This window comes from Perognathus longimembris, chromosome 5 (assembly GCF_023159225.1).
Source record: "Perognathus longimembris pacificus isolate PPM17 chromosome 5, ASM2315922v1, whole genome shotgun sequence".
Lineage (NCBI taxonomy): Eukaryota > Metazoa > Chordata > Mammalia > Rodentia > Heteromyidae > Perognathus > Perognathus longimembris.
The window spans coordinates 50,117,867-50,253,900 of NC_063165.1; the positions used below are offsets into that span (position 1 = coordinate 50,117,867).

Below are 136,034 nucleotides of genomic sequence, written 5' to 3' on the forward strand. Positions count from 1 at the left end.
TTATGTAACTGTACCCCCTCTGTACATCACTTTGTCAATAAAATTTAATTAAAAAATTAAAAAAAAATCTGAAGCAGACTTTCAAAAAAAAACTTGTAAATTTCCTTTTTTTATTTTTTGACAGGGTCTCACTAGGTCATCTGGGCTGGTTTCAAACTCATAATCTTCCTAACTCAGCCAACACAGTACTGGGACCAAAATTTTTTCTAGTATATTTCCCTATTAATAATTCTAAACACAAGGGCCATTTATTTATTTATTTATTTATTTATTTATTTATTTATTTATTTGGCCAGTCCTGGGCCTTGGACTCAGGGCCTGAGCACTGTCCCTGGCTTCTTTTTGCTCAAGGCTAGCACTCTGCCACTTGAGCCACAGCGCCACTTCTGGCCGTTTCATTTATTTATTTAGTTGAGGGGCTTGAACTCAGGGTCTGGGCATTGTCCCTGAACTCTTTTTGCTCAAGGCTAGGGCTACTAACACCTTAAGCCACAGCGCCATTTCTGGTTTTCTGCTGGTTAATTGGAAATAAGAGTCTCATGGAGACTTTTCTGCTCTGGCTGGCTTAGAACTGTGATCCTTAGATCTCGGCCTCCTGAGTAGCTAGGATTACAGGTGTGGGCCCCCAGCACCCAGCCACAAGGACCTTCTAAAGGATAAGATAAATAAATGATATTTTCCCAAAGGGCTATGGTGGTCATCAAAGTTGTAGTTTCAAGCCAGACACAGGTAGCTCACGCCTGTAATCCTAGCTGCTCAGGAGGCTGAGGATTGCAGTTCAAAGCTATCCTGGGCAGGAAAGTCGGCGAGATTCTTATCTCCAATAAACTACTAAGAAAAAGCTGGAAGCAGTGCTGTGGCTCAAATGGTAGAGCGCTAGCTTTGAGCAAAAGAAGCTCCAGAACAGAGTGTAAGCCCTGAGTTCAAGCCCCAGGACTGGAAAACACAACAACAAAAACATAGCTGACTCCTGTGACTCCTCTGTGGGTCTGTGAACAACTCTAGCACAGACTCTTGCACCTTGGCCAGGGCTTGGTGAACAGTTATTCAGAAGGGTTAAATACAGGAGATGTGTAACTTTTCCAGGGGCAAGAAGACAGTTGACTGCTGGTAGTGTGACTGCTACCGCTCCTCTGTGACTTCCCAGTGCTGACCCTGTGTCCAATGCTCCGTAAAGACTGGTGCTCTGCTGATGCCAAATGTCCTACACGCTTGTGGGGAGACATGGCACTGAATGGCACGCCCAGAGAGGTTTTCTGCAGTGGTTTGTTAACTAGGGAGATGGCATTCAGGAATGCTCAGTGTTAATAAAGTAGCCATCTTCCAAGCTGACAGCACTTCATTGCTGGGACTAGCTACCATGTTGAATTGATTACTATTATTTTTTGCAACTCTGAGGATCCAGGACTTCCCTGGTCTCATGCATGCTATGGATGCGCTTTAGCCCTAAACTACAGTACCTAGCCCTAGTGTGATTATTTTGGTTGTTTTTCAAACTAAAATACAGATCTACATGTATGTAGCGTTGTATAGATCTAGAGGAAGATAGTTGAGAGCTGAAATACTTAGCTCACATTATCTAGTAAAAATACTCAAGAGGAATTAGAAAATAATTTCTTTGGTTCAGACTATATTTAATAGAAATACGGGAAAGCATAAGCATAGTAAAAATAGCTTTCATCATTTTATTCCCTCAGATCCTAGAACTTCTAATCAACACAGTGGTAGCACCATGTCCAGAAGGGTACACACAATCTATTTAAATAAGAAACAAACCAGCCAAATGCTGGAAGCGGCACCATGGTTCAAATGGTAGAGAGCTAGCCTTGAGCAGAAGTCCTCAGGGACAGTGCCCAGGCCTTGAGTTCAAACCCTGTGAATGCTAACTGGGACAAGCCATCCCAGCAACAACTACCTAGACTCCTGGGACTCAGCCAGTTCAGGGAACAAGGATCATGGAGAAGAGTAAGAGGAGATGAAGTCTCATCTTAAATGGAGTCAATTTAAACTTGCCCTTTCAAAATTAGAGCCAGGAGATCAAGAGGAATAGTTGTTTACCCACCTAATGTCAATACCTGTCAATTTTCCATCTGGACAGAAACTTGCATTCTTGCCTTTGTTACTTGCTATTTATGTATGTGTATATATGTATATGTATACATATATATACACACATATATACACATAGCCTCTGACTGCTTACTCCCAACCAGTCCACTATCCCTAGATACTTCCTTCCTGCCCCCAGTTTAGTTATTCCTCCTTCTCCGTACTGGCCACAATTGGGTTTATGTTCCAAATGGAACTTTTCTGGCTTGTGCCCAGGGTGTGTTCTCCCATGTCGTTCATGTTAACTGGTCCTGTGAACTTGTCAGCCTTTCACCTGACCTTTTCAAAAGTCTCTTTTAACAGGATGACATCCCTCACCCAGGACGCCACCTGGGAACTTGCAGTTCAAGGCCATCCTCTTGCTACACTGCTCTGCCCAGTGCAGATCTGGACCCTGAAGCCCCCAGCCCCAGTGACTCCTTGATGTGCCCAAGCTGCAGGAGGTAGCCAGAGGAGACCATAACATCCATTGGCTCTGATAAACATTCTCATGGAAATGATGAGGACCTTTACCAACCAAACTGTCACTTCTTGTATGGTACTGGGCCAAACGACGAATCAGGGACCCCTGACTACTTCGCCCCTTTACAGCAGGAAGTAGCTCCAGAAGAAACAACTTTTCTGCCCATACTCCTGGCCTGTTACCCCTCCCCAGCTATTAATAAACCAACAAATGGGGGAATGTTAGCATTTCCCTAGCCTCAGGTCCTCAGCTCCTCCCATTAGCCCCCAGATCGACCCATACCTGATGAGCCACTCCTACTCACTATTAAGACCTAACTATTTCCCCTTTACCCCCAGAGAGAGAAGCTGCCACCTGGATAAGGTGCAGATGCCATGTAGCTCCCTCTCCTGTGGGAGCTATGGCCCCACTAATAAACCTCCTTATGAACCTTCAAAAAAAAAAAAAAGAAACAAATATGCACCTCGTAGATGGTCTCCCTGGCCACTTTTTTTTTCCTGTCTGCCTTTACATCCAATTTATGTAAATTGTTGTTTTTGCTCTTCTTTGGTTAAAAATAGTTATACAACTGATGCAGACTCATTGTAACCAAGGTGGACGATAAAGAGGTATTGGCTTCCAGATTGAAATCCTACCCTACTAAGAGCCATGCTTCCAGGCCCTGCTTCACTCTAGTTATTTTTGGGGTGGGGTCTACTTCCTGCCCAGGCCAGCCTGGTCCTTGTCCTCCTACTTCTGCTTCCCTGTGTCACTGGGGGTGACAGGCGTGCACCACCACACCCAGCGACTGAGTGAGATGGAACATAATGAACTTTTATTGTTGGGCTGGCCCAGAATCATAATCCCCTAATCGCTGCCTTCCAAGTGCTCAGAATTACAGCTTTCAGCCACTACACTCAGCTGATGTTCACTTTTTATTTCACACATATCATCCCTCAGACACCCAGCTGAGCATCTCACCCAATGGCCCATCCCAGCTCAGAACAGGAGTACTTACCCGGCAGAAGGCTTGTCAACATGGGATCCCTTCTCAAAGTCAAGTATATTGATAAAAAGAAGGGTGGGGTTGGGGAAGTGCTGGCTGGTATTAGAACTTGATTTTAGGGCTTGGGAGCTGTCCCTTAGATTCTTTTTTTTTTTCTTCCAGGCTGGAGCTCTACCAATAAGTCACAGCTCCACTTCCAGATTTGGTGGTTAGTTGGAGAGAAGAGTCTCCTGGACTTTGCTGCTTGGTCTGGTTTTGAACCCAGATCCTCAGATCTCAGCCTCCTGAGTAACTAGGATTGCAGGCATGAGCCTGGCTGGCCTTTTGTTGTTGTTGTTGTTGTTTTTGCCAGTTCTGGGCCTTGAACTCAGGGCCTGAGCACTGTCCCTGGCTTCTTTTTGCTCAAGGCTAGCACTCTGCCACTTGAGCCACAGCGCCACCTCTGGCCATTTTCTATATATGTGGTGCTGAACAATCGAACCCAGGGCTTCATGTATACAAGGCTAGCACTCTTGCCACTAGACTATATTCCCAGCCCCTGGCCTTTTTTTTTTTTTTAAACAAACAAACAAAAAAAACCGACAAAACTCTGTGATGACTATGAGGATAGATGAAAATTTTTACTACAGGAGTAAGCACTGAATTTACCAGAGCCATCTTTCCAATCTGGAGCATTTTGCTAGTTAATTGGAGTTAAAAATCTCCAGGACTTTTCTACCCAGGCTCACTTCAAACTGTAATCCTTCAGCCTCGGGAAATAGCTAGGATTACAGGTGTGAGCCACTGTTGCCTGGCTCTAATTTGTTCCTATCTGGCCTCAGACAAACCCCTGTTTGCTGAACCCCAAAGTCTGAGCCCACAGACCTCCGTTAGTACTGCTCTGTCTATCCGCATCACAGATGAAACAGCCTGTGGGTTGTTTTTTCTTTTTTTAGCTTAGTGAGAATGAAAATCTCATCTGCAAAATGGTCCCCACATAGGAGCCACTGGGTAGCTGCCAGCCAGCTGATTCTGCTTCATAGAAACAACATAATTAGAAGAATTAAAATTCAAATGTCTCTTACCTAAAGTCACCAGGAAGAGAAGAGGGAGAGGCCCGGAGACTTTCATGTTAGCTGCTCTTGCTTGGTAATCCAAGGAGGAAATGGTTTCCCTTGCTGGTGGCCTTGAGTTTTAACTCTCCTTCAGGTCCAAAGTCCAGTCATGAACTGACGTCAAAGCAGCCAAAGGCTGTTAGTTGTCAGGACTTGACCATCTATGACAGCACTCTTCCCAGCTTTGAGATCTAAGCCATGAAACAAAGTCCAGAATAAAGTCTACTATATTCTAAAATTGATTTCAAAGTTCTTTTTTTTTTTTTTTTTGGCCTTGGACTCAGGGCCTGAGCAATGTCCCTGGCTTCTTCCCGCTCAAGGCTAGCACTCTGCCACTTGAGCCACAGCGCCGCTTCTGGCCGTTTTCTGTATATGTGGTGCTGGGGAATCGAACCCAGGGCCTCGTGTATCCGAGGCAGGCACTCTTGCCACTAGGCCAAATCCCCAGCCCGATTTCAAAGTTCTTACAAGAAGGTTTAGGTGGGTGGATTTGATGAGTCTCTTATATCCTACGTGTCATGAAATGACCACCTTTTCAGAGGGCATTGTCCCTTGAAACACTTAGGAATATGTGGTCTGGGGTCTTCCCAAAGCCATTTCCCGAAGTCCGGTTTCCTCCAGCTGTCGTTCTGACAGTCAGCCCCTGGGTTGTATTTCCATGTTTCCTTAGAGTCTTTGTTGCCTGGCTTTTGTTACCTTTTGCTATAGACCACCACACTGGGCCTCTGATGGTCACTTCTAGAAACTTTTGTGTGTGTGTGTGTGTACACTAGGGATTGAACTCAGACTTGGGTGCTGTTCCTTAGCTTTTTCACTCTAGGCGCCTGTTCTACCACTTGAACCACAGCTCCATTTCTGACTTTTTGCTAATTAATTTGAGATAAGAGTCTTGCCAACTTTGCTGCCTGAGCTGGCTTTGAACTGTGATCCTTGGATCTTAGCCTCCTGAGGAGCTAGGATTATAGGTGTGGACCAGCAGTTTCTGGCTCACTTCTAGAAACTTTGTCATCACCCCTTTGGGCTTCCATGGCTCCACATTTCATTCTACCTAGACATAGACCCCAGTCATATGCAGCTTCCAGACACTGAACATCAAATCACAGCCTTTACTGCAATGTTGTCCATGTCTCGGGGGTGATGGTGTTGGGGAGGAGGAAATGCAGTAGAAATGAGGAAGAGACCTGAGCTGGATTACTCCATTCGGGGAGTTGGCTGTGCACAGCCCCGCCCGGTTCCCTTACCCCACCCTTCTCTTGCTGTTACAGAAACCAGCTGTTTACTTGAACTAGGATCATCTTAATCCAGTCCTTACTTATGGCCCAAAGATCCCAACACTGGCTTTAACCCCAGTTAGAGGAATAAAAACAGTAACACTGTTTGAACTCTGCTCTTATTGTACTTATTTGCACTTACCCTACAAAAGTCTCCATTCAAGAATGGAATTAGGGGGGCTGGGAATATGGCCTGGTGGCAAGAGTGCTTGCCTCGTAAACATGAAGCCCTGGGTTCGATTCCTCAGCACCACATATACGGAAAATGGCCAGAAGTGGCGCTGTGGCTCAAGTGGCAGAGTGCTAGCCTTGAGCAAAAAAGAAGCCAGAGACAGTGCTCGGGCCCTGAGTCCAAGGCCCAGGACTGGCCCAAAAAAAAAAGAATGGAATTAGGGGCTCCCTTGTTTATTGTGAATGATTTGAATATTTTTACACTTCTGTGTGTGTTGGTAATAGGGCTTGAGTGCTGTCCTTCAGCTTTTCACTAAAGGCTGCCATTCTATCACATGAACCACAATTCCACTTCCAGCTTTTTGGTCCTTCACCAATATTCCTGTCCAGGCTTCCAATTATGATCCTCAGATCTCAGTCTCCTGAGTAGCAAGGATTACAAGTGTGAGCCATTCACGCCTGGCTTTACTTTGTGTGTCCCGGTGAAAAAGGATTTTGAACACCTGTTCAGTGTTTATTAGACACTCATTTCTCTTATTTTGTGAAGTATTTGCCTATTTTTAAGTTGGCTTGATTTTCTTGCCTTTTTGAGTTATGAATTATTGAGTTATGAATATATGTATTATTAATATGCTCTCCTTTCTGCGTGTGTGTGTGTGTGTGTGTGTGTGTGTGTGTGTGTGCCGGTACTGGGGCTTGAACTCAGGGCTGCACACACTCCTTCTTGGCTTTCTCACTCAAGGAGCTCTTTTTTTTTTTTTTTGGTCAGGTGTGGGGCTTGAACTCAGGGTTTGGGTGCTGTTCCTGAGCTTTTTTGCTCAAGGCTAGTGCTCTACCACTTTGAGCCACAGCTCTACTTCTGGTTTTCTGGTGGGTCCATTGGTGAGAAGAGTCTGATGGACTTTCCTGCCTGGACTAGTTTTGAACTATGATCCTCAGATCTCATTCTCCTGAGTAGCTAGGATTATAGGCATGAGCCACTGACGCCTGGAGTGTTCATGTCTATTGTACAAAGAAAGTACTAGGAAGCTGTAAGCCATATTCTAAAAGGAGAGAGGGAAGGAGAAAGAGAAAGAAAGAATGAGAATAAGGAAAGAAGGAAAAGAGGGAGAGAAGGAGGGAAGGAAGGAGGGAGGAAGAAACGGAGGGAGGGAGGTAGGGAAAGAGGGAAGGCTCATGCTTGTGATCAGAGCTACATGGGAGGCTGATATTGGGAGGATTACAGTTTAAGGCCAGCCCAGGCAGAAGTTTGTAAGATCCTCTTCTCAACAACTAGCTGGACAAGGTAACACATGCCCAGGATGGCAACTCCTCTTCATCTCCTCACCTAAAGAGGCTGCTCTGTTCACCTGGCTCTATTTGATCTAGGCCAGGCTCCTCTCTAGGTTTCCTAGGAAGAAATGGAGTCTTTTTGTTTATTTGCTCATCTGCGGTCTCTGCATTAGCCCCTCCCATGTCTCCGGTGCCCAGAACAGCTGGCATATAGCAGGTGCTCCCCAAATATTGATGAAGCAAAGGAGTAAGGACAAACACCACCCGTATTCTAGTGCAAGATGCAGGGAATGCAGAACGAACAGGACGTGGTTCCAGGTCTGCACATTTGGTACTCTGAGTATTTCCCCAAAGCTTCTTGTCCTGATCAAACAATTCCCAAACCAGAAGAGTACAACGAGTAAGATATAGGTGGGGAAAACATTCAACATTCCACTCATTTCAAGGGCACAGTATTATTAAAACAAGAAGGAGATATTATTTTACATCTAACACATCTTTATTTATTTGTTTCGAGCCAGCACTAGGGCTTGAACTTAGGGCCAGGGCATTCTCCCTTAGCTTTTTTGCTCAAGGCTCTTTCTCTACCATTTGAGTCACAGCTTCACTTCAGCTTTTTGCTGCTGAATTAGAGATAGGCATTCCATAGACTTTCCTACCCAAGTTGTCTTCAAACCCTGATCCTTAGATCTCAGCCTTGTGAGTAGCTAGGATTACAGGTGTGAGCCAGTACTCTATTTTACAGCTTTAAAAATGTGTACATTGGTAATATCCAGCTCTGGGGACGGTACAAATGAAATGTTACACAGACTCAAATCTATTTGGCAGTAGATCTTGAGATCTGTGAAACAATATCCTTGCCCCTTGGCTGAGAAGTTCACTTCCGAGACTTTATCCTAAGGAAATAAGTGCAAATGAAGAGAAAATGATGTGTTCAGACATGTCTGCTGCTGTACTGTGTATAATAAAACACCATTCTAACCAACTTTAGCCAACTGCAGAGGATTCCATTGGTCTTTGCTGGCAGGAGCAGGGCTGGATTAGGAGCATGAAGCTAAAGATTGGTTAAAGAACGAGGACTGTGGTTCAAAGCCAGCCCATGCAGGAAAGTTCCAGGAAATGGTGTGAACTCTCCTAGTGCAGTATGCTTCATCTCCAATCATATTCTTTTTTTTTTTTTTTTTGGCCAGTCCTGGGCCTTGGACTCAGGGCCTGAGCACTGTCCCTGGCTTCTTCCCGTTCAAGGCTAGCACTCTGCCACTTGAGCCACAGCGCCGCTTCTGGCCGTTTTCTGTATATGTGGTGCTGGGGAATCGAACCTAGGGCCTCGTGTATCCGAGGCAGGCACTCTTGCCACTAGGCTATATCCCCAGCCCTCCAATCATATTCTTAAAAGAGCCTCTATAAAGGAAAATTCTAGAAGGCAACACAGGCAAATGTGATTTGACTCACGGGATGGAAGGGTGAGTGGAGGTTTCCATAGCAACTTCTTCTCACACTAAAGTAAGGAAAGGATTGAAGAGGTTCAAATACCAGTGGATGAAAAGTTTAATCACTGGAGTTGTGTTCCAAAACTCCTTGGCCTAAAATAGAGTAGGGACTAGCTTTTTGAGTTTGAGTTTACAAAAATTCACAATTATTTATCTAATTTTCTGTCTTTGAAAGACAAATCTTCAGAGCTCGGAGTTGGTGTCTCATTCCTACAATCCTAGCTACTCAAGAGGCTGAGATCTGGGGCTGGGAATATGGCCTAGTAGTAAGAGTGCCTCATATACATGAAGCCTGGATTCAATTCCCCAGCACCACATATATAAAAAAACTGCCAGAAGTGGCACTATGGCTCAAGTGGCAGAGTGCTAACCTTGAGCAAAAAGAAGCCATGGACAGTGCTCAGGCCCTGAGTCCAAGGCCCAGGACTGGCAAAATAAATAAACAATTTTTTTTAAAAAGAGGCTGATATCTGAGGATCTTGGCTTAAAGCTAGCTCTGGGCAGGAAAGTCCATGAGACATTTATCTCTGATTAACCACCAAAAAGCAAAATATGGAGCTGTAGCTAAAGTGGTAGAACACCAGCCTTGGGTGAAAAAGCTAAGAGATGGCCCTCAGGCCCCGAGTTCAAGCCCCAGGACTGGAGCATGCATGTATGTGCACGCATGTACATACACACGTACACACACACACACACACACACACGAATGCTCCACAAACAACCCCCCTCAAGCCATATAGTGTATCTTCCCTAGCAAGTGCACAACTCTGAATTTGAACCCTTGTACCACAAAAGGAAGAGCTATTTTTGAAAGTCATATCATGAGGTATCTTACGTACTTCCTAGTTGCATTTTATCACCTTCTCTTGGAAGTTCTCCGGGAAGTCCATAAAGGGGTTTTCCCGGGGCCTGAGCTGAACTTCTCTAGACTTCCTTCTCTGCCAGCCAGCTGAAATCATGGAAGTTGGGCCAAGGTCAGGCAGCTTGGAGTAGAGTTCACAGATGTAACACAGGTCTTCTCTGTAGGAAACCAGTGCTTCTACAGATTTCTACAGGGACCTCAAGGCTGTAAGTGCCCGGCCCGGCCTGGGCTATTGCTCTTGGGAAGGGCAATTAGAAAGCATGGTTGTGAACTGGTGTGACCTGTCTCTTGTCTAGGAGTTATTCTGCTTTGCACCTGTCTTCCTTCCCCAGTCTGGTTACCTCAGATCTAGGGAAGGGATCAGCCTGTGTGCTTTTACCAGCCTCCTGTGCCTCTGTCCATGTGGATCTGGGGCTACCTGCCCTCAGGGCCCAGAAAACCATTTTAAGTGTCCCATTGACTCTAAGATCAGAAAAGCTATGCCTGCCCCCTCATGTTTATTGTAGCTGCTCTGATACATCAGAAGACCATCTGAGGGGTCACTAGGAGATCTTCCACTGTTTTCTAGCAATGGTGGATGGACTTTCTGCACCAAGAAAAGATGCTCAGGCCTCAGGCACAGAGTCCTTGGCAGTCAGGGATACTCACCTAGAATCAACTTTATTTTATTTTATTTATTTAATGAGTACTTTCTGTTTATGGTCATAGAAACTTCTTTTCTATTTGCAGTGGTGACGTAAAGGTAAATTCATTTTGACCTTACATAATAAGCTAATTTGGGGGGGGAGGTGGGTCCTAGGACTTGAACTCAGGGCCTGGGCACTGTCCCAGAGTTTTGTACTCAAGGCTATCGCTCTACCACTTGAGCCACAGTGCCACCTTCTCTTTCTGTGGTCCATTGGAGATAGTCTCATGGACTTGCTGCTGGGCCAAGATCCTCAGAACTCTCAGCCTCCTGAGTAGCTAGAATTACAGGCATGAGCCACTGGTGCCTAGAAACTTAAATATTTTGTAAGAAAGAATAGAGTGGAGGAGGGTGTGTGAAGAATCTCAAGGATGGTAGAGAGAGGCCTGGAGGTTAGGAAGCATAGGGCTGGGACCATGTGTAGAGGGAATGGTGAAAAGGGGGCTCTGAGGGTGGGGGGCAGGGAAACAAACAGTAACTCATTAACCAGAGAGAACTATGAATCCCCAACCCCAAGATAAATGTCCTATCACCAAGTAAAAGATAACATTATACAAGAACTACAATTGAACTTTGAACTCATTTCTGTTCAATTCTAGTGTAGGAAGACCCTAGTCCAAGAAAGACCCTCCCTCCCTCTTTCTAGCCTACAGTTTTAGGAAAACAAAATGACATGTAAATTGATATTCAAAAATTAAAATGAACCAGCAACTATCTTGATAATTGTTAACTACTCTTTTTTTTCTTTTTTGCCAGTTCTGGGGCTTGGACTCGGGGCCTGAGCACTGTCCCTGGCTTCTTTTTGCTCAAGGCTAGCACTCTACCACTTGAGCCACAGCACCACTTTTGGCTTTTTCTGTTTATGTGGTAGTGAGGAGTCGAATCCAGGGCTTCATGCATGCTAGGCAAGCACTCTACCACTAAGCCACATTCCCAGTACTAGTCCTTTTTTAAATTGTTGGTAATACTGAGTCACCCATGAAAGTTCTTTTCCAAGAGGAAATCTTTGATTTTCTCAGGAAAATCCCCCACCCCTCTAACCAAGAATCTTTCTCTTTGGGTCCAATTTGGCAACAACAACAAAAACTTGGACAAACAAAACAGAAGCCACTTCCAGGTGCTTTGACACCTGGAATCAATTCAATCCCCCAGTGTTAAGACCTTTCAACTGGCAAGGATGAAGCAGTCCTCCATGCTTGCTGTGGGCAGGGCTATGTGGGTGACAGGCATTCTAGGGCAGGGTGGGCAGGGCATTTGCATCATCTTTGCAGACAAGCTGTCCATTCCTTGAAATATGAACAGGTCCCTTGTCCTACCAATACCATTGTAGGAATTCATCCTGAAGAAATAGCCAACCAGGTGTTCAAACATTTGTGCAAATATATTATTATTTTCAAATGACTAAATGTTGGACCTTGTTAAGGCAAATTTGGCGAAATTATGAGAAGAATAATAGAGAGCCATCAAAACACAGCTTAGAGTTGAAAAGAGAGGAAAATCAAAAGTATTATATTTTATTAAGTGTAAGTAAACTACAAAACTTTCCATAGTGAGATATGATACTTGGATCCTCCTACCAACTAATGTGGGGTTTAGCCAGTCTGCCTTCTCCTTCTCCTCCACCCCCATTTCCTCCTTCTCTTTCTTTCTTCCCTCCCTCCCACCCTCCCTCCCTCTTTTCCTTCCTTTTTTCCTCCCTCTCTCCTTCCTTCCTTCTTTCCTTCCTTCTTTCCTGTCTTCCTTCCTCTCCTTCCTTCCTTCTTTTCTACAAATAATTTTACACATCTAATACACTCTAAGGTTATAGCAATGATCTGCAGACAGCATTCCTATGCCATTATCATTAACTCTGTCCAAAGTGCTTATATGAAAGAATGAGGGACACAGTCAGGGTTTGCTGACAGCAAACACAGCAGGAAAGCCTCACCTGGAATCATACAATATCCATTAAGCACAAGATCCAGCAGAAGTAGGCACACAGTAGGCACTCAATAGTAGCCCTCAACTGAGTATCTTTCTTTAGGGGCAAACAATTTAATCTTAACACCATCCTCAGTGGTCATTCTGTAGTCCAGGCCCAGAAGCCATCCCACAACAACCCCCTTCCCATGGGCCTCCTGCCCCATGCTGGGCCTGACACCTAAGCACCTGCCTCCTTCCTTTACAGTGACCCCTCTCCCGGGGCCCTGGGCCCTCCATTGTGACTCAGCCTCACTCAAGCAATGTCTGCATTTGCCTTAATGCCATTTGTAAGATCCCAGTCACGTTGTTTCTTCCCCAGAAAGCTCCTGCAGTGTGGAGGTGGGAGGGGGCCCGCACCATGCTGTCTACAGACCTGGTTTCTGGAAGAGACCATGGCCCACTTCCTGCTAAGTCATGGAGCCTTGTAATAATCTTCTGTGTAAATAGTTGCAATTCTTTAAAAACCAAATCTCCAATACTCCCCATCTCCCAAGAATAGCTTGAGTTTGTGAATTACAAAACTATCAAGGAGATCCTTTTTCCTCCAGAGTTTAAATAATATTTTCAGTGAAAATACCCTGATGGTTTTGCTGGGCTAGTATTCCCGCTGGAGCCAAGTGTAGAGAGGAAGAGGGGGTAGTTTCCCTATCACTCCGTCTCAGAGGATTAAAAGTGAGCTGACCAACACGTCACAGCCATTAGAATAGCTATTCACCAAAAGATCAATTGCAGTCTGTGAGTGAGTATGTGGAGAAATTAGAAGTGTCACACACTGGTGGTGTTAACATAAAATGGTTCAGCTACTCTGGAAAACAATATGATAGTTCCTTAGAAAGTTAGTCACCAAGTTCTTCTTTGACCCAGCAGTTCCTCTATATCTAAGTATAAGATCCTCAAGAGACACAAAAATATGTCCATACAGAAATCATACACAAATGCTCATAGAAGGATTATTCACAACAGGAAAAGGCAGAACAACCCAGTGTCACCGAATGAATAAACAAATGTATCAAGACAATGGAATATTATTTAACCATTAAAAGGAATAGAGAACTGGGAGGATGGCTCAAGGGGTAAAGGACTTTCTCAACAAGTGCAAGGCCTTAAGTTCAAACTCCAATGCCACACAAAAAAGATGCTCTCCAAAGAGAAATAGAGTATTGATACATGGATGGGCCTCAAAAATATTAACAAATGAAAGAAGTCAGATGTAGAACATTACATATTATATACGTCTATTATATAATTCTATGTCTATTAAGCAGAATACTAAATTTATCTAAAATAGGCAAACCTAGAGAGAGAAAAAAAGGGTTAGTAGTTGCCTAGGGCTAAGAAGGACAGGTTTCTTGTTAGGATGATGGCAATAGTCTACAAGGGCTGGAAATGTGGCTCAGCAGTAGAGTGCTTGCCTAGCATGCATGAAGCCCTGGGTTCGATTCCTCAGTATCACATAAACAGAAAAAGCCAGAAGTGGCGCTGTGGCTCAAGAGGTAGAGTGGTAGCCTTGAGCAAAAGAAGCCAGGGACAGTACCCAGGACTGGAGTCTCAAGCCCCAGTATTGGCAAAAAAAAAAAAAAAGAAAGAAAGAAAATAGTCTACAATTGGTGATGGTAATGATAGTGCTCATGTATTACACCTGAGTGATTGAATTATATAATTTTTGAATTGTAGCTCAATAAAGCTAAAGAAGAAATGGCAGGAGGAAGAAAGAAGAAAACAAAGAATTTAAAAAGTGGCTGGGATTAGGAAGGTAGAATCCCTTTCAGGGCAACTTTAGAGATGGTTGTCTTAATGGAAATTCCTACTCAGAGGCAGCCTCCCTCTGCAATCCATAATCCTTTGATAATCATAGAATGGATTTTAAAATATAGAGGTATCAAAATATTTGTACTGCATTAAGGTCCAAGCAGCAGCTGTTGGAACTCTGTTTAAATTGATTAAAATATATCTGATGCAAATTTGTGAGAAGGAAGAACTTGTTTCTCATGTTAGTTTATTACCACAGGAATATACTGCCACTTGACATTAGTAATGAGTCACACAACATTTGTTGTTCAAATGCCTTTACCCAAGTACAAAACTTGCCTATAAGTGCTGTTTCATATTGTCATTATGAGTTGAATTTGTTACTTTCAGTAAAGACAATTTCAGGCTCTCAATCTTAGCTACTCAAGAGGATTGTGCTTCTGGGCCACCCAGGACAGAAAAGTCCAAGACACTCTTATCTCTAATTCACCAGCAAAAAGCTGGAAGTGGAGGTGTGGCTCAAGTGGTAGAGCACCAATCTTGAGCAGAAAATGCCAAGAAAGAGGGACTTTGAGTTCAAGTCCCAGTACCCAGAGTGACACACACACACACACACACACACACACACACACACACACACACACACACACATTTTTTAAAACCATCCAGGGGTGGGAATATGGCCTAGTGGTAAGAGTGCCTGCCTCACATACATGAAGCCCTGGGTTCGATTCCTCAGCACCACATATACAGAAAACAGCCAGAGATGGTGCTGTGGCTCAAGTGGCAGAGTGCTAGCCTTGAGCAAAAAGAAGCCAGGGACAGTGCCCAGGCCCTGAGTTTAAGGCCCAAGACTGGCAAAAAAAAATAAAAAACAACAACAACAAAAAGGCCAGCCAGGCTCATGTCTGCAATCCTAGCTACTCAGGAGGCTGAGATCTGTTACTTCAGATAATCCTCAGAGAACTTAGAGATGATGATGATACCTGAAAAGTGACTGTGAGGGAAAAGATTTTTAAAAAGAAATCCTCCTGTGTTCATAGATCTACAAATACTGGAGTGGGTTTCCTGGTTGGTTTTTGTTGTTGTTGTTGTTGTTGTTTTGGGGGGACCAGTCTTGGGGCTTGAACTGGGCACTATCCTTGACCTTCTTTTTTTTTTTTTCTTTTTTTTTTTTTTTTGGCCAGTCCTGGGCCTTGGACTCAGGGCCTGAGCACTGTCCCTGGCTTCTTCCCGCTCAAGGCTAGCACTCTGCCACTTGAGCCACAGCGCCGCTTCTGGCCGTTTTCTGCATATGTGGTGCTGGGGAATCGAACCTAGGGCCTCGTGTATCCGAGGCAGGCACTCTTGCCACTAGGCTATATCCCCAGCCCCCCTTGACCTTCTTTTGCTCCCAGCTAGCACTCTACCACAGCGCTACTTCCAGCTTTTTCTGTTTATGTGGTACTGAGGAATCAAACCCAGGGTGTCATGCATGCTAGGCAAGCATTCTACTGTTAAGCCACATTCCAAACCCTGGTTGGCTTTTGACAAAATACATCACTTACTTTTTCTTATATTAAGGGACTTATTTACTGTTCTGAATATGAGAAACCTCTTCCTTGGTACTTAGCTCCAGCTCATAGGCTAATTCTTTAGTTACTCAGCCTCCTTGAAGAAACAACTGGGTAGTTGGGTAACAACTGTCTGCTCAGTGAAAAACAAAGAAAACCACTCAAAATCAGGGCCTGGGCATCATCCTGAAGCTTTTTGGGTTAACACTACCACTTGAGCTGAGATAAGAATCTCATGGACTTCCTTGCCCAGGCTGGCTTTGAACCACGATCCTTAATGCTCAGCCTCCTGAGAAGTTAGCATTACAAGTGAGAGGCCCTAGAACCCAGATGTCTTGTTTTTAAATGGACTATTGGTAGAGCTCAAAATGTTCTCAACTCTCAACAGCTATTCTTGCCCAAATAGTCATAAGCTTTGAGTCCTTTCGAATCAATTTCTTTCATCTGGACACATATTTTGTTTGGGGCTGTTGCAATGAAATAATTTATCATCTCACCCCTAAATGGCTTGTCTGTGCTTTTGAACGTTGAGTTATAGCCACCTCCCTGTGATGAGCAATGAACAGGCCATGGATCAGCATGCAGATACCAGACCATCACACAGAATCTTTTTGTGCCAGTCCTGGGACTTGAACTCAGGGCCTGGGTGCTGTCCTTTAGCTTTTTCCTTAATGGCTGGTGTTCTAACACTTGAGCCATAACTCTACTTTCAGTTTTACTGGTTCATTGGAGATAGGAGTTTCATGGACTTTCCTGTTCAGGCTTACTTCAAGCCACAATCCTTAGATCTCAGCCTCTTGAGTAGCTAGGATTACATTGAAAGTCACTGGTGCCTGCCACCACACAGAATCTTTGTCACACTAGTCAACTGGACTACTATGGCACAAGAACCTATTGTAGACAGCATGCAAACAAATGAGGCTGTGTTTCTATACCATTTCATTTCTGTACTCTAACACTTGGATTCTATATATAATTTTTGCATTTTGTAAAATGATCACTTCCCCTCCTCCTGCCCAGCTATTTAAAATAATTACTTGTAGTTTGTGGGTCTTCTAGAAGCAGGCCATTGCTGAATAGAAACCTATGGAATGTAGCTGTCAACTCTCTCCAGAGCTTGCTGGCTGTCTAGACTTGGGCCAGTGGCTTCATAAGGCCTGGCCCTCCCTCACCAGAGTAGGAGCTCAGCTCTGCCCCCAAATATCTGGAATAGGCACTGAAGAGTGATGCCTTAGATTCCCTAAGCCTCGACCTTCAAATCATGTCACAAACCACCATCATCCAGAGCTCTTTCCTGGCACAGGGGTAAACAATCCCCAGCACCGCTTTCCTCCTTTAACTCAAGTCTGAGAAGTCAATAGAATAGGCAGGTTCTTATGCACAAAATCACTGGGTCGGGGGGAAGTAAGTTAACAGGGCAGACATATGGGAGACTTAAGGGCTGATTCCAGGTTTCAATGGCCATGAGGTTCTGTTTGTTATGCTGGGTCATTTCTATTTCACGCACATATGATCTGTGCCTGCCACACACTCTTCCCTGTCTTCCAACCAGGTCTCCTCATAGAATGTTCTGCTCGCTGGGCTTGCTGACATGCCCTCTCCCCTATACCTAAAGCCCACGTGCTTTTATGACACATACTTTCGATGACAACACATGCCTTGGTTAAGTGCAATAAACTCACTGTTTAGACCCTGGACCCTTATTATAGTTCTTCCGTGAGCCATTTATATAATCTTGAGAAAAATCCTCCCCCCATCTCCAGGTTCTGTATCTGTAAATTGCAAGTGGGAGCTGACTGACACCATCATTTCCGGAACTGCTTTCCAGATTTAGCCTCCCGATTAGGTGTTATTACCCATGTACTGCCACATTCCTGTATTAGTAAGAGCAATGCGAAGTTCTTATTTCTAATGAAAAGGATCCAGAAAGGAATGGACCCTCCACCTTAAGGTACATGACACAATACACTATTAATAGACACAACACCCCTACCATGACAATTGCTGGCATACTGACAAGGATATTTTAGAATAAGTTACCCAAAGAGGCCATCTTGGTTTTCAGCCAAAGGCACCAAGAAGGTAGAAAAGAGGTATTATGGAATGGGGAGGGGCTGAAAAGAAAGCTCCTCTCAAATACTTGTTAAGTATGTACTATGTGCTCACATAAGGGACTTTAGGAGTTGATAACAAAACAAACAGACTAATGACTAACATAGAAAATTATGTGGTTTTGTGTTTTTCTTTTGCTTCTCTTTGGTCCTGGAGATTGAATTCAGGGCCTCATGCTTGCTAGGCCGGTGCGCTATCACTTGAGCCCCAGAAATTAGTTAGGGCTCTAGGGTAGGGGGAACTGAGCTGAAAACAGGCAGATGATTCTTCCAGTTCCTCATTGGAAATGCAGAGCAAATGAGCTTCCTGGTCCTCAGAGGAGAGGAAATGTGAGCACACACTGATACTGGAGTTTGAACTCAGAGCCCAGGCACTGTCCCTTAGTTTTTTTTCCCCCTCGCTCAAGACTGGCCCTCTCTCACTTGAGCCACACCCGCACTTCTGGCTTTTTTTTTTTTTTTTTCTTTTGGCCAGTCCTGGGCCTTGGACTCAGGGCCTGAGCACTGTCCCTGGCTTCTTCCCGCTCAAGGCTAGCACTCTGCCACTTGAGCCACAGCGCCGCTTCTGGCCATTTTCTGTATATGTGGTGCTGGGGAATCGAACCTAGGGCCTCGTGTATCCAAGGCAGGCACTCTTGCCACTAGGCTATATCCCCAGCCCCACTTCTGGCTTTTTGATGGTTAATTGGAGATAAGAGTCTTATAGGCTTTTCTGGCGGAGCTGGTTTTGAATAGTGATCCTCAGATCTCATCCTTCTGAGTCGCTGGGGTTAGGTGTGAGCTACTGGCACCTGACCTCAAAAACTTTTTATTATTGAGGGGGAAAAGTGACCTCAGGGCTGCCGACGAGGAATGGATATTAAAACAAAAAACCTATCACCTTCTATCGCCTTTATAAAAAATAAGAATTTTAAAAATTACAACCAAAAAAGCAGAAAGGATATAATAATGAGGTACCATTTAAGTTGAGGACATTTTTATTTTTGAATGTTTCCTTCACTACTCCATGTATTTGTCCTCAATCCTGTGGTCACATCTTCCTGCCCCAGCACTCAGCACAGACAGGATTGATAAGCATTGGCCTTTAGAAGCACTGACAGGACTTTTTTTTTTCTTTTTGCCAGTCCTGGGGTTTGAACTCTGGGCCTGGGTACTGTTTCTGAGCTCCTTTTGCTGAAACTAGTGCTTTACCACTTGAACCACAGCACTATTTCCAGCTTTTTCTGTGATTAATTGGACTCTCATAGACTTTCTTGCTCAGGCTTGCTTCGAACTTTGATCCTTAGATCTCAGCCTCCTGAGTAACTAGGATTACAGCACCTGGCTAGGATTTATGAGCACTGTGTTACTATAGCTACAAATAAAACCTGCTTTAATTCTCAGGTTAAAATGACCACAACCAGATAGATCCCCTGGTCTCTAGGAAGGAGCAGGTGAGTTAACCCACCAGAAAGGAACAAGATACTCCAGGTTGTGAGCGAAGGGAGTAGAGAAACAAGGAAGATGGACTTTATCCCTAACTTATTCTAGTTATCAGGCTAAATATAGATTGAGTTCTATGTGGATTATGAAATTATGGTGTAAGGTCCAATACAATTCTTGCTCTGCTGATAATATCACAATGATAATGCCTTACAGTGGGATTTCCCCAATATGAACTAAATAGGAGAGAAGGGCAGGAGGAGATCAATATTCTAGTTTTTTTCTTTTTATTCCAAGACAGCCACTTCAAGCATACCTACCATGGAGACTACACATTTTTTGTTTTTGTTTTTGCCAGTCCTGGGGCTTAAAGTCAGGGCCTGAGCACTGTCCCTGGCTTCTTTTTGCTCAAGGCTAGCACTCTACCACTTGAACCATAGCACCACTTCTGGCTTTTTCTGTTTATGTGGTGTTGAGGAATCGAACCCAGGGCTTCATGCATGCTAGAAAAGCACTCTACCACTAGGTCACAGTCCCAGCCCCTAAACATTTTTTAAATACTTTATCTCAGACCCAGAGCCTTAAACACATTTTATTATTGAGATATGCCCTAGTGACATCCTGATTAAATCATTCAACCTATCTTTAGATTAGATATTATCATTTCTGCTGGGTTATGGAGGAAGATAATAAGGGTTGGAATAATTAAGACATTCACACAGCTAATAAATTTAACCAGGTCACACAGCTACTAAGCAGTAGAGGTACACTTAGAACCTACATCATTCTGACTCAAAAGCCCATCCCTATCACCCAGCTTCACATACCAAGTTTGATAAATATTAGCCATGCGATCAATACACATTTCTGACTTTTATCAGACAGTTTAGTTTATAAGACAATACAGCTTTTTAAACGATGATAGTACATGCTTCCATGGTGCTAAACCTTGGAATCAAGCAATTCTGATGCTCTGTAGTGACCAGTGTGCTTCAGGGAGCTCAACTCCTCCTAATGGGCTAAGTAATGATGCAACGAGTGACTCCTGAATCTTCATGCTCTCTCCAATAAGTGAGCAAGCTTATTCTTCACCTTTGTCCAATCCAAGCTATGTTCACCTTGGCCACTTACAACCCAGCATGTATTCCCATGTATTTTTTAGGTCTGAGCCTGAGATTCAAACTTGGTACCTGATGCTTTCTCTCATTGGCTAGTGCTCTACCAACTGAACCGTGCCTCCACCCCAATCCATTGGTTCTTAAAGGGTCATCCCAGATGCCAGACATTTCACTTCCACTCACATTTCTTTGGCCAAAGCTCGTCTCACAACCACACTTCAAAGAGGATGGGGATATTCATCCTACTGTATGACTGGAAGGAAGAAAGCTGGAAGGATTTGGTGAACAGAAGAAATCATTTTTCCTACCTCCAGGCAGCTGCTCATGTTTCTTTTTCTTTTTTTCTTTTTTTTTGGCCAGTCCTGGGGCTTGGACTCAGGGCCTGAGCACTGTCCCTGGTTTCTTTTTGCTCAAGGCTAGCACTCTACCACTTGAGCCACAGCATCACTTCTGGCTTTTTCTATATATTTGTGGTGCTGAGGAATCGAACCCAAGGCTTCATGTATGCAAGGGAAGCACTCTACTGCTAAGCCACATTCCCAGCCCATTTTCTTTTCTATCTTTCCCAGAATGCAATATAAATGGATTCACTCAGTGCCTACCCTTCAATGTCCAGCTTTTTCACTGAGCACAATGCTTCTGAGACTCATCCATGTGGTGTCCTGTTACTTGGAGTGTTCTCTCGCTGAAGCTGTTCTGCAGTTCTGCAGGTGCAGGGAGAAAGGGAATATGGGTTCTTCCCAAATGCCTGCTTGAGCCCTGTTATCAAGAGATCTTTACGAAGGCTTCAGTTCAAGTAATATATTCAGTTCAGCTACATATCCATGCATGGGCAGTAAGTCTCCAGCTACTAGAGCAGATGACTCGCCCATCCACTTACTCCTTACTCTTTGTTTCATTAAGTTCCTACTGAGGGCCAAGCACCAGCTTAATGTTTAACTGGACCACACTGGTTCTTGTGCCCACAAAGTTAGGATCACTGTTACCCAGGACAGGCTACAGAAGTGAAGGGGAAATGGCCACATCACTTTGATAAGCTATATTCTCTAGGGGAAATCACTAGTGAAGAGCATCAAATTGACTTCAGTTCTGTTGCTGTCTTTCATTTTGGTGGCAGGTGGGCCCTGTTCATGAGAACCGACATGTGTCATTTCATAGTCCAGAGAATCTTAATTCTTTTCATCTTTATAGCTCTGACAGGCAATAAATATGCATCCCTGTCAGGACACTGGGGTTTGGAAAAGTGGCAGACTCTTGGGCCTGACATGACTTGGGAAAAATAGCCAGAGACTATTGGAGGCTGTCTTGTACCAACTGATAGCACAGAAGGGTTTTGTGAGACCACAAAAATCAGCATCTTTATTCCTGGCATCACTCTTGAATCCCAAGGTTCCTGCTCACTGGGCCAGGTTGCTGCATGAAGTCACCATCCAGTTCTGAGACAGCTGCTCTGGACTTTCAGCCTGCAGTATGGGAGGTCCCTGCCCCGGGAGAGCTATAGATCGTTCACCTCACCTGTACTGCCAAGCAACTGCCCAACTCCAAGGATCTAAAAATACTTTTGAGACCTTTCCATGTTGACAAGACAAATCCTGGCAGAGATTCAGCCTGGCCACATGTACAAGTAGGATAAACACTAAGACTAACCTCATGTATACAGCAGAACATTTCCCATTTTACAATTACGAGGGATTATCCAACAATAACCAAGAACTCACCTAAGTACTCATTGAAAGAAATTGTGCAAGATATTATGCTAAGTGGAATAAACACATGGAAGGCACGGTCTGACATTCTGGAGGCAAAGGCAGTGTGAGAGTGAGTCCAAAGCCAGTGTGGGTTACATTAGTGAGCTTACATGGTGAAACTCTGTCTCTGAAATCCAAGGGCTGGGGCCTCGAATTTAGTTGGTTTGGCTCACATTCTGGAGGCCCAAACCCTGGCAGCACAGTATTGGTGCAGCTCAGCTCTGGAGAACACCCTCCCAGAGGCTTCACAGTAGGAAAATCAATCCTCGGGGGAAGAGTACATGTATGAGGAAGTGATCACACTGCAAAACAGGAAGGCAAAGAGAGAAACAGGGAACGCTCCAACCCCCCCCAGCTGACTGAAGGACTTCCCACTAGGTCCCACCTATACCAGTCCCAAACATCACCACCAGGACCAAAACCCCGACACACAAACCTTTGGATGAATCACATCCAAACCATAACTAGGCAGGGAATCTTAAAAAGAGTCAGATAAAGAGAAACAGAAGAGAATGGGTAGAGACGAACCATTGGGGGGAAGTGGGTTAACGTGTACAAACTTATGTAAGACAAGTAGGTCTAGAGTACATACAGCCCGAGTATTGACATTTTTTGTTTAAATAGTAAAGTTTAGAGGTCTTAGCATGGTGTCACACATCTGTAATCCCAGCTATTTGTAAGGTGTGGAAATGATGTTTATGTCTGCCTGCTTGTGCAGAAACAGGAGTTAGCACTGGGTTCCTGTGAAGATGATTGGGGACTGAGGGCGGAATCTGAGTCTAGGGAGCTGATCAGAACACTGTTTTTCCATTCAGAAATTTCTGGCTGAGCCACAGCCTGATTTCATCTGCTAAAAAGTTGTCTTTGTGCTTCAAACTACTTTGACTGGCCTGCTCCAGGGCTATGGCTTTTCCCTCAAGCAGATGAGGCTTCTCTTTTTACCATGCTAGGCACCCCTGAGGCAGTTCATGAACACCTATCTAGCCCTGCAACGACATGGCATGGCCACCACAAGAATTGCATGTGTGTGCGGAGGAGGGTATGGGGAGGGGGATGCCACTGTGTGAAGGTCCCTCAGATTCTGTGTCCTGAGCAAGGCTTCCTGTCCTTCTAGGAGGAAAGCTTTCCTGGAGTGGTAGCAGGAAGTAACTGTGTCTCAATCAGTAACTTATGCCCTGTAGTTCAGAGAGGAAAGTAAACAGAAGCAGGTGTCGCGTCTGAGTTAGATCTGTTATCACTGAGGTGCAGTTATACATCCAGGCACAGAGACTAGGAAATGACAGCTTCCCACATTTTCCCTTCCGGAGGTCATTGCAAGGACACTTTCATGCAAAGTAACTTTGCTGGAGTCTGGTATCGTCTGGTTGTTATAAAGCCAAGAGCAAAAACACAGTGAAAATATTAATTTTATTGCATCATTTTCCTGACTAGAACGCCAGACTTACCGTGGATATAAGTATAAAAATAACCAAATTCTTACAAATAATATTTTGCTGCTACAGTACTAAATAATTAGTGGAGGCTGCAATTATAATACAACTTTAAATAACATTCTTATAGTGGACCTAACACAATCAACCAGGATCTAAGGGCAAACAGTTTACAAAAGGGAAACCTAAGACAATGTGAAAACTCAAAACAGTTCATACTTCAAGCTCCACTTAGCCATAATTGCAAATGCAGCAACAAAAACATCACTGAAGCTCACAGCAACGCATGGTGAAACAATCATGTGCTATTTAAGGCCAGGCCTAGGACAGAAGGGTTAAGTGTGCTGGGTCAGTTTCCCACACGAACTGCTTCCATCCCATCCCTGCCAGCTCCTATTTCCTACCCACAAATTCTGCAACAAAATGCATTAAACACACCATAAAAACAATAGAACCAGAATCTAATAAGCAACTCCTTTGAAATGTCCTCTTTTATAAGGCCCATGGGGCAGATCAAGTCTCAGCTCTCTCTTCAGACCTAAAGAAAGAGCCCCTTTTGGTTTTACACTTTTGAATAAGTTAAAGTTTTCATTAGATGGGAAGAGTATAACGTTTTTGGTGAGATACTTAAGTTCAACAAATGAATTGGCATTTAATACTGGAATGTTCCTACTATTTTAGCCAGTTTTCTTCTTTGGGGGTGTGAGAAAAGAAAAAAAACACACCACACATTCTCTAAACCATGTTTGCTTAAAAAATGCACACAAGAACCTTGGACAATACTTTGTCAAGAAAAAAAGAGACAGGACTGGGTATGGTGATGAGGACACCAGTAATGTCGGCAAATGGGAGGCTGAGGTGGGTGGATCATGAGTTTGAGGCCAGCCTGGGTTACATAAAGATCCTTTTTCAAAAACAAAAATGTCCCTTTCTAGCCCCACAAAAGCTTTAGATTAAAAAAAAAATCCCTCTGATACTAAGGGAAATTTTAAATAAAATATATTACTGATATTCCAGGCTCTGCATACTTCCTCTCTCCACTCATCTTCTAAAATCAAAGTGCATTCTAGAACTATGGGTCAAACTCTTTGTCTAGAGTAAGGCTAAACTTATCCAAGGGCAACACAACTCTCCAGCTCTACTTGTCCATGTGGTTTCATAGTAACTGGGCACCAGACACCTCAGGGCACGGTGGCTTAACGGGACACCAAAAGGCCAGTGTGAAAGCGTGACCCTAATGTGCCTGTTCTGGAACTTTCTGCCTGCATAGAGAGCATCCTTCAGAGATTTATTCTTAGGTAGTCATCCACACTCCTCTCCTGTAGTCCATCCAACATTTAAGGGTTACCAGTTCGAGAAATCAAGTCGCATCTTGGGTTTTGACCTCAAATGCTATCCACCAGCTAGACTGCACCAGCCACTCAGCCATCGTGACCCTAAAGTGACTTTGGAGTTTTGGAAAAGAACCTTCCCCACAAAGGACAGAGACCTATCAGCCTTTTAAGCTATTCAACTACATGCCCCACTCTGATGGCGTTGGGTGCAAAAATACTGCTCGCAGGTGTGGGAGCGAAGGCTCCACGTGGGGAACGAGGCAGGCAGCCCTCAATGGATGCAGGTCTGCCTGCGCTTGTCAGAAACCCACGGGGGGGCCATCTTGCAGTTCCTCCAGCCGTAGCCACGTACCAATGCACACTTAACACAGCCTGCCACCATTTTCTTCAAGACACACACGAGTGTCCAAGAAAAATATGCCAAAAAAAAATCTGAAAGGGAACTTTCAAAAAAGGCTATCAGGTTTTTATTTTTGCACTTCTGTAGTCATGAGTTACTGCTCCTTATTAAATTCCTTTAAAAAGTGATTTGTGAGGCCCAGGCTTTCTGTCTTTGGGTGGAAGTGCGCTGTGCAGCAAGATGTCTGCCAGGAGGGTGAGTGGGGAGACCTCCCTGGCTCAGTCACAGGGTGGGTGAGTGAGGGTTGGGGTGTGAGATTTACCTCCACATTGCCAAACTATTTATCATCTCTGGAGGTTTTGCAGTCTGGGAAATGAGCACTTTCACAGCCAACTAACAAGGATGCTGCAAGGCCAAGTACCTTGTGCACAACCCGATCACGGGAAGAACATGAGATGTTTGTTATGTCCTAGTACCCTGGGGCTCATGGGACAAAAAGGAAACGGAAGCTAAGACACCCTGAGCCTGCCATCCGGGATGGACCTCGCCCCTCCCTCAGCTGCATGCAGCAGGATTCTGGCTCTTCCTCACACAAGCACCAAATGGCTGGTGTCACCCTGCAGAACCAAGGTCTTTCAGTGAACACCGACTGCTCACTCCACACGTGAGGCCTGCTGCTGAGTGCTGAGCCCCGAGCCCCAGCTGAGAGCTCCAGGGGCAGGTGTGGGTCCACCCAGTGCTGAAACCCTCCTTTACGGCCGCTGACATCCTACCAGCTGTTTCCTCTTGGCCCAGGCAGGCTAGTCTAGGGGTCCTAACCCTAGAGGAGTAACCCCAGCTTCTCCCCCATGACGCACAGGGCACACTGGGTGGCTGTGGTGCCTGCCCCTTTCTCTGACCTCAGGATGCTTACCCACTTCACAAGCCTCCTGGGAATTGGCCATGCTGTGAGCACCTTGCTTGGTGCCCTCTTTTTTTCACAGTAGAAAACAAAGCAAGACTCTAAATCCACTCTACCTGGACAAGACTCATGAGCAGGCAAGCATTTTAAGAACTCACATGCTTCTAGACTCTGGGACTCTTCCTAAGAACACTTCTAAGACAGAACCCCTTGGTTTTGTGGGGCTGAAGGCTTCCGGTCCCGATAGAGGAGATGATCTTCCAGCTGTGATGGCGGCTGATGACAGCACGACGTGACTGGACACAGCCCCTTGCTGGCTCTCGGCAGGGCAGCGAGGCCTGGAGAGCAGCAGATGCGCTGCATACGGAGCTGGGGCAGGCTGCCAGGCCTGCTGGCTCAGGTGAGCTGAGGGAAGGAGCTCTGAGTTCTCCAGTTAGATGAGGGGCACAAGGGCCACTTGGTTCCAGAGATATGTGTAAGACTCAATGTTCAAGACAGTGGCGAGCTCGAAGCTGTCAGTTAATACCCATGGCCAACAGGACTCTTTTTGTGCTTGTGAGATAAGCACACCTGAACTGCTAAAATCCGTGCACCTCACTACCCGTGCTCTAGCAGGTAGGGGAGCAGCGGCAGCGGCGGCCTCAGGAGCTCTGGCTTCATACAGCACTACAGGCTTTGAAGAAACACACATTTCAGGGCAGACAGTCCCCAGCACGGGACCACTGCTGGAAATGTGGGCCACTGGGCCCCCAAGCAAGAGCTGGGACGATCGTCGTCCCTCCGTGCTCCCTCCCCTACACCACCATGGGCCCAGACACTGAACACGGTTCCACGGTTAGACAAGGAGCACTGAACATGCCCCCTTGCAGGACCCAGTCAGAGGCACAACCAACAAGGCACGGGGGGCATTTCCTTCCCCTAGCCAGCCAGTGCTCACGCATACTAGAACTGTTTCCACAGAGTGCTACCCAGGGACAGAGAGGGACCAGTGACCAGGCGAGAGAACAGAAGCTACATCTTCAGTGAGCAAGCAGCTCTGGGTAGTTAGTTTAAACACTGAGTTTGTGGACACGTTTAGAGACACAAGGATTAGCAGGTAAGCACACTTACCTGTAGCTCTGTGCTACCTCCCTACGTTTCCTCGGGAACACCATGGAAATCTAATATCTAATTTAGCCCATTTCTCTAACCATGTTCAGCTGCAGGGACTACAGCAGGCTTTTCTCTAGTGGTGAAATACTGGCTTACACCTCCACACCTGCATTCAGCTTTCTATTCTCACTCTATCCATAGTGGCCTCTGGTTTCTGCCATGGTGGTCAGAGGAGCAGGAACCATGGGTTCCCTCGTGGTGAGAAGTACTCCCCCCACCCCAAACCAGGACCAGCCACCTCTGCCTACCCCCCGCCCCACACCAATCTGTCAGCCTCATCATTGCGGCAGCTGGATGCCTCTATCTCAAACCAAATGTAAGTTGTTTTGCCCTGATTTGCACTTGCTTGAAAATGGGAGATGGAACTGCAAGGTGGAAAAACCCTTTAGACTGCAATAAACGTGTCACCTCAACTGGAAAAGCAAGTGGAAGTTGTGCGCTCTGCCTTACCCATGTCCTTTTCTCCCTGAGGGGAGAGCCTGGAAACGAGCATAAGGCCGCTGGGAAGTATGAAAGCACTGCTGGCTGCAGCATCTCTGGGTCACAGTGGTACATCCCTCCCCCTCTGTTTCACACACAGGAACTGGGCAGGGAAACAAAGCGCCAGCACCTGGCTGTGATGAATCACCAAACGGTGTCTCATGAAAAGAAGCCCTCTTTCTGGAACAGTCTTGAAACAAACCAGGAGGAAACCTCCCTGTCCAATGTGCTAAAGTGCAAACCAAGGAAAAACCGGGTCCTTGCAATGATACCTAGTGGCCCGCCATGGCTCCAGTCACCACTGGTGCCAGCGGCACGCGACAGCGCTCAGAGACTCTGGTGGTACTGCCCACAGTCCGTTCACAGTAGCAATGAAGGTGCCAAGTGAGCAGCCTGCCAGTCCACATGCAGCCCTTCCCGTCCACTGCGGTCACGCCTGTCCCTCTTTCTGTGTGCCACTTATGGGGAGGTGGGGGGAGGGGGGCTCTGACAAGTCCTGGGAGCAGCCAGTGTGCTCTGAACCACAGGGGTCCCGGAACTGGCTCAGGGCAACAGGCCTCTTTCCTGACTCAAAAATAGTCTCTCCTCCTGCTCTCATCACTGATGAAGGATGGGTTATACTGTCCGGGGAAGATGCAGGAGTGCCGTGACCCGGGCAATCCAGTGTAGGCTGGGTACAGGCCGTTCCGTTCAAGTTCAGGATTCCTCACGTTTGTGGGCTGTTGCCAAAGAAAAAAGAAGAAGATTCAGTTATTCTTGGATTTAAATTTAAGAGAATGATACATTTTAGTAAACATATGCTGGCAGTAGCTATAAATAGCAGAGCAAGATCTGACCTAGAATTCAGGACCCTCACAGATCTGTCTCCTTCCTTCCTTCCTTTCATTTTGATTTTTTGAGATATGGTCCTATTGTGTCCCAGACTGAGCCCAAACTTTCTATATAAAGCTCATCTTAAATGTAAGATCTTCCTTTCTTAGCCTCCCAAATGCTAGGATTACAAGCATGTACCACCATACCTGGCCTATCTTTCTGTGGAATCTGGGATGTATTTGTCCCTATTTTAAAAAGAGGATTAAGGTGCTGCAATTTGAGCTACTCAGGAGGCTGAGATCTGAAGACTGAGATTCAAAGCCAGCCCAGGCATAAAAGTTCATGAGACTCTCTCTCCAATAAACTATCCTCCAAAAAAGCCAAAAGTGGAGCAGTGGTAGTGTTAGTCTTGAGCAAAAGAAGCTCAGGGACAGTACTGAGGCCTTGAGTTTAAACCCCAGGAACAGCACAAAAAAAGGGAGGCATGGAATTAATTGGTGGTTCATGCCTGTAATCCTAACTACTCAGAAGGCTGAGATCTGAATACCATGGTTCAGAGTCAGCCTGGGCAGGAAAGTACATGAGACTCTTATCTCCAATTAACCACCAAAAAGTCCAAAGTAGAACTATGGTTCCAGTGGTAGAGTGCTGGCCATGAGCAAAAACTCAGGTACAGTGTTCAGGCCTTGAATTCAAGCCCCAGGACTGGCACAAAAAGTGGTGGTGGTTGGGGGATTAAACTGCATTAAGGGGCTGGGGATTTAGCTCAGTGGAAGAGCGCCTGCCTGGTGGGTGCAAGGCCCCGAGTTCGGTCCTTAGCTCTGGAAAAAAAAAAAAAAAAACTATAAAAGACTAAACTGCACTAATTAACAAGGTGTCTGCAAATGAACAAGGAAATAGCAAAAAGCAAAACACACACACACACACACACACACACACACACACAAAACAAAAACCAAGCTTCCTGGTGAAGGCCCCATGGGGCAAGGTCTCCTGGCTATTCTGATAAGTCTTTCACAGTAGCTTCAGAGTTGAACATGTTCTCTTGGCAGAAATAAAATATGGGACCTGTGCATTATAAATGCAAACCTACAAGAGCCAAAGGTGGGACTCACCTGCACCCCACCTGTGCCTACTGAGAGGAACATCTTGTCCACTCAGGTGAGCTTTATTTTGTAATTTTAGGCTTTGCTTCTACAGACTACTCAGCCTACTGCAAAGATAGGGTTCATTTAAAAAAAAGTTTATAGTTTCTTAGAGAGATCTTTAACCTAAAATAAGGGGGTATGGTAGAGGCAGTCAGATACTAGGATGCATAAATGGGCTATCTGGGGCCACAGTAGCAGACTGTGGGCTGGGGGCATCCAGTCTCCTTGCTGTGCTCTGAACTGTCACACACCACTGAGGACAATGGTTAAGGCACACAAGGTTTGCAGCTTTGTTTCTGTTCAGACACAAAATACAAGATTTGTGTGGGGCTGAGAAATGCATCAGAGAAAAGAAGATGGCAGTGGGGGGATGTTTGTCCTGGGATGGATATTGATAGTACAATGGAAAGAGAGGTGATGGGATTGCATAGCAAGGACAGAGATTGGAAGGTGACACACAGAAATTATAGCCTGTCAGTCTCAGAAAAAAATGTCCCTCAGTTCTTATAGGAATTCAGACACTGTCCCTGGTTGAGTGGTAGCAGTCACTGGAGAGAGGAGCAGGGGAGAAGTGGTCCTGAGGGTACATACAGATTTCTATTGGAGTGGGAGAAAGTGCAAGGCCTTTCGGGGAGTCCAGGGTGGGAAGGGGAGGGTAAGGAAGGGCAGGAGTTGCCAACATTATAAATAGATCTTGCCTTTCCACTCCCTGCCCTCAAAGTAAGTGTGGTCCCCCAAGATAGTCTGCGGGACACTTCGGCATCTGCTGTACAGTTCTCTGAAAAGGAACAAGACATAGTGACACACAGGTCTTCTAAGGGATCTCTGAAGGACTTTGGCTAAAATGGAAATGTCGTGACATCCTCAGAACTTTGCAGTTCTCTCCTATTTGTGGGCCCTGCCCAGATTTAAGTTGTTAACTAGGTGTATTTTAAGCAACTCATTAGCTAAGAGCCATAGAAACACATGGTGAAGTTGGGTCTTCACGGACACCACCCACCTGTTGTCGATCCCACTACACTGGAGCAAAGGTGTTTGGGTACCTCTGGGGAAACTATCTGCCCAATTATGGTGTCAATTATGAAAGGAAAAGGACTTCCCTAGGAAAGCAGATTACAAAACCTTATGCAAAAATAGGAACAAAAACATTTTAGGGCTGGGGATATAGCCTAGTGGCAAGAGTGCCTGCCTCGGATACACGAGGCCCTAGGTTCGATTCCCCAGCACCACATATACAGAAAATGGCCAGAAGCGGCGCTGTGGCTCAAGTGGCAGAGTGCTAGCCTTGAGCGGGAAGAAGCCAGGGACAGTGCTCAGGCCCTGAGTCCAAGGCCCAGGACTGGCCAAAAAAAAAAAAAAAAAAACATTTTAACTAGAGCCAAGTTTGGATCTACATTTATCTCTTTCATTTCTCATTCTACTCTCAGGTTCAAATGTTCCACTGAGCACACTGTAACAAACAGCTCCCTAACATGAAGAAACCTGCCCCTCCCATCCAAAGTCTGATCATCACCACTAATCCCCATAGCAGCCAAAGGGACAGGGGTTTCTCTAATGAGACTGTCTAGTGCCATTAAGGCCTCACAGGGCTATGTAACATGTTTATTGCTATACCTTGAACTGATGAGAAGTCACCTGACATCTGTTTACTTTTGGGTTCAGATATCCTGGTTTGTGTTTGCTTTATGATCGACACAGCATAAAGTAAAGAAACTGGGCGGGGTAGAGGAATAAGACTTGGGTTAAATTCAATGTGGGACAGAAATAGCTGGGGCTCAAAGTGTTCACCTGTTTTTATAAACGATACAGTCCCGGACTGGATAGAGACACTTATGATGAAAGATCTGGGGAATTTATAGTCTCTACTAAATCTCTGAAAAAGTGTTTGACGATGATGATTGTGAAATATTCTTGTTATACCTTTTCTGGTTCCAGTTTTAACTACTTAAACATACCAGGTTATGTAAATGACTTTTTGGACATAAAGATGAAAGCAAGGGCTGAATATCACTAAATTCTTTCTTGATCTTACAGTTTCCATTCCTGTAATCTAAAGAGTTGGGTTTGTGGATTATTACCATAAGGTGCTACTTGGAAATAGTCTTTATATCTCAGTGCATGCAAATAGGTCATAAATGTATGTGAAAATATGTAGGCAAAAATCTTGTGCTCTTGAACCCTTTAGCCAGCTGTAATGCTTTTTTGGCCAGTCCTGGGGCTTGAACTCAGGGCCTGAGCACTATCCCTGGCTTCCTTTTGCTCAAGGTTAGCACTCTTGAGCCACGGCACCACGTCTGTCACTTTCTCTATATAGATGTTGCTGAGGAATCGAACCCAGGGCTTCATGCATGTTAGGCAAGCACTCTTCCCCTAAGCCACATTCCCAGCCCTGTAATGTTTTCTTTATAGCCAAACAGAATTCTCTTCTCTGACCAGGTGGGAGCCTGTGGTTGTGCTGGGCACAGGAGGGCACAATACACACCGAATAGTACACATCCGTCATCTGGAGGAGGTTTTTGGTGCTTCCATTCTCATGCATTTCAATGACTTCTCGGCCCCACTCTTGTGAACGAGGGTTCTTGGGGTACTCGGCATAGGGGGACATTTGGAAATCCCCACTTTTGAAGATGAGCTTGCTTATGTCATTTTTACTTTTTCTGTGAGATGAAAAACAAAATTTTGAAAACCACTGTGAATAAGTTATATAAAGAAATATTACTTATGTAAACACCAACCATTATTTTGCAATGTAAATTAGACTTTAATTTCTGTGTGGGTGCTCACTGAGGAATGTTTAGTAGTATTTGCCTAAACAAGTAAAAATGAAATTAGATACAAAACAAAGATGCAAGAAGACTTCCCATCTAAAAGGGCCTGAAGCAAGAGTGCCTGCCTCGTATACATGAGGCCCTGGGTTCGATTCCCCAGCACCACATATACAGAAAATGGCCAGAAGTGGCGCTGCGGCTCAAGTGGCAGAGTGCTAGCCTTGAGCAAAAAGAAGCCAGGGACAGTATTGAGGCCCTGAGTCCAAGCCCCAGGACTGGCCAAAAAAAAAAAAAGGGCCTGAAGCTGCAACAGAGTAGTTAGACTCCCTTGTGGGAGAAGGTCACCATCTTGGGGAAGCCAAGGAAACAACACTCAAAAGTGCATGGACTGCCAGGCCCTGGTGGCTCACGTCTATAATCCTGGCTACTAGGAGGCTGAGATCTGAAGATCATGGTTTGAAGCCAGCCCTGACAGCAAAGTCCACAAGATTCTTATCTCCAATAAACTACTCAGAAAAAGCCAGAGGTGGCACTGTGGCTTAAGTGGTAGAACACTAGCCTTAAGCACAGAGAGCCCAAGCCATGAGTTCAAACCCCAGGACCAGCAAAACAAAACAAAACTACACGGACTGCCAGAAGACACACCATCTGCCCGAGCACCAGAAGAAACACGGGAGAGTCTAGGTCTCACCCAGACTTAATGCATCAAGTGCTCTGGCTTAGTGAAGACAGCTAACTTGGCCCCTGGTGCTACAAGAAAAGCTGGGACTGGAGTCCAATGTCTCACCTCTCCAGCCAGCGTTTTTCACTACTAACTTCATAAATAGCAAAAGCAGATGGTTACAAAAAAGCCCACTTATACACAGACTATTCAGATTCTCACTTCAGTCCAAGTGTGAAACCAGATTATGAGGTTTTACTATTAGTTAGCTGTTGGAATATGCAGTTCTACACTACATCTGTCCATTGAGCCTAAAACTGACATTTTAAATTTTTGCCTTGGTAAAACAATCTGAAGTTTCTTCCTTCTCAATCACTTACCAATAAGTAAAATGTATGGGAAAAGTATGAAATGATTCAGGTTTATAAAACCACATGTTTAACTTATGGCTGGGGTGCTGCTCCTTTTTGCAAGTTCAAAGCATACCTGCTACTAGCCTGGTGGGGGGAGCATCTGGTCTCAAACAATGACTTCTTTGTTCTTATCTAACTTCCCTTCTCAGTAACCAAGGTCCTTTCGCAGGTTGTGCTTATACAACCTGGCACAGAACTGGTTGAAAAATATGACACCTTTACCCTCCTTGACCTTTGGCCCTATAGATAACTAGATGTTCATTTCCATGCAATTTCAATTGCAATTTCTGACAGCAATTTGGTGAATGAGAGACAAAGGCCTGTCTTAATCTCTGTTGGAGAGGAATTCTTAAAACATCTTTCTTGTCAATGGTAGAAAAGATAATGTACTACCTCAGAAAGTTCCCTCTGTCTTTCCTGTGTAGATAATTCTTGCCATGAATTACCATCTAAATCAAAGGCCAGAATTTTCCTTCATTTGAACAAATAATCAGAGAGAAGGGGATCAAGCCCCTCCTTTCTCTTCCTTTCCCAATACAAACTCAATTCTACTGGCTTCCAAAAAGCCTAGAGCCAAGTTTACTGCTCATCCCCTTGCTGCTACAGCTTCTCTAGATAACCCCTTTTCATCTTGCTCTGTCTGCATCCATCCATCCATCTGTCCATCTACCTACCCATCTATCTGTCTAAATATAGGTATAATACCATTTTTCAATTTGTAGGGTTTCATTATGCTATCATGTATACATATATATATATCATTTTTCTCTATATATGTCTCATCTATACACATAGATATATATATAGAGATGAGATATATATGTAGACAGTATATATGAAATATATAGGTGATGTATATACCTATGTATCTTTCTATCATATTTCAATCTCTTCACCTTCAAATACTCCCTCTGCCCAGTCCCTCCTGCCATTCTGTGGGCTGTCTTTATTATTTTTTTCTTCTTTTTTGGTGTTTTGAGACATTATGTAGCCCAAGCTAGCTTCAATTTAAATTCATGATCCCTCTGCCTCAGCAAACGCTGGAATTTGTAATTTCTAAGTTCTGGAATCACCAGCATGCAACACCATACCTGGCTTTACTTTCTTGTTACTATCCTTTGGAGCACGAAAGTTCTCTCATGTTGAAGGACTGGGGATTGAACCCAGGTCCTCACGTGCTAATCAAGCCTCTACCTCAGAACTCCAGCTCTGGAGCTCAACAATTCTTTTTGTTTTGTTTTCTTTACCAGTCCTGGGGCTTGGGACTCAGGGCCTGCGCACTGTCCCTGGCTTCTTTTTGCTCAAAGCAAGCACTCTGCTTCTTGAGTCATAGTTCCAGCCTTTTCGGTTTATGTGGTGCTGAGGAATTGAACCCAGAACTTCATGCATGCCAGGCAAGCACCCTATCACAAAGCAACATTCCCAGCCCTCAACAGTTCTTAATTCTGTTGAAATCTAGTTTATCTCTTTTTGGTTGTTGTTGACTGTGATTTTTGGATTATTTTTGTGCTGGTCTTGGGCCTTGAATTCAGGGCTTGAGTGCTATTCCTTTTTTTTGCTCAAGGCTAGTGCTCTACCATTTGAGCCACATCTCCATTCCAGCTTTTTACTATTTATTTATTTTGGAGGATTTTCATTTTTTAATAAAGAAAGTAAAGTTCCATTTATTCTCTTTCAAATTTTTCTCAGGTACCAACTATTCTGAATTTCCTTCTTTTTAATTGTTCAGCCACACATTATGATTAAATGCTGCAAACTACCTCAAATATTCTTCAAGAGTGGAAACAGGCCCTTGCATAACAGGCAAAAAAACAGGAATAGGATCATCACTTACCTGCAACAGGTAATAATCAGGGCAATGCCGAGGATGAGTAGAAGCCCACCTCCTGCTGCAGCAATCACTACCGTGATAAGCTGATAGGCTAAATATGGTAAACAAACACAAACAGAGATAATGCATGAATACTAAAGGAGAGTCTTTCCTTTCACCAACAGCCACCACTCTGCCTCAGTTGGAGACCCCTCCTTTCACTCTCTAGTCTTCTGCAAGGAATCCTCCCTAAACAGCCTTACATTTTCTTTATTGAGAAGCTACCCCTAGAATGGTGGCTCCTAAACACCACCTGCAGACCAACCACTGTGATGACCTTTTAGTAAAAAGATAAAGCAAAAAATGTTTTTCACAAACTTATTTCATTTTAATAGCTGTTCTTATTCTTCTTACTTTTATGGATCACTTAAAATGGTGTCTTTATTGTGTGTAGCTATTGCCTCAGAAATTTTTTTTTTTTTTTTTTGGTACTAGAGAATGAACCCAGGGCCTGAGCCAGGACCTTGAACTTGCTGAGCAAACACTCTACCACTTGAGCATTTGTTTTCATTTTGCTTTTTACCCTGAGCTGGCCTTGAACCCAAGATCATCCTGTATCTTTGTCACCCCAGTTTAATTTAGGTCATATGCATACATTGTCATGTACATCTTTGTTTTAATTATTAATTAATTATGTGCCAATCCTGGAGCTTCAATTCAGGGCTTGGGCTCTGCTTCTGAGCTTTTTTGGGTCAAGAACAGCACTCAAGTCACAGATCCACTTCTGGCTTTCTGGTTGTTAACTGGAGGTAAAAGTCTCATGGATGTTCCTGCCCAGGGTAGCTTTGAACCACAATCTTTAGCTCTCAATCCTCCTGAGCAGGATTACAGATCTGAGCCACTGCTGGTGCCCAACTGATGGTTTTTTTTTTTTTAAAGATAGCAAAAGAAACCAAGGCTTTCCTTGATCACTTCTTCTTCTTCTTCTTCTTCTTCTTCTTCTTCTTCTTCTTCTTCTTCTTCTTCTTCTTTTTTTTTTTTGCCAGTCCTGGGGCTTGGACTCAGGGCCTGAGCACTGTCCCTGGCTTCTTCTTGCTCAAGGATAGCACTCTGCCACTTGAGCCATAGCACCACTTCTGGCATTTTCTATATATGTGGTGCTGAGGAATCAAACCCAGGGCTTCATGTATATGAAGCAAGCACTCTTGCCACTAGGCCATATTCCCAGCCCCCTTGATCACTTATTATTCTTTGGTGTTAAATACTATTTAACTTTTGTGCTTGATAGTAAGAGTAAATATAAATGTTGATTCCAAGTCAGGATTGTACTCAATTTAAAAGAGACAAAGACAACCCTAAGCTAGGCCATCCCATTTTATAAGAACCATTACTAATCAGCCAAGTCTAGGGTCTGGGAACTGCATACACCATGCTAGGAATCCAGGAAGCTCCTTACTAAATATGCACTGTGTTTAGTTACCAGAAATTAGCAGTGACATAAACAAGTATATATCACATATAATACACAATACTAAAAGTTTTAATTGATTGGGCTCTATACGTGTGTATTTCTGACAAAAAATTATTTTCAATACATTTTGCTAGCAGGTTGATTTTATTTTCCTGTGGAAATGTAAATGAAATTGTATTTTCAGGTGCAAAATCTGGAATAAAAAGCCAATGATCAGATTTTATGCAGTTAATGAAAACTGGTACAAATGTTCTCTAGGCATTCAAGTATGGTCATCCCTTCTGAGTAAGCCCCTTGGTTGCTAAGTTCCTGCAGCTGCTGCTGTTTGTGAGTAAGGACAGGAAATCTGCTTTCTCACAGACACTTCAGTATTTCACAAGCAACAATTCTTTCCCTTAATCTTCACAGCTTGGCATTGTTAGCATTGCTAGCATCTTTCATCAAATCAACTCACTCTGGGCCCTCATCTTTCCTGTAAGCTCTATTTGTCTTTGCTTACTACATGCTTATTTGGAAGAACCCTACTGTCCACTTGGCCTCTTGCCTTCAGGCAACTGTTTACTCCTTTCCATCTGTAGCGAGGGTGATGATGTTTATTTATACATGTAGCAACATTGGGCATCCTCTGACCACAGCTAGTTAGGTATAAACACATGGTCCAAACTGAATCAACTGGTTCTAGGAATCTCAGACTGGCAAAAAGAGAAGCCCGCTTTTGCTTTCAAAATGGCTAAACCAGTGATACACACTCAAAAGCTGTATGAGGATTCTATCTTCCATCATGTTGTCTAAGAAGGGGAGAAAAATCCCATCTTCTATGGAGATTCCATCTTCTGTGTGTCCACAAACACACTAGGCAAAGAGCAACGAGGAGATAGAAGAGGAATGCACATTATCATGTGTTTTGAAAAGAAGGCCCTGCCCTCCGGCTGTCTGAATTCTCAGTGTCCAGTATTCTGCCATTCCCAATGCTGGCATACACTCTAACCCGCCCCCCAAAAACTTCTTTGCCTGTAATATTAGCTACTCAGGAGGCTGAGATCTGAGAATTACGGTTCAAAGCCAGCCCAGGCAAGAAAGTCCATGAGACTCATTTCTTTCTTTTTTTTTTTTTGGCCAGTCCTGGGCCTTGGACTCAGGGCCTGAGCACTGTCCCTGGCTTCTTCCCGCTCAAGGCTAGCACTCTGCCACTTGAGCCACAGCGCCGCTTCTGGCCGTTTTCTGTAATATGTGGTGCTGGGGAATCGAACCTAGGGCCTCGTGTATCCGAGGCAGGCACTCTTGCCACTAGGCTATATCCCCAGCCCCATGAGACTCATTTCTAATTAGCCACCTAAAAATCAGAAGTGGATCTGTGGCTCAAAGTGGAAGAGCACAAGCCTTGAGCAAAAAAAGCTCAGGGACAGCACCCAGGCCTTGAGTCCAGAACTATCCCACCACTGACCAAAACAAAACAAAAAAACTAGGTAGCCTTATTAGTTTTACTTTTTTTTTTTTTTTTGGCAGTACTGAAGTTTGAACGTAAGGCCTATCCATTGCAAGGCAAGTGCTCTATCACTTGAGCCACTCCTCCAGCCCAAAATTTTACCATCTAAATATTCCCATTCTTCTCTTCAATGCATTCTTTTATTCTCTTGGCACCTTCCAAAATTTACCTTTTTCAGCTCCCTGCCCTCCACTATGACGATTTCCTTTGTGACTCTGGCACTTTCGCCTAAGGTTTCTGCACTTTGTCTTGACAACAGTCCTTCCAAGTGGCAATATCAGACACAGTAATCCTCTCACCCGCCACCCTGTTTCCCTTCAGGTTCTGACAGAGGCCAGTCAAGATGGGTGAGATGACTACTTTAAGCGAGATGAGACACCCAACTAACTTCTGGGTAATAAGTGACCTCTCCTTTCTAAGCCATTTAGTGCTATCTTCCTGGACATTTCTGAGTAACGCCTGCTAACAAAGCATTTCCCCTGTTGTAATCTTTTTATGGCTTCCATGTAAGAACAGGGAAAACACAATTAAGAGGTATTTTATACACCTACCACTCATCTGTGGGTTGGGGTGGGAAGACTGGGAATATTCTTCAGTGGAATGTTCTGGTTTTACCAGAAAGGGGCTGTAAATAGAGGAGACAGTCTCTAACTCCTCCCTGGCCACACTGAGGTCTGTTGGGAAGGAACTCCCCTTGAGGATATCCAGAATCTGGGGAAAGTATATAAGTTCTATAACCACAGCACCAATAAACTATAAAATTATTAGAGGAGAATCTTTTTCAAGAAATGATTCTTCTGATCATATAAAATAATACGTATTGAAATGAACTCCAGGAATTGGAAACAAGGATTTTTTTCTTTGTTAAAAAAAGAAGTGGTCAGAAGGCTAAATATAGAACTCCCCTATGACCCAGCAGCCCCACTTTTGGGTATCTATCCAAAAGACCACAAACAAAATCACAGTAATGCCACCAGCACAACAATGTTCATCGCAGCACAATTTGTCATAGCGAAAATATGGAACCAACCCAGATGCCCCTCAGTAGACGAATGGATCAGGAAAATGTGGTACATATACACAATGGAATTTTATGCCTCTATCAGAAAGAATGACATTGTCCCATTTGTAAGGAAATGGAAGGACTTGGAAAAAATTATACTAAGTGAAGTGAGCCAGACCCAAAGAAACATGGACTCTATGGTCTCCCTTATTGGGAATAATTAGTACAGGTTTAGGCAACTCAGCAGAGCATCACAAGACCCAATAGCTATACCCTTATGAACACCTAAGACAATGCTAAGTGAAATGAACTCCATGTTATGGAGACAATTGTTATATCACAGTTCTAACTACTTTCAACGTCCCATGTGTATCTGTAGTTTCTACTATTGATGATGTTCTTGTATCACCTTCCTGTGGTTGTACCTACACTATCTCTGTAATCTTATCTGAGTATATTGGAAACCGTGTATACTGGTATTGGAACTAGGAAATTCAAAGGGAATACCAAAATTGAGAGACACAGGGTAAAAAAAGACAAACAACTACAATAGCAATACTTGCAAAACTGTTTGGTGTAAGTGAACTGAACACCTCAGGGGGGAAAAGGGCAAGGGGGAGGGGGAGGGGGGTATGAAGGACAAGGTAACAAACAGTTCAAGAAATGTATCCAATGCCTAACGTATGAAACTGTAACCTCTCTGTACATCAGTTTGATAATAAAAATTTGAAAAAAAAAAAAAAAGAAGTGGTTGGGCTGGGGATATGGCCTAGTGGCAAGAGCGCTTGCCTCGTATACTTGAAGCCCTGGGTTCGATTCCCCAGCACCACATATACATAAAATGGGCAGAAGTGGCACTGTGACTCAAGTGGCAGAGTGCTAGCCTTGAGCAAAGAGAAGCCAGCCAAGGCCCAGGACTGGCAAAAAAAAAAAAAAAAAAGAAGTGGTTGCTAAAGGCAATTAGAATTGGATAGTTAAATAAATTATATTACAAAATAGTATAGAATTATGAAATATGACCTTAGAAAATTATGGAAATGAAAGCATTTTCATGTACTAGGTTTAAAAATGATATATTCAGTGATGTTAAATTCCTTTTAAAGAAAGATACATACATATATATACATCCCTGGAAAGATGGACAATACTGGTGCCTCCTTTAAAATTCAGATTCTGATTCAGTAGGTCTGAAGTGGGAGGCCTGAAATTCTGTGTTGCTAACAAGCTCCTGGGTAACCTTCCTGCTGCTGGTCCCACAGACACACTTAGCAGCAAGAACACATGGATGAAACAGGTGATGAGATTGTTTAGTTGGATGACTATTAAGAACTTAGGAAAAAAAGAAGAATTTAGGAATGAGGGAATCTCAAGGCCAGGTACAAGACTGGATAATACTAGCTTTCTTGTCACATTAGATTTGGGAAAGAGTGTGCACCCAAGAAAGTCTGCACATAGAAGAAGCATTTCTTGTCTATGAAACTCCAGCCTGAGTCACAGCCCCTGGAAGGTAACTACTGTCTTTGCTGTTTCAGCATAAAATATTGAGTGATGAGTCATATACTCCCCCAACACCCTATCATCACAGTTAGAGATGACATCTAGGTAGTTCTTGGCCCCTTAACCAGCACCCAGGGCTTGGCCTAGAGCTCAGATTAAGGAGGCAGGTAGCAAGTATATATGTGGCTGGAGCAAGAACAATAAGTGTGGCCTTACGTATTATTACAAGTAATCATACTAGTCAGCCACTATTAATTGCTTTATAGCACTTAAATAATACAGATACGAAAGTCAGGTGTGATGACCTCTAGACTCCAAGCACTCTGGAGGCAGAAGTAGGAGGAGGACAAGTGAAGAGGCCAGCCTAGGCTGTGTAAATGAGAACCTATCTCAAAAACAAGTAAACAAAAATTACAAAATGAAATTATTCCACACTACTAGTGACAAACTGTCACTACCAGTTAGTTATAGCTGGGGACCAACAATCTAGGTAGATGTTGCCCTCTGCTGGACATAGTAATGATGACTGGATAGATGTGGAGGAAAAGTGAGTCTCAGGGATCTGAGGGGAATCCTGGCCACTTTCAGGACCCACAAACACCATGGAAATGATGGTATTTTTTCCTGATGTAAGGACTTTCAGAAAATTAAAGGAATGTAAGGGTATAGCATCTGGACTCATAACAGCTATTAGTGATCTGAGGGGGTGGGGAAGCACCAATTCCCCTGAGAGCACTAGAAAGTGAACAGTAGAATTCTGAGTCTCAGGAAGCTCCTTCCAAGCACACATAGCTTCCTGAACACACAAGCAGAAAAACTAGTTTTCTAAAAAGTGATTTTTTTAAACTTTTTTTTGGTGCTGAGGATTAAACCTAAGGTCTTGTGCATGCTAAGCAGGTACTCATGTACTCTACCACTGAGCTTCACCCCATCTCAGAAGTGATTTTTTAGCAAAGAACACGCACTGCTATATGATTTTTTAATTGACATAAGGCATCCACCCAGAAAAGAATCTTGATTACCTTCTAATTTTTAAATCTAAAATGTAATTGTTTCCTTGCCTTATTAAAGTGATTTTTCAGAACAGAGAACACATTTGATGTGAAGATAACTTGGGTCCATCATAACTGTGCTCCTGTGGTTTTACGGTGCCATGGTGTTCCATTAATGTATAGGACTGTCCACTCTCATTCTTTTTAAAAATTAAACATTAGAGCTGGAGCTAGTTGGTCACGCCAATAATCCTTTCTATTCCATTGGTTGAGATTTGAGCATTTCAGTTCAAAGCCAGCCTGGGTAGACAAGACTTTTATCTTCAAATAGCTAGTAAAAAACCTTAAGTAGAGATGTGGCTCAAGTAGCTCAACACACACACACACACACACACACACACACACACACACTAATTACATTAATTAATGAACATTAATTCTATGAGCATCTCTTTCCATTCCCTGATTCTATGCTTGTTTCCAAAAGTGCTTCTTATCATAGGCTCCCTACTCCAACTTCTTGCTAGTTTTCAGTCAACAGAAATTGAATGATGAGGGGCATCAGTAATCCTAAAGGGGGATGCAATCCCAGGTACCTACACTCTGGCCTGAGAATGGCTCTGTGCTGGGTTTATAGCAGTATGTCGTATGTTTTATTTTGTGTTTACTTATGCTCAAACTTCAACAATAGATTTTTCTAACAAGAAAGCTTTATAAAGAAAATGTCACTGGTGACATAAAAGGAAACTGGGAGCCTTTACACAAATAAAGTCATGTGTACATCCAATCTTGTACACTTAAAATATATACCATTAGCACACACATCTAAAGAGTAAGGGGCAAAACTATTCTAAAATAAATTCTTTTTTTTTTTTTTTTTTTGGCCAGTCCTGGGCCTTGGACTCAGGGCCTGAGCACTGTCCCTGGCTTCTTCCCGCTCAAGGCTAGCACTCTGCCACTTGAGCCACAGCGCCGCTTCTGGCCGTTTTCTGTATATGTGGTGCTGGGGAATCGAACCTAGGGCCTCGTGTATCCGAGGCAGGCACTCTTGCCACTAGGCTATATCCCCAGCCTAAAATAAATTCTTAATTGTTATTAATCCAATTTTTTTTTGCCAGTCCTGGGGCTTGAACTCAGGGCCTGAGCACTGTCCCTGACTTCTTTTTGTTCAAGGCTAGCATCTGCCAACTTGAGCCACAGTGCTACTTCCTGCTTTTTCTATATATGTGGTGCTGAGGAATCAAACCTAGGGCTTCATGTATATGAGGCAGGCACTCTTTTTTTTTTTTTTTTTTTGGCCAGTCCTGGGCCTTGGACTCAGGGCCTGAGCACCGTCCCTGGCTTCTTTTTGCTCAAGGCTAGCACTCTGCCACCTGAGCCACAGCGCCCCTTCTGGCCGTTTTCCATACATGTGGTGCTGGGGAATCGAACCGAGAGCTTCATGTGTAGGAAGCAAGCACTCTTGCCACTAGGCCATATTCCCAGCCCCACCCCAATTGTTTATATTTGAATTTTAGTTTCTAATGTCTCAAAATATTGACTTTAAACAAGTCACAGTTGGCCCAAGTGTGAACAGCAAGCTCACAAATCACTACCAGTACTCTAGGTTGCTTTGTATTTCACTCTCTACTTCAGGGGTACAGATTCCATCTTGTAGGCTTCCTGGCTGGCACTACACCCGAAGTCTCCTCACTGTCCCCAAATTCTCCTCTGTCTACTCTCCATGCTCTTTTCCTAAGCTATGAATCTTGCTGGCAACTCCAGTTTTTGACTACAGTCTAAACTACTCATCTTCGTGATCAAACTCCCAACAGTTGCGTCTCCATTTACCTTGCCAACCAACCCCTACCATCTGCCTTTTCCTCCTTTTATATTCCTGGCACACTCGCTCACTAATTGTACCCAGAACAAACACCAGGGCTTCATAGCTGTCCTCTGTCTGGATGTATTTCTCCTCCCATCCTTGCTGATCAAAGTCTCTCCAAACCTCCTTCCAATCCCATCCCAAGAAATACACAAAGGTGTGCGCACTCTCCTCTGGGTGTGGTCTTTGCCCTAACTCACACCTGTACTTGGTTTATCGTGTTAACTCTCCACATACACAGGGCCACTTAGGGATGCTCATCTCCCCCTTTTAGACCTTGAATGCTACAGAGCTCCAGGGCAGGTCTTTCTCTTTGTTCTCCCCATGCTACCCCAGCCCTGGGCCTGGACTTACATGGAGGAAGTCAGGAGATGAGAACCCCCCACCCACTTGAAAGCCAGGCTCCTGTTCAAGTGCATGCTGCTATACTTACGGTTTCCACAGTTGAGACCACCAAGGCCAAATGGGCAACTGCAAGTCAGGAGAGGGAAAAAACACACGAATTAGTGTCAAACTTCAAAACAAGTAGATAATTTCATTATTTAGTACAGATTCTTTATTAGGATGGGTTCTTTTAGGAAAGTTTTTTTTTGTTGTTGTTGTTTGTGTGTTTTGGCCAGTCCTGGGACTTATACTCAGGGCCTGGGCACTGTCCCTGAGCTCCTCTTGCTCAAGGCTAGCACTCTACCACTTGAGCCACAGTGCCATTTATGGCTTTTTCTGTTTATGTGGTACTGAGGAATCGAACCCTGGACTTCATGCATGGTAAGTAAGCACTCTACCACAGCCATATTCCCAGTTCCAGGATAATTTTTATAATAGGATTTGCAACAACTTTATCAGAGTAAATGACCATGGCACCTACCTCATACAGGTTTCATTTTCAAGTCTATATCCATCTTCACACGCTGTAAGAGAACAGAAAAACCCATGAATGTGTCTATTAACAACCTCCATGACTGGAATTCATGTTTAACTGACGGCTACCTGAAGTCTATAAAAGAGCATTCTAGAAACCAAAGGTGGCAAAGAGCTTTGAAGTGATTCAGGACCTAAACAATATTGCCAACTCACCTCTGAGACTTATCAAGAAACATTTCTTAACCTCTTTGTTGATTTCAGTTTCCCATCTATTAGCGGAAGATAAAAAAGGGAATAATAATACCTACTGTATAGTATTTTTAGATCAAGTAAAATAAGGCATGCACCAGCCTGGTATAAGCAGTAGAGAACCAGCCTATCAAGAATGAGGCCCTGACTATAAAAGATGGACTAGATGGGATACTCATGTGGACGTTAATGGAAAAGATTGTTTCTATAAAGAATTCAATTCTGGGAAGGCAGGCAAGGTCTTCTTCCTGTGTGTCAGGAAAGAAGTGAAGTGGTTTCAGTAACCATTGTTTGGATTTGGAAATACTCTGCAGTGGATTGAAGCATTTGGGCCATAGTTTGTTGTCAGTTAAGACCTACATCACATTTTCCTTGATTGTTGTTTGTTATTATGCTGTTTTGTGAACCTGTAAAAAACAAGTGCTTTTTATCTTGAAATTCAACAAACAGAATGAATAAGCATAGAATAATGCTATGTAGCCATGTCACTGTGAATAACGATTTCTTGCATAGCCATTTTAATTCCTGTTTGATTTTTACTTCTCTGTCGCTATGCAAAACTGATCAAAGGAAAGTAAACTTGTTTTACAATCTGTATGACTAATTGATTCGCTTTTGTAAGAATCAGATGGCATTATGCTTGTTGTACAATGCCATATTGGTATATAACATAACAGGAAACAGTATTGTATGATATATTTATAAATACTATAAAGAAAATATTGTGTTTCATGCATTCAGAAACTGGTGGTTTATATTCTCCCAACTGGTTCGACCTTTGCAGACACCTGTCCGTACCTTGTGGTGAGCCTTACCTTACCAGCATAGATTAAATGTGATGTGGAAGTCTAATTCCAAATTCTGTTCCATTGGAAGTAATTGCCAAGTCATCATAATTCTGACTTTCCTCCAGTAATGTTTACTTTTAAAATTAATTTTCAGTAAAGAAAATTTTAGCTAAGGTTTATAGAGCGTCTTAATTTTCCATTGGTTATGATGGGATGAATGTGTTTTTTAAATGCATTTTAGCACTGTAACTCTAAAATTTTTAAATAAACCATTTTAATTCCTGGAAAAAGAAAAGGATGAGGCCCTGAGTTCAAGTCCAGTGCTGTTATCCAACTATTACAGATAACAAAAAAGTAAAGAATTTAAAAAGATATGATAGTGAAATTGTACGCGATTAAGAAAAACACCTGAGGGGCTGGGGATATGGCCTAGTGGCAAGAGTGCTTGCCTCATATACTTGAAGCCCTGGGTTCGATTCCCCAGCACCACATATACAGAAAATGGCCAGAAGTGGCGCTGTGACTTAAGTGGCAGAGTGCTAGCCTTGAGCAAAACGAAGCCAGGGACAGTGGTCAGGCCCTGAATCCAAGGCCCAGGACTGGCAAAAAAAAAGAAAAAAAAACCTGAATGAGTAAATGAATGCATGTTTGTAACTGTAATTGCTTTTGGAAGTTCCCTATAGAGGAAGAACGTCTCCTATGGATCCATCCATATACACAAAGACAAATGTTTCACCCACTTCGATGTACAACGAACCTTCGACATGACATGGCTCACTTATCACTGTTTCATGAGGAGGTGGAAGCTGTGGGTGACACTCAGTAGGTCATGGTCTTGGTGAATGCCCCATTGTTTCTGCAGAGGACTCTGAGCATATCTTAGATGTGTCCTCATGGGTCCTCTGCCCAAGCACATAACTTTGAGCCCTCTGATGGCGCTGCTCTGGAGAGGCTGCTTCATCTGAAGTGCGAAGGCCCAGCTAGTCACCTGCACAAGCAGTTCTCAAATTTACCTGACCAGTAATACTTTGAACACTATATAATACATGCTTGGATGAAAGCAATGAAAAGCAGTCTTGTACACAAATCCGTTGCTAAAAGGAGTGATATAAAATTTTGCTTTATGATTATTGTATGACACAACTGTGTAAGAGACCACAGACAAGAAACGGTACAGAGGGGCTGGGGATATAGCCTAGTGGCAAGAGTGCCTGCCTCGGATACACGAGGCCCTAGGTTCGATTCCCCAGACCACATATACAGAAAATGGCCAGAAGCGGCGCTGTGGCTCAAGTGGCGGAGTGCTAGCCTTGAGCGGGAAGAAGCCAGGGACAGTGCTCAGGCCCTGAGTCCAAGGCCCAGGACTGGCCAAAAAAAAAAAAAAAGAAAAAGAAACGGTACAGAGCACAGAGCTGTCATCCCTGAACAGACTGCAGTTACGATGAGGGTGAGCTGTGAGAGCCAACGGCGCACATAGGCAGTGAGGTTGGAGGCAGGGTAGGTGAACTCCCTGCAGGGTGGGTCTGGAGGCCTTTCACAGATACTTCCCAGCATCTTGTTACAGATTTGTGCACAGTATTAACTTCGTGGGTGTGGTTAATATTTTTCCCCTTTCTACTTTTTACCTACTTTATTATCACAAACCATCTATTAACTTATCACTAGTTTTGTAGAAGTGTTTGGAAAACACTGTTGTAAATAATCTCTAAGGCTAAGTGTGGTGACACACATCTTTTTTTTTTTTTTTTTTTTTTTTTGGCCAGTCCTGGGCCTTGGACTCAGGGCCTGAGCACTGTCCCTGGCTTCTTCCCGCTCAAGGCTAGCACTCTGCCACGTGAGCCACAGCGCCGCTTCTGGCAGTTTTTTCTGTATATGTGGTGCTGGGGAATCGAACCTAGGGCCTCGTGTATCCGAGGCAGGCACTCTTGCCACTAGGCTATATCCCCAGCCCCCGACACACATCTTTAATTCCAAGTATGTGCAAAGCAAAGATGGGAAGATTATGGTTTGAGGCCAAACCACACAAAAATATTGCAACCCTATCTAAAAATAAGCTAGAGCTAAGTGCTAGTGGTTCACACCTGTAATCTTACACAGGAGGCTGATATCTCAAGGATGTGCCAGGCAGAAAAGTTGGCTGGACTCCATCTCCAAAATAACCATCAAAAAGCAGAGCTGGAGGCATGGCTCAAGTGGTAAGAGTGGCAGCTCAGCAAAGACAAGGCCCTAAGTTCAAAAATAAAATAAGCGAGGTATGGTGATACAAGCCTCTAGGTGATACAAGCTACTAGGGAGGTGAGTGAGGTAAGAGGATCTTGGTCCCAGGCAGGCTCAGGCAAAAATATACAATCCTTTCTGAAAAATAAACAAAAGCTTGAAAGGGGTGGGAGCATGGCTCAAATGGTAGAGATAGGTAAGTATAAGATCCTGAGTTTAAACTTCAATACCACCAAGTAAATAAGGAACACATAAATAATCTGTAATTTATCTCATGGAAGATAATTAAAGGGCTGTGAACCTGAACTGCAGTGCTAGAGATCCGTAGAATCACACTTTCTGAGCTACCTTTTCTTGTACAAAGGGAAGTTTATTATAAGAAGCGGACATGGGAAATCTCTATGGCGCTTATTGTAGGATGTCATGGGTGTCACTATGCCACTCAGAAACCATGCCAAGGGTGCCTAAAGAAATTTCTTGCAGGCTCCAGTGCCTAAAAAGATGGGGATTCTTCTCAACAACTATATTTTATGGACCCTGATTCTTCAAAATTATGTTATTTTTTTATTTACTGTCCAGGAAGTTCAGAACCTGAATGAGTGTCTGATTTTAGTAAATACATGGTTTATCTTTCTTCATTTTCACCATCCTTCTGGACTGTAGAGTCCAGAAGTAGTTAATCTCTTCTCAATCTAATTTACCTTTCAAATATTTTAAAATCTTACTTGAAAGAACCTAAGTGAAAATTATGATCAATGAAAAGATGAGCGAAAGAGAGACAGACTGTTAAGTAGGTGCATAATAGCAGAGAGAGGTTGTGCTAATGAGGGAAAAAGATAAATATGGTCCAAGTAGGTTATTTGTATGTATAAAAAGAATACAATAAAAACAGTTGAAACTATTAGAGTAAGAAGATAAGAGAGAGTGATTGAGGGGGTGAGATTGATTGACATATATTTTTTGTATTCTAATATATAACATCTTATTGTAAAAATTTTCATTAGGCATTTCAAATCTCCTATGCAGAAAGATGGAGCTAATCATATCCCATTTTAAAAGGTGATAATAAGACCCCCATCTCCAACCTTTGATACTTTGAATTTTCTGCTGGCCTTACTAGTGTGGGGCTTCTCTAAGGAACAAACTGAGGCACTGTGCTCCTTCCCATGTTGTGCCACTGTGTCATGCTAACTACGCAGGGTTATAGGAATGAAGGACTACCTAGGGATAGATGATCCATGGCTTAGACTGCAGGGTAGCTAAGGGTAGCTACATGGGGACTGCTCGCTTCTCTACCCATCTCAGCACTGAAGCAGGCTGTATCACTATTCTATTCTATTCTGAACACACTTCTTCCAGGATTTTTTTTTCCTGTCAGTCATGGGGCTTGAATTTAGGGCCTGGGTGCTACCCCTGAGCTTTTTGGTTCAAGGCTAATGCTGCTCTACCACTTTGAGCATAGCAACACTTTCGGTTTTCTAGTGCTTAATTAGAGATAAGAATCTCACAGACTTTCCTGTTTGGGGTGGCTCTGAACCTCGATCTTCAGATCTCAGCCTCTTGATTTTTTTTGGCCATGGGGCTTGAACTCTGGGCTTGGCTGCTGTCCCTGAGCTCTTCAGCTCAAGGTTAGTGCTCTACCACTTTGAGCCATAGCACCACTTCCAGTTTTCCAGTGGTTAAAGAGTCTCATGGACTTTCCTTGAACCACGATCCTCAGATCTCAGCCTCCTGAGTAGCTAGGATTACAAGTGTGAGTCACTGGTGCCTGGCAGGATCTCGGCCTCTTGAGTAGCTAGTATATAACAGGTATGAGCCACTAGCACCCAGCCTGGAAATGGTTTTACTCAAATCTATCTACCCAATATCATCTGCTGGGTAAGTTAGCACCCCATGACTGTTATCTAGTCATGCATAAGGCCCATCTGTTGTTTTGCCTGAGAACTCATGGGTTGGATTATTTTCATTTAGCTTCACAGGTAGCCTGACTCCATGATGAAATGACATATTTTTATTTTTAAAGGGCTCATTCAAGCCGGGTGCTGGTAGCTCACACCTATAATCCTAACTACTCAGGAGGCTGTGATCTGAAGATCATCATTCAAAGCCAGCCTTGTTAGGAAAGTCTATGAGACTCTTATCTCCAACAAACTATTAAAAAAAAAAAAAAGCCAGGAGTGGAGCTGTAGCTCAAGTGGTAAAGTGCTAGCCTTGAGCAAAAGAAGCTCAGGGTCAATTCCCAGGCCCTGAGTTCAAGCCCCAGGACCAGTGTACGTGAACACGCACATGCAAACACATACACACACGGCTCATTCAGTCATTCATCAAAGATTGTATGTTACTTCAACAGAGTGCTACTACATGCATAGAGCTGTGCTGGCAGCTCTTAGGGGGAAGCTCTGGTGCTCATTGGGACCAGTGTCTCACTGCATACCCAGAGGGACTGACTAGAAAGCACTTCAGATGAACCAAACACGCTCAGTTTGCAAATATGCCCAAAACGGGCTTCTCCCACCACTATGACAAAAAAGCAAATTCAAGACTGAAAAAAGAGAGAGAGAAAAAAACCCAATTGGTGAAGTTTTAATGATTCTTTTGATCTTTGCAGCAAACTAAATCAAGAGGTGCTGATCTCTTCCTACCAAATTTGCTGCCCTATCATTTGTGTTCATTTAACAGACATCTGAGCCCTACAATACGATGAGCACTATTTTAGACACGGTTCTGGCTCTTAAGGCATGTGTAGTCTGATGACATGTAAACAGATTTTTAGAATTTATATTTGTGCCCTGGTAGTTTTCTTCCACTTTGTGGCTCATGAAGCCTACATGATGGAAGAAAGAAGCTAAGAAGCCCATAGAAGATATACCTACTTGAATTTTAAATATGCTGGTATTCCAGCACCAGTGACCAGAAGATGTCACCACTAACCTATGAGAACCTAGCTGACAGGGCTGTGGTCTGTGAAGCTCCAAAATTCCATCATTGGAGGCCTGATGGCCACACATACTACTGAGAAGGAGCTTCACCTCAGCGACAAGACAAAAGCTATTTGACAACTCCTTGTACTACTTCTTAGGCAGCCAGATGGAAAACATAATGTTGTTAGTGCCCATATCATTTACAGCATGCATAAAGACATATAAAGCATATATACAGAACCTTTGGCCAATCCTCTACAGAAATAGAGAACAGAGTGTATATATATGTATTTTTTCTAAATCATGACAATCCAAGCTATACCTTAGCAAGTTTCTATATTGTTCTGTATGTACAAACATATACACACTTCTTAACGCCTCACATAAACTGTCGGTCAGTACACTGTCTTTGTGGGACTTTCAAAGCTACATATCATATGAAAATCATATGCAGCACACTTTCTAAATCCACATACTAAAGCTAGCATGTGAGGGGATCAATTATGAAACTGCTGACTTGGAAATACAGGGAAGTGGTTCAAGCCAGCCAAAAGCAGGCAGTTAGGGCCATTCTTGAAGAATGACACACAGGGGCATTTCTACACAACCACAGTCCCATCTACTTTGTATCTTCTGGCCCTATCTCATAGCATTCCCCTCCCCGCCGCAGACTGTAGTGCCATCACCTTCCCACATGAAGTCAGGCTCAAACCCTCAATTCTAAGAAGGGCACGGAACATTTGCATTAAGCCAGATAAAGGGGAATTAGGAATCATTATCTCTTTGTAGCAAAGCAGCAGCCTGGCATGGTACTGAGAAATGCTGTGTTTTAGTCACATACTGGGACGGATGCCCAAATCAGAGAGCTGGCCTTCCTTTTCAAAATGCATCACAGGTCTCACCTAGAGAGCTGCTGATGTCCACTTTAAAATAACTTTCTATCTAGACTTAACAAGGTCAGAGGGTCTAAAGTTCAAGATGAGAACACTGACCCAAAATATAATTTGGTATTCTTCTGATGGAATGAGTCCACTAATGGGAAGTCCTGACAGAAATAAGCAGCATGTCACCTTCCCCAGTAGGTGACTTTTACTCAGATCCCAGTACATCTGTCATCAGCAAAGTGTTGACTGAGCAGTAAATCTGTGCTACCCACTTTATAATGGGAGATAATGCTTAAAGCCCCATAAAAGACCAGCCTATGTATTTGCCAGTTCTTGTGATGATCACAAGGGCAGCAGTCTTAATTAATGTCAGGGTACACAGTGTCTGGACATGAATTAATTTTATTTTAAAGCAATATTTTTTGAACTGCATTCATTGAGCAGTCTTTATCTCAAAAGGAATAAATTTAAGTCTCACCCAAAAGGTTAGTAGAATTAGATTTCTGTTCTCAAATACTCCATGAAACCTTTAAAGCTATAACTCATTCATTTAACAACAGCCTGTGTAAAATACAAGAGTAAATGCTTGTAAGCTTACTAAACACTTCCATACACATTGCTTTTCTCAATTCTTAAAATATATAAAGACCCATGTTTATGCTCATTTTAAAGAAGAGAAAACTGAGGCTCAGAGACCCGAAATGCTTGTCTTGTGAGGCAGGGTGGGGCCCTGACCCAGGTCCTCTGAGCTTCAGCCGAGCGCATCGCCACAGCCGACACTAAAAGATCCAGGCCAGACTCCGTGCTTGTCTTTCCAACTTAAAAGATTAGCAGGCAGCAGATAAACCTTTGGGAAATAAAACAATATTTTTTTAAACTTCCTCCAAGTGAAAATAAGAAAAGGTCTTAAGCATTCTACGCTTCTTTTTTTTTCCTTTTGAATCAAACTGGCCAAGCTTGCATACACTGACAGAAACAATGCTATTGTTTTGAGGAGATAACTTATTCTTCTGCAAATAAAATAACAAGAACAGTCACCCTTAGTTTAGAAGAACATACATAGAACGGAAAGAGATGGGGAGGGTGCCAGGTACACAGAAGCGCCCCCATCCTGGAATAGGGCTCAGAATGATGGGTGAGCCTGTCTGTACCTCGGCAGGAGTGATCCATCTTATTAAACTGGAAGTAGCCTGACTTGCACTGGCACAGGGCAACGCCATCCAGGTCAGTGCAGATGGAGGTCTCTTTGTCACATTCTGGACTCTTCCGCTTGCACAAGCTGCCCGCTAGAATGAAGAAAAAAGAACAATGAAATGAACAAAACCTTTGTTACCTCACATCTCAAGACACTTGATCTGCTATTTCAAGAGGCTTCAGAAAGAGTTTCCCACAGGGTCTCTGAAAAGCATATCCCTCTAGAGGTCCGCTCTGCAAAGCCTTCTGCTATTCTTCTGTCAGCCCCAGAACCATTTACAAAATTTACTTTTTCCCACAGAGAAAGAAAGCTGGAAAGAAACAGGACATTGTCCCTCCTCTGATGCCCACCGTAAATGATAGCCTTAATGTGAAGTGTTCTTTTGCTTCACACTAAAGGACTATATGATGGGGGAGACTTGCAGGCCCAGGAGTCAGAAAACTCTTTAAAAAGGGGCTGGGAATGTGGCCTAGTGGCAGAGTGCTTCCCTCGCATGCGTGAAGCCCTGGGTTTGATTCCTCAGCACCACATTTACAGAAAAGGCTGGAAGTGGCACTGTGGCTCAAGTGGCAGAGTGCTTGCCTTGAGCAAAAAGAAGCCAGGGACAGTGCTCAGGCCCTGAGTTCAAGCCCCAGGACTGGGAAAGAAAAGAAAGGAAGGAAGGAAGGAAGGAAGGAAGGAAGGAAGGAAGGAAGGAAGGAAGGAAGGAAGGAAGGAAGGAAGGAAGGAAGGAAGGAAGGAAGGAAGGAAGGAAGGAAGGAAGGAAGGAAGGAAGGAAGGAAGGAAGGAAGGAAGGGAAAGAAAGAAAGAAAGAAAGAAAGAAAGAAAGAAAGAAAGAAAGAAAGAAAGAAAGAAAGAAAGATAGATCACAAAAAGACACCATTTTCTGGGTTGAGATTAGTTGAGACAGGACCAAAACCAACTCACACTGGCCAGATTTACCTCAGGTGAAAGCATGTCTTGGTCTGTGTCTCTGCATGGCCGAGTAGGGTTGGGGATTCTACCCTCCCCTTTTTGTGCCAGTACTTAAATTGTACTTAAATTCAGGGACTCAGGATCTTGTTTAGCTTTTCTGCTCAAGGTCTGCACTCTATCATTTGAACCATACCTACATTCTCAACTTTTTGCTGTTTAACTGGAGATAAAGAGTCTCTCAGATTTGTCTGCCTGGGCTAGCTTTAAATCAAGAACCTCAGATCTTAGCTTCTTAAATATCTATGATTACCTGTGTTAGCCTCCAGTACCAAGCTTAAGGGGACTTTCTTTTGGGCTTAGAACCATTTGGATATTTATAACATCATTCATGGTCCATGCAAGATTATCAGCATAAGCAGATGGCCAAGGGCAGCCATCAAGAAGTGTATATGTGAAGCATAAGCATCTGTCTTGCCATGTACCAAATGATTTCATGGTCCATGGGATACACATTTCCTTCTCCTCGCCTAGAGAGGCCAAAACCACTTCTTCTGGCAGTGTAGCAACAACTACATGCTTCCTAATAGAGACTTATTGCAAGGAAAGTTATGAGAAATAATCTGCATACCCAGAGCTGGAGTGTAGTTATGTTTACCTAGTTGTCCCCTAATTACAGTGATGGTTCCTTGAGGTTTATTCATCTCCAGGTCTTTGGGATTTTGTATAAGGGTACATATGTGACAAAGGCTCTGTCAGCTTATCAGCCACCATACCACCGTCAAGAAACAGGCAAGGAGAGGATCATTCAGGCTGCTTCCATATTCACTTTAGGATCTTATTAATTCATGGACGACAAAGAATCATTTCATTCTTACCAAAAAGCATCCATACTTGGGCATATGATCCTCTATAAGGTTTTTTATTATTTTACTTTTTATTGTCAAAGTGATGTACAGAGGGGTTACAATTTCATATGTAAGGCATAAGGCAGTGAGTACACTTCTTATCTAACTTGTTACCTCCCTCATTTTATTTCTACCTTCCCTCCTTTCCAAATCCCCCTGCCCCATAAGGTTTTATACAGCCGACAATAGAGTTCATGTCATCTTCTGAGATAGGCCCAGAAAAAAAGCATGTGTAAATGGGGTCCACAGGCAGTAGAACAAAAAATATGAAACAAACTGGATAGTGAATAGTAACTTAGTTCCACCCATGTGTGGGGCAAAGTAAGACAGAAATGTGCAAGAGGCAAGACAAGGGCTAGTTTAACTTGGGAAGAGAGCTACAATGGGAAGGCAATGAGTTACTGTGCAATGAGGAGTGGCTGCTCATTTTCTAAGCATAGTCTTCTCTCCTCAGCCCTAAAAAAGACTCCAACCTATTAAGAAACCTAGTATCAGCTGTTAACACTGCAACACTCCTCCTTGCCCAGGCAGGTTCTAGTATGGGAGCTGGCAAAAGGGCTCAGACCACACAGATTCCCAGTGTCTATTCCTTTTATGAGTCCTAAGAGCTGGGGCTGGTGGACAGCCTGGGCTCAGTAAGGTAAGTTTAGGACACGATTTCATTCTCAACACTGAATTTCCTGCTTTTATCAGTGGAAGTTGTCATGCTAAATCAGAGCCCCATTTGTATGTGTGATAAAATTTCTTTTGTTTATTGTAAAAAGTTTTTATTTAAAAGGGAAAGAATTTAAAGTGGAAAAATCTCACCAGGCAAACACTGTAAAGCTGGCACTAGAGAGCTACTGAACCTCCACAATTCCTCATCTAAACTCTTTGAAAACTTTGTTATTCACTTTTAGGACAGCAAAGCTATCTAGGCTGCACTAGCCTTGTCCAGAAGTCAGACCTGGCAGGCCCGATTAGATATTTTCTGGAAGCCAATGACATGTTTTCCTTACATCCTGTTCATCGATCCAGGCTACTTGCAAATGTTTATCACTGTGCTAAAGGAATAGTTCCCTGCACAGAAGCAGCTTTGTGCATAAGCAAGGAGAATAAGGCCCCGCCTCAGCTGTGAGGAGTTGTTTCCTAAAAATTCTCAAAGAACATTCTGTCACAAATCCATCAAACAGAGCCATACATAATCTCATTTTCATTTTAAGCCCAGTGATGTGATTTTTCTATGTTCACAATTCCCATGGTCTTTCCTAGGCATAACATCCGCCAAAACAGACAATGAACACTTAAGTAATTCTAGGGCTGAGACATTCCATGGGGGATTTCCAAGGTCTCTAAACTTTTGGAGGCCATGACCTACAGTTCTTCGAAAGGCAAGGAAGTGGACATTTTGTGAACCGAAAGGAGAGAAAATGCTCCTTCCTAATGGAGGTATCCAGAGTGCCCCAGTGCTGCCTATAAGCTAAAACATTCTCCTGTGCAGAAATAGGGAGTCCACTTCTTTAGCACTCAGAAAAGTTCAGAAGAGATCAAGTTGCATGGTGGGTAAAACCTGGAGAAGGCCTGAGTAGAAATCCAGGAATATGAGTCTATTTTCAGCCATTAGGTATAGCTGTCTTTATTCTTAAAAAAAAAAAAAAAAAGTAAAGAATGAAAGCCTCAGTAAGGAAGCAAGGATCACAGGAATTCCTTATAAGCTATATCCAAGTTGTCTGAAGAAGAAAATAGACAGGGTTGTTATAAAAAGACTTTTATAAATCCAAATATCCAGCCACTTGAATTGCAAGGCATGCAAGCATTTGTTGGGGACACACAAAAAAGTATCTTAGTATAATGGCGATCATATAGAATGTAGTCTATAAATAATTGATAGCATCCTAAAGGAAGAGGAAAAATGGGCACTCGTGGGACCTCAGCAAGAGAAATGAAAAAGTAAACCCCCAAAGCCTCATTTTCAGCACAAGGTAATTCAGCTCAATGAATTTTTTAACCAATTTCTCAAAAGATAGCCACTTCAACTGCAAAGAGTTTAGTCCGTTTTTTTTTTTTTTTAAAATACGTAACTAGTCAACCTCCAGCACTAATCTTGGAGTGAAATGTTAACTACCCAGATCCCAAGCTCTGCAATATATTGGCCCACGCGGGAAGCTCTCTGGACCAGCAGTTACAAAATCCTGACTTAACTGGAAAGTCCTTAATTAACCAGCAGATAGAGTGCCCAAACCTGATACCTTCAACTTATATCCATCATCTGGCTACCACATGGGAGGATTTAGACTAGGTTCTATATCCTTTGCCAGCTCTAGTGATGTGGTAAAATGAACCCACTTTCATCACTTATGATGCTCCAAGTGGGACTGGACCCTTTGCAAAAATGCATTTTTGATTGCTGCATAGTTTTCCCACTATAGATGTGTGAAACCCCCAATCTTAAGATCTCAGTCTGCTTTCCTAATTTGTCTCTAATCTCTTTCTTCCTTTACCTTACCCTAGATGCATCATAGAAACTTTAGACAAGAAGCAACAGATATGTTGAAAATGAGCTGTACAACTTATGGGTAGGATAGGAGGGAAAGAACTGGGAGACACCAGAGAAGGGATGACATTGTCTGACAAGAAATGGACTCATTACCTGACTTATGTAACTGTAACCCCTCTGTACATCACCTTTACATTAAGAATTTTTAAATCACAAAAAGAAACAACAGAATAGGAAAGTCCTCATCATTACTGACACCATTGGAAGAATTCTGCCCTACATTCTTCTAGTCTTATATGACTTTTCAAACAAACGTAAAAAAATAATACTTTACATGCTTTAAAATTTTTTGAGTAGTAATGACCATGATGATGGTTTGGGGGTCACTTAGAAGCATATCCACTCCATGTTTGAATTCCAGTACCCACAGGAAACAAGAGTAGATTCTCTTTATTCTATCAGCTCATAAGGTCTCTCCCCCCACCTCTATACTGTATAGAAGAAACAAGTTGAGTGCCTAGGATCAGTTGCCTTCAAGTCCATGTACACACAAAACTGTGTGTGCCTGTGTGTCTATCAAGCACTGTGTTTCACATTCATTCCAATCACAAGTTCCTTCCTATGTAAGCTTTCCTGGGCCTAACCCCTAAATGTCTTATGTTTCTCTTTAGGTCTGTGCCTGACTACAAGGGAGAATTCCTCTTACCTCTAAAGATCCTCCTTTGAGACCCCAAGAGCTGGCAGACCTCAGCAGAGGAGCTGCAGGAGTTGACACATTTCTGGATCCCATCAGCCAGGTCAAACAGTGTCACATTGGAGGCCAGGGAAAACGTGGCTTGCACTGAGATCACCACCATACTAGACTCCCTAAGGGAAAAGTTTGTGAGATTTTAGTTGTCCTAAAGTGGCATTTGGTCCTCAGGGATTTTGGAAAGTGTCACTGCCATTCTCCAGTGAAGGAATAAAGGCCCAGGACCTTGGTCCTGGATTACTCAGTGGTTTGGTCAAAATAGAGCCTGGTTTTTATTATCACCCATGTTAGAGCAGCCGCCGCTTTCCACAGGCTGGTTCAAAAGCAAATATAATTCTATTTCTTACCTAGAAGCGTGAACTGTAGATCGGATATAACCAGGTAATGTTGAAAAACACATATTTAACTGCAAAGAAGAACAGGACTGTCATTAACTGATAGACAAAAGCTTTGGACTAAAAACTGATTCCTATTTCAGGATAAAATAGGCATTTTCCAGCCATCAAGTTATCAGCAGGCAGCTTTATACAGAACCAATGTCCCTTTTTTTGTTCCCTTTTTAAATGCCTTTTTGTTGTTCACTGAGTACAAAGGGACAGAAAGAGATAGTAAATTAGTGGGGAAATCTTGGCAGGAAGTGATGTTCAGAACAGCACCATGGATGCAAAATATCTTCAAAGGATTAGATCTGTCCTAAGACCCAGGGTTTCAAAACATGAAGGGGCAACTGTTTATTTGGACTCTGAATAATGAATAAATTCGTGGAAGGTATAGCTTCTTTTAGGCCCTCACAGGTCTGCTGAGCCCTACACAGACCCCTCATAATCTACAATGAATTAACCTCATTCAAAGATAGGTCTTCCTCAAAAAAGCTCTCCATGAAAAATTATATTACATGGGTCAAGGGCCCTTTTGTTGAAAACAAATTAATAGCTACTCTCCCTGTGTTTGCTTTGTGCCCTCAGAGTGATCAGGGAATACCTGTGCAGTATAAAGTATTATGCCTACTTCCTTATCCCCTCTCTCCATCATTGTGGCTAGAGATCTCTTCTAGAGCGCCAAGGGCCTCAATATTTTATCCATGAAGACCCACCTGTCTTCAAAGCCAGTGTCTCAAAGCCCTCTGACTCTTCAAAAGATGAAGTCAAATACAGAATGTTATCAAAGGCTTTTTAGCTTTTTACAACATTGCTTTATAGTCTAATAGCAAAAATTTATTATTCTTGCTTCATTATTAACTTTTCCAGGTATTGCTGAAGGATATCTCAGAGAAGACCCAATGAATGGATTTCCTAGCTGCCGCTTATTTTTTATTGTTTCTTGGGAGCAGGTATGTCACATCACCAACCAATTATATGGTAATACTGGAAACAAAACAAAAATAGCTAAGTCATGTGAAAGACTGTATCCCTGGGTTCTAAATCCCTATAGACTAACTTTGAAGGAAGTATCTAGCTACAGCATAGTGAAGAGGCAGCAGTAGTGGAATGACAAGAATATTTAGCAAAGGGCTAGCCGATATAAACTGTAAAGAATTTAACCTTGCCCAAAGAGAGGTTATGCAAGATAATTCCTAAGCCTTGAAGTATTCTGCCTGATAAAAACACATGGGATCCTGGGCCATTCCAGAAAGTATAACAATGTGATCGGTTGTGAGGGCTTTAGTTAAAGTAGTACGGGTTCAGCCTCTGGAGGATTAAAGACTGAGGCTGGCCATATGGGCAGTCAATTGTGCGTACGCAACAGAGGCTAAATAAAGGCTTCAGACACCAAAGCTCAGGTAAGCTCCATGTTGGCACCAAGTCACACATATCGTCACATATGGTTGCTGAGAAGCATTACCACCGTCCATACCTCCACAGGGAAAGAACAACTAGAAGCCCACTTAGGACCATTTCAGACTCAGTTCTATGCATATCTTCATTTGTCTGACTTTAACCTGTAACTTTTTGCTGTAATAAAGCCAACTATGAAGATAATAACTTTCAGTTAAGTTCAGTGGGTCATTCAAGTGAATTACTGAAACAAACTGGTCTTAGGGATGCTTGAACTTGTATTGGAAGAAAAGGTGACTTAGCAGACTGTTCCCCAACTGTGCATCTGCTCTGGAGAGTTCAGGTGATGTCATTAGCTTCTAGCCCCTGCCAGTGTGTCATCTACAAAGGTCATATAGGAGGGAGCCAGCTGGTGAGGTCCCTGTTATAGAGTAAATGCTTGATAGATAAAGAAATGGAATTGGACTATCTTTTATACAAATAAAATTCACAGTCCTATAGGGACATAATTCATGGCTAATATACTAACCCTAACTCACAAAGAACAAGTAAAACAGAAATCAGAAATAAATTAATCTGGGCTGATGGAGTGGCTATGTAGCAAGTGTGAAGCCCTAGGTTCAACTTCCAAATACCATTCTCCCCGCACCCCAAATCCAGTAATAGTAAATTTTAATTTTCTGAACATCAAATCTCAGATGTATTATCTGTATGTCTATTTTTCTTTTTTCTCAATTTTTCCCTATTTAAAAAAACAAAAACAAAACAGACAAAGAAAGAGTAGCCTGGCACTGTGGCTCAAGCCTGTAATTCTAGCTACTTGGGAGGCAGAGACTGAGGGGTGATGGGCTGAGACAAGTCTGAATATAAAAGTTCACAAAACTCCATCTTTTAGCTAGGCATAGTGGTGTACACCTGCCATACACAAATAGGATTGCTGACCTGGGGCATAAAGTGAGACCTTATCTTGAAAACAACCAATGCAAAAAGGCACTGACAGAATGGCTCAAATGGCAGAGTACCCGTTTAACAAGTTTGAGACCCTGATTTTAAACCCCATACTAAAAAATGGCAGGGTTCGGTGAATTCTTTTTTTTTTTTTTTTTTTTTTGGCCAGTCCTGCGCCTTGGACTCAGGGCCTGAGCACTGTCCCTGGCTTCTTCCTGCTCAAGGCTAGCACTCTGCCACTTGAGCCACAGCGCCGCTTCTGGCCGTTTTCTGTATATGTGGTGCTAGGGAATCGAACCTAGGGCCTCGTGTATCCGAGGCAGGCACTCTTGCCTCTAGGCTATATCCCCAGCCCCTGGTGAATTCTTAAACCCTTGATAATCAGCATTAATGTTAAGCTTCTGGCATTCCAAGATCCTTAAACACAGAAAAATTCACACTGCAGGTCAACAGCAGGTGGGACAATAAGATTTTCTGGTTTTTCCTCCCACCCACAGTCCTCATTAGTGCATGCCATCTAGCTATGGTTAAGAACTTTTTATTTTATAACGTTTGCTTTCCAAACATAAAGGAAAGGAGTCCTGGAAATAGGGGTGACCTAAGTACTTCCCATCTATCCTGGAAACAAAGGATTGGCAAGGAGAGGCCTTTTAGGAAACTCACCATTTTGGTCATTTCATTTGCAACTTCATGTAGATCTGAATGTTTTTCCACAGTAGTATTGAAAAAAGTTTTCTTTAATTTAAACTCTGTCACGAAGGTTCTAACTGAAAATGAAAATAATACGTGTTAGGTCATACAACTGATCAACCTACACATTGCATGGCTATATGTTTGGAAACCTCTGGCCTAGCTACATTTACTTTCCCCACAGAATAATCCCAACTGCCCTCTGCCTCGTGTCTAAATTTTAGAAACAACAGTCCCCTGGCAAAGTGAGATAAAGACTGAGCAAACTTTCAGGAGGGAGATTCCTAGGGCATTTTGTGTATGTGCAAGTGCTTTTGAGAGATGCTTTCTTGATGTCTCTCAAATGGCCTACACATAATTGATAGATACCCAGTGGCAATGTGACAAAGAAGAGTTGGCCTAAACAACATAATCCTAGCAGGAAGGGAAGGAGATAATGACACCAGACACTAAAATTGCTTGTCAGCCTTAAAAGGAAAGCACTTACTTCCCAAAGTCCTAACCAAGTTAAACCCTTGGCTTCAAGGAGGTGATTCAGCTTCCCACTTCTTTAAAGCCAACTTTGTAGAACCCCAGTTCTTCTTTGCTCACAAGAAATGTCCATTTTATTTATCACTGATTTTATACTTCTACAAATCAGGTAAGTTCCCAAGAAAGATCATCCAGCTCCTAAGGGCCAAATTCAACATTCAAATTCATATGCATCTACCTTTAAAGAAGTTTCCACTATAGGCTCTGCCCCTGAGGCATCTGTTATTCTGAAGACAACCAAAGAATTACTCAGGAATTTGCCAAACATTTGTCATGGGCTTATGCTCTAGGGGGCCGCCAGACTTGATGATTATAAGCCACATAATGAAAGCAATCCATATTCAAGACACTGTTGGGCTCAGAAATGAAAAAAAAAAAGCAGCCCATTTTCAAGGCCCATTTCACTCATAAAATAAGATTCTAGTTAACACCAATTTGTGCTGATTGGGCCTGAGGGGAATGGGACTTACAAATGGGCAGACAACCAAAAATCAGCACAGCCTGCTTTATATCTGGCTCTTATCTTCTATTATATTAAATTCTTATCTTTCCTTCTGGACAGAAGAAAAATAACCCAAAACACAGAAGCCCATGAAGCTGCTCTTTCACAGGAAGCTTGCATGTGGAATTAAGAAAAAGGCCCACAAATGAGCCAGGGAAAACATTTAACATCTTCTAGTTAGCTGTCTAAAGCCTTTAATCCTTATTTAACATCTTTTTGCTTGTTCTACAGTTCAGGGAAGCCAGCTGCTTAGGACTCTTTCTGAGCAGCAGGGAGCTCTTTGAAAACATTCTTGGACAAATAAAAGCATTTCAGCATGCTCTAATTTGCATGTTCCTCTGATGTTTATGAACAATGAAGCTAAATTACTTGAAAAGGGAAAGATGGTTGTTAACACAATGAAGCTGCTCTCCTCTAAATCTGTGCTACCTTGTGAGACACTGCACACAGACTTCCAAAACAGTTACCCAACCAGTTCATCTTTATTTCACACACCTAGCTTCTTACCCAGACCCCTCCATATGGAGATACACCACTAGTATAAACATTAGGTACACAAATGTTTTCTGAACTAAGACAGATGTTATGTTTTCAGCATGAAAGATCATCAGTTTCCTCCTAAACATTACCCTCTTTCAAAGCAAGGATTTTTCTGAAGACATTTGTACCTTCCTGCTTATTGTTACATAACTTTGGAAAAAAGTTGTGCTTCAAATTTCTCTATACCAGCTAAATCATTTTTGGCGCGATTCATAATTATTACTTTGTATTCAGTGTTTATTTTCATAGCTTTCAATATGGTCTAAGAGTTTGAAGACCACTGTTAAATGATACCTCCTTCTGACTTTACAGATGAAATTGAAGCTCAGGGCTATGTGGTATATGTATGGTCCAAGAATTTAGAAGCCAGGGCTGGGGATATGGCCTAGTGGCAAGAGTGCTTGCTTCATATACATGAGGCCCTGGGTTCAATTCCCCAGCACCACATATACAGAAAATGGCCAGAAGTGGCGCTGTGGCTCAAGTGGCAGAGTGCTAGCCTTGAGCTAAAAGAAGCCAGGGACAGTGCTCAGGCCCTGAGTCCAAGCCCCAGGACTGGCAAAAAAAAAAAAAAAGAATTTAGAAGCCAGGCATTTGATGTGCCTATTGGTCATTTTTAGTTCTTCTTCTGAGAACATTCTTCATAGCTCATTAGCCCATTTATTAATTGGGTTATTGTTTTGTTTTTAATGTGCGTGTATTTTGTTTGTGTGTTGGTCATGGGGCTTGAACTCATGGCCTAGTCATTGTCCCTGAGCTTTTTCATTCAAGGCTAGTGCTCTACCACTTTGAGCCATAGCATCACTTCTGGTTTTTTGGTGGTTAATTGACGACAAAGAGTCTCACAGACTTTTCTGCCTGGGATGGCTTTGAACCACAATCCTATCTCAGCCTCCTGAGTAGCTAGGATTATAGGTGTGAGCCACTGGTGCCCAGTTTAGTCAGTGGTTTCTTTTAGGGTTTAATTTTTAAGTTTATTAGGTATTAAGCATGGTCTGATGTGTAGCTGGAAAAAATACTGTCCCATTCTGTAAGCTGTCTTTTTAGTTTGTTGGCTATATCCTTTGCTATGCAGAAACTTTTTAGTTTGATATGGTCCTGGTCCTTTCTTTGATTTGCTATGCTTCTGGATCTTTACTCAGAAAATTCCTACCTGTGCCCAGGAGTCCTAATGTTTCTCAGAAGTAAAAATGTTCAATAGCACATAAAGACATGCTCAACATCTCTAGCCATAAAGGAAATACAAATCAAAACAATATTAAGATTCCACCCAAATCAACTGAAATGGCTATTATCAAGAAAACAAATAAGAACAGATGCCAGTGATGCAGCCAAAAGGGACCCTAATATACTGTTGGTGGTAGTGTAAACTTGTTCAACCACTCTGGAAAGCAGTATGGAGTTTCCTCAAAAAGTAAATAAACTACCCTATGATCCCACAATTCTGCTCCTGGACATTTGCCCAAAAGATTACAAACCAGCATACAGTAAAGCCACCAGCACAACCATGTTTATTGCTGCACTATTCACCATAGCTAAGGTGTGGAATCAGCCCAGATGCCCCTCAATGGATGAATAGATCAAGAAAATGTGGTATATATACATAGGAATTTTACTCATCTATTGTACTATTTGTAAAGAAATGGAAAGACTCGGAAAAAATTATGCTAAGTGAAGTAAGTCAGTCCCAGAGAGACAAAGGATGCATGTCTTCCCTTATATGTGAAAGCTAGGTTTAGCTAATAAACATAGAAGTGAATATGTTGGGTGGTATGCAAGGGTAGAGAAATGTATTACCTGAAATATGGTAGATTCAAGGGAGATCTCAAATAGTGTCATTCCTTAGAAAGGCAAAATCAAAGTGCAGCAAAATACACCAGGAAGCAGGTACTCAAAAGGGGAGGGGTGGTGTCAAAGGGGAATGGGTACATGAATGAAGAGGAGAGGAGGGAAAAAATGCAGTAAAGAATTCAATGTATGTCTTACAAAATTAAGAAGAGAAAGGGTGGGTAGAAGAGGGATGGGTAAGAATGCTGAATTGCTCTCCCATGATGAAAATGGGTTTGCATTCAATTCTATGGTCATCTATCATCTTCATATTTATATTTATCCTTGTCAGAGCATGATCTCTTTTTTTGTTACTGGACTCTCTGTGAGTTCCTCAGAATGAGATTTCTATCTCTATGAAAGCCATGAAAAGGAAATGTGGAGTGATCTGCTTCACACACTGGCCTCAAAAATCACAGATGGTGGCTCCAATTTATATGGTACAAGATCCTCTCAGTTTGTCTAGAGGCCTAACTAAAGCCTGGCTGTGCTTGAAGCTATTCTTTTTCTATTCTCTGTTAAATACCCTGACATAATGGTATACTTAGATCAGAATTAGAGGACGGGAATGCTACATCCAACCATTCTTGCTTGGAGTATACCAGGGCTGAAGATGAGGCAAAGTAGAGTTCTATCTGTTGTGAAGACTCCTCTGAGATCTTCAGTCCTCATTTGATGACTGATCCTATGTGGTATTCCACTCACTTAAGAGCTGAGGATAAATACCTGAGAAGAAACTCACCTCTATATGACTCCTGAAATAGAAATCAGGAAACAACAAACCCCAGCCCTTGACTATGGATGCAACAATTTTAGTTCAATCATCTGTGCATCATTTTTGTCACAAACTATCAATACCTACAACTGGCCTTTGGAACATCATCTATCTGTCCAGAATGTCAAATGAATAGGATCATAGAATGATACCGTCTAAAGTGTCTATATTTTTTTTATTCTAATCAGGAATGAATGAGAGCTCCTTTTACTTTCCATCCTTTCTTACATTTTATATTTTCATATTTTTTTAATCTTAACTCCAATTAGTGCATAGTAGCATCTGATAATGATTTCATTTCAATTTCTGGGCTCTCTGTTAGGCCAAATTATACCACAGTGTGAAGGACTATTGTGTGTTTCTTCCATAGCGTATAAGGCTAATTCCTTGCTGAGCCTTGACAAAGGAATTTGAAAATCATGAGCTTCAGCTTAGCAAGTAACAGAATATAGCTATGTACCTAGGAACACATAAGATGATGCTAAATGAAATAAACTCCAAGTTATGGGAAAAAAAAGAATGCTGAATTGGGGTGACACTGATCATGATATATTGTAATCATAAACTGCTTTGTTAAAATGGCAATGCTTTTGTACAACTACTTAAAGAAAAAAAAAAGTCAAGCATTTAAGTCCAGTACAAGGCAGGAAGATTATGAGTTGGAGATCAGCCAAGGTTATACAGTGAGACCCTAACTCAAAACAAAATAAACAAAAGAACAAAAACAAAACAAAAACTACCAAAGGAACCCAAACAAAACTGGAAATTCTTGGATAATTTCTTATAGGGTGGGTCTAAATAAAAGAAATTATCCTAATGTAAGTACATTAAAATAATTCTTGATTTTGACTGCTACTTACATTTCTAGATTCTTCTTCTTAAAATAGTGCTCAATTCTTATATTTCAAAACAACTTTCAAAATTCTACTACTATTTTAGCAGGGTACCAACCTTCCTAAAAAGTTCCTCCCACCTACAGGTATTAAGAATTCATGTAGATAATGCTTTCAAAGGATATTTGCTCTCAAAAAACATTCACTGAATGCTTCTTGTGTGTTAAGTACCATACTGGGCAATTTAGGATGACTCAATATGAGTCATGTTACCTGCTAGTTTTTTTAACCAGCATAGAAATTCTATTTCTCAAATTTCTTCATCAAGTTAGTTAAGTACTAAACTCAGCATCTTAGCAAGGAGTATGCCCAATATGCAAGAAAGTTCTTATACATTAACACAAAGAACTTTGGGCTAGAAGCTAGGCCTTTCATCAACCCCTTACAGAAACTTGACTACCTAGCACTTTGTCAAGGGCCTCAGTTTTCATTTGGTTTGTCTGCTTTTTAGCCTTAAAGTTAATAAAGTTTGTATTTAAAATCAACAAGCTTCATGAATCTACCAAACTAGGAACAAAATATGATAGATAGCCTACCATACAATGACAGCAGCAGCTTGGTCAAAATGTATTAGCTTGTAGGTAACAACATAGGATCTTTTTTTTTTTTAATGAAAAGAATGAATTGGGCACCAGTGGCTCACATGTGTAATCCTAGTTACTAAGGAAGATTGAGGTCTGAGGATTGTGGTTCAAAGCCAGTATGTGGAGGAAAGGCCATAAGACTCTAATCTCCAATGAACTACCAAAAAGCCAGAGGTAGAGTGTGGCTCAAGTGGCAAGAGTGTTAGTCTTGAGCAAAAGAAGTTCAGGAACAGTGCCCAGGCCCTGAGGTCGAGCCCCAGGACTGGCAGAAAAAAGTAAAGAAAAGGGAAGAGAAAAGAAAAGAAGGTGTGAATATGGTCAGACAACAAGGATTTGATTCCCTTTTCTCCCTCTAAAACACTTCATTAAGAATAAACAAACAGGGGCTGGGGATATAGCCTAGTGGCAAGAGTGCCTGCCTCGGATACACGAGGCCCTAGGTTTGATTCCCCAGCACCACATATGCAGAAAACGGCCAGAAGCGGCGATGTGGCTCAAGTGGCAGAGTGCTAGCCTTGAGCGGGAAGAAGCCAGGGACAGTGCTCAGGCCCTGAGTCCAAGGCCCAGGACTGGCCAAAAAAAAAAAAAAAAAAAGAATAAACAAACAAAAAAACATAGAAGGGCTGGGAATATGGCCTAGTGGCAAGAGTGCTTGCCTCCTACACATAAATCTCTGGGTTCGATTCCCCAGCACCACATATATGGAAAATGGCCAGAGGGGGCGCTGTGGCTCAGGTGGCAGAGTGCTAGCCTTGAGCGGGAAGAAGCCAGGGACAGTGCTCAGGCCCTGAGTCCAAGGCCCAGGACTGGCCCAAAACGACAACAACAACAACAACAAAAAAAAACAGAAACAGAGAGGGCTATTCTGAGCAAAACATAATATAAATACAACTGAAATGCCACAGTGAAACTTTTGGTGAAATGCACACTAAAAAAGAAAGAAAGAAAATAAATGACAGGAAAATAAAATGGGACTGGGACTGGATGGTGATGTGGGTACTAGTAGGAGGAAGAAAGCTAACAAAAGGGGTGAATGAGAAGGAGCATGGTCAACACAGCATTTATGAAAATCAAACAATGAAACCTGTTGCTATTGTTTTAAGAAGGGGGAGTAGGGTGGGAAAGAATAAGAGGCCGTGAAGCTGATGGGGCACATTGAATTGTGTATTCCACACAATGAAATATTGTACAACAAATGTATGTTGATTTTTTTAAAGTAAAGATGGATATATTATAGAAAAAACTGTAGTTAAAATATCCTTTTGTTTTTTCTAACTACAGAATAGATTAGTTAAGCAAATAAAGTTATACACAAATGACAGCATATTATGTATGTAGTCATTAAGATATTTGCATAAGCTGGGCACCAGTGGATCATGCTTACAACCCTATCTACTCAGGATGTTGAGATCTAAAGGATCATGATTCAAAGCTAGCTGGAGGGAAAAAGCCCAAGAGACTCCATCTCCAAAATAACCAGCAAAAAACTCAGGCTAGAGATGTGCCTGAAATGATAGAGTGCCAGCCTCACAAGAAATCTAAGTAAGCATGAAGCCCTGAATTAAAATTTTTTTTATAATATAGGACATTTAAGATATGAAAATACATAATTTAGATTATGTAAAAACATAATGCACATTAAAAATACAAAGTTGTATAGCTCCAATAATAGGAGATAATAGGAAATGTCTTCTTTCTCTGTATTCTTTAGCTTTACCTCTTGGACAAGTATTTATTATGATTAAGAAGTAAATAATAGGGGCTGGGGATATAGCCTAGTGGCAAGAGTGCCTGCCTCGGATACACGAGGCCCTAGGTTCGATTCCCCAGCACCACATATACAGAAAACGGCCAGAAGCGGCGCTGTGGCTCAAGTGGCAAAGTGCTAGCCTTGAGCGGGAAGAAGCCAGGGACAGTGCTCAGGCCCTGAGTCCAAGGCCCACGACTGGCCAAAAAAAAAAAAAAAAGAAGTAAATAATACATGCAATTTTGTTAAATGTATGTGATACAGAACAAATTCTTAGGTAGACTGTCTTACCTAGATTGCATACGCCTTTCTCCAGCTGGTACCCAACTGGGCATCTGCAGATAAAAGATCCCTGAGTATTGTTGCACATGGCTGGGGGTGGGCAGGGGTTTGAGAGGCATTCATCCACATCTGCAGAAGAGAAAAACCAAGATCATACTGAGTCTGTGCCAGATATCAAGACTTCATCCAGTATGGTAAGTTCTTACTAGGGACCAAATGGCACTAGGTGCAGTGCAGTCCCAAAGATGACTAAGAGACCACTACTGTCCTCAAGGGGTTCACTACTTATTGAGACAGAGGCAGCCACATAAACAACTATAAATACAAGGCATTATTTGGATAGACAGACAAAGTAGCAGACTTTGGGCACTTATGGGTAGTTTCAAATAACATCTGGACTAAGACTAGAAAGACTTAATAAACAGATTTAGGTGGGGTAATTCCAGGCTGAGGTATCAGCACAGTAAATGCCAACAGCACAAACGTGCCTGTGTCTTTAGGGGAGCTATAGGAACTCCAGTGTGGACTGGAGTAGAGGGAGAAGAGGCCTGAGAATGGATCCAGATCAGGAAGTCTGTTGGTGCCTCAGTAAGGACATGTCAGTAGTTCTCAAGTAAGCAGAGTATTAATTAAAAAGGCACATGCTTCTACATATTGGAGGAGAAAAGAAGCTTACTGAATAACTCAATGAGACAACATGCCACTAGACATTTCTTTTTCTCTTACCCACACTACAGTTGTCCCCTTGCCAGGACGGTGGGCACACGCATCGATAGCCACGATCAGTGAGGTCCTCAATGCATTCACCATCGTGAAGACAAGGATTTGTGGCACAGCTGTTAACTAAAAACACACCCCAGGAATAACACAGTTAATCACACAGACAATGTAAGGACAGCTCTAGGTAAATATTTGAGTCTCTGAGCTAATATTTGATTCTTGCTTACTTCTGTTTACTTGCCCTAAAAGGCACACTACTAAAATAAAACAGGGTCCCAAGACATTCAGAAGACAAAGCAATGAGACTAGATACTGGTTCTATTTTGTGAATATGCCTAAGTGTTAAGAGTTGGATCCCTGAATATGAGAACTGGTTCAAGTCAAATGCAGTGTACAGGTCATCCAGTTCAGAATTGATGATTATATTGCCCTTGTGCTACTTAGAAAGTTCTACCTGAATCAATGACCATTTCAATTACACATGTTGCAAGGATATACTGTACTGTGTGTGTATATGATGTGTTTTGTCTTTTCTCCTGGACTTTCTATGTCAAAATCATAGGAGCTTGGCACTTACAGGCTTACATCTGTAATCCTAGTTAGTTACTCAGGAAGCTGAGATCTGAGGATGATGGTTCAAAGCCAGCCTTGGCAGAAAAGTCTATGAGATTCTTATCTCCTATTAACAACTAGAAAACCAGAAGCAGCATTTTGGCTCAAAGTGGTGGAGTATAGGCCTTGAGCAAAAGAGCTCAGGGACAGTGCCCAGGCCCTGAGTTCAAGCCCCATGACCAACCAAAGAAAAAGAAGAAAAAATTTAAAATCCATAGTAACTTTTATCCAAAAATCGCCAACTAAGCTTTCATATATCATTTAGAAAATGACCACAATTTAGCACTACAATGTCTTCTTCTCTTTATATAATGTAAAAATTTGCCCTCCATAAATTCATCAAAGCCCCTATGGCACAAAGACTTCAATGTCATGTTGGACTGGCAGCCCCAAGAGCAATGTCCAGAACTGTTTTATTCTATTGTAGTTGGTGGTGTCACGTTCTAGTTATATAATACCACTTCATAAAGCCATCATCTGCAATGAAGAAATCAATGGGAGAAAGAAAAGGAATACAAAGATTCCTCATTCCAAAAGAATAACCCTGAAAATGGGCTAACCTGAATATGGTAATATTCTACTTTAAATATTACTCCAAATCACCTATAAAAGCATAATACCTATGTAAGTAAATAACATACCTCATGAACACTAGCACAAAAAATTAATGACAAAAATCAAACAAAGGGTCCAGAAATTATTCATATACAAGCCTTTTTTCTACATTCACTTGAATCCCAAGCCTCACAGAATTCTCAGTGTTTTGATGGAGGTTAGCATTCAACATTTATATGATGCATTTTACCTGAGGTTGGAAGTGGCCATGCTATCAGTGACTCTGTGGTGCTCTGAGCAGTAAAGGTTGTAGATTTAGGAGTCAACTGCTTAGCTGTAGAAACATCTGTGGTTTGAGGAGATGTTCTGAGGAAATGTGAAGCTGGGCTGTGCTCTTCCATAATGCCAAGCCTTGTGGTTAATTCTTTTGCTGATGTGGGTACACTGGTCACAGGGATCAATCTTGTGGTATCATCTATATGCACTTGGCTTCTTTCTGTTGTGATAGTGCTTTCTGTTGAGATTTGTGGCACTCGAGTTTCAGGATGAGTTGGCAAGAGTTGTCTTCCAGATGTAGTATGTACAATTACAGGGCCAGGGATCAGCGCTTCTGTATTTGACAGGGTGCTGGGACTAGTCACAGGAGGGTAACCAGACTGAAAAGTGGTGGTTGTCAATGCTTGAGACATGTGGACTAAGCTGGTGCTCATGACTGGAAGGGTTGGCTTAGTAGAGAATTCTGTTAAGGCTGGGGGCAAAGGGACCCCTGAGGGAGAGCTCACTGTTACAACTTCAGTGGACTCCGTGGGCAGAGACACCAGGCTTGGTGACTTTCCTTCTGTGATGATTTTCTCTTGAGTGCTCTGGTTCTTGGGGTCTGATGTTTGGCTACTATGAGACATTGCTAAGGATGATGCTATAGTTGATGTCTGGACTAAAGTCACAGGTGTTTCCCTTGCTCCAGGTAGAACTGGAGCTGAAGATGAATGTAACATGGTTGTTTGTGAGACAAGAAGTGGGTTATGGGTAGATACTATTGGTAATAATGGTGTTGAGGAAGCCAAAGGTGTGGACACCTTGGAGGTAGACTTCAGTTGATGTGTAGAGGCCCTGGTTGACGGTAAGGTTGATGAGTCCATCTGGTGGGATTGTGATACTGAGGGCAGAGGCAAAGAGGACCCTGAAGAAGATGAGTCACCAATAGATTCAGTCCTGGCATCCAGAAGAACCAAAGTATTTGGCATATTAATGGTGGATGTGTAGGGCGGAAGGTTGGATGTACCCAGAAGGAGTGAATCAGTGGAGGACTGAGCATATTCCCCCCCATAGGATGAGATGTTATTCCTCTCAGTCTGTGTCTGAGAAGAGGAAGTATAGTCTAAGTATGGAGAGTCTGCGATCTTAATATAAGAGGTTGAGCTCTCACTGTTGTCTGGGGATGAACCATTATCTGTAATGGATAATAATGTGCGTTCTCCTTTGGTGAAAGTAGATGAAACATAGGTATGGTCTGTGTGGTCACTGGAAGTCCTTTGTTCGGTATCTGTGCCACTCACACGACCATAGCTAAATCCAGTGACTGCAAAGGAAGAGAGACAAAGTTAGGTCAAGTAAACAAGAATCCTTGAAACATGCATTATAAAACAAGACTTGCCGAGATCTACCCACCATCTCAAGCAGGTGAAATGTTTGCTCTGGGAAGGTAATTTCCAAACGTGTACACCCTGAGCCAAGACAATATGGGAAGGCTAAGCACAATCGGTGTCTGCTCTGAGGAGATCTACCTTAGTGGTAGCAGCAATGGAAGCCACAATAAAAGAAGTGGGAGAGGAGGGGGGGGCGCTAAAATTAGGGAAGAGGTCCATATTCCTTTTCCAATAAAGGCAAATCAAACCATTGGAAAAGCTCTTGCGTCCCTAATACCTGTTATACTCGAATGGCAAAAGGAAAACCCTCCCAATTTTAACTCAATGCTGTATTTTTCTCTTCCAGGAGACCGGCTTTCACCACAGCATGACCAGGGCCTGATGGCTGCGGTGGAACCTCGAGAAAGTTCTCCTGGTAAGGAACTTTAGGGTTCTTCTTGGGTCGCCCGGCAACTTCAACCCAGGGCTGGGATGGTGAGGAAGAAGACACTCCACCTCCGAGGGCAGGCATGGCGGCAGGCGGGTGCGACAGCAGGCCCGAGTGGTCCGTCACGTTCCTGGGCTGGGCTGCGCGCGCTCCCACTTCCGCCGAGGTGGCAGCGGCGGCGGAAGCGGCAGCCACGTCGGTGAGGCTGAGAGACCGCAGCGTGCGCTGCTCCCCACTTCCGGAAGACATGGCGGAGGTGTGCACGCGGCGGGGACGTGACCAGGAAGTGCTTTCCCTGCCCGGAGGACCATCATCCTGAGCTGCAAAAGACGAGGAGAGGCGGTGCTGGGTTAATGTGGGGTCTCTTACACGGAGCCATGAGCGCCCAAACACGGGGCACCGGTGCCTCACGCCTGTCATCCTAGCTACTTAGGAGGCCCAGATCTCCAAATTGGGGTTCAAAGCCAGCCCAGGCAGGAATGCCCGTTAAGACTCATCTCCAGTTCCCCGCCACAAAGCTGGAAGGGGAATTGAGGCTCAAGTGGTAGACGAGCAACCTGGAGTGGAAAAAGCTCAGGGGCAGCACCCAAGTTCTGAGTTCAAGACCCAGGACTGGGGCTGGGGATATAGCCTAGTGGCAAGAGTGCCTGCCTCGGATACACGAGGCCCTAGGTTCGATTCCCCAGCACCACATATACAGAAAACGGCCAGAAGCGGCGCTGTGGCTCAAGTGGCAGAGTGCTAGCCTTGAGCGGGAAGAAGCCAGGGACAGTGCTCAGGCCCTGAGTCCAAGGCCCAGGACTGGCAAAAAAAAAAAAAAAAAAAAAGACCCAGGACTGGCACACACACACACGTATAGTGTGTGTGTGTGTGTATATATATATATATATATATATTTTTTTTTTCATAGTCTGTATCCCCAGTGAAAACTACAGATGAACTTGGCATGAGCACCCCAATTCGAATGGGTGGCCTGGATGTATGGGAAGGTTTACCATTCCAGCAAACAGGACCACAACTGGATTTCTGCTCGGTGATACCTTAAGAGTTTATATTAGAGAAACTGGTGGTGGAAGAGGAGAAGGGTAATAGACAATGACGATGCTAGGGCTGAAAATATTGGGATAAAGCCCCCTCCCCACCCCACCCCCACCCTTGGGAAGGGGGAAATCACCGGGAGGGACCTCTTTGGGGTTTATCCTATAGTGTTAGCACTATGGCCAAGAAGTGGAGTGTGGTTGGAAGTTAAAGCTAAAGGTATGTGTGTTTTCATGCATTTGTTTTGTAGACTAAAGTGACACGTGAATAAATATTCTTTTTCTCCTTTGGGAGAAATTATATGTTGAATACGATAAATCTTAAAAGTGAATCTTAAAATTAGCCTAGACTGCCTTGGATGAGTGGCTCATGCCTATAATCCTAGCTACTTGGGAGCCTGGGATCTGAAGACTGCAGTTCAAAACCAGCTTGGGCAGAAAAGTCAGTGAGACTCTTGGCTGCAATTAATGAGCAAAAAGTTGGAAGAGAGGGGGCTGGGGATATGGCCTAGTGGCAAGAGTGCTTGCCTCATATACATGAGGCCCTGGGTTCAATTCCCCAGCACCACATATACAGAAAATGGCCAGAAGTGGTGCTGTGGCTCAAGTGGCAGAGTGCTAGCCTTTAGCAAAAAGAAGCCAGGGACAGTGCTCAGGCCCTGAGTCCAAGCCCCAGGACTGGCCAAAAAAAAAAGTTGGAAGAGGAGGTATGGCTCAAGTGGTAAGGGCACCCAACTTGAGCAAAAAAGCTAAAAGATAGCATAAGGCCCTGGGTTCAAGCTCCAGTACCAACACCAGAAATATTAGCCTAGACCATTATATTAAATTATCAAATAAGTCCTTTTCAGAGACTTCACCAAAGTGAAGGCCCATTCTTGGCCTATATTCTTCCTTGTTTGGCTCTGAGAAAAGCAACTCTTCGTAGTTGTTATTTCCTATAAGGAGTGAGGGACCCTATTAGTATTTTCATGGGTGTGTTTTGGTGGGAATGGATGTAAAATGGAGTATTAGGTAAATTCATTTCAAGATAGACTTGAATTGAGAATCAGGGATGAGGATGGGGATAGGACATGCAGTGACCCAGAGCAGCAGCAAGCCAGGAGCCAGAGAGAGTACTTGAAGCAGACTGAAGAGCTTGGAAACCACTGGGAAGTCAACCAGAAGAGACTGAGCATAATTTCTTTGGACAAAGAGAAAGTGATTCTGGACAAGAAGATCTTATATAATCTGTGAATATTTAAGCAAACAATATCAGAGTTGTAGTCTTTATCGAGTCATGACCTGAGGGCATCCAAATCTGAACGTAGAAAAAGGAATAAACTCTGAAAGGTCAGAACTTAGAATTAGTTTTGTGTGATTCAGAGGAAAGGAGATAATGCATGTGTTCACCATATTGAGATCATTTAAAAAATGAGACCTACTTCTTATGTAGTTTTTAAAAAACTGAACCCCAAATCTGACCACACCCAAATCACATTTTCCCTATGCACAGACATGGTAAGTTTGTCCTCTACCTATATGTGTGTTATTTTTGTGATCAACATGTACTTTTCTACATCACATGAGGAGTAACAAATGATCATAGCAATTCTCATATGGAGAAAATAAAGTTGCTGTTATTAGTAGTGGTGGGGTAAGAATTGAAAACCACTAAAAGTTAAATCTTAGGTACTATAGTGATACTGTCAAAAAAGTAAAAAGACAAGCCACAGAACCTGGAATTATACATCTGATATGAGACTTAGTATTTAGAATATACAAAGAACTCTCATACTCAATAATAAAAAGACAGCCCAATTGAACAGATGTGATCAAAGAAGATACACAAATGAGCAGTAAACTATATGACATCATTAGCCTGAGAAATGCAAATCAAAATCAATGAAATACCACTTCACCCACTAAGATGGCTATATTGAAAAAGATAAGAACAAATATTTGTGAAGATGGAGGATGCAGGAACAGTTGTAGATCATTGATAGGAGCATAATATGCTACAGCCACTTTAGAAAACAGATTGGTAGGTTTCAAAAGCTTAAAAATGGTGCTGTTATATATCTGGAAATTCCAAGAGAACACATGTCTATATAAAACATTCATACATGAATGTTCATGAGAGCATTATTAATAACAGCCAAAAGGAAAGAACAACAAACATCTATCAACTGGTGAAAGTATATAACTACTGGAGTATTATGCAGCCACAAAAAGGAATGAAGATACATAAACATGGATGAATCTTGAGAACATTAGAAGAACTGAAAGTCACAGAAGACCATGTATTATATGATTCGTTTTAAGTATGTGTATGTGTGCTGGTCCTTGGGCTTGACCTCAGGGCCTGGGCACTGTCCCTGAACTTTTTTTTCTTTTCTTTTTCTCAAGGCTAGCATTCTACCACTAGAGCCACTTCTGGATTTTCTGGTAGAGATGAGTTTTATGGACTTTCCTGCCCTGTCTGACTTCAAACTGTGATCCTCAGATCTCAGCCTCCTGAGTAGCTAGGATTACAGGCAGTGAGCCACCAGCACCTGGCATGTGATTCCATTCTTAAGTAATGTCTAGAATGGTCAAATCCACGCGAGGAAAATTAAGTAGTTGTCAGGGACTAGAAGGAAGGTAGACCAGGAAGCAAGTGCTGATGAATATGGGTTTTTACTAGAGTGGAGTGGTAAAAAACATTTAAGAATTAAGATGGTAGTGATGGGTGCACTACTTTGTGAATATTCTAAAAATCATTGTATACTCTAAATGGGAATCATATCTCAAAGAAAAGGAGGAAGGGTTTCTTTTTGATGAATTTCCTGAATGATATAAAGTTGACAATGACTTTGTGACCTTCATTTTCTAGAAGCTCTGTGATAGAGGCAGTTGTTGGGGTGTGGTGTAGGCAACAGAGAATGGGAAGACATGGACACAGAAGTTTCTGGGTTAATGTGTGGGGCAGGATTAACAGCTTCTCACATGTAGCAGAAAAACAGATGGGATACCCAGATATACCTGTGTCAGCAGTCCAGAAGAATGGCCTGGGAATAATGAAACTAATGGTCCATAAGGATAGTTTTTTTTTTTTCCGTACTAGGCTTGAACTCAGGGCCTGGACATTGTCCCTGAGCTTTTTTACTTAAGGCTATTGTTCTACCATTTGAGCCACAGTTCCACTATCAGCTTTTTGGTGGTTAACTGGAGATAAGCATCTCTTAGACTTTCCTGTCTGGGCTGGCTTTGAACCGTAATCCTTAGATCTCAGTCTTCTGAGTAGCTAGGATTTTTTTTTTTTTTTTTTTTTTTTTTTTGGCCAGTCCTAGGCGGTGAACTCAGGGCCTGAGCACTGTCCCTGGCTTCTTTTTTGCTCAAGGCTAGCACTCCGCCACTTGAGCCACAGCGCCACTTCTGGCCATTTTCTGTATATGTGGTGCTGAGGAATCGAACCCAGGGCCTCATGTATACGAGGCAAGCACTCTTGCCACTAGGCCATATTCCCAGCCCCTAGCTAGGATTTATGAACCACCAGGACCTGGCTAGGAATTGTGTGTGTGTGTGTGTGTGTGTGTGTGTGTGTGTGTGTGTGTGTGCATGTGTACAGGTGCTAGTTCTGGGGCTTGAACTCAGGTCCCTGAGATTTTTTGCATTCTACCACTTAAGCCACAGTTTCCACCTTTTTACTGATTAGAGATAAAAGAGTCTCAAGGGCTAGGATTACAGGCATGAGCCTGTAAATAAAAATAATTTCTAGCAGAATTATTATTGATGCATGCTTTAGTATACATTAATAAAATAATTAATAAAATTTAGTGCTAAGAAGATCAAATACATCATTAATTCCCTCTGTCCCCTTTCCCCAGGGTACACTTCTATGAAACAAAAACTTACTTGAGTGTCCTCCACGTGGCGCTGAGGAATCCAGGCTTTCTAAGGAAGATGTAGATGAAGACACTGAGTAACTCCTTTCACCCAGCACTGAGTTTCCTCCTTTGGACTGTTGAGCAGAGCCTGAGAATTGGGTCAAAACTAAAGTGTTCACAACCTTAGGATATGAAGCAGAGCTTTCTCTCACATCCGCATATGTCTTGCTATTGGTCAAGAACCAGTGTGCTGTGCTTTCTCCAGCTCCAATGTCAGGGACTGAGCTAAACACAGTCTCCGTTTGAAGCCTGGATCTTCCATTTCCTGCTTCAGAGCTGCTGGCAAACTGATGTCCTCCAAGGGCTGTACAGTATTAGAGGGGGAAAGACCATTACATGGGTATGAAAAAGATCCTCAACCACTAAGAAGTGAGTCCTCTCTAAGGAAAGATTCTTCTTGTAAGGAATCTCACATAGTGTTTATGATATCTATCACGTGTCACACATTAGCATTTTCTAAATAATTTAAATTTCTTGTAAGTAAGTAAGATAGCAATACTAAACATAAAAGCTGGTGAATGGGAACTTTTGATTAAATAGCATATGTAAATAAGAGTAAGTTATAGGCTTGAGTGTTTCAATCTCCCCTGTTCAAAGGAGTATATTGTGATATCTAGTTAATACAATGTGCATAAATACAGTTCACAGTCAGAGCACTTTTCTAAAGCAGTTGCAATACTAATGAACATTCTAATTCTGACTAGTTAAAAAAATTAACTATAGAGGGCTGGGAATATGGCCTAGTGGTAGAGTGTTTGCCTCGCAGATGAAGCCCTAGGTTTGATTCCTCAGCACTACACATATAGAAAAAGCCAGAAGTGGTGCTGTGGTTCAAGTGGTAGAGTACTAGCCTCATGCAAAAAGAAGCCAGGGATAAGGCCCTGAGTCAAAGCCCCAAGACTGGCAAAAACAACACCAAACAACAAAGTTAACGATAGGCCCCAGAACCAGTGGCTCACGCCTGTAATTCTACTCAGGAAGGTTGAGATTTTAGGATCATGGTTCGAAGCTGGCCCAGGCATTAAAGTTCAAAAGATTTTTATTTCCAATAAATAATTTTTTTTAAAAAGCCAGAAGTGGATCTGTGGCTTAGAGTGTTAGCCTTGAGCAAAAGAAACTGAAGGACAGTGCCTAGTCTCTGAGGCTATAAAGAGGGGCTATGTGACGCTCTAAAGATGATAAAGTAGAATGAGTGGAATAGGGAACCAGCTGTGAGAGCCCCTCCATGCTGCTGAGCGAACTCCAAGGCTGGCAGATATCACTTAATTCCTCCTGTAGGGGAGCGTGAACCTTTTTCTTTGACAAGGGCCATTTAGATGTTTATAACATTATTTGCAGTCCAAACAAAATGATCAATATAGGCAGCCAATAAGAAGCAGGCATGTCTGTTCCACCATGTAGCAAATGATTTTGTGGGACATCTACAGTGGAGAATTGAAAAGATTCCTCACCCCTGCTCTAAGCCTCAGTTTCCTCACCTATAAAAGATCAAGAGGAGGGGTAATACTGGCCCAGTGTTGTCATGAGCATGAAAACAACATAAAGGAGTTCCTGTCACCAGAGAGAATTCAATTACTTTAAAAATGTCCCAACTGATCAAGATGGGATGCTTACTTAAGGAGTCATTTTGCCCATGTGAAGATGTAAATCCAAATTCACTTTCTGTGGATGGCTCAAGGATTTCTTCATCTCCCCGGTCCACAGTTACTTTACTGTTAGTTCTCGATTCTCCCACGGTGGGTGAGACAGAAGTTGTAGCAGTTCTGAAGTGGTCAGGGAAACCCTCCGTCTCATTTATAGGTGCCAGGCTGACAGCCAAAGACCGGAGCACCCTTGGGACACCATCAGTGAGTGTGGAGGCAGCATGCGTGCTCTTTGTGTGGCTGCCTGATGAGCTCAGGACACCAGTGACATTATCACCAAACCCCTCCGTCCTCTCAGAAGCTGAAACAGAAGAAAACAGAATATCAGGGATGCATCTAGGTAGAAATAGTGTTGTATTACTATTGGTATTGTATTTTATTGGTATAAATTTAAATACTATGGATCTAATAGACATCTGCTTGCATGCATATGCAAGCAGGGCACACACTCCTTCACTCTCCCCTTACTAGCACTAACTCATAGACCCGAGGTGGCCCTTCACTAAACACAAGGAAAAGCTTTATGTGCAAGCTGAAAGGAATGCAGAAAAAAGACAAAAACAACAGAAATACACTACTTACCAACAGAGAGAAAGAAAGAGAGAGAGAGAGAGAGAGAGAGAGAGAGAGAGAGTGTGTGTGTGTGTGTGTGTGTGTGTGTGTGTGTGTGCTGGTCCAGAGGCTTGAATTCAGGGCATGGGCACTGTCCCTGAGCTCTTTTTTTCACTCAAGGCTACACCACTTAAATCACAGCTCCACTTAAATCTTTTTGGTTAATAGGAGATAAAAGTCTCATGGACTTTCCTGCCCGACTGGTTTCAACCTCAGTCCTCAGATTTCAGCCTCCACAATAGTTAGGATCACAGGCCTGAGCCAGTGGTACTCACCCAGCTTTTTACTGTCATTTTTATTGAGCAACGTGAAACTGATTTGCATAATATTGGTTACTCAGAACAGGCATTTTGAGAAGTGTTTTGTTTTAGCTGTCTCTTTGTTCAAGTGCTATGATGGATGAAAATTCAGTACATAAAGACAATAAAAAGTTGGGCCACTATAGGATGTCAGTCTCCCTCCAGCCAGGCCTAGGGTTCTACAGAACACAGTCAGGACACCCCTGTCTCAAGACTATAATTTCACCTTCACCATCAAAGGCTCTTTAGTGTTCCTCAACTTCTGGCTACCGTCAACACATTGAACTTGGAAAGACTATTAGTCAAACTGTACTCTAAGTAAAGGAGCTTCTAACCATCAGGAGGTATTTATTCTTAGTCCCCCCCCCCCCATCACCTTGTGAACTTTATTTAATTTTATCCAAAAAGAGACAGGCTTCGGTATTATAATTACTTAGTTTTACTCAACTTTAGAGACTAGCTCACAAACCAACAGACTACTCTAGTGAGCCTCCTGGAACAGGATGGTAGTGACTATTGAGCCTCAAGACTTAAATTATGCTCCGTGGGTAAAATGCATGGTCTGCTCCACATTTTATAGGTGGCGCTGACACCTTTCTTCCACAAAAAACTTTCCAGAGGGTAAGAACTGACATCTAAAAGCGTACATTAAAATTTAATTCTAATGATATAGATCTCTTGCCTAGTACTTATCCTAGTACTTAGCATATAAGGTGGTAGAGCTCTTGCCTAGTACTTAGCATATGCAAAGTACTGGGTTCAATCCCCAGTACTACAAAAAAAAATTAGAAAATATACACCAAACAAAACAAAGTGCAGGAAAGCTTAGTGAGCAGAGAGAAACATCAGGCAAGAAAAGGGCTGGGATGTAGCTCAGTGGCAAAGCTCTTGCCTTGCTAAGGGCAGCTTCCTGGGTTCGATCCCCAGTACCAAAAAAGAAAAAAGACAAAACAAAAAATCAGGCAAGAAAAGAGAATGAGTTTTAATAAGCTAAAAATAGTAAAAAGTGTTCTACACCTATATAAAGACTTTGAGCTGTTAATTATGGCCCAGGAAAAGAGAAAAGGAAGTTGTCATTACAAACAGTTTCTTGAAGACCAGTCTTAGGGGCAGTGGTAACCAAAAGTATGAATAAATTTTAGATATAGCAAGATTAAACACAGGAAACAAAGGGTTCCCGTTACCCTAACAGAAAACCACAGGCCCAACTATTGCTAGAACATAGCCTGCTAGGCAAGGGATTGGCCCTTAATGAAAACAAAATGAATGTGCAAGCACTCCAGAAAAGCAGTTGATAGGAAAGAATAGAAAGGTGTGGATGAACAGTAATTAAAACTCAAGAATGGAAAGGAATGGAGGAATCAGCCTATCTAAACCCACCTGGCTTGAAAACAGCAACAACAAAAAACCACTTCAGTATACTAATGGTATACATATGCCCCAACTTATTAGCTCCACTGTTTTAAAATACTTCCTTTTTTTTTTTTTTTTTTTTTGCCAGTCTTGGGGCTTGGATTCAGGGCCTGAACACTGTCCCTGGCTTCTTTTTTCTCAAGGCTAACATGCTACCACTTGAGCCACCGTGCCACTTTTTCTGTTTATGTGGTGCTGAGAAATCAAACCCAGGGCTTCATGCATGCAAGACAAGCACTCTACCACTAAGCCATATTCCCAGCCCTAAAATACTTGTAAAAGAATTTTAGCCAGGCACCTGTGGTTCATGCCTGTAATCCTAGCCACTCAGAAGACTGAAATCTGAGGATAGAGGTTTGCCCAGGCAGGAAAGTCCAGGAGACTTTTATTTCCAATTAGTCAGCAAAAAGCCAGATACAAGCTGTGGCTTAAGTAGTACAGTGCCAGCCTTGAATGAAAAGCTGAGAGCGTCCAGTCCTGAGTTCAAGCCCCAGTACTTTTAGGGGCATGTGTACACACATGCGTGTGCATGTGTGCGGGCGCATATACACATACACACACATCAATTTTATTCCAGCTCATTCAATATTCTCATTGAAAGTAGTGTTGATTTTACTGGAGTCAGCTTGGATAGCCCACGCCTATTCATTTTGGTAGTTTTAGCAACTAAATGACCACAGAAGTAACAATCACAAAAGTCACAAAGACAAGTCAAAAAAGAAAAATAGCTGTTTTCCTGGATCTAAGCACTCTGTAGAACACTGTTTCTTCTCAATACCACTTCATTATAAAAAAGCTACCATGTCTGGACATGGCAATGTACATACATAATCCCAGCACTCAAGAGGCAGGGGGATCACAAATGAGAGGCCAGCCTGGACTACATAGGCCAACCTAAACCACCCTGAATTACATGGTGAGACTATCACAAAACAAAACATTACCATTAATGGATCAATGACAATGTGCCAGGCATTGTGCAAAGCACTTTATCTCCTAATCTCACAGCAAAGCAATGAAATGTGTGTGAATGCTTCTGTAGATTAGAGAAAACGAATCTGTAGTCACTACTTATGTTACTAAACGAAAACCTGCTCTATAAATCTCAGCGGACATGTACTATGTTTCTGCTCACTAGGGGTATTGATTATGTAATTATTGTCCTTCCTTTCCTGCTTTCATCCCTGAAGTAACCATTCAAAAATGGGAGGACAGGGGCTGGGGATATGGCCTAGTGGCAAGAGTGCTTGCCTTGTATACATGAGGCCCTGAGTTCGATTCCCCAGCACCACATATATAGAAAACGGCCAGAAGCGGCGCTGTGGCTCAAGTGCCAGAGTGCTAGCCTTGAGCAAAAAGGAAGCCAGGGACAGTGCTCAGGCCCTGAGTTCAAGGCCCAGGACTGGCCAAAAAAAAAAAAGGGGGGGGAGGACAGTGTGGGAGCTTGCCCACGGTTTGCCAGCCTGGGTAGAAAAGTTAGTGATCTTTTTTTTCAACTCATAGCTAAGTACAGTGGCCAACCTGTCACCCTGGGCCACATGGGAAGCTGAGACTGGGAGGATCCCAACGTCAGGCCAACCTGGGCAGAAAAGCCTGCAAGACTCTGTGTCCATGAAGGGAGATGGAGCCAGGATGGGGAGCCTAAAAGAAGACAGATCAAGCATGGGAGGTCAGGCAGAAAATAACCATCAAAAGCAGCTAGAGGCGTGGCTCGGTAGTATTGTGCTTGCCCAGCAAGCATGAGACCAAGTTCAAATCCCAGTACCACTGGGCACAGACACAAACCAAGCTGATCTTTGTAACAGGACCTTTATACTACTTATCTGGTCTAGTATAGGAGTCACTCTCCAACCAGCACAAAACAGTAGACCTCTGGCGTACTTGCTCGACCTTGACCTGACTACTACTCAGAACTTGCCAGAAGTAGAGCTGAAGTAACTGATATTCAAGAAAGATAGGCTGAATCTGAAATCTCCTGAGCCATTTATGTTCTCTCCTTTTACATAGTGAGGCTACCACAAAGCAATTTACCTGGACCACATTGGCTCAGCTACCCACAGATATACTTTTATAAGTTGAGATCCATTATTAAACCCTCAGTTACTACCGAGAACCTATATAGAATATCACCTCTGAAAGAACATGAGCAGTTTCCACAAAACATCAAGTGAAGACATTTACAATCCTCGACATTCCTACATACATAGAAATACTTCTCTTAGAATCTCCGGCCCTAGTCAAGCACGCCTATGGACTAAATGGTGTGCTTGTTTTATCTGACAACAATCTCATGCCCCACCCAACTTCCCTTTGTGCCCTGGCTTCCAGGAAGCTTAGACTAAATTTAGTGCTCAATTCTAGCCACTCACACAATTCAACATACACACACCTCTTTCCGCCTTCCAAAGAGAGCTTTTTTTTCCTCTACTTATTTCTTTGCTTACTACCTCCCAATGGTCAAATAGTTGCATGATCAGGATAGAAAAAAAATGTGTAGAAAGGTATATAGTAGCAGAGGAGGTAAAGCAGCAAGAAGAATAATTTTTTTTTTGTCAGTTGTAGGGCTTGAACTTGGGGCCTGGGCACTGTCCCTGAGCTCTTTTGCTCAAGGCTAGTTAGTAATCTACCACTTAGAATCACAGCACCACTTCTGGTTTTCTGGTGGTTAATTGGAGATGAGAGTCTAATTGACTTTTCTGGCTTCGAACTGTGATCCTCAGATCTCAGCCTCCTTTTCAGGATTACAGGAGTGAGCCACTGGCACTCAGCAAAGAAGAATTTCTTTGCTAATGTCTGATTCTGCTGTCTGGGCCTATGCCTGCTTTAATTCTTCAAGGTGTAGGATTTGTTTTCAGAAGCAGGTAACTCCTGGCTATCCTGCCTTGGGCGCTGTGTTCACTCATGCTTCTGCGAAGCTGGGTAGGATTGTATATGAGTGGGGGTGGGGGAGGGTGTATCAAATGGTGAAGCTACAGAGAACACTTCAGATGATCTGATCATTTCACATTTCCACCCAGGAAGCCTGTCCTGCCCAACTTTGTGCCACCCTCGCAAGGAGCATCACTAATCAAACTCACTGGTCTGAGTGCATTAACATTAATTAAAGGATGGAGTTGCCAAATGTCAAAAAACACAATCCTCCATCCGATTTCTCTACTTCTCTACTTCTACACAGAGCTGAAGAGCCAGGCCAGGTAACTCAAGCCCTTCCTTAGCCTCAGGTCTTGCCAGCTCAACTTCAGCATTTTTTCTGAGTAGTTGCAGCTTTTTATATTATGTAGCCAAAATGGGATAACGGAATCTCCGGAATTCCTTTTAGGGCAGGTAGGAAGTATACACAGCTCTGTTTGATGGATTGGTATGTAAGTGCTAAACCAGCTCTATCTATCTATCTGACTTTCTGTCTGTCTGTCCATCCTATGTCTCTATCTATCCATCCATCTATCCATCCGTCTATGGTGCCACTACTGGAACCTGAACTCAAGGCCTCAAGCTCTTATTTAGCTTTTTCTCTCAGTGCCAGCACTCTACCACTTGAACCATACCTTTACTTGTGCCTTTTTGCTGGTTAACTGGAGATAACAGTCTCTCAGATTTGTCTGCCTGGGCTGGCTTCAAACCACAATCCTCAGATCTCAGCTTCTAAGTAGCTAGGATTACAGGTATGCACATCAGTTCCTCACTTAGACCAGCTATTAAAAAAAAAAAAAAACGAAGCAAAACTTGGGTTCCTCTTTGGCTTCAGGTCCTGGTAGATGTATCCTCTGCCCCAAAGCAGGGGACATCGAAGAAGATGGCCTGACCTTACCTACCACAGAGCATCTAGCTCACTAAGGAGGAAAAATCCTTAAGAAAAGACTCAAGAAAAATTAATTCTATAGTAAAGCTCTCCAAAAATTAGAAATATAAGGTTTTGAGAATACAATCTCAGAATATGAAGGCAAGTTCTCTTTGCTAGTGTTGAAAATACAGGTGAATCGAGAGTTGGGTCCAGTAAAATTAGAAACTTGAGTTAGTTTTCAAATATACCACAGTCCTGGCTTGAATCATAAATTATAAATATTAAATGACTCTGGCCAGAATCAAAGTAGAACTTCCTAGAAAATGCTTCCTTTCCACCATTTAGTAAAGTTGGTTGTAAATCACTGAGCCACAGAACTCTGGAGGTGCAAAGGATCATAGCTTTTATCCAATCCAGCCAATGTTGGTGAATAATCTTAAAAGCAATCTTCTAAAAACATGAATCATAAATTATATCCATACCCAGTCAGCAGGAAACTGTATATGAAGTGTATGGAAGAGGAACTGGCTGCTTTAAATAGACATCACAGAAAGGATCCTGGGCTGTTTTTGCTTTGATGACATAAACTCAAAACTCCTAGTCTTGCAAAATACTTTGAAAAACTGACTGATAAGAATTTTGAGATGGCAAATTTCTGAAGGAACAACCTCAGTTTCCCAAGAGTATTTCTGACCCCTTTGCCCTATTCCCTGTGGCCTGAGGATGGAAATACGAGTAGGACACAAACACCTGAGAAGAGCCAAGAGGAGTCGTTCTCCAGCATTCTCTTCAGACCATGGCAAGTTGTGCCCTTTGAGGGGATATTTTGAGCACATGGAAATCCCCATTTCTTATCAACTGCACCTTGTTCTGGGGGCTGGGAAACCTAGAAGGAATAGGCACAGCCCGTATCTGCAATAGAATTACAGTCCTGGGCAGGTAGACGCTGTATCCCATGGTGTACAGAACAGAGGACCAGAGAAGTGAAAAAAGGCTGGAGGAAATGCTGAGCTGACGCTGCTGAGGCGGGCTGGAAGGATAGAGAGGAGAGCAGTCCGCAGCCGCAGTGGCTAAAGCTGTGCCTTACAAGCACAGTTGATGCCCAGGAAGATAGAGGGGTACCCATGTTTTTGTGGCCTCTGAAGGAAATGTTTTTGAAATGATAAAGAAATAAAACTCGTATCAAAGAGATGGTGTTCACCATGTCACTCAAGCACCCCAGAATGTGGTCTTCATGTAAGATGACATGCCAGCCCCATAGCACTTAGTATTTGTGTGTGGGTATGGAGAAATGGGAGAAGAACGACAGGAGGAAGCAGAAAGCATTGAACAGATGACTTTGAGTAGCCAATGATTCTTTTCCTCCTTATACAATTAAAATCTGTTTGAGCTAGGCACTTGGAGCTCACACCTGTATGTAATCCTAGCTACTAAGGAGGACCACAGTTCGAAGCCAGCCCGGGAAGAAAATGCCATGAGACTCTTTATCTCCAATTTTACCAGCAACAAATTGGAAATGGAGATGGCTCAAGCACTAGTGTTAAGCAGAAAAAGCTAAGGGAGAACACCCAGGCACTGAGTTCAAGACCTAGTACCACCCCCTACCAAAATAAAAAAGTATTTGAAACATAAACTTAAATACTAAGATAAACTTTTTATGTAGGTTGTACTCGTACTCCAGATGCTGCTTGGCATTAGTAGCATGGCTCTCCGCCCCCCACCCCCCCAGCCCACCCGCCTTATCCTCTGGTATAGCTGGCTGTACTCCTGAAGTTATAGCTCTTCTCAATGGCCATGGCGGGGGTGAGCCAAGGGCAGAAGCACTCACATGAAGGATGGCCTGAGGAAGGAGAGTAAGCCGGTGTCCTGGAGAAGCGATGGAAGATAAGCTCTGGTTCCAAGGTATTTCTCCTCCTGGAGAGCATGGCCCCTTCTCTGGGCTCGGGAGCAAGGGAGGACTGGAGGGAAGCTGACATGTTGGCTACCTGGGTATGTGCAGTCCCCACTCCTAGGTGCTCCGTCCCCTTCTCCAGGGAGATGGGGGATATCTCACTCTCCACTTGAGAAGGGGAACTTTTGTCTTCTGGCCTTGAACTGCTGCTGGATGGCAGGGGAAACCTTTCCAAGGCTGAAAACAGATAGCAATAATTAAAATTCTACCAGCATGGCTGGGTACCCATGGTTCACATCTGTAATCCTAGCCACTCAGGATGAGATCTGAGCATCCTGGTTCAATGCCAGCCTGGAGAGGAAAGTCTGTGAGACTCATATCTCCAAGTAACCACCAAAAAGCCAGAAATGGAGCTGTGGCTCAAGTGATAGTGCTAGCCTTGAGCACAAGGCTCAGGGACAGTGCCCAGGCCTTGAGTTCAAGCCCCAGGACCAGCATACACACATACACACAATTCTACCAGCGAACTTCCCATTCATAATTTTTAATAGAGTCAGCTTTGACCTCTATGAAATATATAGATATGATAAGAAATTAGGATCGATTATTCATTCTATTACAAAAACTAACTCCTGAGCCAAGCACAGTGGCACCCATCTATAATTCCAGCTCCTCAGGAGGCAGTGATCAGGAAAACTACATTTCAAGACCAGCCTGGGGAAAACAGTTCACCAGACCCCATCTGAACCAAAACACAAACAACAACAAAAACCAGCTGAGCTTGATGGTATGTGGCTGTTACCTTAGCCATGTGGAAGGCCAAGGCATAAACATAAGACCCTATCCGAAAAATAACTAAAGCAAAAAGGACTGGTAGGTGGAATGAGTCAAGTGGCAGAGCACCATAAGCTCCTGAAACAAAAACCATTAACTAAGATAAGTTTTTTGACCTCACAGCCTGTTTTTTTATGGGGGGGAAGTAGTAGTAAAATGATCAGTACGGGGTATGGATTTAAGGGTAGTATCAGACTATATGGAATTGGAGACCGGTAACCACCAAAACCATCATCATAACTCCCCACCCACATCCCATTAAGTTGGGCCCAGAATTGACTGGAATCCAATGTAAACAGAATTTCCAATATCTGGATGATCAACAAAACCAGGCAGTATGTTGTGCAGAATTCCTAAGCTCTGTAACCAGTGTGCATGGGTGAAACAGAATACCCTCATACATTTCTCTTACATCACTGAGTGCCGCCAATCAGACCTGTTTGTCAGCCTTGTCCGTACAGCATGAAGCCATGGGGTCATCTTTGATGGCTCAGCCTTCAGGTCCTCACCAACTATCATCTTTTCTTTGTTATATTTTTACCAAGCCCTACCTCTTCAGCCCGTCACCTAGTCAATTCCTGGTGTCTGGATATCTTTGTCTAGCTGTGTTTTCCACCTCCCTCTAGATTCCCTTCATCTTCTTACCTCCCTATCACCCAGATGACAGATGAGCTGCTGGATGAGTCCTCACTCAACACATTTGCCTTAACAGTATCACTCCATTATGCAGACCCCTTCAGTGGCTCTTCCCAACACACCAGGTTTGAACTATAAAAGTTCTCCATGATTGTCCCCCCACAACTGACCTCCTTGCTGCTCTGTGTACAACTCAGGCCTTTTCCCAGACAGGATGTCCTGCTGCCCCACCAAGAGGCCACTTGTGCCCTCCTTTGTATATTCCCTCACACTGGGCATCCCCCCTTCCTCATCCCACCCCACTTTGCCTCACTCAGATATACAGACCTAGGCTGAAAGCCTAGCTTTCAGCTAGCTGCTAACTGTCCTTCACACACTGGATTCATTACAGTCTCTGACCTTCAGTTCCCATATTCCTATGAGAATAACACAACCTCATCAGCTTCCTGTAAAGATTGCTAGAATAGACATGTTGATATGTAGTAGATACCTAACAACCATTACTTTTCTCTGTCTTCTGTGCTTCAATCAAATCTTAGCCATGCAGCCCCAGACCCTTCCTGAAATTCTCTGCTAAAAATAGCAAACCAAGCCAGGCTCACTCCTGTAATCCTAGCTACTCAGGAGGCTGGGATCTGAGGATAGCAGTTTGGAGCCAATGGGGGCAGGAAAGTCCATTAGAGTCTTATCTCCAATTAAACACCAGAAAAGCCGGAAGTGAAGCTGCAGCTCAAGTGGCAGAGCACTAGCCTTGAACAAAAGAGACAGTACCCAGTCTCTAAGTTCAAGCCCTGGGACTGGTAAAAAAATTTTTTTAAGGAAACCATCAAATTGTACAAACAGAAGAACAACCATTTGAACCCTAGCAATACAAACTATCAATACAAACAGACGGACCATTTTTTCCCAACCACACATCCAATGAGACCCATGCTTCTGAGACTGGAGTGTGCGCTAAGAGCCCTGAGCAGGGATAAGGTTTGGTTCAGACCAGCCATGAAGCAGAGATGCCACAGACCAATGAGGATGCTCGACAAATCCACACCCTCATCTGGCCTGCCACAGATGGCTTGCATACATCACAGGTCTGATGGCCCCCTAGCCAGGACCCTCCAGATGGGTACAGTTGCTCTAGACTGGGGAACAGGAATGTGGAAGAAGCTGGTACATATACAAATATAATGAGCATCATCACGCAAACTCACATAAAGTGCTGTCCTGGGAGGTTAGAGCCATGGCGATCTCAGATAAGTGCTCAACAGGTGAAATGGTGAAGTTTGTTTGACTTGAAGACTCGTTCGTTCCCTTAGCACTTGCCATTTCGGTAAAGACAGAGAGGTTTTCTGGAGATTCTGAAGAAAGGTGGCTCATCCTGGAGGTCTGAGCCATCGCACCCTCTCTGGAGACCACTGTGGAAAGGTCCTCTTGATTCCAACGGAAGGCAGTGTTTTCACTGTGGGGCTCAATGTTGCTCCTTCCTGGCCCAGAGTTGCTGACAGCAGCTGAAAGGTTAAGAAATTACATCAGGAGGGCTGGATATGTGGCTTAGTGGTAGAGTGCTTGCCTAGCATGCACGAAGCCCTGGGCTGGATTCCTCAGCACCCCATATATAGAAAAAGTCAGAAGTGGCGCTGTGGCTCAAGTGGCAGAGTGCTAGCCTTGAGCAAAAAGATGCCAAGGACAGTGCTCAGGCCCTGAGTCCCAAGCCCAGGACTGGCAAAAAAAAAAGGAAGGAAGAAAGAAAGAAAGAAATTACATCAGGGAGATTTGCTGGTTTCTGAGAAGTAAACCTTCAGAGAGGACCCTTGGCCATCGCCAGCAGGACACTTGAGGTTATTGCTGACTAAAGGTCTCTTTGAAAGTCCCATCTCCACTATCCCCAATTGGAAACAATTCTCTTTCTGCTTGGGGAGGAAGGGCTGTGGAAAAATCTCCGTGGGGATGAATGAAGTCACTGCTATATTTATCAGTGAGGTAACAACGTCAAACCATCTGGTGAGCAGAGACGGCAGGCAGGTGGGACTATAGCTTGTATGTAAATGTCACGCACCAATATACACAGAAGGAATAAGTTGTACCAATGCAGACAGAAGGAATAAGTTATCTTGTAGATTAGTGCTTGTTCAAATCATAGCAAGGAACAAACACCCACATGGGTAACTTTCTTTATTTTGTGCTTGAAGAGTTATTTGGGGGCTAAGTACTAAGCACTGTCTCTGAGCTTCTTCAAGACTAGCATTCTACCACTTGAACCATAGCTCCACTTCTAGCTTTTTGATGGCTAACTGGAGATAAGAGTCTCAGGGACTTTCCTGCCCAGGCTGGCTTCATACCTTGATTCTCAGACCTGAGCCTCCTGAGTAGCTAGGATTATAGGCATGAGCCTTTGGTGCCTGGCTATAAGTAACTTTAATAGTCACATATTTAAAATAATTACAATGTGAAAATAATGTTTTACCTCATTTAACATTCAGAACACATCATCATTTCAATATACATTTCATGTAAAGAATCTCCAATATGTCACTATACATTTTGGATTAAACCTTTGTGAAAGCCAGTGCAGATTTTACTAGCCATACAGCCAGAGGATCAATAACCACGTGGCTGGCTTACTGAGTGAGGGCAGTTCTGGATCAGTGGCCCCAGCAACTCCCTCATTTGAGGCTCATTGGGTGGAGATTATAAAAACTTCCACAAGAGAGTCACACAAACTTTCCTAAGGGAATCATTTCCTCGCCCAAATCCCTTGAGGATTAGTGTTTTTAAGCCTTCTATTCTGTTTCCTGGAGGTGATAATTAGCAGAGGCTTCCTGTAGAGGAAGGGAAATTGCCCAAGCCTCTGGGCTTTTCTCTGGATCCAGCCCCACACAGGCAAGGCTTACATGGAAATGGGTGGGGAAGAGTGTCTCCAGGGGCAGCCACAAAGTCCCTAAATTGAACTTGAGACTACAAAGTTATAGACAGCAACGACTCATGGGACATGTTCCCTTTGTTCTTCCTGTCTGAGCTGCAAAAGCAAGGTGACCTAGCTGGATGAAGTAAAAAAGTTAAAGGACACTTTCACTATCCTCTTGGTGAACTGGGCACAATGAAGAAAAAAATTACTCTGTGGCTCACGCCCGTAATCTTTGCTACTCGGAAGGCTGACATCTGAGGATTGCACCTGGAATCCAGGCTAGGCAGGAAAGTCCCTGAATCTCTTATCACCAATTAGCAACCAAAAAGCCAAACATAAGCTTGACACTAGTGGCTCATGCCTGTGATCCTAGCTTCTTAGAAGGTTGAGATCTAAAGATCACAGTCCAAAGCCAGCCTGGCCAGAAAAGTACACTATATTCTTATCTCCGATTAACCACCATAGAAGCCAAAAGAGGAGCTGTGGCTCAACTGGTAAAGCACTAGCCCTGAAACACACACACACACACACACACACACACACACACACTGATTGTGAGAAGACAGGTTTTCAGACCCATGGCCAAACTGACCAACTGTAAGGGAAGATAATGAACTTAACTGTTAAGCAAGTGTACGACCCAGACAGTGGGGAGTGTGGCTGGCCTTGCACGAAGCACGGGTGGCCTTGGGAACAGTAGAAGTCCCTGTCTAGCCAACTCAAGGAGCCCCGCTGCAGGAACAAATGGTCACATGAAGACACGAGTGGCTCATCCTGAACCCTGCTCTCTCCCCGAGGGGACCAATGATAGCTGAAACTCTAAGGCTGATGATAGTCCTGCAGTATCCTCAAGAATCCTGCCATGACCAACAGCTAAAAGTGCTGAAGAAAGCAGTTTTTAAAAATATTCCTAAGTGCATTTCTGAGTTGGTAAGCAAAGAATCAAATCTTCTGAGACCAAAAACCAACCAAGACTGGGAATACAGAGGTGAGCTGAGACTGAAGCTGGAGCCCGCTCAACCTTTACGACCTTGAACTTGTTTGAGGGCCATAGGGATGCAGGAAGTGGGAGACAACTCTCTCTAGAAAGTTCCAAAGGAAACCTGTGTAAAGTTGGGGACCCCAAGGAACTGTACTTTGGCTATTTGACAAATAGAAGCAAACCTACCCTGCAGAGGAGACAGCAAGAAAACCTAGCCTTTCAATCTGGGGTGTAAGTAAAAGAAAAAAATTAATCTCACTCCAAAATTTGTAACCATTAAACCAGGCTAAATGTGAGAGCTCAGCACAAATTCACCTTGACTATGGTAGTCAGAACCTCAAGTTCAGGACATAGATAAAAGCGGTCTTAAACCTGTGAACATGCTAAAATGACTGAATAAAACTCTGGAAGTGTGATTTAAGCTGAGTGCTGGTGGCTCACACCTGTAATCCTAGCTACTCAAGAAGCTGAGATCTTGGGCTGGGACTGGCAAGAGTGCTTGCCTCATATACATGAAGCCCTGGGTTCGATTCCCCAGCACCACATATATAGAAAATGGCCAGAAGTGGCGCTGTGGCTCAAGTGGCAGAGTGCTAGCCTTGAGCAAAAAGGAAGCCAGGGACAGTGCTCAGGCCCTGAGTCCAAGGCCCAGGACTGGCCAAAAAAAAAAAAAAAAAAAAAAAAAGCTGAGATCTGAGGATCACGATTTGAAGTCAGCCCAGATAGGAAAGTCCATGTGATTCTTATTTCCAACTAATCAGCAAATAGAGGTAGAGCTCAAATGGTAGAGTGCCAGCCTTGAGCAGAAAAAGCCAAGTGAGAGTGTGAGTCCTTGAGTTCAAAACCCAGTACCAGCACAAAAAAAACCAGTATTAAAATGGTATTTAAACTATTATGCACATGTTCATATCATAATAGGGAGGTAGATATCTGGCAGAAGCTAATTCAAATGTTCTCTAGATGAACATATTTTCAAATCAATCGCTATCAGTTACTGATCAAATTCTAATAAATAAGAAATTTTGGTTTTAAAATTTCACAAAAGTTACAAGGACCTGGTCACCAGTGACTCACCCCTATAATCCCAGCTTCTTATGAGATTGGGAAGGATCACAGTGCGAGGGCAGCAGAGGCAGAAGAGTGTACTATTCCCAGGACTGGAGCCATGGCTCAAGTGGTAGAGTACCAGCATAGTAAGTGCAAGGCCCTGAGTTCAAATCCTGATACTGAGGTGGGGGGGGTGGGGGACAGGCAAGGAGAAGAACGCAATTGGCAGTCTTTCTGGTAAGAAATGTTAATTAACAATCCATTGCACTAATCTTAAATCGATCTACAAGGCCCATTTCCAGAAATTAATTTTAGGGATATTAAGGGAGTGCACAGGACGATAGATATAAGGAAGTAGTTTATCACAGCCTTGTTTATAATTCATGAGAATTATAAACAGCCTAATTTTCTGCAATATCACAGCAAGGCACTGCTGCTGAGCCCTGCAGACCGAGTTTAACTTAAGTAAGAGACAACAAAACTTTAAAGAACTGACCAAACCATCTTACTGATACAGTTTTCATGGCCACTGAGCCACAACAGCAAGCCATACACAAGTTGGCATGTCCCATTTCTCAGGGGTGTGTATGTGTGTGTGTGACAGTACAGAGGCTTGAACTCAGGGTCTGAGCTCTGTCCTTGAGCTTTTTTTTGCTCAAGGCTGGCACTCTACCACTTGAGCCACAGTTCCATTTCTAGCTTTTTGCCGGTAACTAAAGAGTTTCATGGACTTTCTTGCCTGGGATGGCTTTGAACCATGATCCTCAGCTCTCATCCTCCTGGGTAGCTAGGATGACAGGCATGAGCAACTGGTGCAGTAACTTTTAAGCAGGTCATCCTTCCTGCTTCACTTGAACCTTTCTGTCAGGACACATCCTCCCCCTTCCATCGTGAATGGAAATTAACAATAGAGTTTTATTGCTTTGCCTATTTTTCATCCCCTCAAGTTGACAACTTCCACTACTGTAGCATAGTCTAAATGTTCCAAAGCATCTGTTTGGGATCCAGCATCATGAGGGAAGCTGGCCCAGCCCAGGACAGGATTTCTTAATAAGCAGCTGCTCGCCACCACTCCTCTCCAGTGATTTGGGGTTTTCAGTTCACATTGTTTCTGAGCCGTGCAAGCGGAGTGAACCAGGAGTCACCCGAAGAGGCAATTTCCTCTGGGAGGACCAGCCCCACCCTGGCCTGGCCACCAAGCTGTGAAAGGACCAAATGTCAAGTGCTGCCAGCTGCCAGCTTGTGTTTTCGGGGGCACAGAGTTGAAGAATGGGCCCTTTATGTTCATGTCCTTCCATTTAGATTCAGATGTCACTAACATCTACCCAGTGCTTACCATCTGGTAAAAGTTTTCACATGAATTATCTCACTTAATGCTTGTGACAGCCCTGATAGGTGGGGAAACCGAGGGGCTGGTGCTTCCAGGGTGACACACTCACTAACAACAGACGTGATCACCACCACCGGGGCCTGGGGTCCACCACACTTCCTCTGTGAGGTTTCAGGGCAGGAGCTATTAGGGCAAAGCACAATAGTCTCACTGTCCTTGAAACTTCAGCTTTAAACACAACTGTGCCACACAACTGCGCCGTCCTTGTCGCTGATTCTGCTGATTCTCCCCCGGAGGAAAGGAGCCATCTCACACACGGGCTTGGGAGACAGGCGGCATTGGTTGGGCACCAGCTGCACATCATTAGACTGAGCAAGAGGACTCTAGATCTTCTAAGCCAGATATAATTTTTATGCATGCTGAAGAGAATGGTAATGAAGAGAGAGGAGAGCCAGAATGGAATGAGTTTGAGAGAAACAAGAAAAGTCTGTTTAGCAGTTGTGAAGGTAGGTTATTAGAATTTCCAAGTGAAAACATCCAGTAGCAGTGAAAGGTTCTGGGCTGTTGGTTAGGAGGAAGGAGAGAAGATGGCCTGAGAAGGACAGGCTAAGGATCAAGGACTGATTTTAACAGGAAATTGAAAATTGGAGGGAGAGGCAGAACCAGAAACATGATCAAAGATGACAAAGCTGGGGCTGGGGATATAGCCTAGTGGCAAGAGTGCCTGCCTCGGATACACGAGGTTCGATTCCCCAGCACCACATATACAGAAAACGGCCAGAAGCGGCGCTGTGGCTCAGGTGGCAGAGTGCTAGCCTTGAGCGGGAAGAAGCCAGGGACAGTGCTCAGGCCCTGAGTCCAAGGCCCAGGACTGGCCAAAAAAAAAAATGACAAAGCTGACCTAGATGACAAAGATGACCTAGCTACTCAAGAGGCTGAGATCTGAGAAGCATAGTTTGAAGGTAGTCTGGGCAGGAAAGTCCATGAGACTCATATCCCCAACTAACCAGTAAAAAAGCCAGAAGTGGAGCTGTGGCTCAAGTGGTAGAGCATCAGCCTTGAGAGATAAAGCTAAGAGGCAGCACCCAGGTCTGAATTCAAGCCCCAGTACTCAAAGGAAGGAAGGAAGGAAGGGAGGGAGGGAGGAAGGAAGCAAAGGAAGGAAGGAAGGAAGGAGGGAGGGAGGGAAAAGAAAGGGGCTGGGAATGTGGCTTAGTGGTACAGTGCTTGCCTAGCATGCACGAGGCTCTGCGTTTGATTCCTCAGTACCACACAAACAGAAAAAGCCAGAAGTTGTGCTGTGGCTCAAGTGGTAGAGTGCTAGCCTTGAGCAAAAGAAGCTCAGGGGCAGTGCTCAGGTCCTAAGTTCAAGTCCCAGGACTGGTTAAAAGAAGGAGGAAGGAAAGGTAGGAAGGAAGGAGGAAAGGAAGGGAAGGAGGGATGCGGGGGGGGGGGGGGGTAGGAAAAGGAAGCAAGCAGGCAAGAAAGAAGGCAGGCAAGCAGGCAGGAGGAAGCCAGGTCATGCATGAACCACATAAAGTCCCTTGGCTTTTCCAGGCTGTCATTTGGCAGATGAAAGATGAAGGTCAACTTGCTAAGGTTAAAGGCCATGAAGGAAGGGTTCTAGAACAGTACAGCTCTGATCTGGACTCTGAAATTCCCTATCCCTGCCTCCCCCTTTTCTGGGATCTGGAACTTGAAAACGCCTCTTAGAGCTATGAGATGGTTAGATTCCATCAAGGGGTTTCCTATATCTATAAGTGGGTTTCTTTGTAGTCTTTACAAATTTTCCTAATTGCTCACACAAGGAGAGAAAAAAAAAGCTGGACACCAGTGACTCACATCTATAATCCTAGCTACTCTGGAGGCTGAGATCTGAGGATGGGGGGTTCAAAGCTAGCCTGTGCAAGAAAATCCATGAGACGCTCATCTCCAATTAACCACTAGAAAACTAGAAGTGGAGTTGTGGCTCAAAGTGGTAGAGTGCCTAGCCTTGAGCAGAAAAAGCTCAGAGATAGTACCTAGGTCTTAAGTCCAAGCCCAAGGACTAGTACCAGAGAGAGAGAGAGAGCGAGGTCTTAAAAGGTATGAAGGGAATTTGAACCCCCTCCTTTGGGGCTCCCTTTTAGTATAATGGGTAGCCTAGACTGAAAAGGAGCTGGAGGTTTAAAAAGGTGCTTTCCAGGGGAATGAAACTATACTTCTGTTCTCAGAGATCCAATTAAGAAATCCCACACATTTTCCAATCTGCAAAGTGCTTTTTACAGGATAATTTTGGGGGCCCTAAATTATCCTTTTAGATTCTGACATTTTTCTCTCTTATGAAAGAGAAGAGTAAGTCTTAGCACTAAAGTTTCCTGCCCAAATTAACCTAGAAATAGGTAGCAGAGAAAAGGACTAAAGGGCCTGGGAATATGGCCTAGTGGCAAGAGAGCTTGCCTCATATACATGAAACCCTGGGTTCAATTCCTTACCACCACATATATAGAAAAGGCCAGAAGTGGCGCTGTGGCTCAAGTGGCAGAGTGCTAGCCTTGAGCAAAAAGAAGCCAGGGACAGTGCTCAGGCCCTGAGTTCAAGCCCCAGGACTGGCAAAAAAAAGAAAAAAAGAAAGAAAGAAAAGAAAAGGACTAGAGCCTGGCTCTTTACTTCAGTTCCTTTCCCCAGGAACCAGACTTAGATTTTAAAAAAAAGAACAGTGGGGGAGCCAGCTGCCAGTGGCTCATGCCTGTAATCCTAGCTACTCAGGAGGCTGAGATCTGAAGATCAGGATATAAAGCCAGAAGGAGCAGCAAAGTCCAGGAGACTCTTATTCCCAATTAACCACCAGAAAACTGGAAATGGGCTCTGAATTTGAGCCCCACAACAGCAACAAAAACACATAAGAAAACAGTGAGAAAAACCAGCATCCAGAAGCAGTGGAGAAACGCAGGAAAACAAAAAGGAGCAAAAAAGAAGAACCGAAAACCTACACGGAGCCGGAGATTAATCGGGGCACCCTCCCCCCACCAGCCGGCCCTGGCCCAAACAGGGTCAGGCTGGGAAAGGGAAACCCGGCGATCGGCAGACAGGTTGCCAGGAGCGCAGAATCCATATAGCGGGAGACCCCACGGACACAAAGCAGGGTGCGGACCAAGACACACCCAGCAGCGACGAGAAGTTCGGGTCCACACCGGATTCGGACAAGGGAACCCAGCGCGGCAGAAAGAGGGAACGGGGGAGCCACCACGACACTTCGCCAACCCCTGAAGGGCCAACGGCGGTGCGGGACACGCACACAAAGCAGCAAAAGTGAGTCCCCCATAATCCCTTCCCCCAACGGGAGACCCAAGCCCGACAAAGACGATATATCTCCCTCCCTCCCCCTCCCCACTCCCGTGGGAACAAAGATTCCCCAAATCAGGCGGGAAGCTCCCAGCAGGCACTGGGAAGCCAGTCTAGCAGGGGAAGGGCGGAACAGCCCCAAGCCCCCAAAGGTTCCTGAACTGGCAGAACCGGCCCCGTCCCCTTCCCAACAGGGGCCAGGGACGGCCGGCAGGGCAAGCCCCACCCGAGGCGCCTAGACCTTGCGGACTCTTACAACTAAAATCACAGGCGCTGGTGGGCAATACCAGCCCAGCAGGGTCACCTGAGCCTGATCTCGTTCCCCCTCCTCGAAGCGGAGGCGAGGTCTGAGGGTGCCAAGCCACAGCCGGACAGTCGATCCCACTGGGCCCCACACATACTGCTTCCCCCCCCCCAACGGACTCGCGGGAGGGCGCAAGCACAACCCAACAACCCAGGGCTCGCTCTGGGAGGCAGACCCCACTTAAGTGCCTGTTGTAGGGGACTCACAGTGCACAGGAGGGCGGGGCCCCGGCGAAAGCGCCCGCTCTGATAGGCGTGCCCTGCACTGGTGGGCGGGGCCACAGCGACAGCACCTGCTGACGCAGACACGCCTACACAGAAGGGAGGGAAGAACTACACAGACTTCCAGATGCGCAAATCACAAAGAAACATAACTCAGTTCATCAAAGGACAAGCCAACTCGCCAGCTCCAAAAAGCAGCACGACTGGAGAGGAGATGGAGAATAAAAAAGCAAATGAGGACATGTTAACAGGAATGATCGAAACCGTCAGAAATGAAATCAGAAAACAATTCCAGGAGTTTAGAGCGGAAATCTGGAAGGACACCCAGGAAGCCAAGAAAGAAATGGAAGCAAAACTGGATACAATGCAAGCCTCGTTTAAAGAAATGGAAGCAAAAATGGATATAATGCAAGCCGCCTTTAAAGAAAATCTCCACACCCTGAGAATTGAAATGCATGAAAAAATAGATTTAAAATACAACTCTTTAAAGGAAGAAATTTCCACGATCAGAGCTGATATGACAACCATGAATAGCTCTCTGACATCCATAAACTCCGCAATTGAAACCATAACACAAAGAGTGGACCATATGAAATCCAGAATCTCTCGCCTGGACGATGAAGCAGCTGACAACAACCAGAAAATGACCACACTCCAAGAAAAGGTGAAGCTTCAGGGAAGATTACTCCAGGAACTAATGGACAAAGACAAGAGATATAATCTGCGTATAATTGGAATAGAAGAAGGAGCCGAATATCAGAGCAGAGGGCTTAATCATGTTCTCAATAAAGTTATTGCAGAAAACTTCCCCAATCTCACAGGGGACCCCATCCAGGTAACCGAAGCCTATAGGACACCTGGCAGGCCAGACCCCAGGAAAACCACCCCAAGGCACATAATATTCAAGACTACAGACCTCAAGATTAAAGAGCAAATTCTGAATTCAGCCAAAGCGAAGAAGGAAACTTTTTTCAATGGGAAGAGGATTCGAATAACATCCGACTTATCCACACAAACTTACCAAGCTCGAAGTGAGTGGAAGAACACCATCCAAGTACTTCAGAATAACAATTTACAACCTCGGATCAAATATCCAGCGAAACTGGAGTTCACATTCGAAGGGAGAACCAGATCTTTCCACACCAAAGAGGAGCTAAAGGAGTATGTGAATAAAAAACCAGCCCTACAGCGAATATTAAGAGGGGAAGCCCACCCAACAGAGATCGTAAAAGACACACAGACAGATTCAGAAAGAAACTTCAATAGCCAAAGTCCAGCAGAAACACAAGCTCACTAAAGACAAGAAGAAAAAAAAAAAACAACAGGAAAAAACAGCCCAACAAGAAAATGGAAGGAGAAAAAAAACCCTTATCCTTGATCTCTTTAAATATAAATGGCTTAAACTCCCCGATCAAGAGGAGCAGACTGGCAGAATGGATCCGCAAGCAAAAAGTTGACATCTGTTGTCTACAAGAGACCCACCTTACAGCAAGGGACAAAAACAGGCTTCGAATGAAAGGATGGAGCAAGATCTACCAAGCAAATGCACCCACCAAAACGGCAGGTGTAGCCATCCTGATCTCAGACAAGCTGGATTTCTCTTTAAAGTCCACTCAAAAAGACAAAGAAGGACACTACATATTGATACAAGGAAAAATCCAGAATCAAGACATCACGGTGATAAATGTATACTCACCGAACAAAAGAGGCCCGACATATGTCAAGCAAATTCTCACAGAATTACAGAGCAAGATAGATGCAAACACAATCATAGTGGGTGACTTTAATACTCCTCTCTCTCCAAGAGACAGATCCAACACCCAGAGGATTAGTAAGGGAGCTGAGGACCTAAATGACACCATTGCCCAAATGGATCTAACAGACCTATATAGAACCTTCCACCCTACAGAGACCCAATACACCTTCTTTTCAGCAGCCCATGGATCATATTCCAAAATAGACCACGTCATAGCCCACACAAAGAACCTCAGCAAATACAAAAGAATTGACATCATCCCATGTATTATATCTGATCACAGTGGATTAAAGGTAACCCTCAACAACAAAGGATACCACAGAGCCTATACACACTCTTGGAGGCTAAACCCCACGCTGCTATCCAACACTTGGGCCACAGATCAAATTAAAGATGAAATCAACGAATTCATAAGCCACAATGACAAAGAAAACACATCACAAAGAAACCTATGGGACACAGCTAAGGCAGTACTGAGGGGCAAGATCATTGCACTCAGTACCCACATTAAAAGAATGGAAGCAGAGCAGGTGAATACCCTCACGATGAAACTAAAACAACTGGAGAAACAAGAAATGACAGAATCTAAAACGACTAGGAGGGGAGAGATTACAAAGATTAAAGAAGAGATAAATCTGATTGAAAATAGAAAGACCATTCAACAAATAAATAAGACTAAAAGCCGGTTCTTTGAGAAAATAAACAAAATTGACAGACCCCTTGCAAGACTCACAAAAAAAAGAAGAGAAGAGACTCATATACGTAAAATCAGGGACTCCACAGGAAAAATTACAACAAATACACACGATATTCAAACAATCATAAGGAGCTATTTCCAAAACCTCTACTCAACAAAAAACAATAATTTTACAGAAATGGATCAATTCTTAGAGAAGTACAAACTACCCAAACTGAACCAAGAAGAAATAAATCAACTAAATAAACCAATAACTTACGGTGAGATACAGGAGGTAATCAAGAACCTCCCTACTAAGAAAAGCCCAGGCCCAGATGGATTCACCAATGAATTCTACAAAACCTTTAGTGAGGAGCTAATTCCAATACTCCTCAAACTCTTCCGCGAAATAGAAACGGAGGGAAAAATCCCGAACTCATTCTACGAAGCTAATATCATACTCATCCCCAAACCAGGCAAAGATCCAACAAAAAAAGAGAACTACAGACCAATATCACTAATGAACACAGATGCAAAGCTCCTCAATAAAATATTAGCTAACAGGATCCAGAAAGTGATCAAGAATATCATACATCATGACCAAGTAGGCTTCATCCCTCAGTCACAAGGATGGTTCAACATCCGTAAATCAATCAATGTAATTCACCACATAAACAGAACTAAAATCAAGAATCACATTGTTATCTCAGTCGATGCCCAAAAAGCCTTTGACAAAATACAACATCCATACCTATTAAAAGCTTTGGAGAGAACAGGAATAGATGGAACATTCCTCAAAACAATAAAAGCCATATACAACAGACCAACTGCTAATATCATATTAAATGGAGAGAAACTTAAATCATTCCCCCTAAACACAGGAACAAGACAAGGATGCCCACTCTCCCCACTTCTGTTCAACATAGTACTGGAATCCCTAGCCATAGCAATAAGGCAAGAGGAGGACATCAAAGGGATCCACATCGGCAAGGAAGAAATCAAGTTATCCCTATTCGCAGACGACATGATCTTATATCTCAAGGACCCAAAAAACTCAGTACCCAAACTCCTACATCTAATAAACCAATTTGGCAAAGTAGCAGGATACAAAATCAATCCACAAAAGTCAGCAGCTTTTCTGTACACCAGCAATAGACAAACAGAAAAGGAAATTATGGAAACGATTCCATTTACAGTAGCCAAAAAAAGAATAAAGTACCTAGGGATCAACTTAACCAAGGACGTGACGGACCTATTCAATGAAAACTACAAAAATCTAATAAGGGAAATCAAAGAAGACACAAGGAGATGGAAAGACCTCCCATGCTCATGGGTAGGCAGAATCAATATAGTGAAAATGGCCATACTGCCCAAATTGTTATACAAATTCAATGCAATACCTATCAAAATCCCAGCCACATTCTTCACTGAAATAGAGAAACCAATCCATAAGTTCATATGGAACAGCAAAAAACCTAGAATAGCCAAAGCAATTCTAGGCAAAAAACATAGTGCAGGAGGTATCACCATACCAGACTTCAAGCTCTACTACAAGGCCATCATAACAAAAACAGCATGGTATTGGTATAAAAACAGATCGGAAGACCAGTGGATTAGAATTGAAGACCCAGAAATAAAACCGCACTCTTACAGCCAACTGATATTCGACAAAGGAGCTAAAGACATACAATGGAATAAACATAGCCTCTTCAACTACTGGTGCTGGGAGAACTGGGCAGCCATATGCAGAAAACTCAAAGTAGACCCAAGCCTATCACCATGCACCAAGATCAACTCAAAATGGATCAAGGACCTCAACATCAGACCTGAATCCTTGAAACTACTGAAGGACAGAGTAGGAAAGACACTAGAACTTATAGGCACAGGAAGGAACTTCCTGAATAGAGTCCCAGGCGCACAACAAATAGGGGAAAGACTCAACAAATGGGACTACTACAAATTAAAAAGTTTCTGCACAGCTAAGGTCATAGCCACCAAAATAGAAAGACAGCCAACGATATGGGAAAGGATATTTACCAGCACAGCAACAGACAAAGGCCTGATATCTGTCATCTACAGAGAACTCAAAAAACTAAGCCCCTCCAAGCCCAATAAACCTATTAGGAAATGGGCAAAAGAGCTAAAGAGAGACTTCACAAGAGAAGATATAAAAATGGCAAAGAAACACATGAGGAAATGCTCAACATCCCTGCTAGTAAAGGAAATGCAAATAAAAACAACCCTGAGATACCACCTCACCCCAGTTAGAATGGCCTATACTCTGAACTCAGGAAACAACAAATGCTGGAGGGGCTGTGGGGAAAGAGGAACCCTTCTCCATTGTTGGTGGGAGTGCAAATTAGTACAGCCACTTTGGAGAACAGTATGGAGGTTTCTCAAAAAGCTCAATATAGACCTACCCTATGACCCAGCCATACCACTCCTAGGCATCTATCCTAAACAGCAAAACCCAAGATATCAAAAGGACATTTGTACTTCCATGTTTATCGCAGCACAATTCACAATAGCCAAAATTTGGAAACAACCCAGATGCCCCTCCACAGATGAATGGATCCAAAAAATATGGTACTTATACACAATGGAATACTACATAGCGATTAGGAATGGTGAAATATTGTTATTTGCAGGGAAATGGTCAGAACTCGAACAAATAATGTTGAGTGAGACAAGCCTAGAACACAGAAAACAAAGGGGCATGATCTCCCTGATATATGACTGTTAACAAAGGGAGATGGAGAGACAGTAGAGACCAAGTCTGTGAACACTGTATATGTGCTTGATACATTGTATACTGCATATGGGTCTACCTGACCTAGACAAGGGATGGGAAAACAGGTTGTAAGATATCACAAGAAATGTACACAATGCCCTACTATGTAACTGCACCCTCTTTGCACAGCACCTTGTAAAAAAAAAAAATTTATGTTCAATTGATAATAAAAAAAAAATAAAAATTAAAAAAAAAAAAAAGAAAAAAAAAAGAAAACAGTGAGCCAGTTGTACCTGAGAAGACCAAAGTTCAGCCAGTTCTTTTAGCTATTCCAATTCATGAAGTGTGACATGCTTCTCCTGCTCTTATACCCATGATGCTTTGTACCATTCATTCTGGTTAGGTTGTCATTGACGCCCACTTCCTCCATAGATTATAACCATTTCTAAGGACCACAGCAACCCTCAGATGTCAGGACTAAGGTCCATGAGGGGAAGAAACAATTCTAAATCCACAATACAGACTGAGTACAATTTATGAATTAAAGAAATATTCATTCATCTTTACACCCATTAGAATAGTTATTATTTAAAAGAACCGCTGGACACTGGTAGCTCACATCTATAATTCTTGCTACTTGGGAAGCAGAGATTGGATTGTGTTACTCAGGCAACCTGGGCAAAACGTTCACAAGACCCTACCTCAACTAATAGCTGGGTATGGTGGTACATACATGTCATCCTAGCTATGCCAGACGCTTAAATAGGAGGATCACTGCCCAGACTGGCTCTAGGTAAAAGGAGACTCTATCTCACAATTAATCAGAGCAAAAAAGGCTGGAAGCTTGGCTGGAAGTGGTAAAACACCTGCCTAGCAAGCACAAAACTGTAACTCAAACCTCAATACTGCCAGAGACAAAAAGAGGAAGGAAGGAAGGAAAGAAGGAAGGAAGGAAGGGAGGGAGGGAGGGAGGGAGGGAGGGAGGGAGGGAGGGAGGGAGGGAAGGAAGGAAGGATTAGAGAAATCAGAGCCATAATTGCTGGTAGAAATGTAAATGGTACAAACATCATGGAAAGTAGCACAGTGGTCCCTGAAAGACTTAAAATTCTTGCACACATATACAAAAGAACTGAGAGCAGAGACCCAAATGGATTCTTATATACCACACTTAGAGCTGTGTTATTCACAATAGCTAAAAGATAAAAGTCATCCATGTGTCCATCACACATATTACATAGCTTTAGGAATGAGTGAAATCCTAACCTAGGCTACCAATATGCTGGTACCCTGAAGACATAAATGAAATGATCCAGGGGCTGGGAATATGGCTTAGTGGCAAGAGTCCTTGCCTTATATACATAAAGCCCTGGGTTCGATTCCCCAGCACCACATATATAGAAAACGGCCAGAAGTGGCACTGTGGCTCAAGGGGCAGAGTGCTAGCCTTAAGCGAAAGGAAGCCAGGGACAGTGCTCAGGCCCTGAGTCCAAGGCCCAAGACTGGCAACAACAAAATAAATAAATAAAAAGATGCAGACACAAAAGGACAAGTATCATATAATTGTACCTATGTGGCATTTTTAGAGTAGAAAATTCATAGACTGAACAGAGTTGATCAGGGGCGGGGAAGGCAGGGAGGGATTGAGACATATTAAAAGAGTTTCTGTTTGTGATGCTCAAGAGTTTCTAGAAATGAATAGCATTAAAGGTTTTTAACAACTGTACTTTTACTCACTGGCATGGACCATACAGTTAGAAATGGTTAAAGTGGTCAATTTTGTTATGTGTATTTAGCCATAAAACAACAGACTTAACTGGGTACTAGCTATAGGCAAGACACTATGAAGGCTACAGGAATGATTCAGATATAAAAACTGCCTCACGGAGCTTTTTGGTTCCAAAGGAGCTGAACTGTGGAAATAACCTTCCCCCCCACCCCCAATCCCTCTGGGGTTTCAAAAGCGGCCCAGAGAGGCAAAAGCTCTGTGTGCCCTGGAATTTGCAAGGCTGAAGGCTCAGAGTAGGAAGTGATCCTCCCTCCCCCTCGCCCCCTCCTGTCCCCACCCACCCACCCTAGCCATCTAAATGAAGGGGATTTCAGGCCTGATGGCCAGTGGTGGGATATTCTGGGGCAGGCAGGAACCTTGGGGGGCCCTGGGTGGCTGTAATCTCCCCAGAAAGGCAGCCGCCCACTAGGCTCCAGGGCTCTGGGAAGTGTTTTGAAAGGCGGCTGCGGATGTAATGATTCTGGGTGGAGGGCGTTTAGGAGCCAAATGAGTTTGTGTGAACAAAAGACTCTGTCTTAGATCTGGACAGTCCAGGGCAGTCCAGGGCTCTGTGGGAGTTTAATTTCCTTCCTTGTTCTTACCTTAAAAGGAGCAACCTCCCCCCAACTACCTTAAAAAAAAAAATCACACACATTATGAAGTATTTGAGATCCAGGGATCAGATTTTTCAAAAGCTTTCCCTCGGGGCAGACACTAGTGTTGACAACTGTAAAGTTTTATGAAACACACACTATCTTCCCTGTGTGGGGGGGGCAGCTTTTGTTCAGAGGGGCAGCCTCCCCTCCCCTCCCCTGCAGATCTGCAGGACAGAGTGCAGGCAGGGCTCAGGCAGGGGCTGGCCTGGAGCCCCAAGGTCAGCCTTCTAGAAACAGAGCTGGCCCTGACGTGGTCTCAGGGACACTACTCAGGCAGGAGGGACAAATGAAGGACCCTGAGGAAACTCTGGGCTCTTTGCTTTAAAAATAATTCCACAGGGTTTTTGTTTGTTTGAAAGGCCTTGAGGAAAAAAAGCTCTGGGATGGAAGGTCAGAAGACTCGTCAGTGTATGCACACAGCCTCCTGCAGCGAGGTGGGCTGCCTTATTTCTAGGCACCTCCATTTTCTTTACCTCTGTCCTTGGAGAAATAAACACCCAGCAGAGCAGCTGAAGAGGAGGCTCCTGACCCTAGGGGAAGCTTTAATAAAGCAGCAGAAACCAGGGGCCATGCCAGGCCTGGCTGAGAGGCAGAGGGCACAGGGCCAGGGAGCAGGCCTGCAGGGCCCTGGTCACTGTAACCCTCCCTCATATCCACAGCGGAAGCCAGTGGCGCGGCTCCACCAAAGGAGACCTGCCAGGTTAGTGAAACAATAAAAAGGCAAGGAAAAACATCCTGGTTCTGAGGAGGAAGAGTGGGAGAGGAGGTTCTGAGGCGCTGCAGGAAGAAGAGGACGAACTACTGTGAGCCCAGACCACAGCACAGGAGGGTCCTAGACGCTGGCTTTTCTGAGTTCTCCCATTAATCTCTTCTACAGACCTCTGTGAAGTGGCCCCAGACTCACAGGAAATCCCAGAAGCAGCATTCATCTGGAGGGCTTGAGATTGTTGAAAATGGAAGTGTTGGCACAAAGGACTTGGAGGCCAGGGCTGGAGGAGGAAGGGGCCTGGTCACTGGCACCTCTGGGTGGCATTCACCATGGAGAGACTCCTTCAGTGGTAACTAAGTCAAATTTAGTTAGAGGGAGAAATGAAACATTTACTAAGACGCTCAGTGGACTTCATCTAGGAAAGCTAATGCCCTCTCTATTGAAATATAATGTGAGTGTGTGTGTGTGTGTGTATGTATGTGTGTATGTGTTGGGGGTGGTACCAGGGCTTGAACTAAGGGCCTGTGCTTTTTTGCTAAAGGCTATCACTCAACCACTTAACCCACAGCTCCATTTCCAGCTTTTCCTGCTCTGGCTGGCTTCAAGTTGCAATCCTCTGGTATTAGCCTCCTGAGTAGTTAGGAGTATAGGCATGAGCCACTGGCACTCAGCTATTGTGTGTGTGTGGGGGGGGGGGGGTCTGAGTGTGTGTGTATTTTTTAATTCAGTTGTTAGCACAGGCTGTTAAGAAATCAATGCAAAAGAATGTAAGAGGGTTGAAAAGAGAAAACAAAGAGAGAAACTTACAGAGAGAAAGAGAAATAAAACTAGGGAGTTAAATCAAATGACATACCAGAGCAGGGTTATAATACACTAAAAAAATAGTGCAATATAGGCATATATGACACTATTACTTATATACATTTATATACAAACATAATATATTATATTATAATCTGGGTATCATTTGCTCTAGATCAGACCCACCTGAATTTCCTATGAGTTATCTCATCTGATTTTCATAATAGTCCTCCAAAATAGTCTCATTATTATCCTGTTTTCTGAAAAGGGAACTCAGATACAATGACATTGAGTAATCTGCCCACAGTCACACAGCAAATAGTATACTTAGATTCAGGTCTGTCTTTAAAAAAACAACAACAGGGGGCTGGGGATATGGCCTAGTGGCAAGAGTGCTTGCCTCGTATACATGAGGCCCTAGGTTCGATTCCCCAGCACCACATATACAGAAAATGGCCAGAAGTGGCACTGTGGCTCAAGTGGCAGAGTGCTAGCTTTGAGCAAGAAGAAGCCAGGGACAGTGCTTAGGCCCTGAGTCCAAGCCCCAGGACTGGTCAAAAAAAAAAACTTAATTTTATTTGATTGTTTGTGCTGGTTCTGGGGCTTGTACTCTGGGCTTGGCATTTTTGCTCAAGACTGGCCCTCTACTACTTGAGCCATACCTCCACTTCCAGCTTTTTGCTGGCTAACTGGAGATGAGGGTATCATGGACTTTTCTGTCAGAGCTAGCTTTGAACCATGATCTTCAGGTCTCAGTCTCCTGAGTAGCTAAGATTATAGCCATGAACCACCAGTTCCTGGATAGAAAATGCAATTTTTAAAAAAAAAAAAAAAAGAAAAGAAGGAAATCAGGGCCAGAGATATGTCTCTACCAGTTCAAAGAAGTCTTCTCCAGAGACATCACTCTTCCTCTGGACTCTTGACTTATCTTGCTAGACAACTCTGACTTATCTGACTGTATTCCTAGCTCTCTGGCTCCACAGATGCTTGCATAACTGAGTGGGAGGTAGAAGGCCGAGGACAGAACCATGAAGAACATCCCACTGGGAAGGACAGAAGAAATGGGAAGGGTTAGTCATGGCAACCAGAGGCAAGAGACAGACATGGAGGACTGTTAAAGCCCACTGAGATTTCCTAGAAACGGCCTCTCTTTCTCCATCTACAGCTTTCTACTCATCCTTCCCTCTCTGCTGTCCTCATGAAGCCCTGCCTCATCTAAAGTAGTAACAATGCCTGATGCGTCCTCAGAAGCATTAATGACTAACACAAACTGAGCACAGTCATCTTTACAAAGCAAGTCTATGGATTTACTCATTTCATCCTTACAATAACAAGATGAAGTCAACAGAATTGATTTTGTTTTGTTTTTGTGCTGGTCCTGAGGCTTGAGCTCAGGGCTAAGGCCACTGTCCATGAGCTTCTTTTGCTCAAGGCTTGCACTCTACCACTTAAGCAATAGCTCCACTTTTGGCTTTTTGGTGGTTAATTGGAGATAAGAGATTCACAGATTTTTCCTGCTGAGGCTTGCTTCAAACCAGTACCCTCAGATCTTAGGCTCCTGAGTAGGTAGGACTACAGGAATGGACCACTAGTGCCTGGCTTAGCCGAATTGGTTCTATCATCTCCACTTTACAGATATGGGAGCAGGTACAGAGCAAAGCGTTTGTCCAAGGTCACTGTTAGCTCATGACTGCAATCACTGTTATGTCTACGAATGCTTCCACAGTCAGAACTGTATTTGTCCCGCCTCAAAAACCTTGTGAAGGAGTAAGAGAGGCACTATTATTTCCATTTTGAACTTGTCCCATGCCACCTATCCAGAAAGTGACAAGTGAGGGGCTGGGGATATGGCCTAGTGGCAAGAGAGCTTGCCTCGTATACATGAGGCCCTGGGTTCGATTCCCCAGCACCACATATACAGAAAACGGCCAGAAGTGGCGCTGTGGTTCAAGTGGCAGAGTGCTAGCCTTGAGCAAAAGGAAGCCAGGGACAGTGCTCAGGCCCTGAGTCCAAGGCCCAGGACTGGCCAAAAAAAAAAAAAAACAGAAAGTGACAAGTGAGACCAAAAGTCCTCTGACCCTCGGAGCTCCTGAGCCGCCTCTGTCATCGCACTGCTCTGGCTCTACCGTGGCTAGCTCCAGCAGCAGTCCATTACCAGAGGCATGGCTAGCTATAAATAACACCTGCAAACCATAAGAATTCTCCTCCCAAGAGGACCATGCTCCTCTTCATAGAGCTCCATTAGAAAATGCCTATACCAATGATGCCATCATTGCTTTTTTTTTTTAATGTGTTGATTTTTAATAGAACCTACACAGACAAAAGCTTACTCTCTTGATGCTATTATTTATGGGGTTGGGGGACAAAGATTCAAAAACCAGCCTGGTGAGTGAGGCAGGAGATGGAGAGAAACAGCCCACTTTCTATCCAGAAGTGGTCTACTGTACACCATCAGCGAGTGGCTTGTGGGCCTGACCACACTGACTCCCTCAAACACTACCGAAGTGCCAGTTGCTCACACCTTTAACCCTGCCTATTCAGGAGGCTGAGATCCAGAGGATCATGGTCCAAAGCCATCCTATGCAGAAGACTTTTCTCCGAAACAGCCAGCCTAAAGCCAGATTAGTCATGGCTCAAGTGGTAGAACACCAGCCAAGCAATCAAACCAAGCAAGTGTGAAACCCCCAGTTCAAAACTCATAAACAGCCAAGAAAGAAAGAGAGAGAGCTAGAGGGAGGGAGGGAAGGAAAGAAGGAGGGAGGGAGAGATAAAGATCGACTGCTCCAATATGACCGGGGTCCCTGGAATGGACTTGGGCTCTTTGCTTTCAGAATGGTCTCTATTTGGGTAGGGAGGTATGTGGCTCCAGTAGTATAACACCAAGGTACTAGGTTCAAATCCTAGTATGGCAAACAAATTTTTAAACATGTATGTTCCCATTCCAATAAAATGCCTGGAGGGCAAATGTGTGTGTGTGTGTGTGTGTGTGTGTGTGTGTGTGTGTGTGTGTGAGCGATTATTGTAAATCAGGCCTGGTTTTCACAGTAGCATCACCAGTACTGACACTGGGTACTAGGTAGGTGGCACTTACAATGCCTGAGGAATTAGTAGTCTATTTGACAGAAGAGAACCCAGCGGCACAGAAAGGCTAAATAGCATCCCAAAGTTCTACTGCTGGTAGGAGGCAATTTTGGGGGGTTGAATGGAGGCCATGTGACCCCAGCCCAGGGGCTATGACTGCAAAGCCAGCAGAGCTCCCAGTTACACTCTAGCAAAGGGTAATTCCCCTACTCCCACGAAGTCTCAACACATGGCAGCAACAATTGCCATGTGCTCCCAGAGTCTATAAGGTAGACCCCTTGGGGCTGGGGATATGGCCTAGTGGCAAGAGTGCTTGCCTCGTATACATGAGGCCCTGGGTTCAATCCCCCAGCACCACATACACAGAAAACGGCCAGAAGTGGTGCTGTGGCTCAAGTGGCAGAGTGCTAGCCTTGAGCAAAAAGAAGCCAGGGACAGTGCTTAGGCCCTGAGTCCAAGCCCCAGGACTGGCCAAAAAAAAAAAAAAAAAAAAAAAAAATATATATATATATATATATATATATATATATATATGGTAGACCCCCACCCCACCAAGCTGTTCCCATCTCCTCCCATCACCCAGAGAAGGCAAACAGTGCTTTACAGTGTGGGCTTAACAAGACAGTCAGCAGTCAAAGCCTTGCACAAGAGACCCCCCACTCCCTGCTCCCCCGGTTACAGCAGGCACCCCTTTCTTGCATCGCTCTCCATCCTCCAACCTAACTGCTTCAGTTCCAAGCAGTGACAGGGCCATCTGGTCTGTTTCACGCTGGCCTCCTTTCACCTATCTCCTTCCTTGGCCTTCACCTCCCCACTTAACAGAGCCATTGAGGAAAAAACACGTCAGCTTTTCAAATCCATTCCTGCCTCCAGCAGCCCAGTTCCTTCCTCATGCTGGGGGTGGGGGTGGCGGGGGAGCTTGTTATTTGGGGTCTCTTGGGAAATCTGAGCCTCTCTAGTGCCCAGCCTTCCAGCAACCCTAGGAGCTGGGCACACAGGGTCTGCCATGCCATTTGACCCTTTCTGTCAGGGAAGTTAAAGTGGCCCCCAGCTAAAATATAAAGGAAAAAGAATGTGTCCACTTTTAGCAGCTTTGATGGGTTCCACAGATGCCTTCCAGCCCCTTTAAGAGATCTCATAACCACAGTCCTGACACATGTGCTGCTTAAGGCCAGCTGCAGTACCCCGTGGGGCACTTACAAGAAAATCTGCCCTCCTATACTCCCTTCTCATGACCCTCCATGATCTGGCTCCCCTGGGGCCTGCCTGCCTGTTTTATAATCCTGAGTCAGCCAGCTTGCCCTGTGTCATGGCATTTACTCCAGCACCCTCTAGAAGGATCCCTCTGCCACTGTCCTCCAAGACAGAGTAAATAGGCATGTTGAATATGCATATTTATAAATATGTCTATGTTGGGTACATGTGGCATATGTCTAGAATCCCAGCACTTGGGAAGCTGAGGCAGGAAGATGAGAAGTTCAAGGACAGACTAGGTTTCCTGCTTCAAAAACCAAACAAAAAACTGGCATAGATGGCAAGTGAGAAGCAGAGCAAGTGGGGGGCAGAGCAAGTGGGGAGTGTCCAGACAGGTGGCAATGATAGAAGGTTTTAAGCCAAGCCTGAGCGTGAGGTGACCTTAATTACCTCCTAAGGAGATCACTCTGGGAGGGGGGGAGGGGGAGAGAAGGAGGGTGAGGGAGGGAGAGAGAGAGGGAGGGGGGAGAGAGGGGGGAGAGGGAGAGAAAGAGAGAGAGAATAAAAGTGGGTGAGAGGACAGAAAGAAACAGTGCAGAATTGTGGGTATTGTGTATTCAAAATAAAAAGAATCCCCACCCAGCCAAAGATTTAGAGGAGGAGGAAAGGAGCAGATGGAGGAGGAGCCTGGGTTCCTGGGTTAGTGGGTGGTGCTGCCAGTTCCTGACCTGGGAAGAGCTGGGAACTGAGCCAGCTGGGGGTAGGAATGAGGGATGTTGGTTCTCTGGTTTTCCTTTCTCCTCCCAACGTTAAACTTTGCCACAGGGAGGCCAACATCTGCTGTGGTCCATGCTGCAGACAGATCCCACCCTGCCCTCCAGAGCGTCCCACTAAACAGCTCAGCATCAAATCCAATGGCCTTTCCTAGGGCCTTCTTCTTCTTCACCTCCCTGCTCCTGTTTGTTTTCACTGAGATAGGATTTCCTTCTGTAGTCCAGACAGACCTCAAACTCAACAATCCTCCTGCTTCAGCCTCCTGAATAGCTGGGATTACAGGCATGCACCGACACATCCAGCTTCCCTAGGCCTTCTAACTGGGAAAGGACAAATCCAGCCAGAAATACTTCTGGATTTCCTTGCACAGGTAAATTAAAACTGTGAGCTGTATTCAAATGCTACCAATCCACAGCCAGCCTCCAAACTTCCCAGCTCCTATGAGCCCAAGCAGAGCCTCTTCCTCTCACCATCTACACTGGATGTCCAGTATCCAAGTAGAACTTGTTTCCTCCCCTCCATGCCTTCAATGTCTGCCCCTGCACCTGCTCGGGTTGAACCTGGTGCAGGTGTCTCAGTACCAGCAGTTCAGTTCCACATTCCCAATGGCCACAGAATTCCTCTAGTGGAGCTGCTGCGGACTTTACCGTGAAAAGCTAAGAAAGACGCTGCCTTCCTAGGGGCTCATCCTCTCCATGCCCTCTCCTCAGCATCCCTAGTGGGGTCCTTCTAGGTCCACCTGCCCAGCAAGCATCTCTCTCTTTCAAGGTCCATCATTCCATTCCTGACTGTGCCCTGTTTTGTCTTTTTCAGTCTGTTTGGAATCTGCTGATGCCAATAGCTTCCCCACATCCTAGTCAACTGGCCTAAACTAAGTGGACTCTATCTTTTCCCATGAGCTAGCACTCTCCAATGCTCCACCGCTACTCTCCAGCGCCACCTGCAGTCTCCCCTCTGATGCTGCAGCCAGCTATCCACAACCATTCCTTCGATGGTCCCCATGGTCTCCCGGTGACCCCTTTGTGGTTATGAATCAGCATGCATCACTGTTTGCACTACTGATGCTTGGGTTTCAACAAGATGTTCCCTGGGGCATCGTGGAGGCTCCTACAACCTACAATATCACCGGCATGCCGCCGCACCGCCCGCACAGGGAAAGGCCTTAGTAAATATGTCCTGATGGGATGCGGATGGAGACATTGCCATGCTCCAACAAAAAAGCGGGGAGGGGGGTGAATACATGGTAGAGGTATCTGTGTTGTTTCTGCTTTTGAAAGGTGATAGTGAGTGGGTACAAGAAGGCACAGATATTACAGGAGTTTAGACTACCTGAATTTAACCTTTCTTCCCACTGAATATAGGTATTCATAACAACGAACAATGGCCCATTATGTCAGCTGCTGCTCTTCATTCCCAGGAGAAAGATGGGTTAAAACTCAACAATTCATTCCACATACTCAGAAGGATCATGATATGAGGTCATCTGAGTTTGAGAGAGAGAGCGCGTGCATCATCTTTAGAAACAAATGGAGAATGGTAGTACACCCTGTAACCCCAGCTGCTCTAGAAGCATAAGTAGGAGGACCCAAATTTAAGTCTAGCTGCAGACAAGAACATGAAACTCTATCCAAAAAAAAATCTGAAGCAGAAAGAACTAGGGGCATGGTTCAAGTGATAGAGCAACTGCCTACTAAGCATGAAGCCTTGAGTTAAAACCGTATCACCTAAAAAAAAAAAAAAAAATGATTTCAGTTAGATTGATAATAAATGTGGCTACTTCCAGAATAAAAAACATATGGCATGGAGTATAAGAGCCTAAATCATAGTATGCATTTATATAAAGACGAGCTCTTTCCTCTGAATTGCCATTGTCACCGCCTTCCAATTTGAGGCCCCAATCTCTACAGAAAAGGCAAAAGCAAGAGACTGCAGAGGGAAGGAAGAATGATACAGAACTGCAGAATATGCTGGAGACCTAAAACACCTGTGGCCCCATTGTACAGGTGAGAAAATGGGAGACTTTATGCTATTGGTGAATGAGCAGATTTGGCTATATCCCTTCTAAATTTCCCACGTAACCTGCTCGTGCCATCTTGTAAAAGGAGCACATTATCCCTACCGGCGTATTGTCTGGAGGGTGAAATGGAGTCACTAGCCTGCAAGTGGGGACCCATACAAAGACACTCAAAGGCTAGGGGGCCAAAAGAGGGGGCAAAATTAGCCACCTTCCCAGTTGCCTCCCCAGGGCTTTTCAACAAAAGAGGCATTTGCTGCAGCTCAAACCTCCTGTTCAATGGCAGGGACTCCAGGGACAGAGGAAAGCCACTGAAGAAGGCAGCAATATTAGCTAAGGCCACTGCAGTTCCATCTGCTCTTTGCTTTCTTTAGTTAACTCCTGGATGCTTTATCAGCCAGCTGGGCAGAGCCACTGGGAGGCAAAGAGATCACCGGGAGGGCAGAGCTTCAGCTCAGGCACTCTGTGGACTAGGAGGCAGTAACGGCTCAGACACTCAGCTGGCATGGAGCAACATCCCGCCTCCCTGTGCTCCCCCCACTCACTCAAGCTTCTGGGCGGAAAAATCTCAGCTCAGCATTCACACACAGGCCAAGGGAAGCAATAAACGGGTTCTTGCAAGTTTTAAGAGGATGTGGCTTTTAAACACACAAGCCCTTCCCCACAGCCCTCCTTCTGTATGGGGCACCTTTCAGCAAAGCAAGCAGGCTTTCAGGGAACCCTCACCCCCAGGATAGAAACCACATTCCTGGGGAATGCCACTCTCTGAGGGGGCTGCTTCTTGCCCAAGGCAGTCTTCACTGCACCTTGTAATGGGGCTGGGGCAGCCAAGCTAAATGACGACATTGGACCACAAAGTTAGAGCAATTCAGGCGACAGCTATTTAACAGCTCAGAAGGGGCTGGGTTCAAAGCGCTTCCTTTACTCTAGGGAGCCACATTTTTCTAAGATTATTATTCCTTGGGCTGGCTCTCAGCTCCTCAGCATCATTTCCCCTTTGGGTGGGAAAGTTCTTTTTCGGTAAGGATTTTTATTATGACTTCAGCCTCTTTCCCACCCCACCCCCACTCCTCTTCTGCCCATCTCATAATGAAGAGCCAGTCTATGGATGGAAAACTCAAGCCTATAAACCAAGTCTCCAGGTTAGCACTGTGGCTTTGAGGCCTGGAGTGGTAGGAAAATGTGCAGAAAGAGGGAAACCTCTAGGTCCCAGCCTTCTGTCGCCACTGGCTGAACAGCAGCAAAGAACAACAGCAGGGTGGCAGGTGGGCACCAAAGCCTAACAACGGCTATACAAACAAGGGCCACCCTCGAGGGACTTGCAACAACATGGCAGAGACAAATCAAACACACATACGATGAAAACACAGTCACTCTGGCAGTAAGAACCTTGAACTCTGCCACAAGGTGAAGGGCTAGAAATAGGCCAATGGAAGAAAAGGGCATGGATGGTCCCTGCTGCTGAGATGAATGTATTTGGAAGCCTAAACCACAGCAAGAAGTGGCTGCGCATCATTTTCCTTACTACCACAGACTCTGGGCTCGTAACAAAGAGTACCCCTACCCCCTCAAACACAAAGGCAAGGACACAGAGGCTGGGTGACCATTTGGGAGGGTGCTTGAGAAGGCAGGCACATGCACAGAGCACAGGGGCACCGCAGAAACTTTGGAGGTCCTTTCCGCTTCAGACTTTGCTGTCTTAAGTGTAACTGCCAGTCCCTAGTGATGTTTGATGGTCCAGCAGAATGGGCCAAGAAGCAAGCTCTCAGAATTTTCTTAGAGGACAGACTCAGTGAAATCACCTAGTCCTAACGGGCTTGGTTGTTTCTTTCCCCTCCCCCAAGTGATACCACTGTCAGGAAACAAGCACAGGTCACGCCTGGACCCTCTGCCATTTCAACACATCATCTCCCCTAGTCCAACCTTCTGACCATCTCCACACCAAAATCAGGCCATAGGCCAGAGAAAGAGCAGGCACCGTTCAAGTGGTGTTGGGGGGGGGGGTGCCATCTGAACTAAGACTGCTTTGGGGGACTCCCTTACTTGAAGCCTCCACTGCACTCAGTTCCTCAAATGAACCCAATAAGAAAGAATTTACCTAGTAAGGTAAGCTTGAGTCACATAAGGCTTTGGTCTTACCTTATTTTGCTCCAGCCCAATTCTCTCCACAGTCCCTCTCTCTGCAATTTGTGGGTGCTGCCTGCCAGAGGAGGGAGATTCCAGTACCATCCTCCTCTGACCAGGCCCCCACAAGTCAGAATGTCTCCTTCCTAGGCCCCTAGGCTAAGATGACCTGAGTACCAGCCAGAGACACCGGCCTCTTCTTCTGATTGTTCCCTTGAAATGTCCTCAATTCCCAGTACTCCTCTGTCTAGAAAACTCACAAACGGCCACGACAGTGGTCTTTTCTACTTCAAGACAGTCAGGACATGCTCTTTTAAGATCCTGCTTTCTTCCCCTGTAACTTAGGGAAACAAGTGATCTATTGCCCTATTAATCCCTTACAAATCTGTAAGATCACTTAATAGTTTTGTAAAGATTTTGGTCGCCTCCCCCCTCCTCCCCTACTTTCCTTACTATCTCTCCATCTATCTTAAGCCAGTGACTCAAAAAATTGACAGATTTGACAGTTTGCAAGGGTGGAATCTTGCCGACTATGGAGTTGAGGTTTTTATTCCTGAGGCAGAGGGGGACTTTTCTTACTTAACTCTAGAAAAACACCCCTAGGTTGGGGGAAGCCAGCTACTTGACAGACTGGAAAGTTTGTGAGATAAGAGAAAGTTAGTGGATTGAAAACTAGGCAAAAAAATCTCATGGACTGCCACCTAAACTCCCAATCGATGCCCAGTGTAGCAGCCAGGGAGTGTCTTCCACGACCCTCTTTGAGGGGGTGGCCCGTGTCACTTACTGCACAAAGACAAAGGCTCACACACCATGTTGCTGACTTTGTTCAGGGCACTTTCTGTTATTTTTACTTTCATTTTTGTCACTTCATCACCGGGACACTAGTCAGAGGCGGGTCCTTACTTCCATGGCACAAATGGAGAAACTGAGGGTTTTGTTTTTTTTGTTGTTGTTGTTTTTTCAAGAGGCCATCCCCACATTTACAGTGACATGATGTTCCCATTCCACCCAGTGCTTCGCATTTTCTTCGAGTCCAGAAAAAGGAGCTGGACACAAAGGCAAGCAGGACAGGTCAGTTCCCTGCCTCTGACGGGGACAGGAAAGGGCAGGGGAAAAGGGTCAGGGACTTGCCTGGGTCAGCGACTGCCTTAGCAAGGGTTCAGCCTTGGAGCAACCCCCCCTCTCACCCCCACCCCAAGCTCCTCTGCTTTTAGAGTTTGAACCATTCGGACGTTTTGTTTCAAACTATACATCCTTTGTCTCTCCCAACATCCCAAGCGCGACGAAAACCCTTTGGAAACCCGTTATTTCGGCTCTGTATCTGGAGAGATCAATTCTACACTATATAGGGGGAGTGGTGGGGGGGACAGCAGCCGGAAGTTTCACCCCCAGGATGGGAGAGGCGCTTGGGGAGATCTTTCTTTCTGCTTCTTCTGGTTGGTGTTTTGTTTTTGCTTTTGTTTCATGAAAGGAAGGGCAGGAGGTCCCCACGGGAGATCTAAGTTTTCTTGCAAAGCTGCTGAGGAGGTGCGATGCCTAACACCTCCCAATCCAGGACCGAGGGGGAAGGTATCGCCCACTCCCCGCCCCCGATCTCAGGGTCCCACCCGCGCGGGGAAGGCAGAGAGAGCCCCGGGCTGGGGTCGGGATGGGGGTGGGGCGGGGTGGAGGGGGCTTCGGCTCTCACTCACCCGCGCTCCCGCCTCGGGGGTCCCCGCTGGAGCGTCCCCGCCGAGTGGCGACGCCGGGCCGCGGGGGCGCGTGGCTGGGGCCGGGGGACGCGGGCCCGCGGCGTTCCCAGGGCGGGGACTGGAGCTCCGGGCCGCGGGCGGGCGATCGAGGCCGGCCCGCGTCGTGGAGGGGCGCGCGGCGGGCCGGGGAGGGCGGCCGCTCCCGCCGCGTTCCGGGGACGGCGGGCGGCGGCAGCAGCAGCAGGAGCAGCGGCAGCAGCAGGAGCGGCGGTGGCCACCGCGAAGCGCGCGGCGAGGCCATGGTGGCGGCACCCACCCGCGCTCACATGCCCGGCGCGGGGCGGCGGGGCGGCGGGGCGGCGGGGCGGCGGGCGCCGGGCGCCGGGCGAACCGGAGCGCAAGGACCGAAACGGGACGGACGGCGTGCGCGCTGGCTCCCCACCCCAAAAGTTGTGGGAGCCGCGGGAGGGCGGGCGGGGGCGGCCCGCGGCGCAGCCTCATGCTAATGAGCCCGGGAGGGCGGCCCCGCCTCGGTTGACATCACCCGCCCCGCGCGCCGGGGCCCCGGGGGCGGAGAGAGGGCAGGAAGGGGGCGGGGGCGGCCCGGGATCGCCGCCTGGCCCGGGTCCCCGGGATGAGGTCAACCGAACCTCGGCGCAGCTCGCATCTCACGCACACGCCCCGGAGCATCGCTGGTTCGCTTGGGCTTTGAAGGCACATTTAGAGTTAAAAAGAAGAAGAAATAACAACAACAACAACAACAATAATAATAATAATAATAATAATAATAATAATAATAATAATAATAATAATAAAATGGCTTTGGGGAACCAGGCGCCCATTTCGCAGCCCCCTTAGCGCACAGTGGGTCTGTGGACAGCCGGGTTCGGGTGGAGGGATGGGCAGGGACCACATCACAGCGAGCGCTTTGACAGGAGAGGGAAGGGGAGCCTGAGGGCCCGAGCTCCGCGCTCGGAGCTGCACCCCGGCCCCAACCCCACCACCCACCCTAGCCTGGGTCTCCTCCAGCCCCGAGGCTGAACTTGCTCTAACTCCCCACCCCCACCCTCCCGGCACAGGGCTGGGGGCCGCACCTTCCCCTCCGCCCTCCGGAGCTTGGCTTCCCTTCCTGCCTCACCCCTCCCTGCCTTGGGCTCACACCAGGGTTCTGCCCACATGTCACTGCCCGGACACCCAAGCGGGCCGTGGGGAAAAGAAAACTGTGAATTCAGACTGGGCTCCTGCCAACACATCATCAGGGAAAAAAATGGGCGGGGGGGGGGGGGGCTGCGGATTTACAAATTAAAACACCGGGATGCACGGGACCTCACTGAATTTTAAAGGAAAGCTTCGGGGGAGTGGTTCAAAAGGTTTAGTGTAAACAAGTTTTCTTGATAAATAAAAGTCCCATGTGTGTCCTTATTCCCCTCCCAGTAAACAAATAATAAAATGCCTAAATGAAGAAGACTGCAATCACTTTAGTCTGTAAGTGAAGCAACAGGGGGTTCAACATGGAGAAACAGTTCAAGATGCTAGAAGGAAGCCCTACACCGTGGCTCACACCTGTAAAGCTACTGTGGAGGCTGGCGGTTGGAGGGTCCATAGTTCATAGTTGAGACTGTGTCATAAGACCCTCCTTCCCCCCCCCTCATCTCAACCAATCAAACGCAGGGTGTGGTGGCCTGAGTCTGTCATTCCAGCTATGCAGGAAGCCAGTAGGAGAATCTTTGTCCAGGCTAGTCCTGGGCAAAAATACCAGACCTTATCTGACAAATAAGGAAAGTAAAAAGGGTTGGAGATGTGTCTCCCGCGGCAGAGCACCTGTCTAAGGCAGTCCAAGTCCCGGAGTTGAAACCACAGTACCACTCCTCCCAACATTCTAAAGCTAGACTTAAGAGTGAAGTGACTTATTTGTGATTCGATTGCATGTCACCACTCATCCTCATCTTCTAATTCAGAATGTGTGACATCAAACACTGAGGAAAATCTGAGACTGGACTGCCTATTCAGGCTGGTCTCTCTTTCCCTTCCTCCCCGTGCTCCTTCCCACATCTCTGCTCCTCTCTCTTCTCTAGACCCCTCCAGCCCACCTCCAGGAGAATGAGCTGATCATGATGTCTACCCGCTGCAGATAGGCCTAGGCCCGTTTTCGGCTGACTCAGTACAAGTGAGTCATTTGGCAGGCAACATATGCAAAGGCTGTTTAGACCCAGGGATCAGTAAACAAGCCCACCTTAAAGGAAGGAGGAAAGACTCCGTTGTCTTTTGTCTTGTTTGTTTTTTTTTTAATAATAAGAAAACACATCCAACTTTTCAGCTCTCACACAGAATTCTCAGATCTTTCCAAGAAAGTACCAAGCAATTATCTCCAATGATCCCCACACGTGCCCTACAGGTAACTTGGTTTGCTCTCATGGCCCAGCTTAACTTTTCTGGGCATCTGTTCTCTTATTAATATGTAGGACTGCACAGCTGCCCAGACCCAGTCAGACAAGCTCCAACAACCAGTACACTGTGCTCAGCGGCTCGGGTCCTTACCCCTTCCTCCTTCCCTTCCACAGAGAACATATCTCACACTAGTCACCCTTCTAGAGCCAGGAATGTTTAAAGGGTTCCATGGTCCTTCGTGATTTCCCATGTGGATGCAAAGACCTTCCTAGAGAACCTCGCCTTTCTTGCCAAGCCCCAAGGTGCAAGGACACACCTGCTCCTCTCCTTTAAGCACCATAGGTTTATCTCTCTGTAATCTCCTCTTTGCCTTCTAAGTCAAATGAGCAAGTTCAGGGTCACCAGCTGTTGTTAGGATACACTTAACTAGTGCATTAGGAGAGGAAGGCAGGGCAGACTGCAAATGTTGATCACAGTGGACATGCTCCCAGCACTTTTCATCTCCTAGGACTGAACAAAAGCAATTAGCAAGGCAGTGTGAGGCAGGATAGAACCTTGGAAAGAACACTCAGCTTGGTTTTAGTGCCTTTGCTTCTCTCTTTTAGTTTGCCACCATTTAATTGTGATCTGGGCCTCAGTTTCTTCCTTTGTGTGTGTATAAGAGAGAAAGAGAGAGAGGTTATCCTAAATTAACTAAGGAGTGCTCTAGCCCTGATGTTTTAAGGTTTAGCAAGAACCCTATTTGCGCACAGGAGCAAGGAGGTATGAAACAGGTGTCTTAAGGACATTGGTAATGTTCCTTTTTCAGGGATGTGAAAACTCAGACAAGATTCCTAATCATCTCAGATGGCTTAGAAGAGCTCCTTTCTGGAGCCAGGAAGATAATCAGATGACCCCCCTCAGATCCATTCCAGCTCTGGGAATCTGTTGATCCAAAATGAAACCGAAAAGAAGATAGCTCGGATCCAGTTCCGGGGCTGAGTGTGTTGGGAGTCAGGCATTCCTAACCTCTCAGAGGAGTGGGGGCATTCCAAATGATTGACAGTGGAATCGGCAGGAGTCTAGTGTCTGATGTGAATTCTACATGGACTCAGAGCTTTTGTAGGGGCTTTCCTGCCCCTACTTCTGTTATCTAGATTAGGATTCCATTATGCTACAGTAACAAATAGGACCCTCCAATGCACAGTTTAACAACAGTGTTTCCTTCTTGTTCACCTACAAGCCTTAAGCTCTGCCATTCTATATAATATGTGTCTTTCAATGTTTTCCTGCAAATTGTCATTCCAATCAGAGGTTCAGAAAGCATGGAGTTGTAAGTGGGAGCGGCTTTGCTGCACAGGTCCGGAAGTAGCATGCTTCACTTTCTCTTACATTTTTGCTGAACAGGGGTGATATGGTTCATCAACTGCAAAGGTGGCTGGGATATGTAGCCTACCCATGTAGGCAAAGAAGGAAGAGGTTTAGGTGGGCAGATGACAATGTCTACTCTGCCACTTGATAGCAGGAGGGCATGGAAGGGAAAATAAAGGAGATTCATTTCTCTGGCCTCAGTTTCCTTCTTTGTACAACAAGATGACCTCAAGGTCCATCTGCTCTGATTTTCTGAAGGAATGTGATGTCCAGCAGCAAAGGCAGTGAGCAGCCTGAGCTCATGCTGCTGTACCCTCAGCTCTAGAACTTCTCCGCTCACTGCTCCACATGGAGAACCCAGCAGAGAGGACCTGGGGTTTGCTCCAAGTTCTTTCCCTGATCTGTTCTCATTCCCCAACCACGCTAAGTGATCTCTGTTGACCTAGGTGTCTTATCCAGTGGGGAGGGGAACCATTGCCCTTTGCTGCCTCTCCAGGGTTGGTCTGAGGATATGAGATCACAGTCCAGAAGCACCAAGGGGTCTCTGACTGAAACACTTTGTGAAATGTTCTTAGTACAGCCAGCCCTTTCCATAAGGCTGCATTCTGAACAGGACCCCAAGTGTGCCTCCGTGGGATGTGTGGCAATGCCACCCTGCAGGGCTGGGATAGCATAGTGTATGCATGGCAGAAATTCCCAGGGAGGGCTGGGGATATGGCCTAGTGGCAAGAGTGCCTGCCTCATATACATGAGGCCCTGGGTTCGATTCCCCAGCACCACATATACAGAAAATGGCCAGAAGTGGCGCTGTGGCTCAAGTGGCAGAGTGCTAGCCTTGAGCAAAAAGAAACCAGGGACAGTGCTCAGGCCCTGAGTCCAAGGCCCAGGACTGGCAAAAAAAAAAAAAAAAAAAAAAGAAATTCCCAGGGATGCTCTGGATTCTGGGACACTAGAGTCACAGAGGGTTAATAAACAGCTGTTACCTGACATCCTGGTTGAGCTTCACCCGGAGCAAATGAGTGGGGTCCTAGGCAAAGCCATCTCCTCTGGTGAGCCAGACCAGCTACTCAATCAGGTGCTGCTCACCCTGTACCTGCAGGCTCTGTCTACTTATCCTCTTGTCTTGTTTGTCCCTCCCCTTTCCCAATCTATGAGCTGCTTTCTGAGCCTTATTTGCCTTTGTATGCCTGAAACCTAACATAGTTCCTTTTAAAAAAAAAAAATTTAGTCATTCAATAAATATTTCCTCTGAGATTCTACTGTGCCAGGCATGGTGTTGGGTGTGGGGCGAGTCCCCGATCTCACAGAGTTACGATTTGGAAGAGACAGTCATCAGAAGAGTATCTGTGTAAATTTCTTTTGTTGTTTTTTGTTTTAGTCCAAGATCGGGACTTAAGTACTAAGTACCAGTGTCAGAGACTAAGTTTCACTCACAGGCTAGCACTCTACTCACTGATCCACACCTCCATTGTATTCTTAAACTGCTTGTACAATTACTTAAAGATAACAGTAAAAAGCAAAAAAAAAGTAACAGTGTAAACTCATCCTGGTGAGAGGAGAGCACTCAGGAAAGTATAAGACTTGCAGTAGGCAAAGGACTGAGCTCTGATCTGAAAGCTATAGAGGCTGTTAACCAAGCCAAGGAGGATGAAGAGAGTAGGTTCAAGGCCCTGGGGGCAGAGGGGTTGGGATAAATGTAAAGGACTGGAAGAAAGCCAGTGTCACTTGAACAGAAAGAGCAAGAAATGGCTGGGAAGGAGATGATGCTGGAGACTTCGATTCTGTCCAGATCAGGCAGATACTAGCAGTCCATTAAGCATTTTTGCTTTATTTTTATAAGAGTTCCAGGAAGGCATTGTAAGGTTTTGAGTCAGGAAGGTAGGGTACCGTGAATGGCAGAAAGGAAGAAGAGAAAGCAACTGGAAATCATCCTTCTAACTGTGACAAGAGGAATAATCAGAAAGCCCTGATGCTGGAACTCTTGGAGTCCAAGTGAGAAAGCATAGTTCTTGGATAGGAGTGATAGCAGAGAGTTTAGGGAGATTGTGGATCTAAAAGATTATCGGATCTAAGAGATTACCACCAGTGATGTAGGTAGATGTGGAAGGTGAAGGGGAGAGAGATAAAGATTTCCTGAGTTTCTGGATTGTGTGACTGGCTGGGGGGAGGGGGGAAGTTCCATTCACTGGAGGGAGAAGCATGTGTGAGAACTGGGTTTCTGAGGTCAGAAATCACGGGCTTGGTTTTGGACTTGAGTCTGTGGTAACTTTGAGACATCCAAGTGGCAATGTCAAATATGCATTTGAGTCTTCAGACTTGGAGCTGAGAAAAAAGTTTGAGGTTTAGCTGTACGTAGGAGGAGATGAGATCACCCTAGGGAAGAGAGTTCTAGCCCAATAAGAGGCCTGAAAATAAGCCCTAGAGAACCTGACGTGGCACACTGGGGAGAGAAGACAGAGCCAGAAAGGAGCCTGGAAAGGAGCCCTGGCAATGGAGAGGAGAGCCAGGGGGGAGCATGCGTCACCAGAGCAAAGGGAAGGAGGGTGTGGTCAACAGAGCACAAGGCTGCCCAAGGTCAAGCGAGGTGAAGACTGAAAATACCCATTGGTGTGGTCACATTAATGACCAGTGACCCCTATCAAGCAGACACCATATGGGGACTGTGGGAAGGAAGGAAGGAGAGATGATGGAGCCCCAGATGGTGGAGAGAACTATCAAGATGTTGGGTTTGAAGAATGAATTAAAGTAGTAATTATGGGGGATAAGAGTAGAAAAGCTCTTACTAATTTCACTGGATAATTTGGATACGGGAGAGATCTGTTTGGGATGGAGAAGGTCCAAGATCGCAGAGATCTAGGGCAGTGAAAAGATGGTGACAGGTAGGAGGGGAGGGGATCTGTGGGCCAATAGGAGGAATTAGCCTTGGGAGAATGGAGAGAAGAGAGAATACTGGATTCCACGCCACCCCCCCCCCGTGTGTGTGTGTGTGTGTGTGTGTGTGTGTGTGTTTGTGTGTGTGAGCAGAAAGGGACTGAAGAGGAGGAGCCTGTGGGATTTCAGATCTTGAGACACATAAAAATGAGTTTCTTATCTAGAACTTCCATAACAAGGCACCAGGAATAGTGGCTTACAAGAGTAATGTATCCTCTCGCAGCTCTGACAGGCAGAATTCTGAAGTCAAGGAGAGCCACACCCTGTTTGAAGGCTGGAGGGCCTTGCTTCCTCCCAACTTCTGGTGGTAGCCAGCAATCTTTACTGTCCTTTGACTTGTAGTCTCTGTCTTCATCATAACATGTGTCTGTCTGTCTGTCTGTTTTCTCTCTCTCTCTCTCTCTCTCTCTTCCTCTAAGGACCCACTTAGTGCATTTCAGGCCTACTACAATCCAGTATGGACAAGGAGAGGAGGCTATAAGTTGATTGCACCTGCAAAATTCCTATCTTCAAATAAGATCACATTCATAGATACCATGGGTTAGACCATGAACATATCTTGGTAGGGGGTGGGGGAGAGGCTGCTTTTCTTCTACAGTGATAAGTTTGGGAGTAGTAGACATGACCTAGACCCTGCCACAGAGTGATGAAAAGGAGTCATACACAGCCTCAGTAGGTTCCAACTTGCTCCACTTTGGAACAGCAGTTTGGGGCTGGACATCTCAATCCTCCTCATCTGCAGAAGGTTTTCCAGGAACCCGAACTTCTCATCCCTCTATTTTCCTTCCCCTTCCCATCTTAGGCATGGTCTTTGCATCCCATTGGGCCTTACATGGAGAACCTTGGTGCCCGGCTGCACAGCTGGCCTGCCCACACAGCGGTTGGACTAGAGGGGATAGTATTGTGGGGGGGGGGGGGGCACCACACACTGCATCTGTGCTGAGCTTCGGGAAGCAGGGGGCCTTGTGATTTTGAGCAAAAGACTAAAAGAATACATCCTTCTCCTGTTTTTAATTCCTCCAGGAGAAGCCTCATTGTCCTTTTTCTGGAATGTCAGCAATGATCTGCCTTTGTCCAGGGGGAGTTGGGCTGCTTGCTGGGGCCTGGGCCTGGGTCCCTTCTTCCTTAGTCTGCTCAGGGGTGCTGGCTTGGATACTGGAGTGGTTGCCCCGCAGGGCCAAGGTGAGAACTCGGTCCCACTGAAAACTGGCTGGGATCCCCTTGGGAGGAAGGGCTGCTCATACCTTGGCCAGGCTCCCAAATCTCATGTATAGTGGCGCTGAGCTCCAACTTCCACAGCTTGGGGCGGGTCCTCAGATGACCTTCCGTTTCTTGTCTGCCCATCAGAGAGCACCAGTCCATTCCAAACAACATTCCTCCGATAAAAATCGGTTACACACTGTAAACGTCAGGGAGCCAGAAACATTCTCTTGTGCACCCGGATTCTGATAAAGCCCATCTTATTTGGCAAAACCTTCCAGCAAGTAACATCCTCCCTACAACAGGCAGGGAAATTCCTGGGATGCCTTGATGTGGGGCAAAGGGGCCTGGGGGCCTGAGGGAAGCAGCAGAGAACCCAGAACACCAAGTTCCCATTGTGGACACTAAGGTTGCAGTATGCAGCCCTTGGTGGAGTTGCTGAGTGCTTCCCAAGTGCCAGGGAGTCGCAGGGAATGCCATGTCCCCTTGCTACCACACAGCCCCTGGGGCTCTCCAGACACCTGCCTCTACTCACCTGGCCAGATCAGCCAGCAGCACATCCTTCCTACTGTCCCAGAGCCACTTCCAGCTTGCTCTGTAGCCTCCACCCACTGGAGCCTGTCCTGGTGGCTTTACCATGGGGTTACTTTCTTTTAAGTAGTTGTACAAAAGAGTTTCCACTCAACAAATCAGGTTAGGTATACAATGCATCTTGATCAACATCACCCCTTCCAACATTCTCATCTTTCCCAGACCCATCCATAACCCTCAAGTCACGTAGGTCAACTTATTGCATAATATATATCGAATACAATGATGGTATTTGCCCTCCCTTCCTCTCTTCATTTGTCCCCCACCTCCACCCCTGCCCAACGCAACATGTTTCAGCTTCCTGGCATTCATTTTGTTAAGCTGTTGGTCAGTTGTTCAGAGGAGTTACTCCCCTGACGTCTTCCCCCTGGTTTACTTTCCCAGCAGCCTCCTCCATCAGTCTGTGTTCAAGCAGCTCATTCTTTCCTGAGGTCTCAATGTCACTGAGCACGGGCCATCCATGTCTCTTCCCCGCCTCTTCATCAGTCTCTTTTCTTCTCTCATCCTCCTTTCGTTCCAGAAACTCAGCCCTGGTTTTTACCACCCTTTCCTTTCTGTTTCTTCTCCTTAATTGACTGTTGACACAGAACTAAATTTATTTTTCTTAAGTTTGTGGAAGACATTTTTCACAGTTTCTGGTTTTAATCTTTGAAAATTGGTTGAAGATTTCTGTCTTGTCTGACTTTCCTACAAGAGCACATGTAACTATTTAAAAGTTTGTCTTAAAATACGACATCCTTTGGGGGAGGCTGTTCATGTGGTGGGCTGTGCACATGTGCAGAGCTCCTGAGCACATGGCAGGGCAGCCTCATCTCCCCGTACCAGTTACCAGTACTCCAGCCAGCCCAGGAAGAAAAAGGCCCAAGTGGAACTGTGGCTCAAGTGGTAGAGCACCAGCCTTGAGTGAAAAAAAGCTAAGGGACCAGTGCTTAGCACATGAGTTCAAGTTCCAGGAATGGCACCATAAAAAAGAGAAGAGAAGAGAGGGAGGGAGGGAAGGAAGGAGGGAAGGAGGGGAGGGGAGGGGAAAGGGAAGGAGAGGAGAGGAGAGGGGCAGGGAAGGGTTAAGGAGGGGGGAAGAGAGGAGGTTTGAGAAAACTCATTCCCAAGGGCCTTGTTCCTTTCCAGAGAGCACAAATCAAAATCTTCTAAAACAAGCACAGTAAACATTCATAAAGGCACAAACAAAAACTATGTCAGGCTTTGTGGGACACATGTTCTCTGCTACCTCAGCTACTAATGTCCACTACCGCGGTAGTGTGGCAACAGCAATAAACCATGCCTCAATGAACAGTGAGTGCTCCACTAAAACTGTATTCCAAAGACAAACAGTTACAACACTTAATTTTAAGCTATCAAATTTTACCTCAATTAAAACAAAACAGAACCAGTCCATGTACTTGATTTGGTCTACCAGGCTGCAGTCTGCCAATGTCTGCTCTAGAGAGGGGGTTAGGATGGAGGGGGCAGAGGAAGAAGTTGAGCACTTAACAGGATGAGGTCTTGGCCGGTTTTCACAGGGACCTTGCCCAATGGATGAACTGAGTTCAGATCTGATTCTGCCACTCACTAGCTTGAGAAAGTTTCAGTAGCTCCACTGTAAGTTCTATTGGCAAGTTATATGTAAACATGTCATTGTAGAGAAGACATCTGAGCAGTACAGTTGGGGAGTTTTAGAACCAATTCCCGGTGGATAATGAGGCACAGCTCAGTATTTAACTTTTCTAAGTCTCAGTTTCCTCATCTATAAAATGGTGGGGGGGAGGGGAATAATAGTACCCATCTCACTGAGTTGTGAGGATAAAATGAGAGAGATGATGAGCGACTAAGCATAAGGCTCAATAAAGATGTCTGTATTTGATTTTTAAAGGATTGACCATAAATTGCAGGACCACAGCTGCAGGAGCTATGACCAGATTACCCATGGGGGGCACGGAGTCCCAATGGTGTGAGATGTAGGCTTGGGAGGGAAGAGATAGGGTCTGAGATGGGACATGAAAGGGAAAAGGCCCTACCAGTCACCAATACCATTTTGTGCACACAGCATGTGCACAGACAGGCCTATCACTAAAGAGTCACAAGTATAAACACAACTGTGCTCTCACGTGGACACCAAGGCAGGCTGCCCAACTCCCTGGTTCTCAGTGGAAGAGAGGTCTGAAGGGCTTTGTCTCTAGCTCATCAGGGAGACCGTGGGGCAAGTGACTTATCGGCCATGCTGTTTATTGGGCTCTGGCCCCTGCACAGAGGCTCTTGGTTGGGATTACTACTGCTCACTACAGCTCGGAGCTGATGAGGACGCAAGACTCCACAACCCAAAGCCTTCTACCTGTGCCTCTCACACTTTAGGGAATCCCTTGCTTAAAATGTATGTGTGCCTAGGTTCCTCCCTAGACAGCCTGTCTTAGTAGGTCTGGAATTAGCGGTAGCAAGCATCCCAGATGACTTCTTTCAGTCATCTGTGATCTGAGGACCACAATTTAAGCAAGGGATTCCCTCTGAAATCCTGTAGATTCTGGAGCACTGAGGCTCTCCTATCCCTTCCCCAAATCGAGGTATGAAATAGGACCCACCTGACGATTCTTCTTCCTCGTTGCCCATGAGGAAAAAACAATCTGAGTTGGGCATCTTAGGATAACATGAATCATTCTAAAGCAAACATCAGGATTTTCCAAGGCACTGAGTTTATCCAGAAAAGTAGAACACCAGTCTAGAGAAGAGCTGATCCACTGACAGTCAGTCACTCTTCTCAGAAATTTTTGATTTCACCATCTAAGGGCAGCCTATAGCGAGCCCAGTTTCTTAGCTATCCAAATGGGTGGTGGCCCACTTTCCACTCATTCATCTGAAAATAGGCAGCTGGCAGAACTGGCAAATTGAGCCTCCGTCTACTGGAAAGCAATTGCTATCATCTAGTATCACAGATTCTGAACCTAGAGAAACAGCTTTGCACACATGGACAACTCAGTAATCCTCACTCCCTTTTGATTGGTATCAGACTGTAACATGACCAGAAATAGATGTATGGTATAAAGTTTCTGCGACATGGGGACACAAGTTACAGTAGCAATCCCACACTGACTAAGTGACTAAGTAAATCCATGATAGGTTGAACAGGTTTACAGGGCACATCAAGAATATCCAACACTGCACTGGCATGATTTCTTACATTAGCTATACCTTTGAGCAAATAGAGCCAACACAAAGAATAATGGACAGCATATAAACCAAAAGTACAGTCACTCCTTACGCTCTTTCTCCCATAACTTACTGGAAAGCATGTATCTTAAAAAAAAAAAAAAAAAAAGTCGTGGGGCTGGGGATATGGCCTAGTGGCAAGAGTGCTTGCCTCGTATACATGAGGCCCTGGGTTCAATTCCCCAGCACCACATATACAGAAAATGGCCAGAAGTGGCGCTGTGGCTCAAGTGGCAGAGTGCTAGCCTTGAGCAAAAAGAAGCCAGGGACAGTGCTCAGGCCCTGAGTCCAAGCCCCAGGACTGGCAAAAAAAAAAAAAAAAAAGGTGTCCCTTCAGCACCTTGGGAGGACTTATGCAAGTACTCTGATTAAACTGTCAATTTTTTAAAGTTTTTCTTTTTTATTGTCAAAGTGTGATACAGAGGGGTTACAGGTTCCTATGAAAGGCAGTGAGTACATTTCTTGTTCTACTTGTTACCTTCTCCCTCATTTCCCCCCTCCCCTCCCTCTTCCCCTTTCCCCCCAAGAGTTGTGCAGTTGGTCTCCACCAAATGGTTTCTAAGTGTTGCTTTTTGAATGATTTGTCTTTTTGTTCTTTGTCTCTCGATTTTGGTATTCCCTCTCCCTTCCCCAGTTCTATTACCAGTATAGACAATATCTAGGGAAAACTGTCAATTTTTAACATGTGTTGTGTTGGTATCCTGTCTCTGAAATTTATACAGAGGTCAGTTTGCTTCAGAGCTATGATCCTCTGAGTCTTTTTTTTTTTTTTTTAACCCAAAGATGATTTAACTGGTTGAGTAAGAGTATCCCCAGACTTGGTTCCAAATGATTTCTGGCTCTTCTAGAAGTCAAATGAACTCTCAGGAATCAACACTTGCCATTTATTAGAATATCAAGAAGCTCCAAACAGAGTTCTGAAAATGGAATTCCAAGATGGAAGCATCCTTGGACAGAGGGTGTGATTTTTAACACAGGTGACAGAGTTCCAAATGCACAAACCTGCTCAGCAGATCACCAGACTCTTCATTTGACGTAAGTAATGAACTCAATCCATCTGTTCATCCCTGCACAGAGTGGCAGGCCAGGCCAGATGCCCAACAAACCCAGTTCCTCCTCTCCTAATGCCTGACTGGCCTATATTTACCTTCGTCCCCAGTCCTGGCCCTCCAAGTTCCTCTCTCTTCTCTTACTTGCTACTAGCTGGATGCTGAGGAAGACTCTGAAGGCAGAGATGTTCCATCTACTGATGATGCTGTTAAAAGAGCTCCTCATTCCCTTCTGACTCCTCTCAGACTGTTACATGGACTAGAAATACATTTACAGTGTTAAGTCACTGAGATTTGGGGATGTTTGTTACAGCAGCAAGCCCACCCTCATTGACAGAGAAACATAAGAGTTGCTCATATCAGAAGTAGCTCAATTAGAAGTTGACACTGCCATTTGAGGCACCTGCCCTGTGACCTTCAGTTAGGAAAAGGAGTGTTCATATTTGAAGTCAGTGCTATTTCCTCCATCTTTGGCTGCTTAATACATATGGTTCATTTCATATCTCACCAATCAGCACTCACCAAACCCTCCTGCTGGCTACTGGGAGATGGCTATTAATCCTTTCAAAAGCTACTCCCCTTTCCCCCCTGCAACAGGCCTCCCAAAGTGAATCTGATGTATACCACATGGCCTGTGTTTTAAGACAGGCTTCACATTTGGTGAATCCGGTTCTTTTAATACAGTGCTTTCTTCAACAGAATCAATCAGGAAAGTACTCTCTTTCTCTCTCTCTCTCTCTCTCTCTTTAAACAAAAATTAAAAAAAATAAACTCAGGCTGGCCATCATTTTATATCCCATTTAAAGAATAGTTCTGCCTCTTTTAGAAGGTGGCTACTTCCTTCCCCACCCCACCCCCACTTCAGCACATAAGGAGAGCATCCACCATCCCACCATCCTCCACTCAGCCCAGCCCATCAGATCCAGCGAGCAAGGACAGGGCCAGCCCTGGTGCTGTGAGATGGGCTGCATTCCCAGAAGCACAGCCAGCAGAGGAACCCCTGGTGGGTCTTTCTTGCCATCTGCTCAATCTCTTACCTGAATAGGACCTGCTCCCTAAGAACTGTGCCTCATCAAGCCTCTGTTTCCTCTCTTGAGCTGACAAACTGGCATCTGTTTCTGCTTGTGAGCCTCCCCCAAAGTGGCCCCGCACACCTCCCAGCTGCAGGGGTGCTGAGCAGTGTTCAGCGAGCAGATTTCTGCATTTCCTGTCTATGGAGGAGTGCAACGAGAGAGAAAACCCCAGTGCATGAAGCCACCACAGCCAGCCTTCCCCCCTGGCACCCAGGCCAGGAGAGGGCCAGTGGGTAAGATAGGCCACCTGTGGGTTGTTTGCTCTAGCACAAACCTTGGTTGAAAAGAGCAGGAAGGCGTGGCCATTTTTCTGTGCATGTTTAGGAAAAAATCCCTGTTTGGGCAGTGGCCAACTGAATGGGATAGGATGCAGGCCTAGGCAGGGCTCTGGGGTAGGAGGACGGGGGCCTGTGTATAGGGGAGAGCACTGTGGTTCTCCAGCTCCAATCTGGATGGCTGTGGATGTCCTGGTGGTGGTAGTGAAGGTGTCCTGCTAGGTCTGTGGCTCACAGAACACAGCTGGGCCTCCTGAAGCAGCAGGACTCAGCTTTGCTCTGAGATATTAGCTCAGCAGTGCCAAAAGCCCTGCAATTCTCAGGGACTTTTCTTTTTGCTTTGCTTTGCTTTTTCTTCGTGTTACCCAGAGTAAGTGACATAACTCTTACACCACCACCCACTGCCATCTTTTATCTCTTCCAAAATTATGAGTCTCATCTTTAGTACTCACAGCTCCTCATGCTGGTAGGCAGAAATTATCATTCCCATTTCACAGAGAAAGAAACCAAGACTCAGAGAGGTTCAGAAGCCTATCCAGGGACTCAGAGGTAGAAATTGATAGAGACAGGGTTCAGGCAGATTTTCTTTCCCAAATATCATGAATATGCCACAGAAACCTCCCTCCCAGGGAGCCTGCTAGATTGAATGTAAGCCTGTTTCCTTTGACTCATTTTTCTGCCTCAAACATTCGTTTCATTCCCTTGGTTCAGAGGACTTTCTGTATCCTCTAACTAATGGTTCCCAATGTGCCTTCTCTTCAGAACTCTGTGTGTGTGTGTGTGTGTGTGTGTGTGTCTGTCTGTCTGTCTGTCTATGTGTATGTGTGAACCCACAAATACTACTGATTGAACTCAGGGCCTGGGCACTCTCCCTGAGATTTTTTTTTTTCTCTCAAGCTAGCCTTCTACCTCTGAGCAAAAGCTCTACTTCCGGCTTTTTGGTATTTTATTGGAGATGAGTCTCACAGCCTTTGCTGCCCTGCCTGGCTTCAAACTGTGATCCTCAGACCTTACCCCTCTTAGTAGCAAGGATTACAGATTATAGGCATAAACCATGCTCTTGGGCCCTGCTTCTCAAGAACTCTTGGGTTCCTTTGTGTGTGTGGCGGGGGTGGGTGGGTGGGTGGGTGGGGGAGTACGGGAATACTAGGGTTTGAACTCAGGACCTTGCACCTGCCAGGCAGGCATTCTACCACTAGAGCCACACCTCCAGCCCTGAATTCTTTTAGTAGCCTGTAGCTCGGCTGCCTGCTGAATACTTTGGACTTGTGCTCTAGTCATTTCTGGTATGCAGCTTCACTCTTTCTCCTGAAACTGTGCCTCCAAGTCAAGGAGACAGGCACATGATACCCCCAAACGTGCTTGATCCTCATCCCCAGAGCCTATGAGACTAACATGGTCCAATCAAATCCTAAGAGCTCCTAAAAGCAGAAGAGGGGGCAGGGGCAGGACAGTAAAGGAGCAGTGATGGAGAAGCAGAGGTGGGCATGAACGTGCTCACTCATAAAAGGTGCCATGACCCAGGAACACTGGCAGCTGCTAGAAGTTGGATAAAACATAGAAGCCAACTGTCCACTGGAGCTCCCAGAAGTAATCCAGCCCCGCTGATGCCTTCATTTTGCCTCTGACCTCTACAACTGCATGAGAATATACTTTGTGTTGATTTAAGCCACTGAATTTGTAGTAATTTGTTATAGCAGCAATCTGAATATAATACATCAGAACAGTGTGTTCTACTCCTTCCTTTTTCTCTCTCCCACAACCCACTCCCGTAAAATAGTGGTACAGATGGTGTTTGGCATGTAGTAGGGCTTCAAGAACCTCAAATGACCAGCCCCTGACCCTGAGGAGATCTGGGCCAGCTGCTTGGACCCCTCCCCCACGTTCTCATCTCAGCAGAGGGAAGTCTCCCCATTGGCCTACCCTCTACCTGCTCTAGCATGGCAAGGAAAGCATGTATACATGCCTAAACTATGTTGTATCTGAGCCTGAATCATGAGGCTTTGGTTTGGTTTTAATAAGAAGGCCTATTTGATTGGCCAGAAAGTGGGCCACCTTTATCTCAATTCAGGGTCCCCAAGTGGAAAGACAATGAATATCTTTAGCATTTGATCTAGGTGACAAACAAGCTGGTCATTTTCTCTCTTGACCAGCTTCAGCCTGCTAAGTTCAGGTGCAGGCTCCACTACAGTTCTTAATGAAACCTTTGGACTCTTTCCTGGTATTAATTCAAAATGTGGCTCCTTCATTTAATCCTAAACATACTACATCAGTCAGAAACCTGGAAAGAACAACGATGAAATTCTGAACCTCAGACTCCACATTGACTTACAATAGTTTGTGCAGGACACACCCAATTGTATATGATGCACAACTCTCAAAAACATCTGAGAAAATGATCTCTGTCCTGGTTTCCAGCCTTGGGTTCAAGAGTGGTCAGGGATTGGGCTGAATTCCAATAGAAAATCTGAAGATGACCTGAATGACCTATGATCAGATTTTTTACATAATAAAGCTGAGGTTGGGGAGACATAGGTGGTTCAGGTAAGGTGGTTTCAAAGGTACTTGTGTATTAAGCTTTACATACAGGGGCTCTAGCTATGGTGGATGACTGAATAGATAACTTGGTTGATGTCTATGTTAGAGGAGTAGATCAATGGGGAAGAGAGTAGGTGGGTAGATTATGGTGTGGATCAATCCATAAATATCCTGGCCAGAAGAAAGACATCTAATGGTCACAGAAGATCTGATATAATCCTCATTCATTCAGACATTATCATTACAGCTGTGGATTTCTTGGCATATTTTTAGGCCAGAAATCTGTGTCTAGCTTAGGAACTGTTGCTAGTCTCACTGTAATATTCACTGGCTGGGCTGATATTTGGGAGACATCCTTTAGATACATATGCCCTGTCTGAATAACCCAGTGGTGTGCCTGCTTTGTCTTCCTGATAACTTGCATTTACTACTGACCTTTGTCAATATATGGGCTGCATATAAAATAT

General features: G+C 44.4%; 1 protein-coding gene across 1 annotated transcript; it reads right to left on the bottom strand.

Annotated features, from left to right (window-relative positions):
* Positions 1–26,098: 26,098 nt before the first annotated feature.
* Positions 26,099–119,275, bottom strand: Heg1 (heart development protein with EGF like domains 1). Its single transcript, XM_048345831.1, has 18 exons — positions 118,975–119,275; positions 90,101–90,397; positions 87,363–87,662; positions 79,401–79,730; positions 77,755–78,090; positions 72,918–73,164; positions 71,022–72,355; positions 69,611–69,727; positions 68,894–69,013; positions 61,177–61,280; positions 58,138–58,196; positions 57,746–57,906; positions 52,700–52,834; positions 44,494–44,536; positions 44,062–44,099; positions 35,340–35,427; positions 32,146–32,320; positions 26,099–28,421 (listed from the first exon to the last, which is right to left on the bottom strand). The coding sequence occupies exons 1-18, from the start codon at positions 119,273–119,275 to the stop codon at positions 28,272–28,274; spliced, it is 4,335 nt and encodes a 1,444-aa protein (XP_048201788.1). The 3' UTR covers positions 26,099–28,271.
* Between the last annotated feature and the right edge of the window lie 16,759 nt (positions 119,276–136,034).

Bases quoted from the DNA above. Each gene is read 5' to 3' on its own strand.
- Heg1 (XM_048345831.1), bottom strand. From the start codon at position 119,275: ATGGCCTCGCCGCGCGCTTCGCGGTGGCCACCGCCGCTCCTGCTGCTG. The intron at 69,014-69,610 runs GTAAGAGAAAAA...TCTCTTCTGCAG, and splicing joins AGGGGACAACTGTAGTGTGG to ATGTGGATGAATGCCTCTCA. The intron at 32,321-35,339 runs GTAAGTGATGAT...TTCATCTCACAG, and splicing joins CTGATTATTACCTGTTGCAG to AAAAAGTAAAAATGACATAA.